Raw genomic sequence first — 121,896 nt, 5'->3', positions numbered from 1 at the left:
CCCTCGGTATATGGGGCCGGCGCCCTACTCACTGAGCCACATGTGCCGCCCAGACTGTGTGGCTTTTAGCAACACTGGAACTGAGCCCTGTGTATTGTCCACATTTGCTCCTGTACTCCATGGTTGCTTTGGTTGCTACTATTAGCAGAGCAGACAGAGGCCCAACAGGTAGGATTTGGCCCAAGTCACCTGCCTCCAAAGCCTGCATTCTGTCCATGAGCCATTCCATACCTCCCTGCCCTCTGATACTTACTTCTTCAACCCTTTGCTCATGAACTTTTGTTGTCCATACTGGGGAGAGGCCTCAGCCCCTGGCATGGCCCCCATGACCCCTCTTCCCTGCATTCAGGGGGACAGTCCAGGGCCTGAAAGCCTTTGCAGAAAAGGGGGTGGTCTCAAGAGGGACTCTGTCCAACCTGGGCCTTGATAGATATTAAGGACCTGCAAGTTATGGCCAGGGAATGAGGAGGAGAGAGGCCTGAAATGGCAGGGACAGAAGTGTGAATTTTAGTGTGCCCATTTACTCAGCCATTCTTTTTTTTTTAAGACAGAGTCTCACTATGTTGCCCTTGGTAGCCATGGTGTCACAGCTCACAGCAACTTCAAACTCTTGGGCTTAAGCAATTCTGTTGCCTCTGCCTCCCAAGTAGCTGGGACTACAGGCGCCCATCACAATACCCGGCTGGTTTTTGTTTCTGTTTTTTGGTTTTTTTAGAGACAGAGTCTTATTCTCACACTCTAGGTAGAGTGCCATGGCGTCATGGCTAACAGCAGCCTCCAGCTCTTGGGCTTAGGTGATTCTCTTGCTTCAGCCTCCCCAGTAGCCGGGACTACAGGCGCCCACCACAATGCCTGGCTATTTTTTTGTTGCAGTTTGGCCGGGGCTGGGTTCAAACCCGTCACCCTTGTTATATGGGGCTGGGGCCCTACTCACTGAGCCACAGGTGCTGCCACTGGCAATTTTTTTGTTGTAGTTGGCATTTTTGTTTGGCAGGCCAGGGCTGGGTTCAAACCTGCCAGCCCTAGTGTATGTGGCTGGTATCCTAGCCACTAAGCTACAGGTGCTGAGCCATATTCAGCCATTCTATCTTCAGTGGTCTGGACAAGGTGGGACAGGGAGAGCATCCAGGATAAGTGGCACTGCAGTTGTCCAGAAGGCACCAGAGGCCTTTGGAAGGTGGCAAAGGGTATTCCTGGCTCCTGGCACAGTGTGTACAAATATGTGCTGGCTGGACAGTACGTGGCATGTTTGAAAAACAGCCGGCATGGATTGTTTTTCTTTCATACCAAAACATTTAGCAATGCCTCAAGTGTACCTGGCCTTGAACAGTGATTCAGCCTGGCATTTCCCTCGAGGGATAGCTCCCATGGGCTGCCAGTTGGAAGTGAGCACCACAAAAGGAGCTTTGTATGTATGTGAGCTAATTTCCGGAGCTCTAAACAGGGTGACCCACACATGTCCCCATCTTGTGTCATCTTCATGGGACAACCTCCCAAGGTCTGAAGGAGGTGCCATTATTATTCCAATTTTCTGGATGAGCAAACTGAGGAACAGAGAGGGGGAAGTCATGTTCGAGGCCACACAGGAAGAAAGGGGCAGGCTAGAGTCATTGTCCCCATCACAGAGCTTACCCAGTAGCATATATGTCAATGGGCCACCACAAGGTGATTAATTGGCTTCCAATTTCTTTTTCTTTTTTCTTTTGAGACAGAATCTCAAAAAAGAATCTCTCTACCGTGGGTAGAGTGCTATGGTGTCACAGCTCACAGCAACCTCAAACTCTTGGGCTTATGCGATTTTCTTGCCTCAGCCTCCCAAGTAGCTGGGACTACAGGTGCCTGCCACAACACCCAGCTATTTTTTTGTTGCAGTTGTCATTGTTTTAGCTGGCCCGGCCAGGTTCAAACCTGCCAGCCTCAGTCTATGTGGCCGTCACCCTACCCACTGAGCTATGGGCATTGCCCTGGCTTCCAATTTCTTTTTTTTTCTTTAGAGACAGAGTCTTACTTTGTTGTCCTTGGTAGAGTGCTGTGTGTCACAGCTCACAGCAACCCAGCTCTTGGGCTTAGCAGATTCTCTGGCCTCAGCCTCCGGAGTAGCTGGGACTATAGGCACTCACCACAATGCCCAGCTATGTTTTGTTGCAGTTTGGTCAGGGCCAGATTTGAACCTGCCACCCTCAGTATATGGGGCTGGCGCTCTACTCACTGAGCCACAGGCATTGCCCCCCCCCCTTTTTTTTGAGACAGAGTCTTACTATGTCGCCCTCAGTAGAGTTCTGTGGTGTCACAGCTTATAGCAACCTCAAACTCTTGGGTTTAAATGATTCTTTTGCCTCAGCCTCCCAAATGACTGGAACTACCCGCCACAATGCCCAGCTATTTTTGTTGTTGTTGTTACAGTTGTCGTTTAGCTGGCCCAGGCTGGGTTTGAACCCGCCAGCCTTGGTGCATGTGGCCAGTGCCCTGACCACTGTGCTATGGGTGCCAAGCCACAGCTTCCAATTTCTTAGATGACCTGGTTCTTAGAGACATTTGGAGAGCCTGCCAATGCCTGATGATTCTTTCCTTATTATTCTTGGGGTCCCATTGAGAGTCACTGGGAATCAAACATAAAGTGGAGAAATACTTGTTGCCAAGTAGTCCAGCTCATGCTTACCTCTCCAAATCATCCCTTCTCTTTACCTTTCCAGGCCTCTGTTTCCTTATCTGGCAGATGGCTCCAAACCACTATATCCACTTTAATGGGCACCTGAGTTATCAAAAGCTTATAGCATATTAAGTGCTCAATTTTGGGTAACTTACTACTGTTTCCTGTTTCCCAGGTGAATCCACAGAGGCCCAGAGAGACCTAAAGTCACATGGCAAGCTGGTTGTCCATCAAAGCTGGCTTCTCCCATGTGGTCCTCCACTGGGCAGCCTAGCTCACTCTCCCATCCTATTACCATAGACCTTCTGAGCCCCAACTGTCTTTTTCTGCCCTCTGTGACCCTCCTGAGCACTACAACCCTGCCAGCTCCAGCATTTATTGGCCCAGCCTCCTTGATCAACAGCTGGGCACAGACAGTGGGCAGATGGACCAGCGTGTCTGGGCAAGCAGTAGCATACTCCCTATAGAATAGACTGATCTCAGGTGAAGGATGGAAGATCCACATCTTCAGCCCTGAGTTCAGACAACCTGGAGTTGTGATCTCAGTGGTAGTGTGTAAGACTTTGCCTCAGTTTAATCTATAAAATGGGCCAATAGCTGACTATTTTATTTTAGAGATGGGTTTCACTCTCGCTCAGGCTGGTCTTGAACTCCTGAGCTTAGATCCACCAGCCTCAGCCTCCAGAGTGCTAGGATTATAGGCGTGAGCCATGGCACCTGGCCTCCAGCCTCAGCTTTCAATAAACCCATAAACCTGTATGTAAAAGGAGAGATTGACAAAATGGCATGGTTCCTATTAAAAAGTTTGATAGTTCTTCAAAAGGTTAAATGTAGAATTATCACATGACCCAGTAATTCCACTCCTGGGAATATAGTGAGTCTTCACTTAACTTCATTTATAGGTTTTTGGAAACCACAACTTTTAAATGAAACAATGTATAACTATTCCCAGCTCTAAAGTTAAATACCGAAATAAATGTGAGCAATACATACGTTTAAGTGGCTCAGTGAGTAGGGCGCCGGCCCCACATGCCGAGGGTGGCTGGTTCAAACCCAGCCCCGGCCAAACTGCAACAAAAAAATAGCCGGGCGTTGTGGCGGGTGCCTGTAGTCCCAGCTGCTCAGGAGGCTGAGGCAGGAGAATCGCGGAAGCCCAGGAGTTGGAGGTTGCTGTGAGCCGTGTGACGCCACGGCACTCTACCGGAGGGCGGTACAGTGAGACTCTGTCTCTACAAAAAAAAAAAAAAAAAAAGATTTATAAAGAAGTAAGATAAAGGGCTGGGCTTGGTGGCTCATGCCTATAATCCTAGCACTCTGGGAGGCTGAGGTAGGTAGACTGCCTGAGCTCACATGTTCGAGAGCAGCATGAGCCAGAGTGAGACCTCGTCTCTAAAAAACAGCTGGGCATTGTGGTGGGTGCCTGTAGTCCCAGCTACTTGGGAGGCTAAGGCATGAGAATTGCTTGAGCTCAAGAGTTTGTGGGTTGTGGGGCGGCTCCTGTGGCTCAGTCGGTAGGGCGCCGGCCCCATATACCGAGGGTGGCGGGTTCAAACCCAGCCCAGGCTGAACTGCAACCAAAAAATAGCTGGGCGTTGTGGCGGGTGCCTGTAGTCCCAGCTACTCGGGAGGCTGAGGCAAGAGAATCACTTAAGCCCAGGAGTTGGAGGTTGCTATGAGCTGTGTGATGCCATGGCACTCTACTGAGGGCCATAAAGTGAGACTCTGTCTCTACAAAAAAAAAAAAAAAAAGAGTTTGTGGTTGCTGTGAGCTATGATGCCATAGCACTCTACCGAGGGCGACAAAATAAAACTGTCTCAAAAAAAAAAATGGTGGCGCCTGTGGCTCAAAGGGGTAGGGCGCCAGCCCTGTATGCCGGAGGTGGCGGGTTCAAACTCAGCCCCGGTCAGAAACTGTAAAAAAAAAAAAAGGGTGGCGCCTGTGGCTCAGTGAGTAGGGCGTCGGCCCCATATGCCGAGGGTGGCGGGTTCAAACCCAGCCCCGGCCAAACTGCAACAAAAAAAACAAAAATAGCCGGGTGTTGTGGCGGGCGCCTGTAGTCCCAGCTACTCGGGAGGCTGAGGCAAGAGAATCGCGTAAGCCCAAGAGCTAGAGGTTGCTGTGAGCCGTGTGACGCCACGGCGCTCTACCAAGGGCGGTACAGTGAGACTCTGTCTCTACAAAAAAAAAAAAAAAAAAAAAAAGATTGGTGGCAACCGTAGCACAGTGGTTAAGGTGCCCGGCCACATGAACGGATGGTGGCAGGGTTGATCCTGGTCTGGGCCAGCTAAATCACAATGACAACTGCAATGACAACAACAACAACAAAACAGAAGAAGATAATTATTCACTCTAATTACAGTTTAGGGTTGAGGGTGACCCAAACCTATCCTGGTTGTTCAGAGTGAAAGGCAGGAACCAATCACCATCCCATGGCACGTGTATATTCACACACACCCACAGTCAGTCACTCACACTGGGATCATTTAGACACAATCACTTAACCTAACATGCACATCTTTGGGATGTGGGAAGAAACCAGAATATCAGGAGAAAAAAAACCACACAGTTATGGGAAGAACATGTCAACTCCACACAGGCAGTGGCCCTTGGCAGCAACTGATTTTTTCCCACATCAGCATTATAATGAAACATTATTTGAGGATCTGTTGTATATCCAAAAGAAGAGAAAACCTCCATCTATACAAAAACTTGTATTATACATGAATGTTTGCAGAGTTACTAATTTGTAATAGTGAAAAAGTGGAAGCAACCCAAATGTCCATGAATAGGTAAGTGTATAAACAAACTGTGGTATTAAATATATACAATGGAATATTATTCAGCCATCTAAAGGAATATAGCACTAGTAACATGTTAACAACTTTGATGAACTTTGAAAACATACTGGGCAGGCCTGGCAAGTGGCAGGCTAGTGGCTCACACCTATAAACCCTAGCACTCTGGGAGACCAAGGTGGGTGGATTGTCTAAGCGCAGGAATTCCAGAGCAGCCTGAGCCAGAGTAAGACTCGGTCTCTAAATGTAGTTTGGAGTTGTGGCACGCACCTATAGTCCCAGCTACTCACAGGAGGCTGAGGCAAGAGGAATGCTTGAGCCCAGGACTTTGAGGTTGCTGTAAGCTTTAAGCTGTGAGCTTTCTGACTCTGCCTCAGAAAAAGAAAAAAACAGAAAAGAAAATATACTGGGCCAGCTGGTGGCCATACTCAGGCCTGTAATCCTACCACTCTGGGAGGCTGAAGTGGGTGGGTTGCCTGAGCTTAGGAGTTGGAAACCAGTCTGAGCAAGAGCAAGACCCCCGTTTCTACTAAAATTAGAAAAACTACCCAGGCACACGCCTGTATTCTCAGCTATGGGTAGGGTGGTGGGGGTGGGAGGGATATGGCAAGAGATCACTTGAGCTTAGAAGTTTGAGGTTGCAGTTAGGCCAAGGCGCTCTAGCTTGGGGAAACAGAATGCGATTCTGTCTCAACCTCCCCTCCCCCAAGACCCCAGAGAACAATATACTGAGTGGAAAAGCCAATCACAAAAGGCTACATGGTGTATGATCCCATTTATATGTAATATCCAGATCAGGCAAATCCCCAGAGACAAGAAGCAGATTAGTGGTTCCCAGGGGATGGAGGCGGGGAATAGGAAGTGACTGCTTAATGGAATTGGATCTCCTTCAGGGGTGATGAGAATGTTCTGGAAATGGTGGTAATGGCTACATAGGATTAGTAAATGCCACTAAAAAGTACTAGTTAAGTAGACTAATTTTACATGTAAATTATAACGCAGAAAAAGTTGTTTTATAGAAAATGGGGCTGGACTCCATCATAACTCAGGGTCTATGGGCATGTGTGATTTTATTCTGTTAAAGGTCCAACTCATATAGGCAAAGTTTACGGGCTCCTCCCTCAACCGCTTCTCCAGCAGGCCCGCAGCAGAATCCCATCGCTCACCTTAAGGGCAGTCTGCTCCGCCCAACCCAGCGTCCAACGCGCGCATCGTTTACATAGCCACGCCCACCAACTCGGCCGGCGGCGAACCCAGCTCCTACGTGTTTTGCGCCGGCCCCGCCAGCTCCTCGCGCTCACTGCGGCTCTCAGCTGGAGCCAAAGACCGAAGGCACCAAGAGATCTCCTAAATAATGTAATGCATCACGTCAGCGGCCGGTGGGCGGGGCTGCGACGTGCCCGGCTGAGTCAGGATTATGTATAATACATATAGAGGCGGGGCCTGGAAAGGTGCGCGTGTCGAGGCGGAGTTCGCACACGGAAGCGGCCGCCTCTAGGGTCTGGAGAGGTGGAGCCATCTGTGCCTTATGAATATGTAGAAATTGGGGGATATATGGTGCACCTAGGCGGGCCCTCCAGGGGCGTGACCACTCTCATCTCATGAATAATATAGCACATTGGCCAGCTTCGTACGGACCACTGTGGGCTTTGTAGGATTCGCAGGGGGCGTGGTCACTAGCGTCTTATGAATAATGCAGCACGTCATCAGTCGGAGGGGCGTGGCGTGGCTGGCGCGCCGGCGCTGGAGTCGGGAAGGGGGGGGCGGGGGAGCGATGGTCGCAAGATGGCGGCGCTGAAGGAGGCTCGGAGCTACGGGCTGTCGTGCGGGCGGGTGAGCGACGGCAGCAAGGTGTCTGTATTCCACGTGAAGCTCACCGACAGTGCCCTGAGGGCTTTCGAGAACTACCGTGCCAACCAGGTGAGCAGCGCGGGGCCCGGTGCGGTCGTCGGGACGCGGGCTGGCCTCGCGACTCTTCGTCGTGGCGCCCGGGGGCGCGGGGTTCGGTTGTTGCTCTAAGCTGGCTGGGCGCGGGCTGGGCGGCCGTCCTGTCTGGAGTGTGGGGAACCACCTTCTTTTTCGGCACCTGGAGGCGGCACAGGCGGGCGGCTCGGGGCTCCCGAGGGGCCCATGCTTGCGCCTCTGGCCAGGGAGGGCGTCAGTGCTGGCATCTACAGACGTCCGGGGCCTTTTGGCCCATTACGCACCTGTGCAGGAACTGGTGTGAGCATTTGGTGATGGGAGCGTGTGTGTGTGTGGGGGGGGGGGCGGTGGGCAGCGCTGTCCGGGCACGATGGGGTTGGCGGGGGCAAGTTTGGAGTTTCTCTCTCTGGGTCCCTGGAAGGGCAGTTTGTGGAGTTGACAGTTACTGCCCTCCTGGAAAGAAGCTTTTCTGTCTAGGCATTTGACACTGATGTTGGGGCATCTGTAGGGGCCTGTTCCGTCCGGTGGGAGGCTGTGTCTGACAATTGGGAGCCGACTTCTATGCTTTCTAGTGACGCCCCTCAGGTTGGGCTCACTCTTGATTCTTGGAAAGGGGAGTTTGGGCAGAAACCGACAGCTTGTCCCCAGCTCTCTTCTCCCCCTCCTCCAGGTGACCCAGTCTCAGTGAACACCTTTGGAAAGTGGAATTCTTGAGGGGAGACTGCGATGTTTTCCTAAAGGCACATGTGGGGGTTCTCTGGCCATAGTAGGCACCTGAGAGGAAGCTCTGGTCACCACACCTGGGCCAATTTAGGCCCGTCCGGGGGAAGTTTGAAGCATTTCAGTTCTGACACCTGCCTGGGCAGGGGGAGGGGAGGCTGCTGTGCACCTTCTTTCCGGCTTGGTTTTGGAGCATCTGGGACCATGGTCAGAAACCTGCCTCTTCCCATTTCTGTTTGTGTCATGACACCCTCTCTCTGTGCTGGGACGGAAGTTGCAGATGCCCAGTGGTCTGGTCCTGAGGGGAAGTGGTTTGGGAATGTTTTAACTTTTTCTGAAAAGTGGGGACTTCATAGTTACAAGGTGGCTGGAGATGGGGATGCGTATGGTCTCAGGCTGAGGAGGCCCCACTCTCAGCATGTGTGTGTTTGTGTATACTGGGGATGTGGGGGGGGGGGGGGAACCACAGGCGGGTGAGAGAGACTAACTAGGAAGGAATGTGGCTTTCTTCCTGCCCTGGACTTGTTCGGCACCATTAGCTAAGCTGGGAATTTCTTTCCCTGTTTCGTTTCCATAGCTCTCCTGGAGCCCACCCCTCCCATGCTTCTTCCTACTTCTTTGGATAGTTTCCTTCCTGTCTTGGTGTCTCAGTTTTCCCTTTCATAGAATGCAGATTTCATCTTTTTTGGAAGAACAAGTTATCACTTTGTCAAAATGATCACCTAAGATGAGGCTAGAGCGCCCCTGCAGGTAAGGAGGAGGAGGTGGTGGTGGCAGCAGTACCAGCTGCCTAGTGACCAGCCTGAGCCTCCCTCCCTGGTGGGATTCTAGCCTTGAGTCATTTTCCCTGGGCGATGCTGCCTTATCCTGCAGGCTTTCCTAGAAACAGCTGGGGAAGAGCTCATGAGTCATGCAAATAAGATGGACTTGGTACCTGGTCACCACAGTCTTCTGTGCTTTGGGGATCAAGAGCCCCGCCTCTCTGATGCTGCCCTAGCTTGCTCCAAGGCCGGAAGACTTGCCTATGTGTCCACCTCATGCTGTCATGCTGCTATTTTTAATTTAGGGTGTTGGTTACATCCCCTCCACTAAGCTGGATCTTCCTCACGTAAAGGTGAAGATAACTGCAAACTGTTAAGCTCTTCACACTTGAAGCCCAGCTATGTATGGCGATGTGTTGACTAGTCAGAAGGGGCTCCTTTGAAGAACTTATCCCAGCCATCCAGAGCAACTGGATGGGTTAAATCTTGGGTGATCCGAACAATTTTTCCCAAAAGTTGTCTGGTAATTTAAGGGGCCTGGGAACTTTTTCTTTCTTTCTTTTTTTTTTTTTGTGACAGAGTCTCACTCTGTTGCCCAGGCTAGAGTGCCAGGGCATCAGTCTAGCTCATAGCAACCTCAGACTCCTGGGTTCAGGTGATCCTCCTGCCTCAGTCTCCTGAGTTGCTGGGACTACAGGTACCCACCACGATGCCCAGCTAATTTTTATTTATTTATTTAATTTTATTTTTTGAGACAGTCTCACTGTGTTGCCTTGGGTAGAGTGTCATGGTGTCATGATAGCTCACAGCAACCTCAAACCTCTTGAACTCAAGCAATCTTTTTGCCTCAGACTTCAGAGAAGCTTGGACTACAGGCATGGGCCTGAACATCCAGCTAATTTTTCTATTTTTAGTAGAGATGGGGTCTCAATTTGCTCAGGCTGGTCTTAAGTTCCTGAGTGCAGGCGATCCACCTGCCTTTGCCTCCAGAGTGCTAGGATTACAAGTGTGAGCCACCGTGCCAGACCTGCCCAGCTAATTTTTATTTATTTATTTATGTATTTATTTGTTTAGACAGAGTCTTACTTTGTCCGTCCTTGGTAGAGTGCCCTTGCATCAAAACTCACAGCAACCTCAAACTCTTGGGCTCTAGTGATCTTCTTGTCTCAGCTGCCAGAGTAGCTGGGACTACAGGTGCCCACCACAATGCCCAGCTTTTTTTTTTTTTTTTTTGAGACAGAGTCTTATATGTCACCCTTGGTAGAGTGCTGTGGCGTCATAGCTCATAGCAACATCAACTCTTGGGCCAAAGCAATTCTCTTAACTCAGCCTCCCAAGTATGGGTCTACAGGCACCTGTCACAATGCCCAACTATTTTTTGTTGTTGTTGCGGTTGTCATTGTTGTTTAGCTAGCCTGGGCTAGTTTCGAGCCCGCCAGCTTCAGTGTATGTGGCACGTGCCCTCCTCACTGAGCTACGGGCACCACCCAGTGCCCATCTATTTTTAGAGACAGGATCTCATTCTTGATCAGGCTAGTCTCGAACTCCTGAGCTCAGGAAATCTATTTGTCTTGGCCTCCCAGAGTGCTGGGATTACAGGTGTGAGCCACCAGGCCTGGCCTAATTTTTGTATTTTTAGCACAGATGGGGAATTGCTCTTGCTCAGGCTGGTCTGGAACTCCTGAGCTTTAAGGGATCCTCCCACCTCGGCCTCCCAGGGTGCTAGGATTACAGGCGTGAGCTACTGCACCCAGCCTGGCAACTTTTATATTTAATCTTGCCTGTTGGGCAGCATAGTGAACTGAGCTAAGGTTTTGGTGGTGGGCATGGGGAAGGTGGCTTGAAGAATTTGTGTGACTAGAGAAGTTTAATTGTTATTTTTATTATTTATTTATTTATTTTTTTTGATACAGAGCCTCAAGCTGTTGCCCTGGGTAGAGTGCTATGGCATCACAGCTCACAGCAACCTCCAACTCCTGGGCTCAAGCGAGTCTCCTGCCTCTGCCTCCCAAGTAGCTGGGACTACAGGCGCCCTCCACAATGCCCGGCTATTTTTTGGTTACAGCCATCATTGTTTTTTTTTTTTTTTTTTTTTGTAGAGACAGAGTCTCACTTTATCACCCTTGGTAGAGTGCCGTGGCGTCACACAGCTCACAGCAACCTCCAACTCCTAGGCTTAGGTGATTCTCTTGCCTCAGCCTCCCAAGTAGTTGGGATTACAGGCGCCCGCCACAACGCCCAGCTATTTTTTTGTTGCAGTTTGGCCGGGGCCGGGTTTGAACCCACCACCCTCGGCATGTGGGGCCGGCGCCCTACCCGCTGAGCCACAGGCGCCGCCCACAGCCATCATTGTTATTTGGCGGGCCCAGGCCGGATTCGAACCTGCCAGCTCAGGTGTATGTTGCTGGTGGCTTAGCTGCTCTGGCTAAGGCGCCGAGCCGGTTATTTATTTATTTTTTTAGAGTCTCACTTTGTTGCCCTTGATAGAGTGCCATGGCGTCATAGCTCACAGCAACCTCAAACTCTTAGGCTCAAGCGATTCTTTTTTTTTTTTTTTTTTTTTGGTTTTTGGCCGGGGCTAGGTTTGAACCTGCCACCTCCAGCATATGGGACCGGCGCCCTGCTCCTTGAGCTACAGGCGCCGCCTGGCTCAAGCGATTCTTTTGCCTGAGCCTCCTGAGTAGCCGAGACTACAGGCACAATGCCTGGCTATTTTTTGGTTGCAGTTGTCATTGTTGTTTAGCAGGCCCGGGCCGGGCTCAAACTTGCCACCTTTGGTGTATGTGACTGGCGCCCTACTCACTGAGCTCCTCCAAGCCATGGAGAGGGTTTTTATTTATACTTTTTGTGAAGAGGCTTGTACAAATTCAGCTGTGACAGGCTAGAAAGGACTTGCTGCTGGACTTTCTCTAGGATTACAGAGAGCAGCCCAGGTAGGGGTTCTCTCCCCAGAGGGATTTCTTCCCCATTTCTCGCCACCAGGGAACTCTGAGCTTCCCTGGTGCAGATCTGGTGGCAGCATGGAGCATTGTGGCAGAAGGTAAAGATTCAACAGTATCTGTAGCTTCCAGCCTTCCTGTTCCACCTTGGACTTCATTGCAGTTTGTCTTTGAATATAAAAGCCTGAATGGATTTTGAAGTAGCTGTTACTATATCTCTCTGTTTGCTCTGTTGGGTTACTTCCAGAAGAGAGAGGATGTAAGAGGGCACTCGACTGTCTTCAAGTATGGACATAACCTATCCTTAGGACATTGTCTCTTGCCTGCTTCAAGAAATGTCTTTTGACCATTCTAAGGAAGTTACCCTTCCAGGGGCACCTGCCTCAACTACCTGGGTTGCATTTTGTCACTGGGAGCTCTGATGGGTTCTGTTGTTGGGTGACCTCCTCTCCTGGATTACAGGTTCCTTGGTGAAAGGGAACATTTTGTTATTCAGGAAAAATTGAAGGTCCAGGGAGCAGTCTGTGGAGCCTGGGAATTTCTGCCTATCTGGGTATGAATCTTGGCTCTACTGTCCTTATGAGGGTTGGTGAGTGACTGATATTCTTCTCAGGACTGTGAGGGTCTCAGTATTAGACATTCCTCCCCCAGCCTCTAGATCCTTCTCTCTAGAGGTGTCTGACCCTGCCTGAGTTCTGGATTCCCTCCTTCAGAACTGTTAGGGTCCCTGTGCATGAGGCTTCTAAGCTCCACATCCTTCTCAAGGCTGTGAGGTTCCTAGTGTCTGAACTGTGAGTTCTAGATCATCTTCCTCTTCCTCTCAGGGCTATGAGGGTCCTGTCCTCTGCAGAGTGCTCTTGTGCACTCAGTGCTTGATGCTTGTACCCAGAGCTGGCTCCCAGGATAACTGGTCCCTGCCTGGAGGGTCTTGCAGAGCCTTCAGGAGTCAGGCAGCTTGGGTCACCCATCTAACCCAATTTGATTGAGCACCTGGTCAGCACAGGACCACCACTCAGGGGCTGGAAACCCAGGTGACTGAGGCCAGCCCCTCATGTCATGAGCTGACATTCAAGTGACAAGAAGCAGATAATGAACCGGAAGGGTGGGATGAAACAATCATCAAGGAGAACTGGCCAGTGGCCACGTTAGGATAGAAAGAAGCACTGTAGAACAGGTTTTTTTTTTTTTTTTTTTTTTGAGACAGTCTCACTGTGTCACCCTCAGTAGAGTGCTGTGGTGTCACAGCTCACAGCAACCTCAAACTCTTGGGCTTAAGCAATTCTCTTGCCTCAGCTTCCCAAGTGGCTGGGACTACAGGTGCCCACTACAATGCCTGGCTATTTTTTTTTTTTTTTTGTTGTTGTTGTTGCAGTTGTTGTTGTTTAGCAGGCCTGGGCTGGGTTTGAACCTGTCAGCTTCAGTGTGTGTGGCTGGTGCCCTAACTGCTGTGCTATGGGTGCCGAACCTAGGGTATTGAATGGGCACTTCTAAGAGGTGACTCATCGTTGAGGTTGCAGGCACAGTTGATGCTCTGTCATTGGCAGAGCCTACAGGGACTCTTAAGTCCCCAAGGTGTACAGCCAGTATTCCAGTGCTGTTCAGATGATCCCAGAGCTGGGCCGGGGGCTGTTGCCTGCTGCTTAAGTGAATGAATTGTGTAAATGTCAACTCTAGTACCAGTGGCAGGAGGAACCTTAACCTGTATTCTCCTCCCACTGATGGCTCTTGACGCCAGGCCTTCCTCTTTCCACTGGGGTACCCCTTGGGCCCTAAGCAGGGCAACTTTTCTCCAGCCCTGCATGCCTCTCAATGAGGCCTTTAGGAGTTGCCAAGCCAGGCCTTGTAAGCCATTCTCATAGGTGCATGTCATCTTGAGCACCTCAAGGAGAAGCCTAGCTTATGGTCCCCTTTTATGTTAGGAGCAGGTGAGTCTCTGGAAGGGGGCAGTGTCACACACCTCAAGGATAAGCCTAGCTTACAGTCCCCTTTATGTTGGGAGCAGGTGAGCCCCTGGAGGGGGTAGTGTCACACACCTGAGGGCACTCAACTGTCTTCACTAGCTGCCTCTCTAGTGCTTGAACGAAGACTTTGTTTGGGGTTCAGTGGGGGCTTAAGTTGAAGGGGACATGGCATTGAAAGGGAGTCACACCCTGGTCTCCAGCCCTAGTTAAACACCAGCATTCTGCACCCCCCACAAGTCCCCAGAGGTTGGTGACATGAGTGGTTGTGCACATGCCTCCAGTTGCTGACTATATCACACATCCTCCCCTGAGAAAGCCTAAAGGTGACAACAGCTTATACCTGTGGAGTGTGGCCCTCCTGCCCCCTACCCTACTGCTGTGAGTTAATTCATTTAGTCTGCTGTCTACCCTGTGTTAGGAGTAGTTCAGGTTCTCAGGTGAGGAAATGGGTGGAGATTCCTCAGGAGGCTGAGTCACTGGACAGGATCTCCCAGCTGGGAAGTAGCTGAGAACCCAGAATATAAGCAGCTGTGGCCAGGCGAGAAGGGCTGAGAGGAATGGGCTGGCATCTCAGCTCAGGAGTATGGCCTTGTGCCTCCACACTGCTGGCACAGTTTGCCTGTGTATTTCAAAGTGGGTGTTTGGTGGTTCTGGGTGGGTTGAGTCCCAGAAGGTGCTGGAAGAGGATGAGCCAGCCTGAGTCTGTGGGATCTGAGCTGGCATTCTCTGCAGGTGGTGAAGGTGTATGAGAGGAACCAAACCTCACCCTAGCCACAACTGTGACCCTTGACTGTGCTTCAGGCTGCATCCTTCATGATTGTTGTGACTGTAAATAGCAGGCCAGCAGGCAGGTCTCAGAAAACCCACCCCTTTGTTGACTCATAGGCGAGGCTAGAGTTCATCACCCTTGAAGCAGTTCTGATGTCACACCCGGATTGTGACATAGCCTGGAGACCTTGGGGGAGGAACCAGCCAGCTTGAAAAACAAGACTGCAAAATAGCCGGGCGTTGTGGCGCGCCTGTAGTCCAGCTGCTCAGGAGGCTGAGGCAAGAGAATCGCGTAAGCCCAAGAGTTAGAGGTTGCTGTGAGCCGTGTGACGCCACGGCACTCTACCCAAGGGCGGTACAGTGAGACTCTGTCTCTACAAAAAAAAAAAAAAAAAGAAAGAAAAACAAGACTGCTTCTCCCAATTCATGCAGCTCTGGGCTCAGCTATTGGACATAGAGGAGACCGCCGCCCCCCAACCCCAAAGCCCAAGTTTTCAGAAATCCACTTAGGGGCAGCAGTCTTGTTTGAGGTGGCCTGGCAGGGCACAGAGTTATAATTAATACTCTGCTTTTAGGTGTGTGGCTTCTTGTGTGTCCTTCAGTTTTAGCTTTCTACCTTTATGGCTTGGGTTGTTGGTGTTTTTCTCCGCTCTGTGACTCTTATCTCCATAGTCATTCACAGAGCCCAAATTTATGCTTTGAACAATGCCTCCAAACAAACTCTGACCTGTAGGTTCAATATATGACAGAGACAGTTGTGACATGCAGTTATTTTGTCACTTCCCCTTTTTTAAAGCTACCCATTTTCCTGGAATGTCACTTTCCTGTTTTTTTTTTTTCCTTTTCTTTTTTTGAGACAGGGTCTAGAGGGCAGTGGTATCACCATAGTTTACTACAACCTCGAACTCTCAGGCTCAGGCAGTCCTCCTGCCTCTACCTCCTGAGTAGCTGGCACTACAGGCATGCACCACCATGCCTGAAAGTTTGCTATTGTTTTTAGAGATAGAGCCTTCCTACGTTGCTCAGGCTGGTCTTGAACTCCTGGCCTCAAGCGATCCTCCTGCCGGGGCTCCCCAAAGTGCTAGGATTATAGTCATGAGCTAGTACACCAGTCACACTTTGCTTTTTAATAAAATCTAGTGTCCAAATAAACCAATCAAAGGGGAACTGTTCCCCTAAAAGTGTCCTAGAGATTACTTGCTGCCACCCAGCTTGTCCATAAGCACCAGAGTCTGATGCTAATTATATCCTCCACTGGCAAAGTGGAGACCTGAGTCTCGACTGAGTCAGCCAGGTCAGCAGAACACATTTTTTGCTTCCTAGAGCCTCTCTTCCTCCAGTATAGGTAAAGTTTGTATAATCACTGAACTATTTTAAAAGTGACACCCATGAAGGTTCAGTGCCCGTAGCTCATTGGTTAGGACACCGGCCACATACACCAGGGCTTGTGGGTTTGAACTTGGCTCGGGCCTGCTAAACAACAATGACAACAACAACAAAAATAGCTGGGTGTTGTGGTGGATGCCTGTAGTCCAAGCCACTTGGGAGCCTGAGGCAAGAGAATTGCTTAAGCCCAAGAGTTTGAGATTGCTATGAGCTATGACACCATAGCACTCTATTGAGGGTGACATAGTGAGACTCTATCTCAAAAAAAAAAAAAAAAACACACACACACACACACTTGAAAAGTTTTCTTTTCTTTTTGCTGTGTTGCAGTATAGCTCAGCATAGAAAACTTGCCAAGTACCTAAAAGTAGCAAATCTGTTCCCATCACCCCCAGGCAGTCAGTGTTGGCATCTCAGCACCCTCTTCTATCTTGTCTGAGTACGTTGCATCCTATTATCAAGGTGTGGTCATACTATTTTGTGTCTCATTTCTTTCCCTGACACTTTTTTTTTAATTTTATTTTTAATTTAATTTAATTTTTTTTTTTTTTTTTTTTTGTAGAGACAGAGTCTCACTTTATGGCCCTCGGTAGAGTGCCATGGCCTCACACAGCTCACAGCAACCTCCAACTCCTGGGCCTAAGCGATTCTCTTGCCTCAGCCTCCCGAGTAGCTGGGACTACAGGCGCCCGCCACAACGCCCGGCTATTAATTTAATTTTTTTGAGACAGACACTCAAGCTGTCGCCTTGGGTAGACTGCTGTGGCATCATAGCTCACAGCAACCTTCAACTCCTGGGCTCAAGCTATTCTCCTGCTTCCACCTCCCAAGTAGCTGGGACTACAGGCGCCCGCCACAACACCCGGCTAACTGACGCTTTTTTTTTTAATTTGTTTTTGTTTTTGAGATAGAATCTCACTCGGTTACCCTTGATAGAGTGCTGTAGCGTCATAGCTCACAGCAACCTCAAACTCTTGGGTTCAAGTGATCCTCTTGCCTCAGCTTCCCAAGTAGTTGGGACTATAGGCACCTGCCACAACACCCAGCTGTTTTTTAGAGACGGGGTCTTCTCTGGCTCAAGCTGGTCTTGAACCTGTGAGCTCAGGCAATCCACCCCCCTTAGCTTCCCAAGTGCTGGGATTATAGGCATGAGCCACCAAGCCTGGCTGATGCTTTTTTTTTTTTTTTTGAGACAGTGTCTCACTTTGTAGTCCCCCGATAGAGTGCTGTAGTGTCATAGCTCACAGCAACCTCAGACTCCTGGGCTCTAGCGATTTTCTTGTCTCAGCTTCCCAAGTAGCTGGGACTATAGGTACCTGCCACAATGCCTGGCTATTTTTAGAGATGGGGTCTCACTGTGGCTCAGGCTGATCTTGAACCTGTGAGCTCAGGCCATCCACCCACCTTGGCCTCACAGAGTGCTGGGATTACAGGCTTGAGCCACTGTGCCCAACCCCCCGTCACGTTTTAATGGCTATGTCTTCTGTGCTGTGTGGACCCTAACAAGTGTCAGTATTCCCTGAGCATTCACTGTGCCCAGTCCTCAAGGTTCTTGGGTACCAGAGGGCCTGTGTTTGTGGGGTGGTCTGCTGACCTGGGGTGAGGGCGTGCAGAGGTAGTGAAGGTAGTTTTGCATATCTGTGGGGGCAGTGGCATGGTGGGGGGGCAGGCAGAAGGGAGGCTGGGAGGACAGAGGTGGCTGTGGATAGAGGCTCTGAAAGCCTGAGCTTGAATGGCACCTGGGGACCTGGTGAGAGGATAGGTGTGGGAAGTCTCTAAGAAGTTATCTATGCCTGGTTGAATGAGATGGATATTTCTGACCTTTCTTTACTCCGGCCATGTGGCAAAAATCAAACCTGGCTTTATTCTGATTGAGCTGGGTATATGCAGGGCTAGAAGAGATGCTGATGGTTGGTGCTGGAGTGACACTTGGCTGGGTGACCACAGGGGATCAGAGAACTGCAGCAGGTCTATAGTGGGTGTGTGTATCATCAGGGTCAAGGTTTTGGAGAGCTGTTTATGTGCTGCTGAAGTGTCATTTGCCAGAACGGATGTCTTTTTTTTTTAAGAGACAGTCTTACTTTGTCACCGTCAGTAGAGTGCTGTGGAGTCATAGCTCACAGCAACCTCCAGCTCTTGGGCTTAGGCGATTTTCTTGCCTCAGCCTCCTGAGTAGCTGGGACTATAGGCGCCCACCCCAACACCTGGCTATTTTTCTTTTTTTGCAGTTTTTGGCCAGGGCTGGGTTTGAACCCGCCACCTCTGGCATATGGTGGGGCTGGCTCCCTACTCCTTTGAGCCACAGGTGCTGCCCTAATACCTGGCTATTTTTTGTTGCAGTTTGGTTGGGGCCAGGTTTGAACCCACCACCCTCGGTATGTGGGGTTGGCACCCTACTCACTGAGCCACAGGCGCTACCCCAGAACCGATATCTTTCTGGGCTGCTGCCCTTATCCTCAGGCGTGGATGATCTGAGATTCTTGCAAATGTCCTCGTGTGCTATTTGAAGGTGCATTTAAACGGATATGGCTGCTCTGGAAGCTGGCACCCTTTTTTGCTGCTCGTTCGCGTCTCAGGTCACGCAACACTTTCTTTTTTGGTTTTGGCTTGTGTTCTTTGCTCACAGGTGATTAGACCACATATTTCTAGTAACACACTGATGTTGACCAGCCCAGGGGCAATTTCTAGAATGTGGGTGCTCGGGATGCGAGGGGAGCAAGACGTTGGGAGAGACTGCTCCCTGAGACTGTGTGTGTGGGTCAGCATCACCCCAAGTCTGCCTTGCAGGTGGGTGATGACATCCAAGCACCGGGATGTTATGGAGGGTCTTAGTGGCCTTCTCACCACTGCTCCCCAGCGTTCCCAGATGCCGTTGCAGAAGGTGGATCCGAGCAACTCACCCCTTGGACCTCTCTGCCTTTGAAAAATTAAGGATTGCATGTGATCAAGGACCATAGCCAGTTCTCATCGTTCTTCAGATGAGGAAATTGAAGCCCTTGCTGTCTTTCCTTGGGTATGTGGTCTCCCAGCTAGTGCCCTGTTCCTCCTTCAGGCCTGTTGATGCATCCATTCCTCAGGCATTTCTCACTGTCCACTGTCCATCTTATATGCTCAGGGAAGGTGTTTGCACAAAGAGGCATCTCCCTTGAAGAATGCTGAGGGGATCAAGGATGCATTGGGATCAAGTAGATTGGAGCTGGCCAGTTCCCACTGACAGCCTGGGTCCCTCGGACACTGGTGCCCTCCCCATGCCTGAGTTTCTCTGGGTGGTACCATGGAAGTTGGATAGGCTTCTCCATGGTGTGTGCAGGAGATGCCAGCTTTTCTCTTTGTCATACCACAAATGACCTGAGAGAGCAAAGCCCTCCAAAATTTTAAATAGGCTCTCCCTTGGCTCTTGGTTAGAGTTTTAATTTTGTTTTTATCTTTTTTGAGACAGGGTCTCACTTTGTTGCCCAGGATGGAGTGCAGCAGTAACATCATAACTCACTGTAGCTTCCAGCTCCTGGGCTCAAGTGATCCTCCTGCCTCAGCCTCCCAAGTAGCTGGGACTACTACGTGTTTGCCACTGTGCCTAGCTAAATGTTTTAGTTAAGGGGTCTCACTGTGTTGCCCAGGTTGGTCTTGAATTCCTGGCTTCAAGTGATCCTCCTGCCTTGGCCTCCCAATGTGTGTGTTTTATTTTTATTTATTTAAAGCCAATCAAATTTAGCAAAGGGGGATTGCATACTAACTGTAGTTACACTGATGTTAATAAGTTCTGATAACTCAGTACTTACTGTTGGACCAGTGGTCTGTTTTGTTTTTAAATAAAGAAATGGGTTTCTTTTCCTATCTTTTTTTTTTTTAGAGACAGAGTCTTCACTTATCGCCCTCAGTAGAGTGTCGTGGTGTCACAGCTCACAGCAACCTCCAGCTCCTGGGGTTAGGCGATTCTCTTGCCTCAGCCTCCTGAGTAGCTGGGACTACAGGTGCTGGCCGCAACGCTTGGCTATTTTTTGTTGCAGTTTGGCTGGGGCCAGGTTCAAATCCACCACCCTCAATATATGGGGCCAGCTCCCTACTCACTGAGTCACAGGCGCTGCCCCGGTTTCTTGGTTTCTTTAGCAGTTTTCCTGCTGGGAAGTCCACTGGACTGACAGAGGGAGCTGGGCCCTCCCATGCCTCCACCTTCTCCATACCTCCAGTGGCCCAACAGATGGTGATGGTGAGGTAGGGAATGGGCAGGGCCCAGAGTAATATCCCATTGTATAGATGGACCACATGATTATTTATCTTATCATTTGTCCATGGATCCTTGGGTTGCTTCCCCCTTTTAGCTGTTGTGGATAATGCTGCTATGAACGTGGGTGTACAAGTATCTATTCAAGTCACTGCTCTTATTTCTTTTGGGTATTTACTCAGAAGTAGACTTGCTTGATGATGTGGTAATGCTATGTTTTTTGGGTTTGTTTGTTTTTTGAGATAAGCTCACTCCCGTCACCCAGGGTAGACTGCTGTGGTGTCATCATAGCTCACAGCAACCTCAAACTTCTGGGCTCAAGCAATCCTCTTGCCTCAGCCTCCTGAGTAGCTGGGATTACAGGCATTGCCACAACATCTAGCTGGTTTTTCAATTTTTAGTAGAGATGAGATCTCACTCTTGCTAGGCTGGTCTTGAACTCCTGAGCTCAACCCAGTCCACCTGCCTTGGTCTCCCAGAGTTAGCATTACAGGCATGAGCCATTGGGCCTGGCCTCTATGTTTAATTTTTTGAGGAATCACCATATTATTTTGTTTTTTACCATTTTACATTCTTACCAACAGTGCACAAGGGCTCCAGTTTCTCCACATCTTCAGTGTTTTTTGTTTTCTGGTGGTGGTTTCGGTTTTCTTCATTTGTTTGTTTTGAGGCAGAGTCTTGCTCTGTTGCCCAGGCTGGAGTGTCACAACATCAGCCTAGCTCATAGCAACCTCAAAGTCCTGGGTTCAAGTTGTCTTCTGTCTCAGTCTCCCAAGCAGCTGGGACTATGGGCACCTGCCCCAACACCTGCCTGTTTTGTTTTGTTTTAAGTGACAGGGTGTCACTATATCACCCAAACTCTTGGCCTCAAGTGATTCTCAATTTCCCAGGTAACTAGAACTACATGTGTGAGCCACTGCACTCTTTTTCTTCTTTCTTTCTTTCTTTTTTTTTTTTTTTTTGAGACAGAATCTCACTATGTCACCCTTGGTAGAGTGCTCTGGTGCTTGGTGTCACGGCTCACAGCAACCTCAGACTCTTGGGCTTAAGTGATTCTCTTGCCTCAGCCTTCCAAGTGGCGGGACTACAGGTGCCTGCCACAATGCCCAGCCATTTTTTGGTTGTAGTTGTCGTTGTTTGGCAGGCCCGGGCTGGATTCGAATCCACCAGCTCCGGTGTATGTGGCTGGCACCCTAGCCGCTGAGCTGTTCTTTCCTTTTTCTTTCTTATTTTTTTTTTTTTCTTTTGAGATAGTCTCACTGTGTTGCCCTTGGTAGAGTACTGTGGTATCATAGCTCATAGCAGCTTCAAACTCTTGGGTTCAAACAATCCTCTTGCATCAGCCTCCTGAGTAGCTGGGACTACAGGCCCACCACAATGCCTGGCTACTTTTGGTTGTAGTTGTCGTTGTTTGGCAGGCCCGGGCTGGATTTGAACCTGCCAGCTCTGGTGTATGTGGCTGGAGCCTTAGCCGCTTGAGCTACAGGTGCCGAACTGTTTTATTGTCTTGATAGTAGCCATTGTAGTAAGAGTGAGGAGGTCTTGGAGCTAATGTGTTAATATATGTGACTCGCCTGGGAGAGTTAGGGTCTGTAGGACTTCTGAAGTCTTCCTGGCAATGGGCTGGGTTAGGGGTCGCCTCGGTGTAAGTGACAGAATCTGACCCTAGCTGCTGTGAATATAGGGAGGATGCATAAGGACCCAAACTCAAGGTGGATTTGTGCTGGCTTCAGGTTGCGCTTGAGGGAAGGTCATGAGTAGGGTCACGTGGACCCTGGTGAGAGAGAGGGAGATCCAGAGAAGCTGGGGCTAAGTGAAGGTGACAGTGACAGTGTGTCCTGCTTCTGGAAGGCTGGTGTGTGCGTCGCTGTCAGGACTCAGTTTCTCTGACCCAGTGAGGATTAGGGAGTATCTTGAGTGCCCCCATATCCTGAGTTTCCCAGTGACAGGACTTCTGCGCCCTGTATACCCCAACAGACAAAGGTCCTGAAGGTTAGTTATAGGGAAGGGCAGACTGCATATGCTGAGGCTGGGGGCAGGGTGTCATTCTCTGGCAATGAGCTTAGATGGGCCTGAGCTCTACTTTAGCGCGCTCTTTTTAATCCCTTGTGGATGAAAGGATAAACTAGTGAGTTTTCTTCTAGGCAGGGAGCTGTCTGAAGGACCTGCAGGTCAGGTGCTGCCTGCTGGGGAGAGGGGGAGACAGTGAGCCTCTTGCCTGGCCCAGAGGCTCTTGCTGAATGGTGGATGAGAGGGAGGAGGAGGAGCAGTGGTATCTTCTCAGGATCCTATGGGCAGGTGCAGCCCATCCACTGCCAGGAAGAGTCTGACCCTCCAGAAGAGAGGTATTTGTGGAATGCACATATGTATTAGCTCTCATTTCTTCTGGGTTTCTGTGCTTGCCCTGAAGATATGAGGTCTGGCCCGTCCATGCAATCTAGGCTAATCTGAGGGTGCCTGTGACCTAGGGGCTGGATTTGAACAGATGTCCCCTTTGCTCCTCTCCCTGGTGGGAGTGGTGTCCCCCCACCAGGAGCTAAGAAGGCTTGTGATGGCCTCATCTCCTTCCACTGGCCTCAGAGGGTCATCTGGGTCTGGAGGTTCATTTTTCCTTTTCCCCTTTTCTAAAAGTGACTTTTAGGGGAAATTCAGCTTCCTGCTATGGCCTTATGGTCCCCCTGCATTTTAAGGGAGTGACTTGAAGGTCCCAGCAAGGCACTTCAAGGATGTGAACACCTGCTAATTACATCAGGTAGCCCAGCTCTCCTGTGACTGGGCTGCCGTGTGAAGGGCCCCAGTGGCTGCCTCCTGCCTTGGCTTCTCTGAAATGTTTTGAAGATCCTGAAGTGAAACTGGTCTGCATTGGCTTCCTGGTTGTTCCTTTTACCCATGTTCAAAGGGATTAGTAGTAGAATTGGTAGGAACCTCATTTTGTGCCCCTGAGGAATCTGGGGCTCATAGGCTCTGCCCACCCCCATTCCCAAAGCTTCTGGCATGTTTGCTACTGTTTTGGTTGAACAGAATTAGATAAGGTCACAGATAGAGTGGTCTGTCATAGTGTGATCTCAGCAGACCTTAGAATCTAAATCAGTTTGGAAAACTCTGTGAGTGCCAGGAGCTGCCTACCACCTGTCTTTGCAAATAAAGTTTTATTGGGATGTAGCTTGCCCATTCAATTTCCTATTATCCATGGCTCCTTTTGCTTGAGTCTTTGCAACACTGTCCTGTAAAGCTTGAAATTCTGACTTTCCTACCCTTCACAGGAAAGTCTCACCAGCTGCTGATCTGGGATGTTGGCCTACTTGTGGGGCAGGCACACTCCAGTGTATTAGTGGATCTCCTGTCCTGTGGCCAGACTTGAGCTTTAGGCTCCCAGGCCCCTGGGCTTTGCTGAGCAGCCCTGTGAGGCCTTGCTATTGGCCAGAGGCAGATTAGACCTTGGAGAGTCTGTTTTTCCTAGTTCTTTTGTTTGACTGACAGGCCGCCTAGAAGATGATGGCTAACTCAAGGTCACATAGTGCAGATGAAGTTGAGCCTTGAATCTGAAGGTATCAGCTCTAGGACTGACTGCCAACCCCCATTTTGATCTTGATGGACTCAAAATGCTTCTCATCCAACGTGTGTGTCTCTGGGTATTCCTGGAGTTTTCCTTGGGGAAAGTGTTTAGTCTGGCATAGCTTCCGGGGGACCCGCCTTTTTACTTTTGACCTGTTTGTGACTTTTGGAATTGAAAACAATAGTAGTGCGTAGAGCACAGCCTGATGGGAAGGGCTAGCTAGCATGCTTGTTACTTGTGGAATTGGGAGCTCCTGTAGCATAGGGGCATCCCCAGCTTCCCAGGTTCTCTCCACACTAATGGGGCATCTGCCTCCAGGTAGACAATGGGACCTGTGTCTGAATCTAGTTGGGCTCTGACAATAGTCTCTTGACTTTAGCTCCATGGCAGTATAGTGGGGTTATGTTCTTTGCAGAAGGATTGCTCTGAATGAGGGTTTGTTTGTTTACACAAGTGTTTTTCCAGTGTGTATTCTGTGGCCATTGGCAAACTGGAGGGTCGACACCTCCTGCCCTCACTTGTCTGACCTCCTCTCCCTGGAGGGAGGTGCACGGTAAATGAGGAACAACCACATGACAGTGGCTTCAGACAGGTCTGTGGTGCAGAGATGGTGGGTAGGCAGACGTCTCCCTCTCTGCAGGAGTGAGCTCACCCTGGGCAGGAAGAGCTTTTAGAACTTTGTAGAGCTTTCTAAACCCAGGACAAGTGTCGTTTATAGATTAGATTCTGAGTTAGATACCAGTGGCCTGAAAGACCAAGAGGAGGACTGGCTTCCTGGGCAGGTCTCTGCTAAGAAGCTACGGGTCTGTGGCTTTGGGTTGTGTCAGCAGAAGTGGCCTGTTTTTGCTCTTATCTTGAGATGTTGTCTCTCCCTTTTCAGAGTTGGGTGTGACCCTTGAACTACCACAGGGTAGGGACCTTGCAGGGAGGCATCTGAGGGCAGGGCAGGTTGCAGCTAGAAGAGTGTGTTCCTTCCTCCCCTGGTGGCACTATTTTTGGAGTTGGATGCTCACAGATGCCTGCTTGTTCCAGCAAAATGTGCTCAGCTCACGCTGGATATGGCAAGTAGGAAGAGACCGCGAACTCTGGCAGCCTGTGTCCAGCTCATCTCCAGCCTGCTCTGGGGTTGGGATGAGGCCATCCCAGTTCCCTTATCTGGGCACAGGGTCCTGCCAATTGAAGGCTTTGGACGTGGAGCCATTTGACCCCATGATCTGTGGATTGCTTCCTTCTCGTGCGCCAGCTCATAGGCAGGAAGGGGAATTGTGTTGAGAAGGATTCTGAGGTGGTGTCTGGCCTTAGGACTCCACATTAGCCTTCAGCCGTCCTGAGGACACCATCTCAGATATCAGAAGCTCTGTAGGATTGATGAGATGGCCCTTGACCCTCTATAGCATTTCTATGGGATGGGTCCCCTTTGCTCTCTGAGCTAAGGAGGTTGATAAGCCCTCAGCTGTGTCAGGTCTGCCCGGGTGTGCGGGGCAAGGCTCATGTTCTTTTGAGCAGAAGTGGGGCTGATGTTGCATCACAAAGGAATGGAGGTTTGGACCCCTTTCTTCTTTGCAGTGGGGGCAATTTGCTAGGGTCTGTGCTCTTGGGCAAGACTCTTGACAGCAGCATCTCCTGGGGTCCTCAGATGGCTCCTACTGTCTGCCTCTCCTCTCCCTCCTGTTCTTGGTCTATGGTATGTGAGTTCATTGAGGCCTGGACACTGTGCAGTGCCAGCAGGGTTGCCTCCACGTTGGCTATGCTGGGGCTAGTTCCAAGCTAGCCTGCAGACCCAGCAGCTGCCTGTTGTGTGGCCTGGGCCCCAGGGGTGGCAGCCTGGGCTGGCCGCCTGGGAAACACAGGAGTGCTTAGGGCTTGGAGGGAGACCAGGCCAATGGGCCTGGAGCTTCTGAAGTTTGAGCTGGTATTCTGAGGGCTAATGTGGGGCCAGGCTGTGTCATTCCCCACCCTGATGTTGATCACTGGTGCCACCCTCTGGGACTTAGTTTCCCTTCTGCAGTGTGGGGGTTGTTCCTAGAGGTGTGAGGTGTCTGTAGCCCCTCTTGCCATGCAACCATATCTCATCTTGCTTCACTTTGCTTATCTGTAGGGTGTTGGGAGGTTCAGGGAGCTGTGTCCTAAAGTGGCTGGCAGGGCATCTGGCACACAATGCTCTCCGTCCCTGCTTAGCCATTTCTTTCTTTCTTTCTTTTTTTTTTTTTTTGGCAGTTTTTGGCCGGGGCCGGGTTTGAACCCGCCACCTCTGGTATATGAGGCCGGCGCCCTACTCCTTTGAGCCACAGGTGCTGCCCCCTGCTTAGCCATTTCTTATTACAGAAACCCCACTTCTCCCCTCCTGGTCTAGTGCAGGAGTGAAGGGCCCGCTTTATCAAGGGCTGGAAAGTGAGGAGCTCTGGACAAGACAGCACGTGGCCACCATCTGGGAGAAGTGTGAGGTATGTGCCTGGTGCTGGTGCTGGTGCTTACCACGGGGTCCCCATGGTAGGGTGTGACTGGCTTCAGCATCCTTAATACAAAGCCATCCTAACAAGAGCTTTACCAAGTTGGGGATTGTACTTGCTATGGGGCCTGCTTAGGTGAGTGGGAAAAAATATACTATGTGGGGTGGAGGGGAGAGGGCCAGCAGAGGAGCAGCTTCTCTTCCCCCGATATGCCAGCATGTCACTGTTCTCTGAGTGTCTGAGCACCTAGAAGTTGCCCATCATTCCTGGCCTCGGAGGTTGTCTTAGTGACTTGTTGCTTCACAGCCCTGGTGGCCCAGATTGTCTCCAAAAGGCAAGGGCTTGCTCTTCCATCAGAACCGTAGGGTGTGAGCCTCCTGGGTGCAAGCATCTCAAATCACCAGGCCTCCTGGCTCCGTAGGTGCTCAGGGTTGCAGGGGCTATGTTGATTCCTGAGACCAGTCCACTGGACAGTTGGTGGCAGGACTCCATGGAGGGTATCCCAGAGCAGGTGGATGGTGGATTTGACAAAAGTTTGTTCCTATTGTTTTTTTTTTTTTTTTTTTTGGAGACAGAGCCTCAAGCTGTTGCCCTGGGTAGAGTGCTGTGGCATCACAGCTCACAGCAACCTCCAACATCCTAGGCTCAAGTGATTCTCCTGCCTCCACCTCCCAAGTAGCTGGGACTACAGGCGCCCGCCACAATGCCTGGCTATTTTTTGGTTGCAGCCGTCATTGTTGTTTGGCAGGCCCGGCTGGATTCCAGCCCGCCAGCTTGGGTATATGTGGCTGGCGCCTTAGCCACTTGAGCCATGAGCGCTGAGCCGTAAGTTTGTTTCTTATGACAGCCCGAGGGGTGTGTTTATGGGGAGGACACAGCTCTCCCACCAGTGTCACTGCCTGGCCTTGGTGAGGATGCAGTGTGAAGAATTACGCTTGTTTAAGGTTGAGCCTATTGTTTTCTGTTGTGATTTACTAACCCATCAGTTCATTCCAGGGTGGTTCCAGTCTCTCCTCAGGCTGGACAGGTGACTCCAAGCTGGGTTGGCCAATGGCAGATGAGTGTGTCTGCTCTGAAGACCAGGCATTACGGCTGCAAGTTTTGGAATCCGAGGCAGTTTCCCCTTCCTCCTTAGGTGGAGGTGAATGTGATGAAAGATATAGCAATTTCAGATAAGAGTCCAGGAGGAAGACTATAGAGTACTTCCATAGGAAGTCTGTAGAAAATGTAGGGGAAATTTAGCAAAGCCACATGTCATCAATTTCTTTTTTCTTTCTTTCTTTTTTTTTTTTTTTTTAGAGACAGAGTCTTAGTTTGTCACCCTCGGTAGAGTGCTGTGGCGTCACAGCTCACAGCAACCTCCCAACTCCTGGGCTTAGGTGATTCTCTTGCCTCAGCCTCCTGAGTGGCTGGGACTACAGGCGCTCACCACAATGCCCGGCTATTTTTTTGTTGTTGTTGCAGTTTGGCCGGGGCTGGTTCAAGCCTGCCACCCTCAGTATATGGGGCCGGTGTCCTACTCACTTGAGCCACAGGCATTGCCTCATGTCATCGATTTCAATCACAATGTGCATTGAGATGTTGGTAACCACAGAATCACAAGATGGCATTGGAAAAAACAGAAGAGGAATGGCTACTGAGCCTGGTAGTAGACCCTGGGTAGATGGCTCAGCAGATGTCAGTGGCCTTCACACCTCTTGGCTCATTGGTATGCTAGCTGGGGGAAGCTGGAATGAAACTGTGTGCTCTATGGGGGTGCAGGCACAGGGGTCCTCTGTACTCACTGAGACTGCCTGTGGGCCCTCTGCACACTGCGACTGTGAGGAGTTGGCACAGACATGAGCCTGTTGGCCCAGGCACGCAAGAAGTGAGCAGGGTTCTGGCCAAGGTGGCTCACAACTATAATCCCAGCACTTGGGAGGTCGAAGCAGGTGGATTGCCTGAGCTCACAGGTTCAAGATCAGTTTGAGCCAGAGTGAGACCTTGTCTCTAAAAGTAACTGGGCATTGTGGTGGGTGCCTATAGTCCCAGCTACTTGGGAAGCTAAGGTAAGACAATCACTTGTACCCAAGAGTCTGAGGTTGCTGTGAGCTATGATGCCATAGCACTCTAATGACACTCTACTCTGTCTCAAAAAAAAAAAAAGTGAACAAGGTGGGTTTGGACACCTGGAGTCTGGGTCAGACCTGGCATCTGGCTAGAGCATACATCCATAACCTTGGCTAGGCAGTGGTCGGGCCCCTAGGTGTGACCACTAGTTAGCCAATCATGTTCTGAGAGGCTGGAGCTGTGCTAGGAGGTGGGGGTCCTAGGTGAAGAGCCCAGGCCCACATGCTCTTATCTAACCAGCAGGTGCTGGGGAGGCTCCCCAGAGGAGAGATGTTTGCTAGGACCCAAAGGAAGAGTGGAGTTCTCAGGCTGGGGTGGGTGCTGGGGAAGAGCTGTGCTGATGCAACAGCCTGGCTTATTCCAATGGTGTCAGGTGACAGGTCACAGCAACCTCCAGGTCTTTGGAGGGTTCTTCTCTCCCCATCCCTTTCCATCATGCTCACATGTCCCTTCTCATAACCCCCAGGCTTTAGCAGTCTTGGCTCTGAATGTGTGTCCCCTGAGCTCTGAGTGTTCAGTGTCTGAAGCCGTATCAGCATACTCAGTGAACTGTTTTTTTTTTTTCTTTTGAGACAGAGCCTCAAGCTGTTGCCCTGGGTAGAGTGCTATGGCATCGCAGCTCACAGCAACCTCCAACTCCTGGGTTTAAGTGATTCTCTTGCCTTAGCCTCCCAAGTAACTGGGACTACAGGCGCCCACCACAACTCCCAGCTATTTTTTGGTTGCAGCCGTCATTGTTGTTTGGCGGGTCTGGGCTGGATTTGAACCTGCCAGCTCAGGTGTATGTGACTGGCACCTTAGCTATTTAAGCCACAGGCGCCAAGCCTCAGTGAACTGTTTTTAATTTTTTTTTTTTTTTTGTAGAGACAGAGTCTCACTTTATGGCCCTCAGTAGAGTGCCGTGGCCTCACACAGCTCACAGCAACCTCCAACTCCTGGGCTCAAGCGATTCTCTTGCCTCAGCCTCCCAAGTAGCTGGGAAGTGAACTGTTTTTAAATGAACACATGGTGGGGTAGGTCCCATGACAGCTCGCTCTGTCTGGTCCACTCCTTCTGAGGCCCTTATCCACGGGATTCCCCGTGCTGGCAGCAGAGACCAGTAGCCTGCGTTTTCCTGGCTGGGGATCTTCCCTCGATTGAATGTGTCTGATTCACTCTCTTCACTGTTCCTAGCTCTGCCAAATGCCTTTTCCAAAGATAAAAACAGAAAAACTCTGTCATTTCCTTTTTAACCAGGGCATCTGGCTCTTGCCCCTGGAGTGGTGGCATGCCCTCCCAGAGCACCATAAAGGCACCCAGGTGGCTTGGGCTTTTGGATTCTGTGTTGATGGGCCCAAACTTCTAAAGTTGGCTCAGAAGCAAAAATAGGGCTGCTTGGCAGAACACTAACCAGTGCTAACACCTTGTGTTCCTCTGTCCTGGCATCTGTGAAATGGCAAGTGTCAGGTGTCCATAGTAACTGGACCCCCTCTCTTATCTTCATACTATTCCTTCCTCTTCAACTTCTTTAGCTGTCTTCCTTCAGATGTGGGGTTTTGGGACTTCCTCAGCTAGGGATAGTTGGACCTTTCAGCTCTAGATGTTTACTTTGAATTTGGCTGGTTGTAGGATTTTCTGTGAGGGTCCCATTGGCAGCTCTTGGCACCCATGCCTGCAGCCCTGCACATTGCGGGGTGAGTGCCCTCATGCCCACTGGACACCTCAGCGCAGTTGGCCCAGGCCTGACCCCTCCCGTAGGACACCTCCCTCCTGGCTCATTCTTGGTATGCTCATGGCCTGTGGAAGATACTCCATAGAAGATACTCTGTTAGCATAGATGGCTTTGACTTCTGGGAAGCCTTTCTGCATATACAGCTATTCCTGTGGCTCATCACCCCAGGATGGTCATGTCTGTCCTGGGAGACCTCATTGGTCTCTGGCTGCCGAACTAGGGGTATACATCCTTAATGGGATATTGAGCCATAGTGGTAGGGGTTTCGTAGAGCTTTCTTGTCCCACAGAGTTTTGGGACACTGGGCAGCTTAACAGGGACATCTTCCACTTGATACAAATCCTTTATCCCAAGTGCCTAGTGCCTCTGGGACATGCATTCTAGCAGCCTTTGGGACATTCTCTCTCTTTTTTTTTTTCAGACAGAGTCTCAAGCTGTTGCCCTGAGTAGAGTACCGTGGTGTCATAGCTCACAGCATCCTCCAACTCTTGGGCTTAAGCAATTCTCTTGCCTCAGCCTCCCAAGTAGCTGGGACTACAGGCACCTGCCACAACGCCGGGCTATTTTTTGGTTGTAGTTGTCACTGTTGTTTTACAGGCTCGGTGGATTCGAACCTGCCAGCTCCAGTGTATGTGGCTGGTGCTCTAGCCGCTGAGCTACAGGTGCCGAGCCTGGGACATTCTCTGATGGTGATACTTGATTCCTGGTCATGTGTCTCCTGAGCCCAAATGACTCTCGTAGGGGGCTCAATGACCTGCTGATCAGGCCCAGTGTTTCTTCCTCTTCTTTTCTTTTCTTTCTATCTTTTTTTTTTTTTTTTTTAACAGGGTCTCCCTTTGTCACCCAGGATGGAGTACAGTGGGGTAGTCATAGCTCACTGCAACTTTGGATGCCAGGGGTCAAGGGATTCTCCTGCCTCAGCCTCCTGAGTAGCTGGGATGACAGATGTACCCCACCACACCCAGCTAATTTCATTTTGGGGGGAGATAGGGACTTGCTATTGCCCAGTCTGGTCTTGAATTCCTGTACTCAAGAGATCCTCCCACCTCAGCCTCCCAAAGTGCTGGGATTATAGGTGTGAACCCCTGTGCCCAGCCCCCCTCTTCTTCTTGACTTAGCTGGGGGCCTTCTTTGGAAAGGTCTGCCTTGATACTGGTGGTACCCTTGCTGCCTCCCCTCCTACCTTCTCACCCACGGGCATGTTCTCAGAGACTGAAGAGGCTGCCCAAAGGGTGGAATGTTAGAGGGAGAGTCCGTGAATTTACGTGGATCAGTAGTTTCAACTTTCTTTTTCATTTTTTTTTTGTAGAGACAGAGTCTCACTTTATGGCCCTCAGTAGAGTGCCATGGCATCACACAGCTCACAGCAACCTCCAACCCCTGGGCTTAAGCGATTCTCTTGCCTCAGCCTCCCGAGTAGCTGGGACTACAGGTGCCTGCCACAACGCCCGGCTATTTTTTGGTTGCAGTTCAGCCGGGGCCAGGTTTGAACCCACCACCCTCGGTATATGGGGCCGGCGCCTTAGCAACTGAGCCACAGGCAGCGCCCCGTTTTTTTTTTTTTTTCCTTCTCAACTTTTTTTTTCTTTTATGTGGTGCCACCTCCTTTGGGGTCCTAGTCAGGTACATCACATACACAGCAGGAAGTGCTTAGTGTTGGGCTCCCTGTGCATATCCTGCCAAGGCCCTGAAGATCCCTGCCTGGGCGGGTGCTCTGGGAGGCTGAGGTGGGTGGATTGATAGAGCTCAGGAGTTCAAGACCAGCCTGAGCAAAATTGAGGCCTCGTCTCCATTAAAAATAGAAAAACTGAGGCAAGAGGATTGTTTGAGCCCGAGTTGGAGGTTGCTGTGAGCTATGACACCATGGCACACAGCTCACAGCAACCTCCAACTCCTGGGTTTAGGTGATTCTCTTGCCTTAGCCTCCCGAGTAGCAGGGACTATAGGCACATATCACAATGCCCAGCTATTTTTTTTTTGTTGTTGCAGTTTGGCCGGGGCTGGATTCAAATCCACCACCCTTGGTATATGAGACAGCCATCCTACCCACTGAGCCATAGGCGCCGTCCCCAAAATAAAAGTTTTAATGATCCAGGTTGGTTCTGGCCAATACTATTGAATGGGAAGGTAGGAGACATGACATTTAAAAAAAAAATTTTTTTTTTTTTTTGAGATGGAATCTCAAGCTGTCACCCTGGGTAGAATGCCATGGCGTCATAGCTCACAGCAACCTCAAACTCTTGGGCTCAAGTGATTCTCTTGCCTTAGCCTCCCAAAATAGCTGGGACTACAAGTGACCATGGCTAGTTTTCCTATTTTTTTATAGTAGTCGTGGGGTGTGCTGAGCTTAAGCAGTCCACCTGCCTCAGCCTCACAGAGTGCTGGGATTACAGATGTGAGCCAACATACCCGCCTTCAGTTTATTTTTCTATTTTTTTGTAAAGACAGGGTGTTGCTTTTGCTCAGGCTGGTCTCAAACTCCTGAGCTGAGCTCAAGGGATTCTGCAGCCTTGGCCTCCCAGAGTTCTAGGGTTACAGGCATGAGCCACAATGCCTGACCTAAAGACTTTATTTTTTAGAGCAGTTTTAAGGTCACAGCAAAATTGAGCAGAAGGTAGATAGAGTTTCTGTATGTCCCCTGCTCCCCCACCAGATAGACTGCTAATGTTATCAGTATTCTCCTGAGTGGTGCATTTGTTGCAATGGGTGAACCTGCACCTACATGTCTTTATCACCCAGAGCCCTTAATTGACATTAGGGGTTACTTCTTAATGCTGTACTTTCTGTAGGTTTGGACAAATGCATAATGACATGCATCCACCATTATAGTGCCCTAAACATTCCTGTGTCCACCTACTCATCCTTCCCTTCCTCTCTCCAAGCCCCTCGCAACCACTGGTCTTTATACTTATTTCCAGAGTTTTGCCTTTCCCAGAATGTCCTACAGTTGGAATGACATACTCTGTAAGCCTATTCAGATGGGCTTCTTTCACTTAGTGATTTATTTTATGTCTTTTCAGGGCTTTATAGCTCATTTCTTTTTATTTCTGAATAATATATCATCCTCTGGATATACCACAGTTTATTTGTTCAACTACTGAAGAACGTCTTGGTTGCTTCTAAGCTTAGGCAGTGCTAGGATAAAGCTTAGGATAAAGCTGGTCTATTTGTGCGCAGGTATTTGTGTGGACACAAGTGATAGTATGGTTAGTTTGGTAAGAAACCACTGAACTGTCTTCCAAAGTGGCTGTGCCATTTTGTGTCCTCCCTGTAGTGAATGAGGGTTCCTGTTGCCCCACATCCTTGCCAGCAGTTGATGATGTCAGCGTTCTGGGTTTGGGCCATTCTGATAGGTATGTGGTGGTATCTCATTATTGTTTGAGACTCAGATTTTCCTTTTTATATTATCGAAGTGATGTTGCTTATTATGAAAGACTTGGTATTACAGGCTATAATAAGAGGCTGCTGTGCTGTCTGCCTAGCCTTGGCAGGGGTCTTCCCCAATCCCCACCACCCAAGTGGCCAGCAGCAGTGTGGAGCCAGCCTTACTGACCCATGGTAGGGAGGACTGGGAAGGGAGGGGCCTGTTCCTATGCTGAACCCCCCCCCCCCCAACCTATGGCCTTTCTGTAGCTCTTATCAATTATACCTTTCTAGTAACATTTAAAAAAGTCATTTCCTGCACTTGACCCGGTTTTATTTATTCTCGAGCCCAGGAAGATGAGCCCTGTTACCCACAGGAAACAGAGGAAATGTTCCGGGCTAGAACATGGCTGGGTGATTAGGTCTTTCTTTCCTGGGTCACCCTTTCCTCTGGGAGATTTCATGCTCTTACCTCACCTAGTGTTGTTGCAGAGCTGCTACTGCGTTCCTTTGGAACTTTCTGGATGAGGCAGTGGCCCCACCCCTTTTCCAGGGGCCCATGAGTGGTGTCCTTCCTGCTGCACCCTTGGTCACATCCTTGGACACCCTTGGTGTCCTTCCTGCTGCACCCTTGGACACCTCACGTTTTGATGTTTGGCTCAGGAGTGCTGAAAGGTGCTTGCACAGGTACAGCTCTGAGCCTCAGTTTCTCCCTCTGTTGGGAGGGAGCCGTTCCTCCGGTCCAGGAGGTTGTGGGGACCAAGTGGAGTATTGAATGAAGGGCCACGCAGGTGGCACTTGGCCTCAGTGCCACCGGCACGCTGGGAAGAGGCTGAGCTTGTCTAGGTCTCCATGTGCTTAGCAGCCCTTACCACCCACACCTCTGACATTGTCCCTTGCGGCACCCAAACACCTACTGCATGGAGTGGGTAGGGGCTTACAGAGGACAGGCCCCTGCCAGCACCTGAGCCTTGCCACCCTGATCAGATCAAGAGGCCTGACACAGGCCTGGAGTTGATGTTTTTGTGGCATCTGCCCCTGGCTGGAACTGTCTGTATGTGAATCTTCCCCACTGCCCAGGCCATGGTCAGTGCTGGGGAAACTGAAGCATGCAGGCCCTGCCTGTGCCCATCCCCGATCCCAGTGCAGACTTCCCTGAAGTGGCCTTGCGTGGCAGTAGGTGTTGGGGCAGGATGGGAGTCAGCTGTGGCTTCTGCCAGCTCAGCCAGGGCTAATGGCTACTCTTTTTCTCCTTGGTGAAGGAGCTGTTGTTACATGCCACTCCATCCACCAGCTGTAGAGGCTCTATAGCTTCTTGGTCCTGTTCCTCAGCTTTACTGGGTTCTGCTTCTGAGATAACTTGATAGAGTCTTGACACTGGAGGGAAGGAGACACAGTCTGTGGGGACCACATAGAGGCTCAGGGCCATCTTTCCCTATAGGGCTCTCCATTGTTACCACTGGCTCTCCCAGGACCCCAGCAGCCAGTCAAGGGCACTTGCTGGTCAACCTTCTCCTCCAGTACATATTCCCAGGCCTGGGATCTGTGTTACTCTGCTTAATGTCCTCTTTGAAACTTGTGCCCAGGGACCCCAAGTGAGCAGGGACACATCTGTCTCATTGGCTAGTGGGTCCCTATCTTGATTGAATTAATAATACCCAGCCTCCCTCTTGGGCCCTCTGGCTCACCAAAGTGCTTCTGCAGCTGCAAATCTTGAATCCTGGGCATGGTAGTTCTGAGACTACACCTGCCCAGAGGTACTTGGTGGAACTGTGTAGGTCAGGGGTCCTCAAACTGTGGCCCGTGGGCCACATGAGGCGGTGTGATTGTATTTGTTCCTGTTTTGTTTTTTTTACTTCAAAATAAGATATGTGCAGTGTGCATAGGAATTTGTTCATAGTTTTTTTTTTTTTTTTTAAACCATAGTCCAGCCCTCCAATGGTCTGAGGGACAGTGAATTTGCCCCCTGTTTAAAAAGTTTGAGGATGCCTGGTCTAGGTGCTGCCTAGCTCGGGAGGCAGAGGAGGGTGAGATTATCCAGCATAGGTAAGGCCTCTCAAACTCAGACTGTAAAAGCTAGAAGATGTGATTAGCTGGTCAGAGTCCAGAAGGCTGGGGAATGGGGGCTGTAATCCAGTGCAGATTGGGGAGGGGTAGGATTGGGTAGGGAGAGGGAGTCAGAAACTTTCCTTTATGGCCTTTTGTGCAAGGCAGCAGAGAGGAGGGACAAGGGTAGAGTACGGCAGAAAGACCTGAGGTGGTTATCTCTGGGTACCTCTGATGTGTGTGGACCTGCCTGTCCTTGGATAGGTTTCTGGTACTGATGTTTGTTTCTGATTAGCCTCCCAGGTTGAGAGACTATGGCCTCATTATACTGTGCCCTCAGAAGGCAAATCAGCTCCTATGGGTCTCTAGGATTATCCTTACTGGGGGAAACCTATGGGGCTAGAATAAGTGAGCTGACAAAGAGCTGTGAAGAATGGTCAGTGACACAGTGGGCCTTTTCCAGGCCACAACAGTGGAGCAACTGGAGGGCCTACCAGCCCACCTTCCTCTCTAGTCCCTGTTGGGGGCTAAGTACTTGTGGAGCAGGCTGGACCCATGCCTCCCTCCACATGTCTGTGGGGACTGTGGGTCTGTTGAGCTGCAGTCATCCTGTGTTGGGCCCTGGCTCTGGGATTGCCAGGGTGGGTTAGAAGTAGGAAAATACCAAGCTTGTGTTATTCCTACCTCTCACATGGGGTAGCTCACTCCTATTTCAAGGTTTCTGTTTTCTATCCAAGTTGGAGCACCATGCCCTGCATTTGGGGAGTCTTTTCCTCTCTGCCTTGGCCAGTAGTCACAGCACAACCTCGGCATTGGTTGGGTGGGCAACAAAGGGATCATTATGCTGCCTAGGCCCAGGGCTAGCTCCTCAGAGCCATGGCACAGAGAGTGTCTTTTCTGGAAGGTGCCGGGCAGAGCTTCCCGCACAATAGGGTGGGGAGCTCTGCTGACAATACCCCTTCTCATCACCAGGGTCTCTGAACTGCCCCTAATGGCACGTCCCCTGCCTCTTTCCTTTATTTTCTCAGACAAATTCTTTGACTTGTAGAAATGGTTTGTGTCAGTTGGCATAAGCTCTGCCTTTCCTTCTTGGTTGCCCTTGTGGTCTGGCCTTGATGCAGAAGACGAAAGCAGCCCACGCTTGCCTCTGCTAATCGCTGTTGCCTTTAGAACCCACATTGCATTAGGAGCAGCAGCAGGAACAGCGGGTTTTTCATTTTGGGAGTGGGAAGGGGAATCTCAGGGAGGAATTGTGAGAGGAGGAGGGAATACTTGTCCTACCCTTTCCCAAAATCATCTCAGCCTGACTGATGGGACTTCATGGCCCCATTTTGCAGAAAAGAAGACCAAGGTTCAGAGAGGCTCACTTGTTTTTTTTTTTTTTTTGTAGAGACAGAGTTTCACTTTATGGCCCTCGGTAGAGTGCCATGGCCTCACACAGCTCACAGCAACCTCCAACTCCTGGGCTTAAGCGATTCTCTTGCCTCAGCCTCCCGAGTAGCTGGGACTACAGGCGCCTGCTACAACGCCCGGCTATTTTTTGGTTGCAGTTTGGCCAGGGCCCGGTTTGAACCCACCACCCTCGGTATATGGGGCCGGCGCCTTACCGACTGAGCCACAGGCGCCACCCGAGGCTCATGTGTTTACCCAAGGTTACAAGGCTGAGAGGGGACTGGGCCTGGCCATTGGAATCAGAGCCCTGCCCTCTGCTCCAAAGTATCTTCTGCTGACTTAGGCTTCTGTCTGTCACTGTTCTTCCTTAGCAGTTGAGGGACCTGGGAAATGCCTTCTGCAGAGGGGGCTTGCTCGTGTGTCAGAAAAAATTATCAAAGCAGGCTCTGCGCCTGTGGCTCAAGTGGCTAAGACGTCAGCCACATACACCTGACCTGGCAGGTTTGAATCCAGCCCAGGCCCGCCAAACAACGATGGCTGCAACCAAAAAATAGCTGGGTATTGTGGCGAGCGCCTGTAATCCCAGCTACTTGGGAGGTGGGAAGCAGGAGAATGGCTTGAGCCCAGGAGTTGGAGATTGCTGTGAGCTGTGATGTCACGGCACTCTACCCAGGGCAACAGCTTGAGGCTCTGTCTCAAAAAAAGGAAAAAAAAATTATCAAAGCATTAGACAGAAATGCGTGATCTGGTAACAGATTTATTCTTTTAATACATTGATATTGAGATCTAGCAGCAGGTCTGATTGCCGTAATTACTGGTGAGCTAAAGTAGCATATCCAGATAGCAACATAACTATCATTTGATGCACTAAAAGTGTATTAGAGTCACAGATAACACCTAACGCTACTGTAGTTTGTTGCCTACATTAGCGATGGAAGACATGCTAAGTTTTAGTGGAAGATAGATGGGTGTTTTCTTCCCACCAGTATCCAAAAATGCCCCAGTGTGAGCTGTGTCCCAGCAGAAACAACCTTCCTTACAAGCAGGCCCCTGGAGAGCTGTCCCATGTAGGGGAATCTCTGTAAGCCACCATCACTAACAGATGAAAGAGCTTCCAGGTTTTAGAACTGGGGCTCTTCAAAGAGGTGAGTGATCCTGCTGGCACCTATGGCCAGAGCAGGATAGGCGGAGCCTCAATCCTCTTCTGCTGCCAGACCCTTAGGAAGGGCTCAGAGGAGGTTAGGGATAAGCCAGGATTCAGTGCTGAGGGCTACCCTGGGGCCAATCTGAACATTTTGATTTTAAGGAGTTATGCTGTTGTTGAGACTGATAGAGACACAAATAGTGTTTTATGGCTACCACAGTAAAGCTGCAGGCAGCAGGTGTTCCACCTGGGGTTTTAGATGTGGAGCAGGTGCCTGTTGGGAGCTGTGTGGTGAGAGGGGTGGCTCCACAGGGCAGTCCTGCTTGGGCCATCAGAGTTAGAGGCTGATGAGGGTGGGATGCCTTAGAGGGCCATGGTCATCATGTAGTGCTCAGTTGGCCATGTGTTCGATTGCAGGAGACGCCAGGCAGACTTGAAATCCAGCACACTTTGGTAAAGATAGGAAAGGGGTCTGTATTATCCCAAGACATTGATGCCCTAAATGTCGAAGAATGCCCAAGAGACTTGCAGAGTAAAGGCAACAGACAAGACTAGATGGCCAGCACAGTGCATTATTCTCCACTGGATCCTCACGGGAAGAAGGGTGAGATGAGGCTTCCACTGAGGCATGTGGGAGATGGATGATGGCTTAAAGCATCATGTCGGTGATAAATGTAGTGAAGCTGGTGCCTCCTATGTAGACATGGGAGAGAATAGTCACTATTTGGGAAATACACTGAGTGGTTAGGGGTAAAATGTGGCAAAGTGTCCAGCCTACTTGCAGATGTTTCAGAAAAGCACATGTTTGTGCCTCCATACCTGTGAATAGAGTTGTGTGTGTGTGGAGAGAGCCCACGTGTGTGTATAGGAGGGCAACAACAGATCGGCATGGGGTTTAAAGGTGCTTGGCTTTTTTTTTAACCATTCTTGTCGTTTCTCACTAAGTTTATTTCCAGATTGAGTCCAGGAGAGCAAGCCACAGCAGGGCTCCCTGCTCTCAGAAGCAGCAGGTGTAAAATCTGGGCTTTGTCTCACCTGGCCTGGCTAGCCCTGTGCACAAGTGGCTGGAGGGACCAGACGAGGCCACACAATATGGTTGGTGCTGGCTAGACTGTCTTCTTGGTGGGTATCTGAGCTCTGATTCTGGTGTCCCAGTGCCAGATCAGCAGTGACAGGACGGAGTTCCTCCTTCTGAGATGTACCTTTAGGTGGGGAAAGACCAACTCAGCATTGTCAGTGAGATGCCTGCAACTAGGGGCAGGGCCCTGAGTGAGTCTGCCTGACCAGAAAGCCTCCGGGAGGCCTGGCAGAGTTGTCTAGATGGATCATGGGAAGATGTAGATGGTGGGTGCCACATAGTACTGAGTGCGAGTACCAAGAAGGGCCCGTCAAGGACCCTGGGGGCCATAGGGCCACACCTGCAGGCCTCGTTGGCTCAGCTGGGGTCTGTAGGGTGTGATTTGATAGATGCTTGTGCAAGGTCCCCCTGCAAGGAGGCTGAAAAAACCAGGAAGCTGTTGGAGCTGGCTGGGAAGAGGCATCCCTTCCCAAGAGATCCCAGTGGGAGGAAGTGGTTGTTGTTGATGGGGAGCATTACAAGTCTGACATGAGGGAGGCAGGAGCAGCTAGGGCTGATGGGAACAGCCCTGAGGTCTGCCCAGGTCGCATTTTCTCTAATCCTCTGCCGAGTGGTGTGATAGACCTAGCAGAACTTAAGAAACATCTTCCCTAAGGTTGTAGCACTGTGCTGTACTTCCTGGAGGGACACTCCCTTGTTCACATCTGTGCCCTGTCCTGACCTGGGTCTGCATTGGGGTTGGCAGAGCTCAGGTTGCCTCCTGGCCTCTGCTGTGTGTCAACTTCTAGGCAAGTCCCTGATGCTTTTTTTTTGTGTGTGTGTGAGATAGAGTCTCCCTATGTTACCCTTGGTAGAGTGCCGTGGCATCACTACTCCTCACAGTGACCTCCAATTTTTGGGCTTAAGAGATTCTCTTGGGGCGGCGCCTGTGGCTCAGTCGGTAAGGCGCTGGCCCCATATACCGAGGGTGGTGGGTTCAAACCCAGCCCTGGCCAAACTGCAACCAAAAAATAGCTGGGTGTTGTGGCGGGCGCCTGTAGTCCCAGCTACTCGGGAGGCTGAGGCAAGAGAATCGCTTAAGCCCAGGAGTTGGAGGTTGCTGTGAGCTGTGTGAGGCCACAGCACTCTACTGAGGGCCATAAAGTGAGACTCTGTCTCTACAAAAAAAAAAAAAAGAGATTCTCTTGCCTCCCAAGTAGCTGGGACTACAGGTGCCCACCACAATGCCCGGCTATTTTTTTGTTGTTGTTGCAGTTGTCATAGTTGTCATTGTTGTTTTTTAGCTGGCCCAGGCCGGGTTCGAACCTGCCAGCCCCTGTGTATGTGGCTGGTGCCCCCTAACTGCTGAGCTACGGGCACTGAACCCCCGATGCTTATCTTGTCACTTGGAGCCGAGATTAGTCACTTTTCTTTGAAGGCAGGGGACAAGATGTTCTGTAAAAAGGCAGCTGAGGATTAGACCTCCAACTCTCTCTTGCTGTCATGTAAGGGTCCCACCCCCACCACCACCCTGGCAGGCAGAGTGAAGAAAGCAGGTCTGCAGATGCAGGATAGACACCCTGCATAGCTCTGTCTCAGGATGCTGGTCAGGGCATCAGGGAGGGATGAGTAGTGTGTTTGAAGCAGAGGATTCCATCCATGTGGAAGAAGAGATACACCTGAAGTAGCAGAGGGCCTGCTGCCTTATTTCAAGAAGGTCCTGGGTTTGAGCCTGAGCTCTGCTGATTACTGAGTGCGTGACCTTGAGCACAGTACCTGTTCCCCAATTTCCTCATCTGCCCGAAGCTGACCTCACAATGCACAGCACCGTTCGTAGAAGATGCCCTCAATGGGGCTTTTGAGGCTGTGTGGCAGCTGGGCACCTTGCAGAACATGTTCTGTTCTGGTCCCTGCCCTGTGCCCTGCCCTAGAGTCCTGGCTTCTGAGCACCATGGCTTTTTGGATACTCTTTCAGGTTTGGGGACTTGTCCTGGGCCAGCCCTTGCCAGCTCATGCCTCACTGGTCACAGGCTGCTCTGCAGCTCCTGCTGAGTTTGGCAGTACTATGCCCTTCTTGTTGTGTGGTCTCCTTGGTGGGCTCTGTGAGCTACTTATGGCTGAGCCCTCCAGGTTCTGTGCTGCTGGCAGGGAGGAGCCCAGTTTAGTGATGTTTCTTATTGGGTTGTTCGCTCTGAGGGAAGGTCATCTTTCTGGGGAGAAGTCAGTGGATGGATCTTGGTGTATACTTACCACAACCTAATCCAAGAATAGGGCAAATCCTTAAAATTCATGTGCAGAGGCAATCTGGAATGGACCTCTCTCACTACTCACCTGCCAGGTGTCCTTAGGAGTGTTTATCAGAATGCTGGGCTGGTAGAGGTGCCCACACTGCTGAGATATATTTTCTTTTTTTTTTTTTGAGACAGAGTTTCACTATGTCGCCCTTGGTACAATGCCATGGTGTCACAGCTCACAGCAACCTCAAACTCCCGGGCTTAAGCGATTCTCTTGCCTCCGCCTCCCAAGTAGCTGGGACCACAGGCGCCTGCCACAACGCCCAGCTATTTTTTTGTTGTTGTTGCAGTTGTCATTGTTTAGCAAGGCTGGGCCGGGTTTGAACCAGCCAGCCTGGGTGTGTGTGGCTGGAGCCCTACCCTCTGAGCTACAGGTGCCGCCCTGGGATTCTTTATGTAGGCCGTGGTGGACACTCTGGCCTGGCCGTGCTTGGTGTTAGGTGGGGGCAATAAGTAGAAGGCTCTTGCAGTGCAGTCAAAAGCTGATGGCTATGATTATGGCTGGATAGGGCACCATCTGAGGTCTGAATGCACCTCCTGACCATTCAGAGTCTAAAAGTACAGACTCCACTCTGTTTTCCTGGATAACAGAAGGTCCCATTGTTTTGAAGTTAAACACCTGGGCCCATCAGAAGCCAAGTGCTCAACTTTCAGGAAGATCAGAGGGGACAGATTCTATTCTTCCAAAAGGAACAACTTGGCTGTGTTGGTAATGAAACCTGAGCACCAGACAGCTGTGCAAGTTCTTGTCCAGACATGTTCCTGGGGTGAAGGATATAGGGCAGGGTTTGTCTGGTCCAGGGGCCTCCCTGCAGGGCCAGTGCCTCAACCTGACTTGGGCGTATCAGGTCCTGTCTCAAAGAAAAGTTTGAAAGGTGCTGGCTTCATGCAGCCCCCGTCTGTGAGACCCAGCAAGGTCGAAGGTTTTCCTGAGATGGCACAGGTTGGGATCTGAATGCATCTGGACCTCTGAACCACAACCACCCTAACAATGGCTGTCTCCCAAGCCTGCTGCCATTTACATGAGAGGAAGACCACGAGGGCTGTTTGTGGTCATGATGGACTCCTGAGGCTTCCCTGTGCTGGCACCTCCTTGGATGCCCACCTCAGAATGTGTTTGTTGTATCCGCTCTGTCCTCACTGGACTCACCAGTTGAGGGTGGGCCCAGGTACTTACCTGTAGGATGTCAGTGAGAGTAAGCGTATTGCTGAGTGACCCAGGGTTACCATTTGGGCTGTTCCCAAACTATAGGGAATCTTTTATCTTAGACTTTGAACCCCTGTCTCCTTTGCAGAGGGTACAGTGGGCAGAACACGTGAAGTATGCATGTCTCAGGACTTTTCCAGTCTGTCACAGATGGGGCTCTGGTATGAGAACGACAGAGGGGCTCTGCTGAGACTGAGGACAGGTGGCCTTGGGAATGTGGCAAAGAGGTAGTGCTCTGAGAGCAGACAAGTTTGGAGCGCCTGGGCAGGAAGGGATTGTTCTCAAAGGTGAGGTGGCGTGAAGGGTGGATAGCCCAAGCTCACAGACAGTCTTGTCTGTAGGAAGGAATTGAAATGGAGCCAGGCTGGAGGGTCCTTCTTGGTCCTTCAGTTTCCATGCTACAAAAGTTTGAATGGGGTACAGAGATCCCCAAGTAGGAAGTGCAAGTGGCAGGACAGACGGAGATGTATTCTCAGGGACCCAGTCTTCCATGGAGGCTTAGCTTAGCCTCTGAGGAGGGGTGGCCCACATCAGCCCTGGAGAGTTCTCATTCACCTTGGAAAGGTTGGGAACCCAGGCCATGCCCCAAAAGACCTGGGTGGCCTAGATCAGGCCCTCAGCTTCCTCTGTTGTCAGATGTGATTGGATCTTAGTTGCTGGTGTCTAGGGGTTAGGGGTGGTTCTGTCACACACAGGCTGTTAACCAGAGGGTAGGTTTGTGGAGAGTGAGGGCTGCTTCTCAAGACCTTGCATTTTAAGTTATTCAGTGTCCTTTAAGTACAGACACTGAGTTCAGTGACTATTGTCCACAGTTTTAGAAAGAAAAAAAAAAAAAAAAACCCCAGCAGACACAAACACTCTTCCTAAGCAAACAGCCTTAATTAGAAGAGCATTGATTTGGTGGCCCTGCAGACATTCTTGCCTGAATATCTGCAGTTCTCTGCAAACTCCCATCATCCTCCTTGAGTGCTCCCTGAAGTCACCTCCCTGCTCAGCAGGGTCCTTGGGCCCCAGGAGCAGAGCGAGGATTCAGCAGCCTGAAAGCCCTCAATGCTTGAGGGGATTCTCTGCTCACCACACTGTTGCTTGCAGGTTTGCTCTGTCCCAGCCATCCTGGGATGGGCTAGTGGGCCTAACACTGCAGACTAGATGCCCTTGGGGTTGTGCTGCAGGTGCCCTGCACCTTCTTTTCATCTCTGAGGAAAGGCAGATGCAAAAGATAATATAACAAGGGGAAAGGCGGCTCTGCCTCTGTGGCTCAAATGGCTAAGGTGCCAGCCACATACACCTGAGCTGGCGGGTTCGAATCCAGCCTGGGCCCGCCAAACAATGACGGTTGCAACCAAAAAAATAGCCAGGAATTGTGGCAGGTGCCTGTAATCTCAGCTACTTGGGAGGGAGGCGGAGGCAGGAGAATTGCTTGAGCCCAGGAATTGGAGGTTGCTGTGAGCTGTGATGCCACGGCACTCTACCCAGGGACACAGCTTGAGGCTCTGTCTCAAAGAGAAAAAAAAAGGGGGGGAGAAGGCAAAGAAGGGCCAGGCCAGGGTAAGTTCACAAGGCTGTGAGAGGTGGCAGCCTGGGGTGTGTCTCATAGGTGGCGGGGTGGTTGCCGGCAGGGTCCTTACACCTCCCTCGGAAGAGGACTGTTCTGTTGGATGAAGCAGAGTTCATGGGTGTAGAATCACTATAACTTAAAGGAATCATTTAGCAAATGTTTGTCTCATGCTGTCAGGTGTCTCTCATAATGAGTTTGGATAATATTTTTTTTTTTTTTGAGACAGAGTCTCACTATGTCACCCTCAGTAGAGTGGCATCACAGCTCACAGTAACCTCAAACTCTTAGACTTTAGCGATTCTCCTGCCTCAGCCTCCAAAGTAGCTGGAACTACAGGAACCCACCACAGCGTCCAGCAATTTTTTTATTACCATTGCCATTGTCATTGTTGATTTTAGTTGGCCCTGGCTGGGTTCGAACTTTCCAGCCTCCGTGTATGTGGCCGACACTCTACCACTGAGCTACAGGCACTGACAAGTTTGGATAAGTTTTGAAAGCCTTGTGGGATCCTACGGGTGGGTCTCATGTGAGGGTGGCATCAGCTCTGCTGGTGGAGTGGGGACTCAGCCCTGCCCCCATGACCTTTTGGGCAGCCCCCATTTCTCTTGGTGCCTTATTTTCCTCAGTTGTAACCACTGGGATCCTGATCCCCCTACAGTTTTGGTTGGCAGTGGGTTAGTGGTTGAGGCTGGCCATCTGTGGCATCAGGAGTCGTTGTGTTGATTTGCCTTCAATTTCCGTGGAGAGGCTGTGCTCAGAGAGTCCAAGTAGTTTCCTCCCCTAGCTACCACACAGGAGTAGACAGACATTTCAGTGCCTCCTGTGGTGACAAAGGTCAGCTTCTGACTCACTTCACTAACCACTCTGGAAGAAGGGCTCCACTGCAACTGCCAGGTGGGCAGTTAGCATCGGGAGGCATCTATGGTCATGACCCCAAGAGTATGCAGACAAGATCTCTTTGCTGGGGACAGTGGTGGGGTGAGGATGGGGGTGAACACAGCAGAGACGTGGAGCTGCTTTTTTAGAAAGAGAAAGGGAAATTCTTTTTTTTTTTTTGGCCGGGGCTGGGTTTGAACCCGCCACCTCCGGCATATGGGACCAGCACCCTACTCCTTGAGCCACAGGCGCCGCCCTATTTTTTTTTTTTTTTTTTTATTTTGGCCGCGGCTAGGTTTGAACCCACCACCTCTGGCATATGGGACCGGCGCCCTACTCCTTGAGCCACAGGCGCCACCGGGAAATTCTTAAGAATAGTAATTTGGAAGATTTTTATAAAATAGAACTATTTTTTCTTCGAAAAGATGAAAGGAGCTATGATACAAAAGCAAGACACATATAACAAAAAAATGAAAAATTCCACTTTAGGGCTGGGGGGCGGTGGCTCATGCCTGTAATCCTAGCACTCTGGGAGGCCAAGGAGGGCAGATTGCTTGAGCTCATGAGTTCGAGACCAGCCTGAGCAAAACTGAGATCCCATCTCTACTAAAAATAGAAAATCTGAGGCAAGAGGATTGCTTGAGCCCAAGAGTTGGAGGTTGCCGTGAGCTTTGACACCATGGCACTCTACCCAGGGCGACAGCTGTCTCAAAATAAAAAAAAAAAGCAGAAGGCAGGGTTTGTGGCTCACACCTATAATCCTAGTACTTTGGGAAGCTGTGGCAGGAAGATCACTTGAGGCCAGGAGGTTGGGTTTTCTTTTGCAGTTTTTGGCCAGGGCTGGGTTTGAACTTGGCCACCTTCAGTATATGAGGCGGGGGCCCTACTCCTTTGAGCCACAGGCACTGCCCTAGGCCAGGAGTTTGAAACCAGCCTGGGCAACTTAGCAACACTCTTATCTCTAAACATTTTTTTAAAAAATTAGCCAGGTGGACTCGGCACCCATAGCACAGTGGTTACAGCAACAGCCTTATATACTGAAGTTGGCTGGTTCGAATCTGGCCCAGGCCAGCTAACCAACAATGACAACTGCAACAAAAAATAGCCAGGCATTGTGGCAGGCACCTGAGGTTTTAGCTGGGTTGAGAGGCTGAGGTAAGAGAATTGCTAAAGCCTGAGAGTCTGAGATTGCTGTGAGCTTTGATGCCACAGCACTCTACCGAGGGCGAAATAGTGAGACCCTGTTTCAAAAAAAAAAAAGCCAGTTGTTCTGGGAGGCTGAGGTCGGTGAATTGCCTGAGCTCATGAGTTCAAGACCAGCCTGAGCAAGAGCAAGACCCGTCTCTAAAAATAGCCGGGCATTGTGGGGAGCATCTTTAGTCCCACCTGCTTGGGATGCTCAGGCAAGAGAATTGCTTGAGCCCAGGGGTTTGAGGTTGCTGTGAGTTTGATGTTGCTACAAAGGGCAACAAAGTGAGACTCTGTCTCAAAAAAAAACTTAGCCAGGTGTAGTGGCACATGTCTGTATAGTCTTGGCTACTTGGGAAAATCCCTTGAGCCCAAGAGTTCCAGGTTACAGTGAGTTATCATCATGACACTGCACTCCAACCCAGGCAACAGACTGAAACCGTGTCTTTTTTTTTTTCTTTTTATTGAGACAGAATCTCAGTATGTCACCCTCAGTAGAGGGCTCTGGCGTCACAGCTCATAGCAACCTCAAACTCTTGGGCTTAAGCGATTCTCTTGCTTCAGCCATCCAAGTAGCTGGGACTACAGGTGTTTGCCACAACGCCTGGCTATTTTTTTTTTTCGTTATTGTTGTCCTTGTTGTTTTAGCAGGCCTGGGCCTGGTTCGGACCCACCAGCCCCAGTGCATATGGCTGGCGCCCTAACCACTGAGCTACAGGTGCTGAGCCTGAAAACCGTGTCTTAAAAAACAAAAAAAAAAAAACAATAAGAAAATCACCCAGGGCAGCGCCTGTGGCTCAAAGGAGTAGGGCACCGGCCCCATATACTGGAGGTGGTGGGTTCAAACGTGGCCCCAGCCAAAAACTGCAAAAAAAAAAAACAAGAAATCACCCAATCTTTGAAAATGGGGAAATTTTTTTTTTTTTTCTTTTGAGACAGAGTTTCACTTTGATGCCCTCAATAGAGTGCTATGGCATTGTAGCTGACAGCAACCTCAAACTCCTTGGGTTCAAGCAATTCTCTTGCCTTAGCCTCCCACGTAGTTGGGACTACAGGCGCCTGCCACAGTGCCCAGCTATTTTTTAGAGATCAGGTCTCTCTCTGTCTCAGGCTGGTCTCGAACCTGTGGGCTTATGCAACCCACCTGCCTCAGACTGCTAGGATTACAGGTGTGAACCCTTGTGCCTGGCCAGGGAAATGGAAATTGAAAGCACAGTGAGCTATTACTACACACCTACCAGAATGGCTAAAAGTTTTTAAAAAGCTGATAGCACTAAATGCTGACATGGATGAGGAGCCACTAGGACTCTCCTTTATTGGTAGTGGCAATGCAAAATGATGCAGCCTCTTTAGAAGATGGCTGGGTGGCCTCTTATGAAGGTAAACACTTACTATATGGCCTAGTAGTCAAGCTCCTGGGTCTGCACCAAGTAAAATGAAAACTCATGTCCAACAAAAACCTGTATTCAAATGTTTGTAGTCCTTTTATTCATTAAACCAGTGTTTTTCAGTCTTTTTGATCTCACAGCACACTTGAGCCTATAGTTAAACTTCCATGGCACACTTAAATTATGTTGATGAAGTCTGGTCCTGTATAATCCTAGCACTCTGAGAAGTCAAGGTGGATGGTTTGCCTGAGCTCACAAGTTAGAGACCAGCCTGAGCAAGGGTGAGACCCCATCTCCACTAAAAATAGAAAAACTGTCCAAGTGTTATGGCAGGCATCTGTAGTCCCAGCTACATGGGAAGCTGGGTCAAGAGGATCACTTGAGACCAGAAGTTTGAGGTTGCTGTGTTTCTGTAAGCTATGATACCGTAGTACTCTACCCAGGGCGACTAACACTGTCTCAAAAAAAAAAAAAAAAAAAATTGATCAGAGGAAAAGTATATTGACTGTGCTTTGAACTTCTTTTGAAAATAATTTGATGAATGATCTTTTTTCCCCCAATACAATCTTTTTTTTTTTTTTTTTTTTTACAAAAGCACAAGTTGGCCATATTTAGCCCACAGGTGGGTAGTTCATCCATCCCCGATCTACTGCAATTCATTGTTCAAAACTCTGCTTAATTCCCACCTGTCCAAAGAAGTTTGCCCAGATCCCTGCTATGAGATTTTAATTTCCTTTCCCTAGACTTCCAAAGCAGTAGGTTTGGAGGGAGCATAGTACCATGGAAAGAATATGCAGGAATTTTGGGCTTAAGCTCTGTCCCTGCTGAGTGACTTTGAGGAAAAGTCACTGTCTAGAGCCTCGATTTACTCATCTGCAAAACAAGTTTAAATTCTTCTTCCCTACAGGGTAGTTTGAAGATCAAATAGACTAATGCACATGGATGGGACTTGCAAACTGGGAAGCTCTGCAGTGACCACACAATGGGAGTGTGTCTTGGTGGTGTCCTCAGTGCCTAGCAGTGCTCGGTACTTGGTCATTGTTGCCTGTGCTGAATCCCAACGGTGGTATTAAGTGCAGATTTTTGTAGAAGACATATAGGTACATGTCAATGTGTGTATTTATCTCCTTGGCAGGATGGAGAACTCGAGGGACATAGGCTGAGGGGAGAGAGGACAGCATTTTCTGGGGAATGCTTGTCTGAGATGCAGTTTGGGCCACACCCCAGTGGATCTGCATTGCCAGGTGGGAGTGAGTGAGGTGTCTACAGGCAAATATGGCTACAAATCTGACTTGTTCCTTGAGGCTGATGTAGCAAATAACCACTGGGTACCTTAAAGCAACAGATATCTGTTCTCTGAAAAAGTCCTGGTGGCCAGAAGTGTGAAATCAAGACGTCAGCAGGGCCATGTTCCCTCCAGAGACTCTAGTGTAGAACTTGTTTCTTGCCTTTCTTTTTTTTTTTTTAATTGTTAAATCATAGCTGTGTACATTAGTGCAATCAAGATGATGAATGATCTTTAAAGTTTTTCATGGCACATCTAAGATCCTCACAGTGTGCACACTGGTTGAAAACTGCATTAAACCCTCAAAGCAGAAACAACCCCACAGTTGTTTCAGGCAGCACACAAATGGAGGAAAGGTGGCATATTTATACAATAGTATAATGCTTATTATACCTGAGCATTATAAATGTTGTCATTTAAATGACATTCCAACATTATAAGTGTTGCCTGGTAAAAAGCAATGAAATTTTGGGCAGCATCTGTGGCTCAGTGGGTAGGGTGCTGGCCTCATATACCAAGGGGGGGTGGGTTCAAACCCGGCTCCAGCCAAGCTGCAGCAACAACAAAAAAAAATAGCTGGGCTTTGTGGCAGGTGCCTGTAGTCCCAGCTACTTGGGGGGCTGAGGCAAGAGAATTGCCTAAGCCCAGGAGTTGGAGGTTGTTGTGAGTTGTGACGCCACAGCACTCTACTGAGGGCGATAAAGTAAGACTCTGTCTCTAAAAAAAAAAAGCAATGAAATTTTGAGACAGTGACATGGATGTCAAAGGCATGATGCCACCTAAGTGTGGTCTGCTGAATAATGGCCCCAGTAGATCCCTGGAACCTCTGAATGTGACCTTGTGTGGGAGAAGGGACTTTCAGATGAAGTTGAAAGATCTTGAGACAGGGAGATCACCCTGGATTATCTAGGTGGACCATATTTGTTCTCACAAGTATCCTTGTATTATTACTATTATTATTTTTTTGAGACAGAGTCTCACTATGTTGCCCTTGGTAGAGTGCTGTGGTGTCACAGCTCACAGCAACTTCAAACTCTTGGGCTTAAGCTATTCTCACCTCAGCCTCCCCAGTAGCTGGGACTATAGGCACCCACCACAGCACCTGGCTGTTTTCTTGTTGTAGTTGTCGTTTTTCTTTTTTTTCCTTTTTCTTTCTTGCTTTTTATTTATTTATCTATTTATTTTTGAGACAGAGTCTCAAGCTGTCACCCTGGGTAGAGTGCCGTGGTGTCACAGCTTACAGCAACCTCTTAGACTTAAGGGATTCTCTGCCTCAGCCTCCCAAGTAGCTAATACTACAGGCGCTCCCCACAACACCGGTTATTTTTCTGTTGCAGTTGTCATTGTTGCTTTAGCTGGCCCGGGCCGGATTCGAACCCACCAGCCTCAGTGTATGGGGCTGGCGCCCTACCCCTGAGCTATGGGTGCTGTCTGCAGTTTTTATTGTTGTTTAGCATCACAGGTCACAGCAACTTCGAACTCCTGGGCTTAAGCGATTCTCTTGCCTCAGCCTCTCAAGTAGCTGGGACAGGCACCCACCACAATGCTCGGCTATTTTTTGTTGCAGTTGTCATTGTTGTTTAGCTAGCCTAGACAGGGTTCATACTCGCCAGCCTCGGTTTATGTGGCTGGTGCCATAACCACTGTGCTAGGGGTGCCAAGCCATGTTTTTTTTTTTTGTAGAGACAGAGTCTCACTTTATCACCCTTGGTAGAGTGCTGTGGCATCACAGCTCACAGCAACCTCCAGCTCTTGGGCTTAGGCAATTCTCTTGCCTCAGCCTCCCCAGTAGCTGGGACTATAGGCGCCTGCCACAGCACCCAGCTATTTTTAGAGATGGGGTCTCACTCTTGCTCAGGCTGGTCTCAAACCTGTGAGCTCAGGCAGTCCACTCACCTTGACCTCCCAGAGTGCTAGGATTACAGGCGTGAGCCACTGTGCCCGGCCTAGTATCCTTGTATTCGAGAGTTGACACAGGCAGAGGAGGACTTTGAGAGCCATATGACCCCAGAGGCAGGGGTTAGGGTGATACAACCATAAGCCAAAGAGTGCCTAGAGCCAGGCGAACAGATCAGGAATGATCTTCTAAAAGCCAGGAAAGGAGGGAGGCCCTGCTAACACTAGATCTGTGGGAGAACAGATTGCTTTTGTTTTAAGCCCGTATGTTTCTGGTCTTTCGTTAACAGCGACCTCAGGAAGCTCATACAGTACACTTGCATTGACAGGACTTTCTGGATTTTTTTTTTTTTTTTTTTTTGTAGAGACAGAGTCTCACTGTACCGCGGCTCACAGCAACCTCTCTTGGGCTTATGCGATTCTCTTGCCTCAGCCTCCCGAGCAGCTGGGCCTACAGGCGCCCGCCACAACCCCAGGCTGTTTTTTGGTTGCAGTTCAGCTGGGGCTGGGTTTGAACCCGCCACCCTCGGTATATGGGGCCGGCGCCCTACTCACTGAGCCACAAGTGCCACCCTGACAGGACTTTCTGGAAAAGACAAAACCTTAGGGACAGAAAACAGATTTGAGGCTGGAGGTAAAGGGAGTGTTGGGCTTGCAGTAGGCACGCAGGAAATCGGGCAGAAAGGAAGGTAGCCTGACTAGCACCTGAACTAAGAAAAGCAGTCAGAATGTGAGGGTGTCAAGGCCTCTGCTTTCGGTGATATGCATCTTTTTTTTAACCTTTGGGGTTTCTGAAAAACCTTTTTTCATAAGCTTTCTGTGCACCTTCATGAATTAGATTAGAAATATCTGCTGTGCTGGCTGCTGACTTAACACCTGGCTCATGGCCTCTTGCAGTCCCCTTTCTGCTCTAACGTGTCTATCCACAGCTTCCTGAACTCACTGTCCTAGGCAGAGAGAAGGATATACCATGGGCCCTGCCTCATGTCCCCTGCTCTGCTCTAACCTGTTCAGGTGACCGAGGCTGCCAGGTTCCCCAGGGTGTACCCTCAGGGAGGTCCAAGGTGTGTTTGTTCAGAATTTTCCTCACTGGCTGGTCTTCCTCCAGGAGCCCTGTTCGAAGTCATTGTCTAACCTCTCCATGACCTCCACGTCCCACTCTAGTCCTGCCAGGAAGTCTCAGGGAGAAGTCTTGAAAGGCATTTCCCAATCATCCACGCTTTACTGGAAAGGGTGGTGTGTTGCCAGGAGCTGGCCAGGGCTCTTCCTAGGGCTTCACCTCCCCTCTCCTGGCCCACACACACTGTAAAATCAGTGTGTGCTCTGACGTCAATGGTTAGTGGAGTCAGCAAGACAGACTCTTACGGAAGGAACAGATGCCTTCCATTCTGTCATCATTTCCTGCAGGCATCTCTGTGTGATGGGGGTGGTGGTGGTGGCAGGCTGTGCCATATGGACTGCAGGGACAATGTGCTACTTGGAAGAGTGGACACCTCTGCCAAATGGGTGCTTCTGGAGGGTTGGGGAGGAAAGTTGTGTGCCTTGGGAGCAGCCTTGGGACCAACTGCCTCAGGCCTCATCATTTTCCAGGATGGTGGCCAGTGTCTTGGGGCTCCGTCCAGACCAGGGGCTGTCTATCCATTGTCCTATTGCATTGTGGCCTGGCTGTATGTGTCTTGTCTCTTCCCTAGTTTTTGTCTTTGGTAGAGCATTTTTTTCTTTCTTTCTTTTTTTTTTTTTTTTTTTTTTAGAGACAGAGTCTCACTTTATCACCCTTGGTAGAGTGCTATGGCATCACAGCTCACAGCAACCTCCTCCAACTCCTGGGCTTAGGCGATTCTCTTGCCTCAGCCTCCCGAGTAGCTGGGACTACAGACACCCGCCACAACACGTGGCTATTTTTTGTTGCCGTTTGGCTGGGGCTAGGTTTGAACCCACCACCCTCGGTATATGGGGCCAGCATCCTATCCACTGAGCCACAGGTGCTGCCCTTTGCTAGAGCATTTTTAAAAACAAGCCCAGATAGCTTTTCATTCTTCCTGTAACTTTTCCAATGACATTATTTCATGTCCACAAATAAGGACTTGCTTTTTAAGAATTTAGCCATGGTGTGGTATGTACATCTGACCCAGCGCAGTTGCATTGTGGCCTGGCTCCTGTGTGCCTCTTCCTGTCTGTGCCCACAGCATCTCCATGGTGGCTGGGTCAATTTGGGGTCCACGTATGTCTCAAGCCTGTGGTAATTATAATACTCCCTCTTTTCTCCTTCATGGCATTTATCTGTTGAATGGATAGGTCTTTTTGTCCCATAGAATTCCCTGCATTCTGCTCTGATGAATGCTTCCCTTGGCAGAGCCAGCCCCAGGCTCTTGCTTGACATTTGGGACTGGAGAGTTTCTCTGTGCACTGTAGCATGTTGGATAGTGTTCCTGGCCTCTGCCCCCAGATGCCAGGAGTAACACCCCCCCTCTCAGCAGTGCTTTTTAGAAATGTCTCCAGACGTTGTCATGTCTCCAGAGGAAGAATCATCCACTGCTCTTCCTGTAAAGTGGTCACTGGGCCTGAAGGACTATTTCATAAGCCACTTCCTGTTATTTCACTCACCCGTAGAAGCTCTCTTCTGTATGGGGAATGGATCAGAGGTTGTGGCCCTGGAGAGAGGTTCCTCCTAGTTCTTTCCCCTATGTCAGCAGACAGGGTTATTAGCCAGGATTCGCTGGCCCTTGGCTCCTCCCCCCTGGCTGCCTGTGTTGCTGCTGTCACACATGCCCTCACCTTTTTCTCCTGAAAGCATCGCTATCTTTAATTACACCAGTCTCCTCATGGAGGGGGAATTGCCTGAGGGGTGTTGCTGAATCTTTGGTCAGCAGTCTGAGCTGGTGCCCAGGCTGAGTGACTGCAGGGCATAGGTGTCACTGCCTTGCTACATTGAGGTCCAGGGTCTGAAGTCCAGTCAGGTCTCAGAAGCACTCCTTACAGCCTGGTCCCCGCCTGCCCAGCCCTTAGCAACCCCATTGACTGTGTTGCTGTGGTGGCCCTTCTAGGTCTCCTGACTCATAGCTGGGGCCCTGGGCTAGAAGCACAACACTAGGAAGTGATGTTTGTCCCCGAGGAGCTCCTGGTTTTTGTCCCTCTTGTTTGGTTAATGAAAGATGAGTTTCTGCCATGTAGGGGTTAAATAGTACTTGTCAACCCAAACCGTAGAGTCAGAGGTTATACCTTTTTTCTGCCCCACATTGGGTAACATGGTCCCTCAAAGGGTTTGTGGAGACTGGGCAGGTGGGTGGCTTGAAGTGAGGCCCACTCATGCTGATGTTACCAGGGCTGGAGACAGGCAGTGTCCTGTCCTGAGAGGGGGGTGTCATATGCTGTTAAGTTATCCACTGACTGTTGGGTACAGTGGCTTATGCCTGTAATCGTAGCACTCTGGAGGGCTGAGGTGGGAGGAGTTTAGGAGTTTGAGACTTGCCTGAGGAAGAGTGATACCCCATCTCCACAAAAAATTAAAAAGTTACCCAGCAACTTGCTAAATGCAGCCTGGAGCCAATCCCAAAGCTGCTAAAGTGACCAGGAAATCGTCTGTGCCACAGGCTATTCCTGACTCTATCCTGCTGTGTAGACAAGGTTGTGGGGACAGGGGTTCCCTGACAAGTAGGACGCTCCTTGACATTGTGCATTGTTGGGTCTTGGAGGGAACAGCTAGTGACACTGTGAACTAGTTCACTGCCAGGATGTCCCAGCCTGCCAGTGGTCCTGCCACAAAGGCAACTGCAGTGTGGGCTGGGGCTGCCTACTCAGCAGACACTCATCTCCTTGGGGTTCCTCTCTTGGTTGGTCAGGGCAGTGTACCCCAGTCCCTTCCTGCTGTTTGATTCATCCCCCAACTCCAGTCCTTGTGGTCTGGTCACCATCTGTTTAATGCTACCCCTTCAAAACCCTAACCTCACTGCTGTTATTGGGGCCTTAAATGATCCTTTGCAAATCTTGTAACAACAAGAAAAAATTCTTTTGTATTCACACACATGCTCACCATACCTAGCACTCATCGTACTCTACACAAATCCAAGTGTCCATCTGGTGTCACTCTCCCTGCTCCCAAAGAACTTCCAGAACCTTTCTTGCAGCATGGGTCTGCTGCCAGCAGGTCCTCTCAGTGTTCATTAGTCTGGACAAGTCTTTACTTCACCTTCTCTTTTCAAGGAGTGTGGAATCCCTGGTTGGTATTCTTTTCCCCTTAGGGCTTTGAACATGTCCTCCTGGTGGGTTCTTGACACTCAGCCTCATGTGTCTGTCTTTGCTTCTCAGTTGAGGGGTATCTGATTTGTTTATCATGAGCCTCAACATGGTTCTTTGTTTTCCTGTTGGGGCTGACAAGATTTCTTAGGTCTGTGGATTTGTAGTGTTCACCACATTTGGGGATTTTTGGCCATTATTTTCTTCAGATTACTTGCCTGCCCTTGGTATTCCAATTTTGGGTATGTTGGATCCCTTAATGTTGTCCAGACCCCTTGATGTCATCCTACAGGGCGACACAAGCAAGGCTGTATCCATTTTCCTTTAGACTTTTCTTGTCTGTGCTCCATTTTGGGCAGTTACTGTGGCTTTGTCTTCAGGTTCACTAATCTTTTCTTCTGCCGTGTCTCCTGTTAATCCCTGGTGAATTTTTCATCCTTGACATTGTGTTTGTGTCTGATATCTCATTTCTCTTTCTCATTAGTTCTAATTTTCCTTCAAGCCCTAGAGCAGTTTTTAGTTTTTTTTTTTAAATTTCAATAATTTAGGGACACAAGTGATTTTTAGTTACATAGATTAATTGCATAGCAGTGGTATCTGGGTTTTAGTGTACACATCAGTCAAATAGTGTTTATTGTACCTGTAGGTAGTTTTTCATTCCTTATTCTCTTTCCACCCCTTCATTCAGAATCTCCAGTGGTGACTAAATCACTCTGTATGACTATGCATACTCATAGCTTAGTTTCCACTTAGGAGTAGTTTCCACTTAGGAGTGGTATTGGTTTCCTTTTTTTTTTTTTCCTAAGGCGGGGTCTCGCTCATGCTCAGGCTGGTCTCAACCTCCAGAGTTTAAGCAATTTATCTGGCTCAGCCTCCCAAAGTGGGTAAGATTACAGGAATGTTTGGTTTTTCTGGTCCTGAGATAACTTCACTTAGTATAATGGCCTTTAATTCCATCCAAGTTGCTGCAAAAGACATTATTTCATTCTTTTTTTTTTTTTTTAAGATGGAACCCAAGTCTAAACACAAAATTTATTTATGTTTCACATATGTCGTAAGACATAGCCAAAAGGTAATTTTATACAATATTTTAAGTAACTTTGTACCTGAAACAAACTTTTGACTGTGTTTTGACTGTGACATGTCACATGAGGTCAGGGTAGAATTTTCTACCTGTGGCATTATGTTAGCACTCCAAAAGTTCAGGATTTTGGAGCTATTTCATTCTTTTTAATGAATCCACTAATCAGTTGATGGGCACAGTTAGGTTGGTTCCATATCTTTGCAATTGTGAATTGTACTGTATAAATACGTATATGTGTACAGGTTTTTTTTAATAAAATGACTTCTTTCCCTTTGGGTGTTTACCTAGAATTGGGATTGCTGTATCAAATGGTAGATCCAGTTCTTTTATTATTATTATCATAGTTCTTCTTATTACTATATTACTGTTATCTTAGTTCTTTTATTATTATTGTTTATTTTTATTTTCATTTTTGGAGACATAATGTCACTATGTCACCCTCCGTAGAGAGCTCTGGCATCACAGCTCACAGCAACCTCAAACTCATGGGCTTAAGCAATTCTCTTGCCTCAGCCTCCCAAGTATCTGGGACTACAGGTGCCCGCCACAATGCCAGGCTGTTTTTTTGTTGCAGTTGTCATTGTTTAGCTGGCCTAGGTGCATGTGGCTAGTGCTGTAATGTGCTATGAGCACTGAGCCAACATCTGGCTAATTCTGAAATTTTTTTATAGATGGACAAAGTATTGCCGTGTTGCTTAGGCTGATCTCAAACTTGTGGCTCGAATCTGCCAGCCTAGGTGCATGTGGCTGGTGCTATAACTATTGTGCTATGGGCGCCAAGCCAACATCTGGCTAATTTTGAAATTGTTTTGTAGGTGGACAAAGTATTGCTATGTTGCTTAGGCTGATCTCAAACTCGTGGCCTCCAATATCCCTCAAATAATCCTCTCTCCTAGGCCTTCCAGAGTGCTAGGACTACAGATGTGAGCTTCAAGTCCAGCCTACTTTTAGTTCTTTGAGGAATCTCCATACTGTTTTACACAGAAGTTGTACTAATTTACATTCTTGCCAATGGCATGTAAATATTTCTTTTTCACTGCATCCTCACCAAAATGTTTTTTTGCTTTTTAATAATGGCCATTCTGGGTGGCGCCTGTGGCTCAGTGAGTAGGGTGCAAGCCTCATATACCGAGGGTGGTGGGTTTGAACCCAGCCCTGGCCAAACTGCCACAAAAAATAGCCGGGCGTCGGGTGGTGCCTGTGGCTCAAAAAGTAGGGCTTCAGCCCCATTTACTGGAGATGGCGGGTTCAAACCCGGTCCCAGCCAAAAACTGCCAAAAAGAAACCCACCAAAATAGCCGGGCGTTGTGGTAGGCGCCTATACCCAGGTACCTGGGAGGCTAAGGCAAGAGAATCGCCTAAGCCTAAGAGCTGGAGGTTGCTCTGAGCTGTGATATTATGGCACTCTACTGAGAGTGACATCTCTTAAAAAAAAAAAAAAAAAGCCATTCTAACTGGGATAAGGGGATATTATGGTTTTAATTGGCATTTCCCTGATAATTAGTGATGCTGAGCATTTTTTCATGCATTTGTTGGCCATTTGTATTTCATTTTTATTTATTTATTTATTTATTTTATAGAGACAGAGTCTCACTTTATGGCCCTCGGTAGAGTGCCATGGCCTCACACAGCTCACAGCAACCTCCAACTCCTGGGCTTAAGCGATTCTCTTGCCTCAGCCTCCTGAGTAGCTGGGACCACAGGCGCCAGCCACAACGCCCGGCTATTTTTTGGTTGCAGTTTGGCCGGGGCCGGGTTTGAACCCGCCACCCTCGGTATATGGGGCCAGCGCCCTACTGACTGAGCCACAGGCGCCACCCTATATTTATTTTTATTTTTTTGAGACAAGAGTCTCACTGTGTCCATAGAGTGCTATGGCATCACAGCTCACAGCAACCTCAAACTCCTGGGCTCAAGACATTCTCTTGAAAAAAAAAAAAAAAAAAAAAGACATTCTCTTGCCTCAGCCTCCCAAGTAGCTGGGACTACAGGCGCCCGCCACAGTGCCCAGCTATTTTTTGTTGCAGTTGTGTTTGTTTAGCTGGCCCAGGCCAGGTTTGAACCCGCCAGCCTTGGTGTACATGGCTGGCACTGTGCTATGGGCACTGAGCCTATTTTTTATTTTTATTTTTTATTATTTGGGATTCATTGAGGGTACAAAGAATTAGGTTACACCAATTGAATTTGTTAGATAAAGTCCCTCTTACAATTGTGTCCCGTTCTTAAGAAGTGTGCCATACACTGTGACCCCCATCCATCCCACTTCTTCCTCCCCTCTCCTCTCCTCATTCCCCTTGTATTAGCTCATCCCCCCCTTGTATTGGCTCATCTACTGCCTTCATATTAGAATAGAATACATTGGATTCTTGCTTCTCTATTCTTGTGATGCTTTTTTTTTTTGGAGACAGAATCTCAAGATGTCACCCTGGGTAGAGTGCTGTGGCATCACAGCTCACAGAAACCTCCAACTCTTGGGCTTAAGTGATTCTCTTACCTCAGCCTCCTAAGTAGCTGGGACTACAGGCAGCTGCCACAATGCCCGGCTATTTTTTGTTGTTGTTGTTGTAATTGTCATTGTTGTTTGCAGGCCCGGGCTGGATTTGAACCTGCCAGCTCTGGTGTATGTGGCTGGTGCCCTAGCCACTTGAACTACAGGCAACAAGCCTCTTGTGATGTTTTACTGAAAAGAATGTGTTCCACCACCATCCAGGTTAATACAAAAGATGTAAAATCTCCATCTTTTTTAGTGGCTGAATAGTATTCCAAATGACATACATATACTATAGCTTATTAATCCATTCCTGGGTTGGTGGGCATTTAGGCTGTTCCACATTTTGGTGATTGTAAATTGAGCTGCGATAAACAGTCTAGTGCAAATGTCCTTATGATAAAATGATTTTTTTTCTTCTGTATAGATGCCTAGTAATGGAATTGCAGGATCAAATGGGAGGTCTAATTTGAGTTCTTTGAGGATTCTCCATACTTTCTTCAAAAAGGTTGTATTAGTTTGCAGTCCTACCAGCAATGTAAAAGTGTTCCCTTCTCTCCACATTCATGCCAGCATCTACAGCAGTGTTTCTCAACCTGTGGGTCACGACCCCTTTGGACTATATTTAAAGTTCGTGGCATTAGGAAGGTTGAGAACCACTGATGTATAGCTTTGAGACTTTGTGATATGGGCCATTCTCACTGGAGTTAGGTGATATCTCAGGGTAGTTTTGATTTGCCTTTCTCTGATAATTAGGGACGATGAGCATTTTTTCATGTTTGTTAGCCATTCGTCTGTCTTCTTTAGAGAAGGTTCTATTCATGTCTCTTGCCCAGTGACATATGGGATTGTTGGGTCTTTTTTTATTAATTTGAGTTCTCTATATCCTAGTTATCGAATTTTTGTCTGATTCGTAATATGCAAATATCGTTTCCCAATTCTGAAGGTTGTCTGTTTGCTTTGGTGTTTCCTTAGCTGTGTAGAAGCTTTTCAGCTTAATTAAGTCCCATTTGTTTATTTTTGTTGCTAAAATTGTCGCAGAAGTCTTCCTCATAAAAATCCTTTCCCAGGCCAGTATCTTCAAGTGTTTTTTTTTTTTTGTAGAGACAGAGTCTCACTGTACTGCCCTCGGGTAGAGTGCCGTGGCGTCACACGGCTCACAGCAACCTCTAATTCTTGGGCTTACGCGATTCTCTTGCCTCAGCCTCCCGAGCAGCTGGGACTACAGGCGCCCGCCACAACGCCCGGCTATTTTTTTGTTGCAGTTTGGCCAGGGCTGGGTTTGAACCCGCCACCCTTGGCATATGGGGCTGGCGCCCTACTCACTGAGCCACAGGCGCCGCCCTATCTTCAAGTGTTTTAAAACCACACTTTCTTCAAGGATTTTTATTATTTCATGCCTTAGATTTAACTCTTTAATCCATTTGAATCAATTTTTTTAAGTGTGGGTCCAGTTTCAGTCTTTTATATGTGATTGTCCAGTTCTCACAACATCACTTATTGAACTGGGATTCTTTTCCCCAGTACTTGTTCTTTGGTTTATCAAAGATCAGGCGGCTGTAAGAGGTTTCATCTAATGGTTTTCTATGCAGTTCCAAATGTCAGTGTCTCTACTTTTGTGCCAAAACCATGCTGTTTTGATCACTGTGGCCTTGTAGAATAGCTAAAAGTCTGGTAGGGTGATACCCCCGGCTTTGATTTTATTACTAAGAATTGCCTTGTCTATACAGGGTTTCGTCTGGTTCCATATAAAACGAATCATTTTTTCCAAATCTTGAAGGTATTATGATGGTATTTTAATGGTGATTGCATTGAATCTGTAGATTGCTTTCGGTAGTATAGACATTTTCACAATGTTGATTCTTCTGAGACATGAGGATGGTATGTTCTTCCATTTGCTAATTATCTTCTGCTATTTCTTTTCTTAGGGTTTCATAATTTTCTTTGTAGAGGTCCTTCACCTCTTTTGTTATGTATATTCCTAGGTATTTCTTTCTTTTTTTTTGAAGCTACTATGAAGGGAATTATGTCCTTGATTAGCTTCTCATCTTGGCTGTTATTGGCATATACAAAGACTACTGATTTGCGGACATTGGATTTTATATCCTGAGACATTGCTGTATTTTTTGATTACTTCCAGGAGTCTTGTGGTTGAGTCTTTGGGGTTCTCTAAGTATTAAAGATTGTATCGTCAGCAAAGAGGAAGACTTTGACCACCTCTGCTCCCATTTAGATGCCCTTTATTTACTTCCTTCTCTTGCCTGATTGTATTGGCTAGAACTTCCAGCATTATGTTGAATGGTAGTGGTGACAGAGGACCACCTTGTCTGGTTCTAAGTGGAAAGCTTTCAGTTTTATTTCATTCAGGATAGTATTATCTGTGGGTTTGTCATAGATGGCTTCAATCAGATTAAGAAATGTGCCACCTGTGCCTGAATTAAGTGTTCTAATTAGAAAAGAATGCTGAATTTTATCAAATGCTTTTTCTGCATCTGTTTACACAATTATATGTCTTTGTTTTTGTTTTTCTTGATATGATGAATTACGTTTATGGACTTGAATATGTTAAACCAGCCTTACATCCCTGGGATGAAACCTGCTTGATCGTGATCAAAGATTTTTTTAATGTATAGCTGTAATCTATTGGCTAGGATTTTACTGAGAATTTTTGCATCTATATTCATTAGTGAAATTGGTCTGAAATTCTCCTTGTAGTTAGATCTTTCCCTGGTTGTGGTATCAGGGTGATGTTTGCTTCATAGAATGTGTTCGGGAAGATTCCTTCCTTCTCAATTCTTTGGAATAATTTCTGCAATATGGGTATAAGGCTTTGAAAGGCTTGAAAGAATTCTAGTGTGAAGTCATCTGGACCAAGGCTTTCTTTGTTGGGATTTTTTTTGAGACTGAGTCTCACTTGGTAGCAACCTCAAACTCTTCGGTTCAAGCACGCCTCTTGTTTCAGACTCCCAAGTAGCTGGTGATTACAGGCGCCCACCATAACTCCCAGTTATTTTTTTTTAGAGATGGGGTCTCTTGCTCAGGATAAACTCGAACTTGTGAGTTTAGGCAATCCACCTGCCTTGAAACCTCCCAAGTGCTGGGATTACAGGCGGGAGCCACTGCTCCTGGCTGTTGGGAGATTTTTTTTTATTGTTTCTTCGATCTCAGTTGTTGAAATGAGTCTGTTCAAGAGATCTATTTCTTCTTGATTCAAGTCTAGGGAGAGGGTGTGATTACAGGTATTGATCCATTTCCTCCACATTGTCAAATTTCTGGGCATAGAGATTCTTTTCTTTTTTTGAGAAAGTGTCTCATTATGTCGCCTTTGGTAGAGTGCCATGGTGTCACACCTCATAGCAACCTCAAACTCTTGGGCTTAAGTGATTCTCTTGCCTCAATCTCCCAAGTAACTGAGACTACAGGTGCCTACCACAATGCCTGGCTATTTTTTTTTTTTTGGTTGTAGTTGTCATTGTTTGGCAGGCCCAGGCTGGGTTAAAACCTGCCAGCTCTGGTGTATGGGCTGGCATCCTAGCCACTTGAGCTACAGGCGCCAAGCTGGCATAGAGTTTCTTGTAATACTCAGAAATGATCTCTTGTATCTCTGTGGCATCTGTTGTTATTTCCCCTTTATCATTTCTGATTGAGGTTATTAGAGATTTTACTTTTCTGTTTCTAGTTAATCTGGCCAAAGTTTTATCGATTTTATTTATTTTTTCAAAAAACCAACTTTTTTTTGTTAATTTTCTAAATGATTCTTTTGTTTTCAATTTCATTAATCTCTGATTTAATTTTGGTTATTTTTGCTGGTTTTGGGATTAGATTGTTCTTTTTCCATTTTCGTAAGATGATTCGTGAGTTTATTAATGCACTTTCTGTTTTTTGAATGTAGGCATCTAATGATAAATTTCCCTCTCAAGACTGCTTTTGCTGGGCAGTGCCCATAGCTCAGTGGGTAGGCTGGCAGGTTCGAAGTTGGCCTGGGCCAGCAAAACAACAGTGACAACTGCAACAAAAAATAATAATAAAATAGCCAGGCGCTGTGGCAGGCACCTATAGTCCCAGGTACTTGGGAGGCTGAGGCAAGAGAATCACTTAAGCCCAAGAGTTTGAGGTTGCTGTGAGCTGTGATGCCATGGCACTCTACTGAGGGTGACACAGTGAGATTCTGTCTCAAAAAAAAAAAAAGACTGAAAAAGACTACCAAATCCCACAGGTTTTGGTAACTTGTGTATTCTTGTTGTTGTGTTTGAGGAACATAATGATTTCCTCTTATATGTCTTCCTGAACCCAACTATCATTCAGCATAAGTTTGTTTAATTTCCAAGTGTTTGTGTGGGGATGAACGTTTTTGTTGGAGTTGAGTTCCACCTTTATTGTCTTGTGGTCTGAGAAGAGACAAGGTATAATTTCTCTTCTTTTAATTTTACTGAGGTTTAATTTGTATCCTTGGATGTGGTTGATTTTGGAGTACATACCATGGGCTGACAAGAAAAATGTATGTTTCTTAGCTTTGAGATGGTATGTTCTGTATATGTCTATTAATCCCGTTTGTTCTAGGGTCACGTTTAAGTCCTTTGTGTCTTTGTTTAGTTTCTGTTTAGAGGATCTTTCCTGTTCTGTCAGAGAGGTGTTAAAAGTCCCCTGACTACTATGATGTTTTTTTTTTTTTTTTTGGCCGGGGCTGGGTTTGAACCCGCCACCTCCGGCATATGGGACCGGCGCCCCACCCCCTGAGCCACAGGCGCCGCCACTACTATGATGTTATGGGATATCATATTGCTCAGACCATCAAGTTCTGTTTTATAAATCTGGGAGCATTTAAGTTGGGTGCATAAATATTTAAAATTGAAATGTCTTCTTGTTATATTGTTCCTTTGACCAGTATAAAGTGTCCATCTTTGTCTTTCTTAACTTTAGTTGCTTTAAATCCACTTCTGTCTGAGAATAAGATTGCAACCCCTCCTTTCTTCTGATTTCCATTTGCTTGAAATACTGTTTTCCATCCCTTAAACCTGAGTCTTGATTTGTCCTTCAAAGCTAGGTGTGTCTCCTGGAGACACCATATGGAGCTTGTGCTTTTTTTTTTTTTATCCAATCAACCAGCCTGGCCTCAACGTGCAGCTTCCCCTTACAACCGAAAAGGCTTCCTCCCTTTCCAGACTTCTGTGGGTGGCTAGATGATTCTAGCTGGTCTCAATCACTTGCCTGATTCATCAGATTTCCACTGCTCTGGATCATATGCTTGTATCTAGCTCACCACCTCCTTGCCGTGCTCCCTGAGCTTTGACTCTGGATAAGGTTCCTGCGCCAGGTATGGCTGTGTTCTCCTTTTCCTCAGTCATTCTAGGAGAGCTCAGCTGAACAAGCCTTCTGGTTTGCCATCTTGCTCTACCCTGTCCCCCTTTTTGAGACACTCTCAAGCTATCGCCCTGGGTAGAGTGCCCTGGCATCATGTCTCACAGCAACCTCTACCTCTTGGTCTCAAGCCATCCTCTTGCTTCAGTTTTTCTATTTTTAGTAGAGGTGGGGTCTTGCTTTTGCTCAGGCTGGTCTTGAACTTGTGAGCTCAAGAAATCCATCTACCTCAGCCTCCCAGAGTGCTAGAATTACAGGTGTGAGCCACCATGCCTGGCCTGTATATCTTCTTTTGAGAAATGTCTGTTCATGTCATTTGCCCATTTTTAAATGGGGTTATGTGTTTTTCTTTTTTGCTGATTTGGTTGAATTCCTTATAGATTCTGATGGATATTTTGCAAATATTTTCTCCCATAATGTAAGTTGTCTATTTACTCTGTTGATTTTTTTTTATGCTGTGCAGAAGCTTTTTACTTTTTTTTTCTTACTTTGTTTTCTTTCCTTCCTTCCTTCCTTCCTTCCTTCCTTCCTCCCTCCCTCCCTCCCTCTCTCCCTCCCTCCCTCCCTCTCTTCCTTTGTTCTTTATTTTTTCCCTTTTTGAGACAGAATCTTGCTCTGTTGCCCAGGCTACAGACTGGTGTCATCATAGCTCACTGCAACCTCAAACTCCTGGGGTTAAGTGATCATCTTGTTTTAGCCTCTGAATGTCTGGGACTATAGGTATGCCACCATCCTTGGCTAATTTTTCTTTCTTTCTTTCTTTCTTTTTTGCTTAGAGATGGGGGTCTCGTTCTTGCTCAGGCTGGTCTTGAACTCCTGAACTCAAGTGGTCCTCCTGCCTCAGCCTCCCAGAGTGCTAGGATTACAGGCGTGAGCAACCTCACCTGGGCTAATTTTGTTTGTGTTGCATTTGCTTTCAGGGTCTTAGCCATGAATTCTTTGCATAGGCAAACGTTTTAAATTCGTAATAGTTATCCTAAAGCCCTTGTTTATTAATTTTGTCATTTTGTCCTTTCCAAGTCTTTCTATTGACTAGTTTTTTCTCTAGGTTTGGAGGGAGGGTGTCACATTTTCCTACAGCTTCACATTTCTGGAGGGTTCTGCTTGTTAGCCTGCACAGAGGTGAGCATCTCTTAGAGGGTGTTGGTTTTGGGGCCTGTGTTGCTGTCCACTGGCCTAGTCAGAGACACAGAGGCAGACACTGCAGACGAAATGAATGATTTATTAAGGGATGGCTGGTGCTCATTCAGGCACAGCAGCAAATGGACTTTCTTATTCACATTCTTATGTACCCAAAATCATCAGATAGAAATAATCCAAGAGCAAGGAAGACAAAAGGTAAAGATTCCTTATCAGAGTTAATCCAGTAAAGTACATACACACCTTTCTAAACCAAGAATATCTTGTTTAGAGATAAACAACAATGGAGATGAACCACAAAGGGCGGGGTTGTCTGTTCTGTATGCCTACTTCTATATATGATTAATTGAAAGTTTTTGTGTAAATAGAGATAGAGGATTAAGTGCAATGGTCCATTGCCCGAGGCAGATGCTCTGTCTCCAGCTACAATCTGGCGAGAGCCCTCCAGGATATTCTTTCCTTAAAGGCGTGACTGCCCGCATTTTTTCAGCAAAGTCACTTATGTGAGCTGGGGGAGAATATCCCCCAAAACTCACATCTAGCCCAAGTACTGGAAATGTCCCTTCTCAGGGTCTTGTAATTTCAAGGAGCACAAATGAGACTGATTCACCTACAAGGATGCAGTGGACTGTGCTCCTTCATGCCTGTTTCTTTTAATGGCTGGATGTATGGTGTACAGGGTGTGTCACCCTCTTGTGTGTGTGTGTGATGTTACAAGTGAGTTGCTCTGTTGGTAAGAAGGTCCTAGTCACCCGGGCATGGTAGTTCATATCTGTAATCTCAGCAGTCTGGAAGGCTGAGGATTCCTTGAGGTCAGGAGTTCAAGATCAGCCTAAGCAAGGGCGAGACTCCATCTCTACTTAAAATAGAAAAATTAGCCAGGTATTGTGGCAGGCACCTATATTTCCAGCTACTTGGGAGGCTGAGGCAAGAGGATTGCTTGAGCCAAAGAGTTTGAGGTTCCTTTGAACTATGATGCCGTATCAATTGACTAAACCTCTGCTAACACACCCCCATAAAAAAGGGCGTAGTTTTCTGCTGGAGGGTGGAGACACAGTGCTAGCCTTCGTTGCTGAGAGCATGGCTGTGACAACAGCTGGACCCCATGGGGACAGGCATTTTTAGGTCAGCCCTCTTCGTGTGAGAAAGACTAGGTTGTTAGGACACCCCCACCCCCCAGCCCTTCTCCTCTCTCTGATACATAAAGTTTCATTCTCTGTATTCTTCACGAATGAATGACTTGGCAAGAAAGAAGTCTTCTACGTAACCACAATCAGCCTACCTACCAGAACATGGTTAAATGCTTAACTGGATAACGTAGCACAGGGGTCTTCAAACTGCGGCCCGCGGGCCACATGAGGAGGTGTGATTGTATTTGTTCCCATTTTGTTTTTTTTTACTTCAAAATAAGATATGTGCAGTGTGCATAGGAATTTGTTCGTAGTTTTTTTTTTTAAACTATAGTCCGGTTCTCCAACGGTCTGAGGGACAGTGAACTGGCCCCCTGATGTAGCATATAGGAAGCATATGGCCACAGGGAGAGTAGAAGAGCCAGTACTTGCAGGGGTTGTCACCAACTGTACCTGTACTGCTGGGGCTGCCCTCGTGCATTTCCTGGGTACCCTCACTGGTTCCTGTCCTTCATAACCCTAATTGGCCTCACTGTCACACCCCCCATACCTGGCTCACACTGCTGCATGTGCAGAGGCCTTACTCTGTATGGACAATAGGCAGGGTACTAGAGTTAGCCCCAGGCTGAGCCTTCTGTGAAGGTTTGGGCTGAGAAATACTGGTCCTGCCTGCCTGAGTTCCTTGTACCTGCTATTCCCTCAGCTTGGATGAAGCTATTCCCTGGGCCTATAAGGAATCTGCAAGTAGCTCTCTGCAGAGGGTTCTCTGCAAGTGACGATAGGCAGAGCCATTCGGCCTTAGTGTTTCTTTTGCTCTGTGTGGTTCTTGTCACGTTACTCATTCATTAAAAATGTTTCAGAAGCTAAGCAAGGTAGCATGTGCCTATAATCCCAGCTACCTGGGAGCCTGAGAGGGGAAGATATACCCAAGAGAAGTCAACCATAAGGTGTTTTTGTGCAAAAGCATGTTTCACTTCTCTTTATATGCAGAGAGCCCAAGATTTCAAGACTAGCTCAGGCTCGGTGCCCGTAGCTCAGTGAGTAAGGGCGCCAGCCACATGCACTGAGGGTGGTGGGTTCGGGCTGGCCCAGGCCTGCTAAACAATGACAACTGCAACCAAAAATAGCTGTGCGGGCGTTGTGGCAGGCGCCTGTTGTCCCAGCTGCTTGGGAGGCTAAGGCAGGAGAGTCGCTTAAGCCCAAGAGTTTGAGGTTGCTGTGAGCTGTGATGCCATGGTACTCTGCCTTGGGTGACTTAGTGAGACTCTTATCTCAAAAAAAGAAAAAAAAGACTAGCTCAGGCAATGTAGTGAGCCCCGTCGCCCCACCCCCCACCCCAGTCTTTGATCCTCAAACTAAAAATCCTACCTGTTAAGAACTCTTGGTATGTCTTCAGAGGATGTGGCTCCAAAGTGCCTAATTGTCAAAGAAAGACTCTATGTGGGCCTGAGGGCAGTTCACAGGTTATGGTGGTGTAGGATAAATCGTGTCCATTTTATGTGTACAGTCAATAAGTTTTTTTTTTTTGGCCGGGGCTAGGTTTGAACCCACCACCTCTGGCATATGGGACTGGCACCCTACTCCTTGAGCCACAGGGGCCGCCTAACAGTCAATAAGTTTTAATATTCCACTCTCCAGCCTTCTGTAGCTACTTCCTACTCCTATTCCTGGCTCCAGGGATTTACTCAATTTACTCACCTGCTTTATTTTTTTTTTTTTGAGACAGAGTTTTACTTTGTCACTGTTAGTAGAGTGCCATAGCGTCACAGCTCACAGCAACCTCCCTCTAATTCTCAAACAATTCTCTTGCCTCAGCCTCCCAAATAGTTGGGACTACAGGTGCTTGCCACAACACCCAGCTATTTTTAGAGACGAGGTCTTGCTCTTGCTCAGGCTGGTCTCCAACTTGTGAACTCAGGGCAATCCACCCACCTCGCCCTCTCAGACTACTAGGATTATAGGCGTGAGCCACCGTGCCAGCCTCATCTGCTTTTTTTCTCCTTGGTTTCGACTTTTCTGAGGTTTATTTGGATGGAATCATACAATCTGTGGTATTTATGTGTTCAGCTTTTTCACTCAGCGAATGTTGGGGGCTCATGCATGTGCATCTGTCAGTTTTATTCTGCTTTTTATTGCTGGGGCAGTCCTCTGTCTACCACAGTGGTTCTCAACCTCCTAATGCCATGACCCTTTAATACAGTTCCTGTGGGTCGCAACCCACAGGTTGAGAACTGCTGATCTACCAGTTGACAGACATTTGGGTTGCTACTGCTTTCTGGATACTCCTAAGTAATTCTGCTGTCAACAGTTAAGGTGTAAGGACAGAAGTGAAACATGTTTCACTTCTCTTGGGCATATACCCAGGAATGGAATTGCTAGGTGTGTCTAACTTTTTGTTTAACTTTGGAAAAACTGCCAGACTTTATCCACAGTGGCTGTGCTTTATCCATTCCCACCTGCAATGGCAGGGGCTTCCAGATCCTCTGCTGTTGTTAGCACTTGCTTTCGTTAGCCCCTTTTGTCTGAGCAACACTCTGATAGGTGTGGTTGTATCTCACTGTGGTTATAGGTTGCATTTCCCTGGCACCCCGTATCTTTTGCACCTTTATTAGTTTCTGCAGGTCTCTTTTTCATGTCTGCCTTGAGCCAAATTCTAAGCAAAAGTTACTTAAATGTAGCATCCCTAAGGACACAGCCAGGCTGAGTTCCTGCACGGGTGCTGCGCTTCCTGTTCTCTAAACAGCAGTGTAGGCAGGTGGTTGGGCTGTGGTTTGTAGGACAGAGTCAGCCTTTCACAAACTGCTTTGGAGGGAGCCTCACCTTTGTATGGGCGGCACAAGGCCCGTGTACAGTCATGGAATAGGAGAAGATGAGACTGTGTACATCCTGTGCCATAGATGGTGATAATATGTGCTGTAAGTCATGTGCACTGTGGACTGGACCCCTGCCAGCCTGGCAGTGAGGGCTGGTGTGCTTTGGAAGCATGGGGCAATTTCTGGGGCATCAGAGCCCATGTGGTGTTAGCATCCAGGGGGCATTTCCCCATGAATCTGCCCCAGCCGGCAGTGTCCTTGATGTGTTCTGGCAAGAGGGGGTTCCTAGTAGGCAAAAGTGGGGCCCCAGTTCCTCCCTCTTCATCATCTCCACCCTCCATCTCCACCATGCATGTGGAATGTGTATAGCCATGTGGTTCAAGCTGGAGAGTGAACCCAAGTGACAGGGCTGCTATAGCGCAGATGCCAAGAGGCCAGTCACCTCTTGAGTCTCAGGCTGCCTCCCCTCATTTCTTCTCCCTCTTGTCATGCCCAGCTGATGGGCACTGGAGAGCCCTCTCCAGCCACAGGTTGGGACCCTGTGTGCAGGCTCAAGCCCAAGTCCTAGAAAGGTACCAGGCAGCTCCAAAGGGTGGACTCTGATCCAACCCACAGGATGGGTGCTGTCTGTGGTCCCATCCCATCTGTAACGTGGGGTTGATACTCCCCACATGTGCAGAGTTGCTTCACCCACCCTGGGTTTATAGTGGGTGGACAGGTAGCCACTACAAATGCAAGTGCCACTTAACTCTCTTGGGAGAGCTGTGGATAGGCCAGGGTTAGAGAGCCTCTCTTCTCAGTAGGTGGGGCTGGAGCCCAGAGTTGAGTGGTGGAGACAAGAGCCCAGTGAAGGTGAGGCAGGGCATCATCTCAGTGAGAGATAGTAGTCGTGGACTTCAGTGGGGGACCTGGGACAATTGGTACAGAGGTGGATTTGGAGGCTGAGGGTCATAGTGACCAACCAGGACCATGCCATGGGTAGCATCTGGGACACTGAAGGTGCATGCTTGGGGCTTAAGGTGCAAGCAAAGGTCCAGGTTTTTTCTACAATGCCACCAGAAGGCTGATTTTGGAACAGCTGAAGCATCAGTATTTATTTTGACTTCCTTCCTTCCTTCCTCCCTCCCTACCTTCCCCCCCACCTCCCATTGTCAGTCTGGTCTCAAACTCCTGGCCATAAGTGATCCGTCCATCTCAGCCTCCCAAATACAAGAGTGAGCCACTGTGCCTCGCCTGAAAACACTGTCTTTATATCTTGCTCCTTAGTAAACTGGAAGGTGAGTCTTTGGATTTCCAGGTATCTTTATTGACATTTTCCCATTTTTTCTATAGGATTCTGTTTCACTGAGACCATCAATCCAATTTCAAGGAAGCCAAGGGGTGAGTCTTTTTTGTCTTAATCATATTTGGACTCATGGAACTGGTATAGTCTTAGGCCTGTCCTTGCTTGGTTATGGCAATGGGGCTGGGGACAGTGTTTCAGCCCCATCTACCTCTGTGTAAGGCTGGGCTCTGGGGTCTGCTCAGTTGGTCCCATGGCTGGAGGAGCACCAAGCTGGGTCCTTAGAGCCTACAGCTGGCCACCTGCATACAGAGAGCGATTTTCCTCTACAAGTGGCTGCCTCAGGGTGCTGTCCTGCACACCTGGCTCCCAGGCTTCAGGCTCCCAGTCTGTTAGTGGATGCCAGGACTAAGGATGTTTTTCAGGATGTGGGTTTCAGGAGAGGAGTTCATAGAAGCTCTGCACTATCTTATAGACCATCTTATAGAAAAATCAGAGAATAAGACACAAGTCGTCTTTGCCCTTCCAGTCTTAGGATCTCCCTTTTCCCCCCAGCCCCCACACCCAAACATGGCCTTGGAGCAATTTGATTTTTTCTTCTAGTCTTCTTTATAAGTCATTAAAAGACATATTTATTTATTTGTTTGTTTTTAGAGACAGGGTCTCACTCTGTTGCCCAAGCTAGGATACAGTGACCAATCATAAGTCATGGTAGCCTTGAACTCCTGGGCTCAAGTGATCTTACCCCTTTAGCCTCCCAAGTGTTTAGGACTACAGATGCCCACCACTATCACCTGTAATTTTAAAATACATTTTTTTTATTTTTTGTAGAGACGAGTCTTGCTGTGTTGCTCTGCCTGGTCTCAAACTTCTGGCCTCAAAATTGCCCTCTCAAAGTGTTGGGATTACAGGCATGAGCTATCATTGCCTAGATGTTTTTTTTTTTTTTCTTCATTTTAAGAGTTTCTGTGGTGTATCCAAGTCAGTTTCTACCCGACATCGTGAGGGCTCCTCAGAGCTAGCAGGGCATGGGGGCAGGATATGGATGTGATGATCTGTGAGCTTCCAGGTGTTGCTCAAGGTGCTACAGAGACAGAACCTCTGGGAGACTTGTATCTGTGTGTACAGATGTGAAGAGATCCATTGTGAATAACGGGCTCAGTTATGGACTGGCACGTCTATAGTCCTTAGGGCTTGCCAGAGACTCCCAGGCAGCAGTCCCCATGCAGTTTCTTCCTCCTCATAGAAATCTTAATTTTCCTCCTAAGACCCTCAGCTGATTGAACAAGCCCACCTAGAGCACCGAGGGTCACTTTTATCTTTAGTCAGCTGGTTGTAGATGTTGACCACATCACTGAACACCACTAGGGCAAACCTAGACTGGGTGTCATGGAATACTGATTCACCAGGGGCTGCTGCCTGGCCCATTGACTTGACCTTGTAGCTCCATCAGCCCCTCCTGGTTCTTTTTTTGAGACAGAGTCTCACTTTGTTGCCGTTGGTAGAGTGCTGTGGTGTCATAGCTCACAGCAACTTCCAACTCCTGGGCTCAAGTGATTGTCTTGGAACAACCTCCCAAGTAGCTGGGACTACAGGTACCCACAACACCTGGCTGTTTTTAGAGATGAGGTCTTGCTCTTACTCAGGCTGGTCTCAAACATGTGAGCTCAGGAAATCAATCCACCTCGGCCTCCCAGAGTGCTAGGATTACAGGCATGAGCCACCGCCCCCAGCACCCCTTCTGGTTCTTGTGGTCACCCTTTGCTGTCCCCTTTTTACCATCACTAGGGATGGGCTTGCTGCCAGAGCAGTCCTACAGCGCCCTCTGGTGCCCCACAGCAGTCACTGTGCCTTCTGCAGCCCCATCCACTTTAGTAGGGAAGCTCTCCCATTCCTCTCTCCTATATCCGTATGCCTGTCTCCTGTTGCCTAGTCGTGGCAAAAGGGCACAATGGTGTAACCCTTGCATGCCACATGCCATGACGTGGAGCCTGGGTGTGTCATGGCAGCCTTTCCACACCCACATTCCCTACATGTACAGCATTTGGCCTATGTCAATGATGAGAAGGCTCCAAGTGAGGGAGTACTGAGGCTGCTACAGGACCTCCACTGGCCTACTGGGGCCCTGGATACACCCTAAGCAGGGGACAGGAACCCCCTGCTATGTGATGTGAGGTGAAGCAGCTGCTATGTTTATTTATTTTATTATTATTTTTTAAGACAGAGTCTTAACACTATGTTACCCCTGGTAGAGTGCCATGGTGTCACAGCTCACAGCAACCTCCAACTTTTGGACTTAAGCAATTCTGTTGCCTCAGCCTCTCCAGTAGCTGGGACTACAGGGATCCGCCACAACACCTGGCTATTTTTTGGTTATAGTTGTCATTGTTTTTTTTTTTTTTAGAGACAGAGTCTCACTTTATGGCCCTCGGTAGAGTGCCATGGCTTCACACAGCTCACAGCAACCTCCAACTCCTGGGCTTAAGCGATTCTCTTACCTCAGCCTCCCGAGTAGCTGGGACTACAGGCACCCGCCACAACGCCCGGCTATTTTTTTTTTTTTTTTTTTTTTGGTTGCAGTTTGGCCGGGGCCGGGTTTGAACCCGCCACCCTTGGCATATGGGGCCGGCGCCCTACCGACTGAGCCACAGGCGCCACCCTATAGTTGTCATTGTTGTTTGGCAGGCCCAGGCTGGATTTGAACCCACCAGCTCTGGTGTATGTGGCTGGCACACTAGCCACTTGAGCTACAGGCACCGAGCCCAGCTGCTGTATTTAATTAGTGGGATGTTTGCTCTGAGGTTTTCAGTCCTGGGCCGTGCTGCTGGCAAGCTGTGACCAGACCCTTAGAGGGCTTTGTGGCCTGAGACATCCCATAATCTTCATAGCTTGTTCCCTGGAGGTATGCTGTTCACAGATCTCATTAGCTGACATCTTCCCCACTCCTGGTCACTGTCCTGGGTCTCAGAACTGGAGCATGATCTGATGTAGGATCTTCAGGGCCCTGTGTAGATGAAGGCTGTTGGCCCATCCCCATAGCCAACAATAGACTTGATCTGCGGGTGGCCTACAGGTTCCTTAGATTGGGGACCATGGGTAGACCTTTTTCCTCTCTCTGCTGGCTTCCTTATCTCCTTCTAGGTTGAACTCAGTGTCAGAAGAACCAGTGTCCTATTTGTGGCTCTGAACAAGCTCAGCCCCTCCTGCGTGTGAAACACTAGGATCAGGGTAGGGTCTCAGCATCACACACTCCTGGGATAGGGCCACCTCCTTCTCTGCCTATAGTTAAGGCCCCAAGAGTCTGGCCTACCCTGGAGGTTGTAGCATGTGCAGTCCAGGCCTCAGCCCCTTGTGGGTAGATTCTTTAGAGTAACTTTATGGCAATTGCCAGGCTCCTCAGGAGAGCCAGGCCTATCTGTAGCCCAGCCTCAGAGCAGTGTTCTAGTCTTTATTTCATTTGCCCTGTCAGCAATACTAAGCCAGGCTGACCCGCAGCCCCCTCAGCTGTCTGGGGGTTACTGCTGAGTGTTTAACTCTAGAAAGGCCAGTAGCCTCTGTAAAGGAAAAGAAACCCCCACCTGGCCGGCCCCACCCCTGAAACTCTTTAGCAAAGTATCAGTTACTAAAAAAAGAAAAGTAGGGGTTGGTATCGAGGTCTTCTCCAGGTGTCAGGACTTTCACGCCCCACAGAGGAACCTCAGTGGCAGTTTATAGAATGAGATTTGGCAGGGCTTGTCAGCAGCATTTGACTAATGTCTGTGAGTCTAGGAACTGATTAATTAGTGATGTGCACAAAGAATAAGCCACAAGGGGTGCTTGTTGCTGTGTTGCTTATAGCCAGGACAAATTTGGAAACAGTCTACAACATGTCTAGTCTGGGCCTGGTGACTCATGCCTGTAATCCTAGCACTCTGGGAGGCTGAGGCGGGTAGACTGCCCTGAGTTCAAGACCAACCTGAGCCAGATCAGGACTTCGTCTCTTAAAAAAAAAAAAAAGCCGGGCGTTGTGGCAGGTGCCTATAGTCCCAGCTACTTGGGAGGTTGAGGCAAGAGAATCGCTTGAGCCCAAGAGTTTGAGGTTGCTGTGAGCTGTGATGCCATGGCACTTTACTGAGGGCAAGAAAGTGAGACTCTGTCTCCAAAAAATAATAAATAAATAGATAAAAAAATAAAATAAAATATGTCTAAATTGGGGGTTTTTCAGAGTCTGGAACCATCTGTGTTGGGGACTCCAGGTGAGCATGGCATGTGACTTTTCTGAACAGCCATAGCCTGGTGAGTGGTTCCCGGAAGAGAAGTAGGTGGTTTGAAAGTGCCCTGGGTTTGGGGCTGAGGAAGAGAGGCCTCTTGTTGAGTAGAAGGGGCTGCTTCCCTCCTTTGCGTTGTATTCAGCCACTCTATGAAGAATATATTTTATTCTGAGAGTTCTCTGGGAAATAAAAATAATGAAAACTATCTGAAAACCTCTCTGGCCTGAGAAGAACCCTTGTCATTTGGTATTTTGGGTTCCTGTTGTGTTGTGTGGACAACACCTGGGTTCACCCACTACCTGTTCCTATGTTTTTAACTGTGCAGAATATTGAGGGCCTTTTCCTTGATCATTTTGCAGGCTTCCTACTTAACTTGTCTCTTTAAAACTCATCAACTTCTCTCTCTGCAAACTGCAATAGAGGCCTGGGAGGTCTCTGGGCGGGCAACAGGCTCCAATTTGGGACACTACAAGGGCTCTGGCAGGGACCCCACCTGCTATGGGAACCACCACAGGTATATGTCCTGTACCTCTCCAGGCTCTGTCCTTGCGTCTGTCTGTGAACTCAGGCACTTGTTAGGTGTATGACCACTCCCTACCACAAGCTCTCCAATAACCTGGAGCCTCGGCTCACATCAAATGCATTCAAACCTGCCATGCTCAGGCCATCTGAGTGCCACATGACATTCCAAAAGACTGCATCATCACTGGGACCATTATGGAGCCCCAAAAGGGGCAGCTGAGACCCTGTCTAGAAGGCACAGGTGCACGGCAGCCAAACAGGGGCTGCGTTTCATTTGAGCTCTTGACTGCTAGGGAGAGAATGCCTGCACCCTGGGCTGCTCTCATCCCAGTGTTGTGTGGCTGTTGTGTGGTTCCTAGGATTGGTAAACATTAACCAGCAAAACAGCCCATTCACCAAAGGATTCCACAGCACAGGCAATGCCTCTGAGCCAGGGAGGGAGGCCATGAGAATCTGCTGGGCCTGGCTCCAGGAAAACCTTTTCCTGACAGTCTCCCTCAGATGCCTGTTCCACCCCACCCTTCCAATCTGGAAGGACACTGGCCACATGTGTCTCCCCTTGTCACCAGCAGCATGATGCCCTCCTGAGCATCAACATTAAAGCCTGTGTCACCCATTATTGTGCAGCTCCCCTGCTCTTACCCCCGTGCCCCCGTAGTTGCACATACCTGGTCCTGGCTATGCACTCCTCCTCCTAGGAGAGAGTTTGGAGGAGACATATGGACTTGTGTGAAGAACATCCAAGGGTGAGAGGGGGTACAATGATGCTTCTTTAGTCCCTTTCCTAGAGAAGCATGGTCACGGGTGGCTAGGCAGGGTCACAAGGGATACTCATGGTGCTGACTGTGTGTATGACTGCCCCTGTCTGCTATGGGGGTGGGCCCTGCTTCATCAGTCTCCTTGAGCCTTGTGTGCCCAGGGTCGAGTCTCACTGCCAGCTCTCTGCCCAATGATATCTCTCTGGAGCCAGGGCAAACCCTGTTTGACCACCTACCAGGTGAGGTATGTATTTGCCAGGAACAGGACTGCATTGTGAGGGGCCCAGCCAGTGCTTGTGCAACTTGGGATTCAGGCCAGGGGTACCTCAGTCTCAGTCAGACCCAGGACCATGGATGCAGCAGGCGTTAAAAAGGGGGATTGTGGAGGGAGAGCCCCCCCACACCAGGGTTCAGTTCAGTCGGAGAGTCTCTTAGACTTTGTGGTCCCTGGGCTTCCCTTGGATGCTGCATTCTGGGTCACCACATCACATGTGCACCTGGCCCCCTTAGAGCCTCAGAGTGTCCAGCAGAGGCTGTGGGGGTATGTGTTTGTGTACATGCGTTTCTGAGCCCCACAGTGAGTCATCAGAGGCAATTAGGGTGTGATTTTTCAGATGCTGAGTGTAAGCTGCTCCATCCTTCTCTGACCCTAATAAAACGACATGGTTGCGTTCAGATTAGGACTGGTGTTGTGGGGCCCAAGATGGGCCTTGCCTTTGCCCTCCACCATCATATGTCCAGGGAGGCCCTGACCCCCACCCCAACCCAGCTCGTGATTCTGCAGCAGCAGGACAGGGCAAAATCTACTGCCCTGTAGGGACATGCCTGAGGCTGAGATGGGGTGCTGGGCAGTTCTTAGTGGACAGGATGGGAGCAAGGAGCTCCCTTCCAGGAGGGAACAACCTTCCTCCTAGAGCAAGGTTCAGCCTGGGAAAGTAGGGACAAGAGGATCATCAGCCCAGGTGGCTGCTGCTGCGGAGACTGCCTGGCTGCCCCAGGGTGGCCATGCCTGAGAGCAGGGACGGGCGTTGAACTTTTTGAGTCTAGCACCATTGACTACAGGCCAGATGCATCCATAGCTTTCCTATGAGTCCCAACACTGCCTTGAAGACCAAGTCCCAGCTGCAGCTACACAGCAGGGTCCAGGGGAGCGGTGTTCCTCTATGTGCATGGGTGACAAGAGCTGTGTTCTGGGTCTCATACACTGGGCACAGACAGGTGAAACCTCTCATGGGTGCATGTGGCAGCTTGACGGCAAGGGCTACGGGGTTCACCCTTGGACCCTCCCTTTCTGTCTTATGCTGATGAAGTATTTGAGTGCCCAAAGGTCATGGAGGAAGAGTTGGGGCTTAGGGCTGCTGAGAGGGTGTGGCAGCTCAGGGACGAGGCCCAACGTTGTTTTATGTGGCCCAGTCCTCATAGACCACTCATGCCCCCTTTGCATGTCTGCTTCTCTGTGAGGACCTTGTGTGCTCTAGCCCAGGGACTATTTCAGGAAGGGTCATTCCTGGTGACAGAGGGTTAGCCTAGAAAGCAGTATCCTCTGTTGTGATGCTCTCTTGCATCTTGGCTGGGACAGCACAGTGTCCATCTTCTTGCCCCAGTCTGCCCATTCTCCTGGGCAAGACTGCAGGGATGCTGTTCAAAGTCAGGTTTATATAAACTATGACACATTCTTTGTCACGTGTTACCCATAACGTGGCTATTGATCTGTGAGACCCATAGGGCCCAAGCCTACCTTGTTTAATGGCCATAGGATGGTGAATGGACATACATGGAGTCCATGTCCAATATAGGGGAATGCCAAGAAAGTGTCACCAAACAGAGGTGCCAGAGTTGTGGGGCAGCTGCTGATACCCCTCATGTCAAATCTTGTCTTAGAGCAGCGGTTCTCAACCTGTGGGTCACAACCCCTTTGTAACAATGAAAACACATTGCAGCATTAGGAAAGTTGAGAAGCACTGCCTTAGAGGGTGTCTTGGGCCAAATCTGGGTGGGGAAACTGAGTAATAGTCTAGACAGGCCATTCACCAGGGTCACACAATCATGGTGGGGTCCCTGTCTCCGTGCAGAGGCTGAGAGCTGTGTCCTCAGACTGTTAGAAAAACAGACACAGCCTCACTCCTAATCCCACCCCACATAGGTGCTGAGGGTAGGTGGTGGGGACATTGGCCTCCAGTCCCATCACTATCAGGAAAGCACAGTTGTGTTTTAGAGAAAATTGCTAGCACATTGGTGTTGTAGGAGTGTGTGTAGGAGAGACGGACCTGGGTGGAGACCCTGGCCTGTCTTGTGGTCTCCTCCATGCCAAAGACTCCTGGTGACACCCCCACCCCCCTCCATGCAGCACATCTCCATCCCCCAGCCTGACTGCCCCTCGGAGGCCCGGACCTTCTCCTTCTACCTCTCCAACATCGGCCGTGACAGCCCGCAGGGCAGCTTTGACTGCATCCAGCAGTATGTGTCCAGGTGAGGCTCTCTTGGCCCTGAGCACCCACCACCTTGGTCTAGGGCCACACGTGCCCCATTGACACGTTCCGTTTATGTGGGGGTGAGGGGTTCTGGGACCCTCAGTGGAACCTCCCCACATTGTCATAGGTGGTGATCTTGGCCTGGCCCTTTGTCTTGTAGCCATGGGGACATCCTCCTGGACTGCCTGGGCAGCATTCAAGACAAGATCACAGTGTGTGCTACTGACGACTCCTACCAGAAGGCGCGGCAGAGTATGGCACAGGCTGAGGAGGAGACACGGAGCCGCAGTGCCATCGTCATCAAGGCTGGAGGCCGCTATCTGGGTGAGCAATGGGGGCTTGAGGCCAGCTTTTGAGGAGAAGGAATGGTTTGGGGTCCATCCAGGCTGGGGTCATGGTATGTGCCCATAGTAAAAATGATTAGTCAACCAAGGAATCAGCCCCTGAGCAGGATGTGCCCAGACCAACATCTAGGTCAGGAAGCAAGGTCTAGGCACATGACTCAGTGGTTGTGACATCTGGTGTCTTGTGAAGCCCAAGGTGGACATGAGGGACCCCCAGAACCCCGGGGGCAGAATGCTGAACCCTGTGTCTCTGCACTGGGGATGGGGGAAGCCTACCGGGGAGGTGCTTACACCCCAGCTTCTCTAAAGCAACTGCCGGAAGTGACCCTGACAATTTTATTCACTGCTTTAAAAAAAAACCCAAAATACAAAAACCAGCATCTCCATGGGGCCAACATAGGAGTGAGAAGGCTTTGGGGTACTTGCCTCCTGCAGTTCTGGGCCCCTCATTTTAACATCAGAAGGGTTTATAGATACCCTACCCCCTACCCATCACCAAACACACACAGCCAATCAGAAAAGTTGGGTATTTTTAGTACCTAGAATTTAGGTTGCCCAGGGATGAAGTTAGTTAAATCTCTAAAACATAATTCTATCACACGCATCTCTGCTTCTAAGGCTGGGGAGTGGGAGACCCACAGGTGCTGGGTATGAGCAGCAGGTGGCACTGTCAGCCACTGAGGGTTCCTGCTGAGCAGACCGGCTTGACTTTGCCTTGGCTGGAGTAGGCCCTTCAGCCAGCACTCTCTGTGGTCTCAATTTTCGGACACCTGGTCCACACGGGCGCCAGCCATAAGATACAGTGGCTACCTTTCTGTTCCCTAACACACAGTGTCTTTCTGCAGGCAAGAAGGTTCAATTTCGGAAACCAGCCCCAGGGGTGACAGATGCTGTGCCCTCCCGGAAGCGGGCAACTCCCATGAACCTGGCAAGTGCCATCAGGAAGAGTGGCACTGGCAGCATGAGTGGGGGCAGTGGAGTATCTCAGAGGCCCTTCCGTGACCGGGTACTGCACCTCCTGGCTCTTAGGCCCTACCGTAAGGCTGAGCTGCTGCTGCGGCTACAAAAGGATGGCCTGGCACAGGCAGACAAAGACATGCTGGATGGCCTTCTCCAACAGGTGTGTGCTGCCTGATTTCTCTACAAGTGGCTTCCTCAGATGGTCTTTCATAAGCAGGATGGGCCAGACATTGAGGCTTGGATTCTGGCCAGCTGGGTCCATAGCCTGCCTCAGAATGGGAGCCTCTTAGGTTAGAACACACTCGGGGTTCATGGATGTGTCTCTGGGCATGGCACATGCCAGGAGGCTCCAGAGATCAGCTTAGCCTGGAGGCCATGCCCGTGTCCTCTACCACTTGCCAACAAGTGGGCAGTGGGGCCCAAGCTTGCTGGATCTAAGGCTGCAGCTATAGTTTATAGAATCATGGTCTGAACAGGGAACCACACATGCACATTAGAACTGTGAAGCCAGACAAGCAGCCACACTGGGCCTTAGGCTTCCATCTGTGACAGGGGTGCAACCCCACTGCCTCTCTTGGGAGTCAGGGGCTACGCCAGCAGGGATGTAATGCTGGCAGTGGAGCCCACTTTGGCCCCCTCAGGTGGGACAGTAGGTATTGGGAGCCCCCGATACTTCTCACCACCCCTCCCTCCAGGAGCCTAGGAAGGCAGGTGACTGACACTGACTTTGAGATATCAGCTGGCTGTTTAGATGTGGCCTTGAGGTGAATTAGGGATGGCTCACCTCAGATCTCTGCTGTGGTCTAGAAGGAGGTGCAGCTAAGCCCTCTGGGTCTGTCAGGGTGGCATAGCAGAATATTTGGGGGTCACATCTCCAGGTAGCCCATGCTCCACTTCCTATCTCAAATATTCTGGGAACACGGCAGCTATGCCTAAGGGTATATGTCCACATTTACTGCATTCATCACAAGGCTTCTCAACTCTAGTGCAGCCCCATGTGCAACTTACAGCACGTTCCCTAGGAGGATGTCGGCTCAGCTCTCGCACACCACTTCTGCTCCCGAGGCAGGGCTGGCATGTCCCCAGCAGGGGTTGCTAAAGAGAACTTGATGGAGTCGTCAGAAGTGAGACCCATGTTTGCTTGGCCAGGGAGTACCCAAGCCAGGCCCTTTCAGAAAACGAGAGAGGCCATACTGGACCCTGGTTTTGCCGAGTGATTTTTGGTTTGGTTGCCTCCAGTGGATGGGCCCAACCAGTGTCTGTGGGCAGTGTCCCTTGACATGATCACTGTAGTCTCTCCTGAATGGCTTATCTGCCTCGTGCTTCTATGTTTATTGTACAACTAGTTCTCCCCAGTGAACTGGGTGGGTGTGGGCAGGACCCCATCAGGTTGCAGAAGAGGAAGGTCTTGGGGATGTGCCTCACCCAGGCTGGTCATCTCCAGTCTCCCCAGGCCACCAGAAACTCTGAGCAACGATAAGCCATACCCTTCAAAGATAAGAGCTCTTCCTCCTCTGGAAAAATCAAAGATGGAAGGCATCAATGTCTGGGTCTGGCTGGGCTCAAGGGAAACTCATAGGCTTGTCTTTTGAGGGTAGGGTGTTGACAGGTAAGTGATGTTTAGCAAAAGCTATTAAGAGTCATAAAAATGTTCAGCCTTTGACCTGATAATCCTACTTTTGGAAAGCCGGCTGGAGGAAGCCTTCACCAATGTGGAAAAAACCTGGACACAGTGATATCTGTTTATGCTACAGAGAAACTGGCAACATTGGCTATGTCCAACAGTGGAGATTAATCACTGGGTGGAATGTTATTCAACTGTTAAAAAATGCTCCCTGTGTGGGTGGCGCTTGTGGCTCAAAGGGGTAGGGTGCCAGTCCCATATGCCGGAGGTGGCGGGTTCAAACCTAGCCCTGGCCAAAAAAAAAAAAAAAAAACAGCAGCTGCCTTCCAGCAGTGAGTTGGTGCCACTTGTGTGTCACCAACTTGTATGTCCTGGAGACCAGGGTGCTTAGAGGCTAGCAGGCAAGCAGTTGTTCAGGGCAGTGCCCTGGAGTTCCCTCAAACCCCCCTGAGGTGAATATTCTGGATCCATCTTTGCCAACTGTCCTAGTTAACTGGCGAGAGCAGGGAAGACTGGTTTCTAGGAAGCCTAGCTCAGGCCTAGCTCCTGGAGGGACCTCTCACTGTCACTCCCAGCCATGGCCAACTCTTGCCAAGGGAACTGCCATCAGAAGGGCTGAGCAATGGGGTCTTGAGACTATATGTGGCAGCCTCCCTGTTTTGGAAACAGCTTGGCCTTGTGGCACCTGTAAGATAAGATTGAATATGGCCCTCAAACTATGACTCATCATCCCTTCTGCACCCTGAGAGTTGCATACTAGGGAGCTAAGGGTGGGGGTGGCATAGGGTAGAAGTGGACCATTGCATCTTCTTTCACTTCTTCTGTCTTGGTCTGTCTGCTCACTTTCCTCTGTGTCTCTGCAATACTCCCCCCTGTCACCATGTTTTTGGTGGCCTCTGTGCCTCAGGCTTCCCATAAGGTGATAGCTGGCTTTATCTTGCAGGTGGCCAATGTGAGTGCCAAGGATGGCACATGCACCCTGAGGGACTCCATGTACAAGGATGTGCAAAAGGACTGGCCCGGCTACTCAGAGGGGGACCAGCAACTGTTGAAGAGGGTGCTTGTCCGGTAATGTGCCTCTTGCCCCTACTGTGTCCCTAATCCCCACAGGGGTCAAAGCTCATCCCAAGGATGCTGGGGGTAGTCTTGAGTAAACCAAAGGGTTGCAGGGCCTGGGAGCAGGGTGGAAGGGTCTCTCTGGCTGTCCTTTTCACTGCCCAGTGGCACCTCGTGGCTTCCCATTTCGGGGAACTAGCCCCCTCAGAGTGGGTTGGGGGACATGAGTCACCAACCTTAATCCTGGAATCCTCAGAAGAAAGCCTCATTCCACCTTGGCTGTCTTCAGCTGTCCTCACTTCCTGCCAAGTTTCCCTCCCAAACCTGAGTGTCCCCAGAGGCTTCTGCTAAAGCCCACTTTTTGAAAAGAACCTCTTGAGAACACAAAGTGGAAAGAAAGAAGGCAAAATGCAAAGCAGAACTCCCTGCAGATGTGATTAAGCAGTGTTAATTAAACACATCTCCTCTCAGACTAATTGGGATGGGGTCTGCATGGTGTGGGCCATGAGAGCAGCAGTTAGGGAGGCAGGTGGCTAATCATTTCCTTCCTGGTGGCTGCCTGCTTGGGGAGCAGGGCTGGGAAGCAGATTATTTAGAGCAGGTGGATATGCTAATTAGTCCTTAAGTGATTTCTCAGGGACTTGGAGCTATTTATGAGTTTGTTGTTGTTTCTTTGAAATTCAACTGTTTAAAGCAGTAATTACATCTGGAGAGCAGAGCAGAGCTGGGGTCACACTCCATGTTTAGGCAGTGTTTACATGCCTGTCCTGGGCCTGCTGGTCAAGGTCCCTTTGACCACTGCTCTGGCTGGCTGGAGCTTGTCCTTGGTGCTCAGGGGAAGCTGGCAGAGCGCACACAGCCTTGGCAGAAGACTCCTCCCTGCCCTCATGTCCCTTCCCTGGGACTCTCAGACTCAGAGCCTCAGGACCTGCCAAGAGTGAGCATCGCCTGCCAGCGGGGTCTTGGGAAGCAATATGTGGGCTGCATATCCAGGGTCTTCAGGTGGGAGCTTCGCCTGGATGTGTGCTCCAGAGGCAGCCTCCACAGCCACTCCACTGTCACTCTCAGCCATTTCAGGGATCTACATCTGTCATCCTTAGAATCTTGAACTGGTGTGCAAGTTGATGTTCCTGCCACCCATAACTACACATAAGGTGACCTGTAGTGCCTGTCTACATGGTGTGTGTGTTCAGGTTCTTCCCTATTGAAAGAAAGCCCCATTGTAGCAGTTCTTGAAGCCATGGCCTCACATATAAGAAGTAAAAACAGGTCTTTGGGGTGTTTTCCTTTGTCACAGGCAGGCGTAGGGATGAATATTGCTGCAGGAACCTCCCTCAGCTGAGCTGGGCGCCATGCCATGGCTGCAGCATTGGTTTCTCTGCTTAGTGTTCTCTTTGTCCATCTTGTCCAATTCCAGCTGTTTATAGTTATCCAATCACCTCTCATCACTGTCAGGGGGTCTGCAGACAGACCCTCCTGACTCCTCTGCCTGAGCCACACACTGCCCAGTGCCTCACTGCCAACTGGAGTTTCAGCCCTCTTATGTGGGCCCCTGAGCTGGGCTCTGCTCTGCCTCCTGCTTCTACCTGGACACCTCCTGGGACTGGGTGGGCTGTTTGCCGTGTCTTCACCTCTAGGTGACAGTCCTGCTGAGTTGGTGGTAGACTCAGCCAAAGGAGCTCTCCTTCCATGTTTAAGGTCCGAGGCTTCCTGACCCATTGTTTAATGCATGCCACAGGATGGCTGGGCATCTCTTGTGGTCTGAAAACTCATCTTGTGTGTCCTTCCTTCCATCCCACATGTGGTCATGGAAAGACCTAGTTGTGCTTCCTCCAGTTTCTTCTGCTTCTCTCTTGGGTGGGCTGCCTACTATATTTTGTCATTCTCATCCCAGTTTTCTTCTCTTTTTGATTTCTACTTTTGGGAGATTCTTTTCAGCTTTTTTTGCTCTCATTTATAGTTTTTGTTTTCTTTTCCTTTCCTTTCCCTTCCTGTTTCCTTTCCTTTTCTTTCCTTTGTCCTTTCCTTTCCTTTCCTTTCTTTTCATTTTCTTTTTTCTTCTTTCTTTTTTGAGACAGGGTCTCAATTTTGTTACCCGAGTAGAATGTGATCAGCTAGCTCACTGCAGCATTGAACTCCTGAACTCAGGTGATCCTCCTGCCTCAGCCTCCTGAGTAGCTGGGCCTACAGGTGCCTGGCTAGTTTTTTTTGTTTGTTTGTTTTGTTTTAAATAGAGACTGGGTTGGTTGCAGCTCTTGCTCAGACTGGTCTCAAACTCCTGAGCTCAAGTGGGCCATTGCACCTGGCCTCATTTCTGTTTCTGAAAGTGTTCCCAGTTGCTCTTTTGTAGCATTATGTTCTTATTTTATGGAAGCAGTTTTCATTTTAATCTAATTTCTCTAAGGATGTCACACATAATAGCTTTGTGAGATACAATTCATGTAATACAAATTGCCCATTTGTGGCATGGTGCCTGTAGCTCAACAGCTAAGGACACCACCACATATACTAGAACGGGTGGGTTCGAATCCCCCCAGGCCTGCCAAACAACAATGACAACTGGAACCAAAAAATAAATAAATAAATAAATAAAAATAGCTGGGCATTGTGGTGGGCGCCTGTAGTCCCAGCTACTTGGGAGGCTGAAGCAAGAGAATCACTTAAGCCCAAGAGTTGGAGGTTGCTATGAGCTGTGATACCACAGCATTCTACTGAGGGTGACAAAGTGAGACTCTGTCTCCCAAAAAAAAAAAATTGCCTGGGTGGTACCTGTGGCTCAAGGGGTAGGGCACCAGCCCCATATACCAGAGGTAGTGGGTCCAAACCCAGCCTTGGCCAAAAACTGCAAAAAAAAAAAAAAAAAAAAAGGTTTCTTTAGGCTAGGTGCCTGTGGCTCAAGCAGCTAAGGCTCCAGCCATATACACCTGAGCTGGTGGGTTCGAATCCAGCCCGGGTCCGCCAAACAACAATGACGGCTGCAACCAAAAAACAGCTGGGTGTTGTGGCAGGTGCCTGTGGTCCCAGCTACTTGGGAGGTGGAGGCAGCAGAATCACTTGAGTCCAGGAGTTGGAGGTTGCTGCGAGCTGTGATGCCACGGCAGTCTACCCAGGGCAACAGCTTGAGGCTGTGTCTCCAAAAAAACAAAAATTGCCCATTTGTGATTGCATGTCCCTGACACCTCCCCCTTGGGGTTGTGACTGTTAAAGTGAAAACTTAGTGGTATTAGATACGTTCAGATGATTAGAACTAGGTTCAGCCATGAAACACCTCTTCCTAGTTCCAGAACATTTCATTTGCTTGGAAATAAAACCTGTCCCCATTCCCCTCCCCCAGCCCCTGGCAGCCACCAGTCTGTCTTTCTCTGTGGATTAGCCTGTTCTAGACATTTCATACAACACCTGGCCTTTGGTGTCTGGCCTCTGACTCTGCAGCATGTTTTTGAGGTTTGTTCATATTGTAGCAAGTGTCAGTGCTTCATTCCTTTCTATTATTGAATAATATTCCATTGTGTAGATATGTCAAAAAAATAAAAAACCCCATTGTGTAGATATGTCATATTTATCTATTTATCTGTTGGTGGAAGTTTGGTTTTCTTCCCCACCTTTTGCCAAATGCGAACAGAGCTGCTAAGGACATGCAGTGTACAAGTGTTTGCGTGGACATGGTTCTCCTGCCACCCTGGAAGGGACAGTTGCTATGGATCAATGCTAAGGCTGTACACAAGCTCTGGTCATTGCTGTTTGGAACATTGTTCACCATGGCCCCAGACCCGGTTCTCCCTGGGGGTTTGGAAGGCTCTGTCTGAGGCTCCCCTGAAACACACAACCCCTAGGAGTTGTAGAGTTGGGTCAGAGAGAGGGCCTCTTTCTTGACCTGCTCATGTGGGAGAGGAAGAAGGGGTGTGCATTGGGATATCTCTTCCCTTGTCTCTGGCTGTATCATTTTGCTCAGTTGTGGTGGGGCAGTGGCTGTTTGAGATTGTGCTTTGAGCAGGGCTTCCTGTGATAGGAAGGCCATCCTGTCCTTTTTATAATGAGTGTTGCTGCCAGAATGAATCGTTGTTTTTAAAAGTAGGGTTCAGGGGCGGTGCCTGTGGCTCAAAGGGGTAGGGTGCTGGCCCCATATGCCAGAGGTAGCGGTTCAAACCCAGCCCTGGCCAAAAACTGCGAAAATAAGTAAATAAATAAAAATAAAAGTAGGGTTCAGTGCCCCAGTATATGCCCTGGTCTCCATGGTAGCAGGCATCTAAATGAATGGGTGGCCAGCTGATCTTTCCTGGGTGCAAAAGAATGCTAAACAGGCAAGTTCTCCTGAGCGTAGGACATGCTCAGGCTTGGGCTCCCAGGATCTCCCAGTGAGTTCAGCCCTGCCGTAGGTCTAGGGGTTATATGTCCCTTCCATAAGGCATCTTCCCCCACCTGACCTAGCCCTGCCTGTCCTTACAGGAAGCTGTGCCAGCCACAGAGTACAGGTGGCCTCCCTGGAGACCCTGCTGCCTCTAGCCCTCCTAGTGAGCATGGGAGTTCAGCTTCACCTCCTCAGGTAAATGGAATGGACATGGGTGTGATGGAGGGGGCATTCATGGCTCCTGTTTGGAGCCTATCCCAACACCTCGTTCACCTGTCCCTCTGAGGCTGGGGATATACTCACCTAACCTAGCCGTGGACCTGCAAGTCTGAGGTGATTGTCCAGAGCACCTACAGGGAGCATTGTCACTTTTGTCACCAGCTCCTTGGGAATGTGACTTGTCCTGAGCTGTGAGGTTCCTGTGAGAGTGGCGACAACACTGCTGTGTCACTCAGGGAACAGAGCCTAGGAAGTTGGGTGGCTCTGTGTTCCTTGGTCACCTACTCCCATGACTCTAAGCTCTATCCTTAGGGTCAATGTGCTGAGCACTTCAGACCATCTTGCAGAGGTGGCCTTAAGACTATCTATATCCCTGCCCGTGGGGCTGAGTCCTCCTGTCCAAGCTCTAGGCACCTTAGGCCTGGCTTGGTATGCTGGTGCCCCCACGTGGCCAGAATGGGCCCTGCATGGGCACTGGGTTTCCTTACTCAGGCGTGGTACCTACCTGCTCCTCTGGCTCCCAGCTGCCCTCTGAAATGTTCCTTCCCAGAAACGGACACAGCCTCCTGAGTTCATCGATCCCTTGGCCAACAAGAAGCCCAGGATATCGCACTTCACTCAGAGAGCACAGCCTGCCGCTGTCAATGGGAAGCTGGGCATGCCCAACGGTCGCGAGGGCCTGCTGCCCACCCCGGGCCCACTGGCCATCTCGGACGTCCTCAGCTCCCGCAGCCACCCACCCTCACGGTTGGAGCCCTTGAGGGCCCACGACCCTCTGGCTGACGTGAGCAATGACCTGGACCACAGTGGCCGGAACTGTGAGTGTGGGGATGCAGCTGCCCCAGGCCCTACTGCACACCTTGGCTTGCCTCTGCTGACGGACTGTGCCCAGCCTAGCAGGCTCCATGGTGGCCCCTCACGCAGCAAGTCCAAGAAGAAGTCCAAGAAACACAAAGACAAGGAGAGGGTGGCCGAGGACAAGCACCAGACCCAGCCACCAGACCATACGCCTGCCATTCATGGAGCCTTGCCAGACACCCCAAGTAGGTTCTGAGGCAGGCCTGGGTGGGGAGCTCTGCAGGAGGGCACTGCCCCATACCACCCTCACTTTCAAGGGGTCAAGGGGCTTCAGTCTGCAGGAAGCTGCAGGAATGGGGCCATACTCCTGCAAGTCCTCTGTTAAGGCTCACTTGCACCCATCCCTTCATACCATTGGTCCTTGTACTTCATCATCTCTCCACCCCTCTAGAGTGTAAGCTCTCAGAGTGCCCTGGTGATTTGAGTCCTGTGATGCTCACAATCACTGTCACTGTGTGCCAGGCCACATGGGTGATATGAACCAAGGACGGCTCCTAGGCAATGTGGCTACAAGGAGGCCCTAAACACTGAGAAAGAGGATGGTGCCAGGGTTTGCTGGGATTCAGGGAAGGTGGACAGGGCTTCCCAGCCCCAGAGAGACACAGGGCAGGAGGAGGTGGACAGAGCCTGCAGTAGAAGGCTAGCACCCAGACCACTGTGGTCTTGTGCAGCCTGCTGGGGAGTATAGGTTTTCGTCTGTGGGAAAGGATTTGGGGAAACAGGGAAGCCAGGAGGACCTGGCAGACCTGGATGCCAGCAGCAGGGTCAGGGTATATGGGCTGGCAGTGGGGTCTTCTCTGTGTTGTGGGGGAGTCATTAGTGCTAGGGTCCTGAGCAGTGGCAGAGGCAATGCCCCCACAGTGGCGCCTGATTTACATTAATTGGTATAAAGCAGCAGTGAGAAGGTACCCCAGCTGGCGGGCGTGGGGGGCAAGAGCTATTGTGTCAATGCAGGCAGTGGTGGCACAGGTGGCTGCCTCATTATCCAGCATTAGCTAGCCAAGGGCAGCCTAGGCTGTGTTGCCTGCTGCCCATTTTGGATTTTTTTCCCAGAAAGGATCACAAGGGAAGAGGTATTCCTGGGACCAGAGTGGGAGCATCTCTTTCTCTCTTTTTTTTTTGAGACAGTCTCACTATGTTGCCCTTAGTAGAGTGCCGTGCGTTTCAGCTCACAGCAACCTCAAACTCTTGGGCTTAAGTGATTCTCTTGTTGCTTTAGCCTCCCAAGTAGCTGGGACTGCAGGTGCCCGCCACAATGCCAGCTATTTTTTGGTTGTAGTTGTCGTTGTTTGGCAGGCCTGGCCTGAATTTGAACCTGCCAACTCTGGTGTATGTGGCTGGTGCCCTAGCCACTGAGCTACAGGCGCTGAGCTGGGAACCTCTTTTTTGTCAGTTTTGTTTGAGTTGCCCACCTGCCCTCCATAAAGCCCACGTCTTCTCTCCCTGCTGAGGAAGAGAAGGAATCTCATGACCTGGTTGGATCCGTCCTGCCTCATGCAGGGCTTAGCAGTTCCCATACATCCTTGTATGTGGGCCAGGTGACAGGAAGAAGGCGTGGGCTGTGTCTAGGCCAGTCACCCAATCCCCAGACTAGACCCATATCCCACAGGCAGACCCAGGCCAGGGTCTGTCCCGGATAGCAGGAGGAAGACCCTGGGCCCAGGATTGGCCTGGACCAAGGAAGACATGCAACCCAGGCCAGTACCACATGGAGGGCTTAGAGGTAGCTTTTGATCCTGCATGGTGCGTGTCAGCCCTGAGGACTGTCATTTTATATACCACAGGTGAAGAAGTACAAGCTGGGGAGTAGGTGTCCCCAGCAACAGGAAGCAGGCAACTGATGCACCAGAAGCCATTGCTAGACCAGGTGGTCTGTCTCACCTAGGGTGGTACATGTATAGGGGGCATCTCAGGGCCCCTGTCCAGGGGAATCGAGGATAAGCCAGTGGAGAGACAGTGGCTGTGAAGAGGAAGATGAACACTGTGGGAGTGTGCCAGGGGGACCAGCTCAGCCAGCCACCCATAGCTGGTGCCTGAGCAGGAGTGGGGTGCTCTGGGTTTACTGAGAGCTGACCCAAAAGGTACCAGGTCCAGCTGATCCTGAGCCTTCGTTTCCCCATTTGTCACCTTAGCTGGTGAAGATTTGAGGATTAAATGAAGTGATGCTGACCAACCCCAGCATTTGGTAGTCACCTATTCCAGAATGCCTGAGGAGGCCTGGCCCACCATATAGCAGAAGTAAGGGCTCAGCCCCATGTGCCTTGCCTGTCATTGCCTCATGCATCACTGCCTAAGGCCCAAGCCAGAGCCAAACAGCCCATCTCGTGCTATAGCCCTGGGAGAGGCCACAGCCTCTTAAAGACCACCAAAGTGGTGATGGCATTGATACCATATGAAGCCCACACATGGCCCAGTGTGAGGGTGTTAGGGCCTTGGGGTGAGTTCACACCCATTGTGCAGCCCCTGCATTGCAGACAGCTGAGTGTTGAGCCAGGAGAGGGCTCTGCAGACACGAATGTGTGGGTGGGCTGCTTCCCTCGCAGGGGGCCTGAGGGATATGAAAGAAAATGTGTACTAAGCATACACTGTAACATTATAAAATCATTTCTGTATTGGAAAAAAGGCCCTCTGGAAGGTGGTGTGAGGAAAACATGCCAAATTGTTGCTGTCCTGTGGGGTGGGCATGGTGAGTGCCTCACTTCACCCACCACCAAATGCTGGAGTTCTTGCAATGTGGGGGGGGGGGCAGACCACCAGATGGCCAAGGAACAGGATAGGCACCTGGGGCTGATCTGGCCATTGACCATGAGCAGCTTCAAGCCAGGTTCCTTCTGTACTGAAGAGACAAACGTTATCAACAATCACATGTCCTTGTGCTCCACTCATGATGGCTGATCTGGCTCTTCCAGCCAGCCCTGTTTTGAGCTGCCTCACGGAGTTGGGACGGTCCAGGTGGGGCTCAGACTAAGGGCTAGAGGCACAGGCCCTGCAAGCTGTTTTGTCTTTGCCCTTTGTGGCCAGAGACTGGGAACGCCCCAGGGATTTGGGTCATGCCAGTGGTCATTTGTTTTCAACCCAGCGACCTTTGACACACAGGGGATGCAGCAAAAGCCTTGCTCCTGTCAAGCTGTGGACAGGTTGCACAGGCTTTGGCCCTGTGTCAGTTAACCTGATCTGTCAGCTGCTTGCCAAGAATGTGACCGAGGGCTGTCTAGGTTCCCTGTTGCCTGCAGGGCTTTGGCCTGGACATGCAGGTGCATGCTGTGCGTGGCTGGCCACTTGGGGGTGCTCCTGGGTCTAGTGGCTGAAGGTGCCTGGCCCCAGAGAGCTTGGGTACCCCCTCCACACCACCTCCCGGTCCCTCACATAGCAAAATGTGCACTTTTCACAAATATCCCCATCCTGGTGTGCCTCTTGCAGACCACTGTTGGGAGTCTGGCAGGGTGTTTGTTCTTGTAGGTTTAAATGGAACCTGTGGCAGTGCCAGTGTGCCCACATCAACGTCGGAGATTCCGGACTATTTGCTGTGAGTCCTTGTGGGGCATCCCTTTTCTGGGTTCACACCCCTCCTCCTTGAGCTTAGCAGAGGCAGAACCTAAAAAGCATAGTGCGCTCCAGGCCAAGGTTACCCACAAGGTCATAGTGCCTTTTCCTGGGTAGGGCAGAATGTTCCCAGCCTCACCTCAGCAGTCCCAAGCCACAATAGCTTCTCTCTCCCACCTCAGAAAATACACAGCCATCTCCTCCTCGGAGCAGCGCCAGAGCTACAAGAATGATTTCAATGCCGAGTACAGCGAGTACCGTGACCTACATGCCCGGATCGAGCAGATCACACGGAGATTCACACAGCTGGATGCCCAGCTCAGGCAGCTGTCTCAGGGCTCTGAGGAGTACGAGGTAGAGCCCCTCTCCACCCTGTGCCTGGGCTCTGCAGGGGCCGGAGTCCACAGGCAGCAGTAGCATCAACACCACGAGTCCTTCCAGCCCTCCCCAAGAGTCCCTCCCTGCCTCCCAGCCAAGGGCTTAGGGCAGTACTTCTCTCCCTGGCACTGAGTGCCCCTTGCACATGCCACTGCTGGGGTGTTTGGATGACTTTGAGGTTTTGCCATGGGAGTCCTTGAAAGTGACCTAGGGCACAGAGCTTACTGTACCCACGTTGTGGGCCAGACCATGGGAAACACCCATAGCTGAGACCCATCCACAACACACGGATCATCAGTGCTGCTGCAACAGAGGGAGGTAGTAGGGTGTGGAGAGTCCCTGTGGTCCCCAGTATCAGAAGTCCCTTGGTTCTCAGGCTTGGGGACATGGGCTCCCTTAGCTGCCCTGTGTAAGGAGAGAGTCTTCATCTTCAGCCACCAGCCCTGGATGCCACCTTCTAGAGCTGATGACCTGGCTATAGGGCTGGGCCCTGATTCATCCCCGGGTCTCTCACCTGGGGAGGCCTCTTTGCTTTCCAAAGGAAACCTCATGATTAAAGGGACCCTGGACAATTTTGAGGCATGGAAATGAGCGTCTAAGATTCCCCCTGTGCTCCCTGTGCAGCAGCCAGGCCCAGCTAGGACAGGGGAAGGCAGCACCCCACCTGCACATGCAGCCTTCCCAGGCTCCAACAGCCCAATCCCCAGGTCCCTGCTCCCAAAGCCTCTCTCTGGCCTGCAACTTTTTCTCCTGCCCCACCCACTGCCTGGAGCCCTGTGACTATGGAGTGCTGCTGGAGTGCTGCTCAGGGTGCTCCTGTGCCAGAGGCTGCCTTGCCCCACCTCTACCTCTGCCAGCCTGTGCAGAACATCTGCCATTCAACTTGGGTTTCTTACAAGCAGAGGCATTACTTGTTTTCTCTCTTGTTTTTCCTCCAGACTACTCGTGGGCAAATTTTGCAGGAATATCGAAAAATCAAAAAGGTGAGTCTCCATTGCATTGCAGCAGGGTGAGTGGGAAGGGGTGTCAGAAGCAGCTGGTTCAAAGAGAGCCTAGGTGAGGTGAGTGATGGGCCCTGGCTGGGCCTTAGAGCTGCTTCCTAGTCCCACTTTTACAGGGAGTAACTCAGCCTATCTGGTGAGCTTGGGCAGGGCCTTACTAGGCTTCTCTCTCCCTAGCTGCTGGTGTTAGCCCCCATGCTCTTGCTGGCTCCCTCCAAGGTATGAGAGAGGAACCTTTGGGTCTCTAGCTCCCGAGTCATGTCCCAACCACAAGTGCAGGGGACCCCACTTGGCCTTGCACCAAAACCTTGTGCATTGAGCCCAGCATGGAGAGTTCTGGTCTGAGGGAAGTGGCTGTGTGGTATGAAGGCACTGACATTGGGCCCGTGGTTCTCTCACAGACCAACACCAACTACAGCCAGGAGAAGCACCGTTGTGAGTACCTGCACAGCAAGCTGGCCCACATCAAGCGGCTCATCGCCGAGTATGACCAACGGCAGCTGCAGTCCTGGCCCTAACTGCCTACCCATCCTCGCCCTTCCTGGCAGTCAGGATGGCAGGGACCTAGGGGCGGGGGGGGGGGGCAAAAGAAGGGAGAAAGAGGATTTATTTAAAAAAATAAACATGAGTAATACACGCTCATCTGAGCCAGCACTGCTGGCTTTCAGGGGAATCCCTGCAGACTTCCAGGCCAGGTGGGTAGCTTCAAGCCCACTTGTGGCCTTTCCTGCACCTCCTGAGCAGCCCCAGATGGGCTCCTGGGCAGACCACCTCCTCCTTGAGGGGCTTCAGCTTCCTGTCTTGCAGAAAGATTCTGAGGCCAGAAAGACTCTGAGGCTGGCCTTTTCTAGTTTTTATACAAAGACAGCCACTTTTAGCTATTGCTAATGAGACTTGAGTCTATTTTTGTACAAAAGAGAAAGCAAAATCTTTTTTTTCTAAACCTGTGCCTCCCTCCCCTTGGATGCCCAGGGTCTAGACACTGCCTAGTGTCCTTTCTGCAGTATTACAGAGGCCATCAGAGGTACCACATGTCCGGGAGCTTGGGGAAAGGGGGTAGGAGGCTGTGCTGGGCTCTGGCCACATTTTCAGGCCCTCCCCTACTCTCTGAGGAGTCTGCTCTTGTCAAGCAAAAAGGTAGCCTGGGGGTGGCTGTTGTAAGAACTCCAGTGGTGCCCTTGGGTAGCTGGTGGGAACCCAGGTGGGGCAGAGAGCTGTGGGCCCAGGCCTGCCCTGCTATTTCAGGCCCCCAGCCATCAGGGCCTCTGTGTCTCTATGTTCCAAGCTGTGTGCTACAGCAGCAGATTTTACTTTACAATGTCCTCGGTTTCCCCCTTTGCTGCTGCTTCCCCGTCTCCCATTGTGGAGGCCACATGGCCTGTCGCCATCCCTCTATCCACTTGTGGGTCCCAGGGTTGTTTTAGCAGAGCCACCACCAATGTTTGCACTCAGGGAGGGGTTGGGGGTGGGGGGCTGTAGGGGTTAGGGAGGTTCTGGGGCCCATGGCCAGAGCAGAGGGAACCAGAAGGATGGGTCTGCCCATTCTTAGGGTAGGAGAGCACAGGCTCTGTGGACACCCCAGTTGCTGCTTTGTTGCTGTGCCTAGTGTCCTCATGTCCCCCAAAGCAGCAGGGGGCATGTGTGTGTAAGTGCTTGTGCGTGTGTGTGTGTGTGTGTGTGTGTGTGGCAACTCACCAGGGTATGGTGGGGTCTGAGGTGTGTGTTCCCATTTAGAGCCGAATGAAGCCATGACTTGGGGATGTGGTGGTGGGTGGCTGTGACCCAGAGCCTTGGGATCCCTTGTGGGGGTCACTGCTGCCAGCAATAAGGCAGGGAGAGCGGAAGTGCACAAGCCTAGATGTGTCTATTTTTTTAAACTGCAGGGGTGCCCGTATTGGTTTCCAAAGAGCTGGTGCCCCATAGAGGTGCCTGGAGTGCATCCCACCCCACCCCAAAGTCTCTTTCCTTTGGGACCCTAAGTTCCCAGAGCTCCAAGGAAACTGATCCTTCCTGTTACAATAGCTGTTGTTTTGTTTTTCATTTGAAACGAGGTGGAGAAAAGGGCTGAGCAGCTCTGCACAGTCATGTTGTGTAGACTGTCCACAGCCCAGACATGCAGATGCAGGGTGATAGGATTATTTAAGAAGGGCCCAGTCCAGAGGGCCAACTGCCCCCCTGCCCTGGGAACGTGTTCAAGGGACTCTCAAGTTGAATTTGCCTTTTTGTTGTTGTTTGTGTTTGTTCATTTGTTTTCCTTTTAAGGAATTATGAAGCTAAGGAAAGTTTTGTGCTTTGGGGGTTGGTGGACAAAAGTTGTAGCTGATTAAATATTGTCTAACTTATTGATACTGGTTTTTTTTTTTTTTTCTTTAATGTTGTACTGTGGAGAAAAACTATTTTGAGCCATGGAGTTGGTGTTTACAAGAGCTTTTCACTTTTGCCAAAATGTTACAATTGAAAGGCATCCCTTCTTCAGTTTCCTAATATTTTCTTAAAAGATCTAGTGTCCTTTTTGTACACTAAACTGGTGAATGCTGATTTTATTCAACCTACAATAAATTTCACTGAACTGAATCCAGCAGCCCAGGCTGCCTGGCTGGCGTGTGTGTGTCACAGCCGGGTTTCTGTGGTGGCCTGGAGGAGCCACTGGTCCTGTGGTTGGGGGTGGGCCATGACTTGACACAGACCTGTCATGGTGGTGAAGAGGGAGTGTATTGGGGCTCAAGTTTGGACCTGGCAGAGAAGTCCTTCACAGCACACCAGAGCCATTGCACAGGAATGAGAACTAAAGTGGAAGACCGCATAGTCCAGGGCCAGGAAGCCATACATACTAGCTGTAATGCAAGTAGGAAGAGACTTGGGAGTAATGGGGTGTGTGAGTCCAGCAGGAGAAATCCCTTGGCCTCCTGCAGCAGCAAGGCCCATAGGAGTGAACCCAAGTGGGGTGATTATTTGGGGGGAACAAGCTATAACTCTTTATTCTCTGATGAAAACAGCATTGGGTACTAGCAATGCTTTATTGTCTGTTCCTCCCAGACCATCACACTGGGGAAGGGGCATCCCTGTACCACCCTTGGGGACAGGGATGCTAAGCTTTAGCAAAAATTACCATCTTGAGTTCCAGGTAAGGAGCAGGAGGCACAGAGGACACAGAGTGATGGTCCTGCCCTCCAAAGTTGAGGATGGGGTGGGCACCCTTTTTTTTTTTTTGAGACAGGGTCTCATTTTGTCACCCTGCGTAGAGTGCTCTGGCATCATAGCTCACAGCAACGTCATATTTTGGGGCTCAAGTGAGCCTCTTGCCTTAGCCTCCCTAGCCAGAACAATAGGTGCCTACCACAGTGCCCAGCTATTTTTGGAGACGGGGCCTCACTCTTACTCAGGCTGGTCTTGAACTCTGAGCTCACCAGAGTGCTACTGGGCACCTATTTAATAAGGAAAGACAATAAACCTGGGAGGGAAGGGTTCCCGGGGTCAGCAGCTGTGGGTCCGTCCTGGCCTTCCTGCTGGACCTTGGCCTTGGCCTGAGTTCTGGGGTAGGCCAGGAATCTGAGGGGTGTGGGAGGAGAAGTCAGGCAGGCCAGCGTGGCAGTGTGTGCCCTGCCCTACCGCATGGCCTGGCCATGCCGTTCTTCCAGGGGATAACACCTTCCAGGGGATCAGTCCTCATAGCTCACAGTTGACACTCCCCTCTTCCAGCCTTGCTGTCCTCCCCAGCCACCTCCCCTGACCCTGGGCTGCCAGTCTTAAGCACACTGGCTGGCAGCCTGCTGGCCAACAGCCCACTGAGGCCACAGCTAGTCCCCTGGGACCCAGAAGGGCTTCCCCACCCGCATGCCCTGGGCACCTTGACAAGACAGGCTAAAGGCTGCCTACCTGTTATTGCCATTTGCAGGACAGTGTCCCCACTAAGGACAGATGCTCTCTTACCACCAGCACCCTATTCCTATAGCCCCTTCTGTGTGCCAAGCTCCACCTGGGCTCTGGGACACAGTGGTGACTGAGCCCTGTTGCTGCCTTCCAGTAGCCCAGAGTCTGGTGGGGTATGGGGGTGTCTGGTCTTAGCACTCAGCCCAGGCAGTGCACCAGTCCCTGACTGGTCCCATCTGCCTCCCCTGCCTTTCCTTCTGCCTTGCCAGCTGGAGGCCCCTGCAGTGACTCACAGTGCCAAGTGCTGGGAGTGGAAGCAGCCAGCCTATGCCATCTCCCAGCCTTCTGCTGACACTCCCTAGAGGCTGCCCTGTCAGCACAGAGGCTCCTCAGGGCTGTGTCTTGGTGCCTTTCCCCCCTTATCTGCACACATTTTTCTGTGTCACGCGTTGCCTCAAGGCATGGTAACTCTCGGATTCTCTGATCTTCTGATACCCATTGGGTGTCCAACAGTTCAGTTCCCATAGATAGCATCAGACTCCACAAGTTAAGGGGCTCAGTTCCACAGGCCTGCCCCCACAGCCATGGCAGTCAAAATTCCTGCTACCTGTACTTCTGACCAGTAGCAGGCTACAAATTGGGGGTCCCACACAGCCCCCATCTCAGCTTGACAATTTGCTAGCTCAGGAAAATGCTAACAGCCCTTTGGAGGAGATACATAGGGTGACATATACGGATGGGGCTTCCCTGTCCTCTCCAGGGGTGTCACCCTTCCAGCACTTCCCTGTCTACACTTAAACCCCATTGTTTAGGGTTAAAACATTTTTTTTTTTTTAGAGACAGGGACAAACTTCTGAGATCAAGTGACCCTCCCACCTCAACCTCCCAAGTAACTGGGTAGCTGGGGCCATTGCCTTTGTTCAGGATTTTTTTTTTTTTTTAACATAGTCTCAAGCTGTTGCCCTTGGTGGAATGCCATGGCATCATAGCTCATAGCAACCTCCAATTCTTGGGTTCAAGCCATCCTCTTGCCTCAGTTTTTCTATTTTTTAGTAGAGATGGGGGGTCTCACTTTTGCTTAGGCTGGTCTCGAACTCATGAGCTCAAGCAATCCACCCGCCTTGGCCTCCCAGAGTTATGGAGGTCTTTTTAGATGGGAGATATGTGGTATCTTTTTCCTCCCCCATCATAAGGGTCACCGCAGATACTTCTAAAAAACAGATTAACGAGAGAAAAGCCTAACAAATTTATTTAATCCAATTTTTTTTGCAACTGATACAGAACCCTTCAGAAAGGATCCAGAGAAAACTATTTTTATACTCAGGTTCAATGAAGAATGTGTAGAAATGTGATTGAACTAATGGTGACAGACTGGGAGTCGGGGTAGGAACCAAGCAAGGCCTGTCTGTTCAGACTTCTTGGCTTCTCTGAGTAGCATTCCTTCCTCCAGGGTATGGGACAGAGCTGTTCTGGAATGAGGGTCTTCAAGGGAGAAGGTTCCAGTTTGTGACCTGCCTTAGGGAAGAGGAATTCTGGTTTCTATGACTCCCTTCAGGGAGAAAGAGTGTTGAGAGACAGGAAGGAACACAGATCAGAGAGACCTTGCTTCTTACACCTTCCAGGCATGTCAGAGGCCACACTTTGACAATCTTGTGTCTCTTTACATAGACATGATTGATTAAATCACTGGCCACTGGTGATTGAACTCAAATTTCCAACTGGAACCAGGAAGAAAGACCTCCCTGTCCTCAGCCCTGAGGGTCTGCCCCATTTCCCAAACTGCTTCCCACCTGGCTTCCTTTAGTGAACTCTTATCTCAAAACCCTTTACAGCAGCCACTGCATCTGAGAAGCCTGCCAAGCAGAGCCCCTTGCCTGAGTTTTCTCCAGCAAGGGGGCTGAGGGATGTGCCTCAGTTCAATTCCAACTCCCTCAGACTGAGGCCCCTTCAGGGTGAGCTCAGAGCCAGAATCTTGGCGCTCCCCCACCCCCACCCCCGCCCAAGGTCAGGCCCTGAGGCCCTGTCTCCAGCAAACGTTCCCAGCTCTCCACCTTTTGGGCTGCAGTGGTGGAAACTTTCCGGCCTCCAGCCGCTTGTTTTGGAAAGTTCCTGGGGGAGCTGCCCCCGCCCTCAGCTAAGTTCCCACGCTCCCTTATCCCTTATCGCAGCATGAAGGGGCGCCGTGCTGTGTCGGCCTCATTCCTCATTCCTTCCCAGCCCCGCCAGGCCCCTCCCCCTCCCAGCCAACCACCCTCCCTCTCAACCCATCCCCACCGAGCCCTCTTGCTACAGGTGGGGAAAAAGGCCCCATAGGCCCCATCCCTGCGAGTTCTCTTTACGCAGTGACTTCGCCCTCCTAGAGATGGGGAGAGGGCCTGGGGATTCCGGGATGGGAATACCTAGCTGGACTACTGTTCATGAAAGGGTGGGTGGCAGCCTGGGTGGGAGGAGATTCTGGCTTTGAGGTTAGAGCCCTCCCTGATTCTGTCCCTTAGTTTCCCCTGCAGTGTCTCGGACTTGAGACGCCCCCATCCTGCCCAGCTCCACCCGACCTCTTGGCTGGGGCCCATCGATCATTTGCAACCTCATTCTCTTTAGTAAAATGGGAATAAACGAAAGTACGCCCCAGGGGTTTGCGGTGCGAAGTGAACCAGTGCACTGCACCAGTGCCAGCTGCTTCAGCTAGACGTAGACACAATTGCCAAGGTGGCTCCGGAAAGTCGGGGCCCAAACCCCTAGATTTCGCGCCCCTCCCCTGCGGCGCAGGCGGGTGGGGGCGTGGCGGGGGCGTGGCTGCAGAGCTTTTCTCCGGAGGCCGCGCGCAGGAGAGCCCGCGCTGTCCGCCACCTCTACCCGAGCTGAATCTGTGCCGGTGAGTGCGTTCCCAGGCGGAGTACGGGTTCCCCGGAGATTCAGGCCGGCTTCAACTGGCCGCTTAGTGAGCCTGCTGACTCCCTGTTATTCTTGGGACCCCTAGCCCGCTGCGATGGAGGCCGCCGCCCAGTTCTTGGTCGAGAGCCCGGACGTAGTCTATAGCCCTGAGGCCATCGAGGCGAAGTACGAGTACCGGACGACGCGTGTCAGCCGCGAGGGCGGTGTCCTCAAGGTGGGCGAAGGACCAGGGAGACGTAGGGATTAGGGGTTCCGGGGAGTCCGGGAATTTGCTGATTCCCCAACATCTACAACCCGTGCCTTGCCAAGAAGAGAAAAGGGATTCTCAGGCTTACTGCACTACTTGTCTCCAGGTGCACCCTACGTCCACGCGCTTCACCTTCCGGACCGCCCGGCAGGTGCCTCGGCTTGGGGTCATGCTTGTCGGCTGGGGCGGGAACAACGGTTCCACACTCACTGCAGCTGTGCTGGCCAACCGACTGCGCCTGTCCTGGCCCACGCGCACCGGCCTCAAGGTGGGGGCGGCGGGGCTCCAAGAGGCGGGGGGGGCGGTAGGCCAGCGCTGGGTGGGGCCTGCAAGGGCCGGCACCGAGGAGGGGTTTCCACAAGGTAGGGGATGCTCCGCGTCCATCTCACGGGGGCGGAGCCTAATGTGCCCACCGCCTCGCAGAGGGGCGGGGAAGTTTCCGCCCTAGCTGAGAGCCCGGAACTTTAAGAGCCCAACAACAGGGCGGAGCTTCAGGGGCAGGGGCAGGGGCAGGGGCAGGACCCTGGTAGAGTCTTTGCCCCCCCTCTCCTTTGTGTCTGTCGCCTCACAGGAGGCCAACTACTACGGCTCGCTGACTCAGGCAGGCACCGTGAGCTTGGGCCTGGATGCTGAGGGCCAAGAAGCATTCGTGCCTTTCAACGCACTGCTGCCCATGGTGGCACCCAACGACCTCGTGTTCGACGGTGGGCGTAGCCCTGGGGTGGGTGGGGCGGCATCGGAGATGGGGTCTGGTGGGGTCCCTGATCCGGGCGGAGCCAAGCGTGCTGGTTTCTTTCCCAGGCTGGGACATCTCCTCGCTGAACCTGGCTGAGGCCATGCGGCGCGCGAAGGTGTTGGATTGGGGGCTGCAGGAACAACTGTGGCCACACATGAAAGGCCTGCGTCCGCGGCCCTCCATCTACATCCCAGAGTTTATCGCCGCCAACCAGAGCGCGCGTGCGGACAACCTCATCCCGGGCACACGCGCACAGCAGGTGGTGCCCCATCCTGCATTCCTTGTCCCCGTCATCTATTTTCCTCTGCCCATTCCCCAAATTTGCCCCATCCCATGAGTCCAGGCCCCACTTTGCATTCGAGGATCTGAGTGGCCCAGGCCTCTGTAGGACCGGTGGCGGGTTAGGGGCCTGTACAACCTCCCATAACCCACCCCTAGCTGGAGCAGATCCGCAGGGACATCCGAGACTTCCGGTCTAGTGCGGGGCTGGACAAGGTCATCGTCCTATGGACGGCGAACACGGAGCGCTTTTGCGAAGTAGTTACAGGTCTCAACGACACAGCTGAGAACCTGCTGCGCACCATCCAGGTAGGATCACACCATGGTAGAGTGGGGTCAGGGCCAGCCCCAAAGACCCCTCTCTGCTGACTGGCTGTGCCCACAGCTCGGCCTGGAGGTGTCACCATCTACTCTCTTCGCTGTGGCCAGCATCCTTGAAGGTTGTGCCTTCCTTAATGGGTCTCCACAGAACACACTGGTGCCTGGCGCACTAGAGCTCGCCCGGCAGCGCCATGTCTTCGTTGGTGGAGATGACTTCAAGTCAGGCCAGACCAAGGTCAAGTCCGTGCTTGTGGACTTCCTCATCAGCTCTGGCCTCAAGGTGTGTGGCCTGGTATTGAAGAGAGAGGACCTGGACCCCCAGCACCTGGTTTGTATGCCACAGGACCTGAAGCCGCTGAGGTGTCATTTGTATTCTCAGACCATGTCCATCGTGAGTTACAACCACCTGGGTAACAATGATGGGCAGAACCTGTCAGCACCGCCGCAGTTCCGTTCTAAGGAGGTGTCCAAGAGCAACGTGGTGGACGATATGGTGCAGAGTAACCCAGTGCTTTATGCGCCTGGAGAGGAGCCTGATCATTGCGTGCGTGGGGGGCGGGTATGGGTAGGGGGTATCTGACAGGGGGTTGGTGGGGACCTGTGCGACCTTGTGCCGCATCCCAGGTGGTCATCAAGTACGTGCCCTATGTGGGCGACAGCAAGCGTGCACTGGATGAATATACATCAGAGCTGATGCTAGGCGGAACCAACACACTGGTACTGCACAACACATGCGAGGTGCGGTGTGCAGGGTGGCTGTGGGAGGGATGGCCACCTGCTCCCTCCCTGCCCTGCCTTCTGACCTGCCCACCCCCTCAGGACTCTCTGCTGGCCACGCCTATCATGCTGGACCTGGTGCTGCTCACTGAGCTGTGCCAGCGGGTGACCTTCTACACCGACGAAGATCCAGAGCCGCAGAGCTTCCACTCGGTGCTGTCACTGCTCAGTTTCCTCTTCAAGGCACCCCTCGTGCCACCAGGCAGCCCAGTGGTTAATGCACTCTTTCGCCAGCGCAGCTGCATTGAGAACATCCTCAGGTGTGCCCCAGTTTCGCAGGGCTGTGCCCGGGGCCTGGGGAGCTGAAGGCTGCGGAACCCCCAGGCTGGGGACCTGGCTCTGCTGAGCACCCACTCTCTCCCCAGGGCCTGTGTGGGACTCCCACCGCAGAACCACATGCTGCTGGAGTACAAGATGGAGCGCCCAGCTCCAGGCCTCAATCAAATTGTGCCTGCAGCTGCCAGCTACCCTGAGCCACACAAGAAAGGACCAGCACTCACTGCCCCCAACGGCTGCACGGGTGACGCAAATGGGCACTCACAGGTGCAGGAACCCCAGACACCCACCACCTGAGGCTGTGGTCATTCAGCTTCCCAGGCCTTTTTTCCCTTTGCACCTCAGGACCCAGGCCTTCCAGGCCCCCCAAAGACAATAAAGCTGGTGCCACCATTTGCCAGATTTCCATCTGTGGGTTCTTGATGTCTGTGACCCATCTGCACCTTTCTCTACCATCCCCAGCTCTAAGGGTCTCCAGACCAGGTTTCAGCCCCACCCTGTTTTTCATGGCTTTTACTCCAAATCTCCCGGACCTCACAGATCCTGGAGCTTCCCAGGCTGCCAAGGTAGGAAGGTTGCTCAGTGGGGGGGAGGAGCAAGACCTTAGGTGGAGTAGTGGCTGTAAACCAAAGTGAGGGAATCTGAGACTAGCTACCAAAAACAAAACCAAGTTACATTTATTAATGGGGGTCCACCCCCACTGCCCTCTTGGGAAGGGAGGCCCCCAAGGAGCCCCTACCCTCTGGACAATACAAATGGCAGGAAAAGGCCTATACAGAAAAGAACGTCTCTGAAGTCCTTTCGTTTTCTTGTTTTTTATAAAAGAGAAAGTCTTTCAAGTGGGGCCTCCCAGTCAGGCAAGCCTTGGTAGGCCATGAGTCCATATGCCCGAGGTCACACCTCAGAGCCTCACCCCTGCTCAGGGCACTCGGAAGAGCCTAGGCGGGCAGGGGGCCAGAGGCCCATCACACGCTCATGGTCATCCCTGGCGAGTACTGCAGAGAAAGGGCAGCGCGCAAGGAACTGGCTTAGCTCCGGAACAGGCTGGGACCCGCCCCCGGGGGGAAATGGGGGACAGGGCAGGGCCGGGTCCTGGGTGGACATATGGAAGGTACAGATGAGGTTGGGCCGATGTATGAGGAGGCTGAGCTGGGGCGTGGGTCCTGGGGTAGGGGAAGATAGGAGCAGGACAGTGAGGTACGGGCGGGAGTGGGGGAGGTGGGTTCAGGGGAGGGGTTAGGATGCTGCGGCCGCCCCCCCACCTGGCCCGCCGCGGTCACGGTCTTGCTCTGGCCCCCCGGCCGCCCCGCCGAGGCCTGCCCGCCAGGCCCCTCCGGCCCGACGCCGCCGCGGGGGGGGAGTCGACGCAGTCGCTTACGCTTTCGCCCGGGAATGGGTGCAGGAAGGTCCCGGTGGCCGCCATCTCGCCGTCATCCCGCGGGGTGCCCGGGGCGTTGCTCAGGCCGGCCACGGCGCCGGGGGAGCTCTGGGGGCGGCCGGGATCAGCACAAGACTTCCCACCCCGAGGGACAGGCCCCGCCCCATCCATCCTCACCCCACCCTCGACCCTTTCAAGGCCCCGCCTCCAGCAGGAATGCAGCCCCCTCACCTTCGGCAACCCGTCCACGTCTCCTGAGCCTGCAGACCGACAGACGACAGGCTCAGACCGACAGACGACGGCCACCCGGCTCACTCGCACCTGTGCCCGCCCTTTCACACACCACCTCCTCGAGAAGCCTCCTTCGTCCAACGTCAGTGCCCGCCCTTTCACACACCACCTCCTCGAGAAGCCTCCTTCGTCCAACGTCAGCGACCCCGTATCCCGGGAGCCCGGGCCAAGTCACCCTTCTGAACTGCCCCCGCTGCACTCCCCTCCCCAAGCCAGCTAGTGGGGGCCCCGTAGGGAGTCCCAGTAGAGGGGCCGCGGGGGCGGGGTATCAGTGCGTTCCCGTAGTTTAGTTGCTGGGTCCTGTAGTCGACGCAGCCAGTCACTGACCGCGCCCTACCGGCCGGAGAACCACCCGGGCGCCTACACTGCACTCTGGTAGAAGGGCACCAGGGGGCGCACGAGGCCAGCGGCGCAGGCTCGGAGGGGCGGGGACCCGGGACGTCCACTCACCCAGGGATCCATTCACGTGGTGAGGCTCCGTTGCACTCATAGCGGCCATGGGGCCCTCTGAGCCTTGGCCGAGCGGGAACTGAGGACACAGAGGCAGCGTGGGACTCTGGCCGTCAGCTCCCAAGCGAGGTCACTGCCTTGGGAAGTACCCCCACAGCCCCCACTCACGTTAGCCCTGCCGGTGCCCGGCCCGATTGGGGGGTTCATGATGGTGTACATGTTCTCGCTGGAGTTGGTGGAGTCTGGGGGAAGACGCAGGGCGTGAGAGGCTTCCCCCAAACACAGCTCCCATCTCCCACCACCTCTCACAGGCTATACCTCCAGGGCTAGGCATAATGGGTGTTCCAGGGGGCCCACCTCCTGAGGGTCCCTGCACAAGAAGAGAGACAAATACAATGAGAAAGGCACCTCACCTGCCATCTCACAGCCCCCCTACATGCTGGTCTCCCAGGCACACCCCAACTCACCGTGTAGCTGCCGGGTGATGAACAGGAGTAGGGGATCTGGGAACAGGGACAGCTGTAAGCAGTCAGCCACACAGCGCTGCTGCCCACTCTGCCTCCCCCACACCCCCACTCACCCACCCGGAGACTCACTGAGTTGCCACTGGGGCTGGCCCATGGACCACGCACTCCTGCACCCCTGGAAGAGATGGTGGATGGTTGGACCCTGGATTTAGATCACACAGTACACAACCCCTTAGTGCAGCAGATGGTGCCTGAGACATCACCTTGGGCTCCAGGGTTCAGTCCTTACCGGATAGCCTTTTGGCCATGAGACTAATTGCTACTCTAGGCTTCAGTTTCCCCACCCAACAGTGACAGTGAAACAATATTCAGGACTGTCCTAGCAGATCCAGCCCATGAAACTGGGTGCTGGCCTTAGCAGTGATGGACACATTCCTGGGGTCCTTGAGGGCCTTACATGTTCATGGCAGGCAGGCCTGGACCGGCAAGGGAGTTGGGAGGGGGCCGCATGCCACCTCCATAGCTCTGTGAAGGCAAATGGGCTGTGAGGAGGGAAGGGGGGACATTCCCTCAAGCCATCCCCCACCTGGGCCCAACTCTTACCTGGGGCCCAACGCTGGCCATGCCCCGGGGAGGTGTAACCCTCTGCATTGGGCCACCCATGCTTGGATGTCCTAGGGTAGAGCCAGAAAAGGGCTCAGACCTGGACTGTTCCCCAACATAAACACAATGGGGAGGCAAGGACAGGACACTGAACTTAGCTTCCAACTTAGCAGGGTGGGGAGACAGCAAATGGAACTTCCCTACTCACCCTGACCACGTGGGGAGGAGTCCACGGCACCGGAGATGAGAGGCTGGGAGCCGGGGAGGCCCACAGGAGGCTGCAGAGGGGGCATGGTGGCACTGAGTATGGAGTGCTCCCACTCTGGCCCAACGTATCCCCCCCCCCATCCCTCTCTCACCTGACTCGGCATCCTCAGGGTGGGCCGGGGGCCCCCTGGGAACCGCGGTGACATGAAGGGCTGGAAGAGGTGGGGGGGATCAGCACCTCCCCCCACCTTCTAGTACCCCAAAGTTACCCCATTCCTTCTATGCCTGGATCCCCATCCTGGATCAACCCCTTCTCCAAAACAAGCGAGCAAACTAGCCAGCAGAAGGGAAAGAAGGGGGAGAGGCAATTGGGGTCATGTGTGTTAAGGGGGGTGCCACGGGTCCTTACCTGGCCATGAGGCCCCATCATGGGGGTGTTGGGGTTGTGGGGGGGCAGCTGGGAGCCAGGGGGTCCCTAGGAGGATAGAACCAGGTGGGTTGGGGACAGTAAAGCCATCAGAAGCCCTGCTGAGCCTGGCCATGGAAGGGGAGGGTGGGCCATTTGATGGGACAAGGAGCCTGCAAGAAGGGTCTGAGTGGTCACTAGAACCACTGGTGGCCATTGCATCTTCAAGCACTCCATCCTTGTACTTGGGCCTCTTCCTGGCTGGCCTTGCCAAGGTCCAAGTGGACAACCCCCCATCCAACTCCAGCCTACAGGCTGCAGGACCTCTCCCCATGTGGGGCCCCCCACCCTTAGCCCTATGTTCACCCAGGACTGGAGAACAAGGGGTCTCAGCCTTAGCTGTACCTGGAAGAAGCCAGCTGCCATGGGGCCTGCAGCCATGGCGTCGTTGGGGGCCATGCTCCCCATCACGGGGCTGGGCGTGGCCACAGCACTCTGTAGTAGGGGGAGACCCAGAGGACCTGGTGAGGATACTTCCTTCTTGGGGTCTCACCCCTTCTCTCTGCAGGGGCCAGTCCCATGAGAAAAGGAGCTGTCAGGTGATCAAGGTAGGACTTGAACCCAGGCCACTGGACCCTCTACCCATGTATGGTGAATGGAGGAAAGGTACACAAGTAGAGGAAGAGCAGCTGCCCCTATTCCTACCCCCATCCCAGTTAAGTCACCCTGACAGGCCTCTGACCATGCCAGGTTGGAGTCCCAGTCATGAGAAGCATCCAGCCTGAGGGCCCTGTGGGTCTGAAGGGCCCAGGATGCCAAGCACCTGTTTCAGCCAGCTCTTGTAGGAGGCCCCCACTCCAGGCCCATCCCAACTGGGCCCATGTCCTCCAGGCTGGCAGGACAGCTTAGCTGGGCTCCCAGTTTTACCCAAGACACCCCAATAAACAAAGGAAAAAAATTTATCAAGAGTTCTAAGATGAACCTCCCAGAAGACTCCTCTTTAAGTCTCCTGGGCAGACCTCCATCCCACCCCACCCTTCCCCTTCCTCTAGGAGAGAAGGAGAGGAAGAACAGGATCTGGGGTGGAGTACTCAGGCCCTCAACCTCCCCTCAGATAAGAGTAGGGGAGAAGACTGGGTGCTAGAGAGGGAGATTCCCATGTATGCCAAGGGCAGTGTCTCTGGGGGCAGCCCAGTGCAGGAGCAGGCTGATAGGCCACTTGTGCTGGTTCTAAGGCCCAAACCTGTCTGCTTCTGGGGCCCATGGGTAAGGCAGTGGGGAGAAGGAATAGGGGTGTGGGAAGGAATGCCCCATCTACTAGGGCAGAGGGCCACATTTCAGCATAAAGAGTGGGGAGGACTTGTCTGCTGCTCTGTGACTGTAGTGTGTCTCCATCATCCCCTCCCCAGCCAAGCCCTGAAACCCAGGAGGAAAGAGATGGGCTGTCCCCTGGGCTCTGGAGTTCACAAAACTGCAGTCACAGTGTTTCCTGCCTCCGGGAGTAGAGAAAGGGGACCTTTGGCTGCGACAGGTCCCTTGGGGATACCCTCCTGCTACCTGCAGAACTCTAGGCTTGGCCCCCTTCCTACCCTTACTTAAGGGTCAGCCTCAACAGGGATACAGGGAGGAACCTCCCCAACCCACCACAACTGAGCACACTCAGCACTCACAAGACCCAGAACCAATCATTTGAAAGCCACACATCCCTGGGCCCCATTCCCGTAAAGCCACAAGCCCCTGGGCCCCATTCCTGTGCCATATTCTCTGTTCCAAACTGCTAGGTCCCCTCTGGGCTCTGCCACAAACACAATGGCCTGGAGCAGCTGGGCTCACAGGCTGCCTCTGGCTGGAGAAGGGGGCACCTAGGTCTGTCCACTCTGCAGAAAGCAGGGAAGGGAGCCCCCCTCCCTTTTCAGGACACAGCAGGCACCTGAACATTTCCTGGGGAGGTGAAGAAGAGGAGTTGGCTGGGCACTATGCTCCAAACAAGAGAGGGGAAGGTGCAACCCCACCTTAGCTCCTCATGGCTCCCCAACTCTAGGCCCTGAGGACTTAATCCAGAGCCAGTCCTCTCCCTGGCCAGTGGCCTGGGTTGGACCCCTAACCTCCACAGAGGCACAGGCCCCTCATGTTGCCATACGCATAGGCTGGGCTCCTCTATTTCCTGGAGATGCCAAGGTGGTTAATGAAGCCCAGGAACCAGCAGACAGAACTCCCATTTGGATGGCCATGCTGTAGCAAGAGGCCTCCACTATGTAGGAGCCAGGGACAGGGAACTCCCTCCCTAGTTAGAACAACAGCAGCAGCCCAGCACGAAAGATGAGTGTCATGCCATGGGACAGTCACCCTGGGGCCTGGGCAGCCACCTCCTGCGGTGTCCCATTCAGTCTCCTGATGCCCTGCACTGCCATGGTTAACCGACTCAACATGGGCAAGGAGACATGTTCATGTTCATGGCCGGGAGCCCTGCTCTGACCTCCCTGCCCAGGAGAGGAAGGTGGGATGGGGAGTCAAAGAAGCTGCTAGACCTAGGCTGCACTGGAGTGAAGAGGGGGAACAGAATGCAGGGGACACCATGGAGGCACAGGGAGGTGGCTCTGGAGGAACAAAAGAGTCATCTACAGTGGGCACACAGCTCTGTTGGGATTAGGGCAAGGGGTCCGCCAGGGGCAGTGGGACATCAGATACAGGGAGAAATCAGCATGGTGTCTCCACTGCCACGCACACACATACAGCATACAGGAGGCCTCTGTTCCAGTGAAGGGGAGGGTGGGAAGGACTGGCCTCACAGGGGACAGCTAAGCTGGCACTTCTCTCTAAGGGCCTCCTGCCCTGCAGGAGCCAACTCTGAGGGGATAAGTAGCCAAATGCAAGGGATGAAGGGAAGGGCTGCCACCTGCTACTCATGACAACATGCCACCCCCTCATGTTACCTGCCTCTCCCCAGCCTTCTCTCCTGACAGGCCTCTAACCCCCTTTCAACCCAAATGGAAACAGAGAAGTAGAGTAAGCACCCCATCACAAGCAAGGGTTAACAAGTACCCCAGTGCTGATGCCATTAGAAGGCCCAGAAAGGCTGGGGTAGGTGGGGAGCTTCCTCCACTGTACTTGAGAGGGAGGGGAGGAAGAGGTGGTACCCTCCTCCACTGCCCGGAGGGGATCCTGGGGAGAGAGGTGTGAGCCTGGACCAAGGGGAAGGTGTATGTATCCCCAGAAATGGCCAAGATCCCAAGTGGCACCCTACAGCCCTGCCCACCTGCCCACCCCAGCCACCCTCAGGCTGTGCAGCTCCCCCCCATCCTGGGCCACAGGAGTGGGGGACTCACGTAGTCCTGGAAGGCCTTGGCCTCACTGGAGTGCTCACATGCCTCTCTGCGGTCAGGAGCTGCACAGTACAGATCCCAGAACACGCTGTGGGTAGCAAGGGAACGAAGGTTGCTCCGTGCCCCACCCTTGCCTAGCCCCCCTCCACACCACCAAAGCAGCCCCACACGCACCACCACCAGGAGTGCAGGAACCCAGGGGGCTCCCCCAGCGTGATGTTCTTCTCCCATCGGATCTGCAGGGAGAGGGAAGGATGTGAGCGAACTGCTGCCTGACCCTCCTCACCACCTAGCAGTGCCCAAGAACACGGGGCAGGGAGTGAGCCTGGTGAGTGGAGGGTCCCAGGCATGTGCAGCAGCAGATCCATGGATAGGGAAACAGATGGCTGGACACCAGCCCACAGGCCCTGACCCCATCCCACCGCTCAGTTCCCAGGGCCAGCAGAGGGGCAACTCCAACCACACCATCTAGGAACCCAGTGGGAATAGGGTGGAGGGGGCTGAAGAGAGGCAGGGGCGGTTTACCTCGGACAGAAAGGTCTGAGCTGACTTCTGGGCACCAACATGCAGCAGGTACTCATACACATACAGTGCCAACCTGTAGGTCACAAGGAGGCCGGGCCAGCTCAGGCTCTCCAGGGGCCCAGGGCCAGCCCTGAAGCCCTCCCCTGGCTCTCAGACATGCAGGTGGAGGATATAGATTCCCTACCGGTTGCTCAGCCTGGACAACTCCTACTCATCTATTAATACCCTGCCTATAGACCCCTCCCAAGGTATCCTCAACACCCAACTGCAAGCCAAATTCTGCTCCATTCAACACTCCCTTGGGCACCAAGTCCTGGCCCCATCCTTCCAGTGCTGACACCCTGGAGTGGCCTGAGCCCTGGGAAAGTCTTCTGCCCATTCATGGGTGTCACTCCTGACAGTACCAGGTGGGGAGTCCCAGTATGCCCAGAGACCACTGCCTGCCAAGGAAGAAGGGAAGGGGCCCCTCCCCTTCTATGACCACTCACTCTGTGGGTGTCCCTGTTTCCCATCCTCTTCCTTGGTATTGGTGCCCATCCACCAGTGGTGGCCAACAATTTTTCTGGCAAACTCCCCCCAACAATGCAATGACTCCTGGGAAGAATCTGGGGAATGGGTTTGGGGAGGTTGGGCCAGCAGTGCCACATAATTGCCGTAGCACCTCTGTGCCCAAATTCCCACCATGCTCTGTTGAATCCCCAAGCCTGCCAGGGACCCCTGGAGTTGCTTCCTCAGCAATTACCCACCCCAAGAGAATAGGCCTGGCCACATGGGAAGATTGAGCCATCCACCCTCCTCCAGTCTACCTGCCATACCAGGTAGCAGACAAGGTTCCCACCCCCAGCATCACCTATTCCCCAAGCAGCAGCTCCTCCCACCTCCCTGGATCTGAGCTACACCCTCTCAGTCCTCCCAGGGTCCTCTTACTGCCCAGCCAGCCTGTGGGGGTGGAGGGTGGTTCTGGATCCCAGACTGAGGGCTCCCCAAGGGCAGGCCTGAGGGTGAACCCCCTGGAGGAGGCAGGCCCTTCCACACGCCTCCTCCGCCTCAGCTGTCAGTATCCCTAGCCAGCCCTGCTGTACTACCCTTTCCTGGCTGATTCCCCGGCTGATGGCTGCATCCTAAAATAACCTTCGTTTGATTCATGCTCTGCTCCCTCCCAGCCCGGCTTCTTAGGCCTGAAGCCTCATATCCCAGAGCCCCCCCCCTCCCCAGCTCTCCTGCCCCTAATGCCCCATCCTTCCTTCCTCCAACACTCCAGAGTGCCCCTCTGTGCAGTGCATATAACCAGCCCCTGTCCTGGAGTCCACATGGCTGAGAAAGTGAGTCACTTGGCAGGATGGCAGGGGGTGAGGCCCCATAAAGGCAAGGGGGGCAGCATGAGGGGTCAAGGCAGGCATCTGGCCTAGTACAAGGGCCTGGAGCTAACAAGTATCCAAGACGCAGTGACAGGACAGAGGGAGTAGGACACACAGCTCCTAGTGCCGGTCCCCTGCTCCCCCACCCAAAAAAAAACCCCAGCCTTGGGGTTCGTCTTGCTGTCAGGAGCATCCCCTAACCCAGGGTCCCCCAATTCTGACTTCCTACCCCTTTCAAGATGCATTATTTGCCCCTCCTCCACCCATTTTCTTGGTCCCTCAGCCCCCAGGCCCACCTGTCCAACTCACCTATCTGACTCCCTTCCCTTTCTAGGGGCTTCCTGAGACTTTACCAGCAACTAGCATCCAACAGGATTCATGTTCATCAATGGATAATGAACACAAAAGGCCAGCAAGGGCAGGTTCAAGGGAGCAGACCCCAGGGGCTGGCCCCCTCACCCTCCAGACGCCAGGAGAGAGGCTGAGAGAGGCCAGCTAGTTGCCTGGCAACTTTGAGGTCAGAGCAGTGAATGCTGAAAGCTGGGGGAAGTGAGATACCCGAAGACAGAGAATAAGACAGAGCCTGGGGAACCCAGGCAGGTACCCAGGAGAGAGGGTGAGAGCATGAAGGTTCAAGGTTCTGTTGTGCTACGGCTGCCATGTGGCTATCCCTTCAGAGGCAGACAACGCTCCTGAATACCAGGTGAGACTACTAAAGAAGGTGGTTCCCCAAGAACTCTACAATATCCTTTTCTTTCTTTCTTTCTTTTTTTTTTTTTAGAGACAGAGTCTCACTTTATCACCCTCGGTAGAGTGCTATGGCATCACAGCTCACAGCAATCTCCAACTCCTGGGTTTAGGTGATTCTCTTGCCTCAGCCTCCTGAATAGCTGGGACTACAGGCGCCTGCCACAGTACCCGGCTATCTCTGTTGTTGTTGTTGCAGTTTGGCCGGGGCTGGGTTTGAACCCGCCACCCTTGGTATATGGGGCCGGTGCCCTACTCACTGAGCCACAGGCGCTACCCTACAATATTCTTTTCTGTCTCTCCTTAACCTGGACTGTCCCCAGCAGCATCTGACCTGGACTCATCCTCTAGAACCCCCACCTGCAGTCCTCATCCCTCTCACCTTTAACCTCCATAATCTCTTCTGCTTTGATGATATCTTTATACAGCAGCTACCCATAGGGGGCTTTGGTTTAGCCTCCCCTCAAGTGAAGTTGGGGTCCACCGTCAACCTGACATCTATACGCCTAGCCTTAGCATGCCCCCACCCTCCCAGTTCTTCTCGTCACTGTTGACCATCAAGCCACAGCCCAGACTCCTGTCCTCTCACCTTGACTAGATTCCATCAGCTCAGCCTTTACACATACACCCCATCGCAAGGAGCCTCTGGTGGCACTCAAGAGTATGCACCTTCATGAGGATACACCAAGCTGTTCCCTAACATCACTGCACTTACTGAATTAAAAAAAAAAAAGAAAAAAAAAGAACTTAAGGAGATTTCTCTCCTGATTTGGACCTCTCTCCCTACCCCCACCAAACACCTAGTCCAGTCACCTTCACCTCTCACCTGGACTACTACAGCAGGGCCCCTCCAGGAGTTTCATCCTCCCTGACCTCTATAGTCTACACCCTTGCTCAAATCTTCATACCCTCCCCCACTGGCTGCCCTTCCACCCCAGGGTCTTTGCACATGCTGTTCCCTCCCTGCCTGTGGCATTTGCCCTCAGAGACCCAGTACAGCCTCAGTGTTACCTATCTAAGCCCCCACCCTACTCCATTTCCCCATCAGCCTAGTTATCACCATCTGACATGCTGTGCACTTAGAATAGAGCCTGAGGGTTCCTGGTCCCCAGTCTTCCCCATGAATGAAGAGACCAACACCTGGACCCCTCTCCGGATGCTGGAGGGATTAACGGAACTGATTAGCTAGTTGTTATTAGAGGCCAGTGCTAATTATGTCTGTGTTAAGGATTCTGGAATTTGTCCTAAGAGTGATGGGAAGCCAAAGAAGGTTTTCAGTTTTGCTGATTCCCCTTACAAGTTGGTACTTTTACTTTTTTTTTTTTTTGAGACAGAGACTCAAGCTGTCACCCTGGGTAGAGTGCTGTGGCATCACAGCTCATAGAACCTCCAACTCCTGAGCTTAAGCAATTCTCTTGCCTCAGCCTCCCAAGTAGCTAGGACTACAGGTACCCACCACAACGCCCAGCTATTTTTTGTAGTTGTCATTGTTGTTTGGCAGGCCCAGGCTGGATTTGAACCCGCCAGTACTGGTGTATGTGGCTGGGGCCTTAGCAGCTTGAGCTATAGGCGCTGAGCCAGTACTTTCACTTTTAACATGACTGAGTCTCAGGGAAGAACTGTGGGTTGTTTTTGTTTTTGGTGAAAATTTTTAAAAGCTGGTTGTTTGGTCAGGGATTTTGGGGACCCAAGGGCCCTTCCCTCACAGAGGGGAGGTGGCTGGAAAGGAACATGGGGAGGCTCTGGAGCAGCACACAGCCTCCTTCCAGAAGGAACAGGTGACATGAAGCATACACTAGCCAGTGCAGGAAAGCAGAGACATGTGGTGTTGGTGCCGTAACTACCACTGTAATTATCAAGAATAACCATAACAGGTTCTCCCTGCCCAACATTCCTCTGGGACGCACATGCTGCTGGGTGCTGAGGATGCCCTCTGCTCATGGCCTTGGCTTACTGTCTCATCCATCACCAGGCCTCATTGCTGCCCCACAGAAACCCTCCAACTCACACAGCGCCCCCTCCCCTCTGCCGACCCTAGAAGCCTGGCCTCCAGCAATTTCTTGCCAGGGTGGCAAACCCTCCACATTTGCCCCCCCCTCACCAGTGTTGTTGCCATTGCCCCCAGTGACCAGAGTGAGAACCCCCAATACTGAATCCCACTCTAACTTCTCTGGCCATCCTCTGTGGCTCCGGTTCCCTCCTCAAACTCAAGGACTCTTCTTGGGGTTGGCACCTCAAGAACCTCTTACTTCCTGGGCTAAACCACCTGAATCTGTGTGCCCAGCTCAAAACCAAGCCTGGAAGAAAAACATATGATGCCCAGGGACACCGACCATGGTTGTCATTTATGGAACTGTTCTATTTTTTTTTTTTTTTGAGACAGTCTTATTATGGTGCCTTCAGTAGAGTGCTGTCGCATCACAGCTCACAGCAACCTAAATGCTTGGGCTTAAGCAATTCTCTTCCCTCAGCCTCCCAAGTAGCTGGAACCACAGGTGCCTGCCAGAACGCCCAGCTATTTTCTTTGTTGCAGTTGTCATTGTTGTTTAGCATCCCTGGTGTATGTGGCCAGTGCCCTAACCACTGAACTACAGGCGCCAAGCCTATGGAACTACTCTAAACCTACTCTGAAGCATTTAAGTGCTCAAGGATATACACACATGTCCTCCTTGTATGTGGCCTACTCAGACCCCAGCCTTCCTCCACTGTGAGCCCTGGAGGGTAGGTGCCCAGTCCTTTTCTGAAGCAGGCAGGCCTAGACCTAGCTTGAGAGAAAGAAGCCAACAAACTCCAAGAGGAGCCTGAGGGGGCTCAGACTGGGGCCAGAAAGAGAAGGAAAAAAAGGGCCAGCCTTATTTTTAGAAGGCAAGAGTCTCAGGCCTGGCCCCCCTAGCTCAGTGATTAGGGCTCCAGCCACATGCCCTGGGGCTGATGGGTTCAAACCCAGCCTGAGCCTGCTAAATATAACAAAACAAAACAGCTGGCATTGTGGCAGGCACCTGTAGTCCCAGCTACTCAGGAGGCTGAGGCAAGAGAGTCACTTGAGCCCAGGAGTTTGAGGTTTCTGTGGGCTATGACACCAAGGCACTCTACAGAGGGTGACAAAGAAAGATTCTGTCTCAATAAAGAAAAAAAAAGGCAAGAGGCTCAGAATATTGGTGGGGGGGAACAGTGCTAGAGAGTTAAGGATCGAATGAGTGTAACCCCTTCACCCCATTTCACAGAGGAGGAAACCAAGACCCAGAGGTAGGAAGTGGCTCGCCAGCGCCTGATATTTCCTGAGCGCTGAGCGGCTGCTGTGCTGGTTGCTCTACCTGTGACCTCTCATGCAGTCCTCGTGAGAATTCCGAAAGGCAGGTAGTTCATTCACATTTCACATGAGGAAACAAAACAATACCACCAGCCTACCTCTCTAGAGCAGCAGCCCCCACATCTCTGAGAGCTTTCCTGCACCCCAAAACGGAGTTCTTGGCATGTCCCTACTTCCCTAGAGCCAAAGTGCCCCTTTCAGTAAAATGGGGAAAATGACCATCTGGTATTTTCTAAGCTTTCATTAGCAGAACCCCATCTCCAAATCAGTGTCTATGTGGGACCCTTCATGATGGACAGAAAGGCACAGGACAGCTCTGGCCAAAAATGGAACCCTTAGCCTCCACACCAGAAGTCAAGATGTTTCTGAGGATCTTGTGTCCTGGGGCCAGCATCCTCCAAGCACTTCTGCTGGGCAGCCTAGAGGTGAGGGTTTGGTGGGGGAAGGGAGACCAGGATAACCCCCTCTTCTAGCCCTGACCATGTACAGAGGCCAGGTTCAATCAGCATCTCTCCTGGGAGGTCTGCTAGGGTCAACAAAACAACTCCAAACCCTACCACCCTGGGCTAAAACCTTTTATTCCTTCTCTTATCTCCATGGCTATCCCCTTAGTCCAAGCTGCCATCAGTTCTCTCCCAGAAAACTGTGCCTGCCTCCCCTGGCTATTCCTGGCCTCTATTCCTGACCCCTTATAAGCCCCAATCCACATGGGAGCCACAGTGCACTTTTTTTTTTAAAGACAGAGTCTTATTTTATTGCCCTCGGTAGAGTGCCATCGCGTCACAGCTCACAACAACCTCCAACTCCTGGGCTTAGGCGATTCTCTTGCCTCAGCCTCCCAAGTAGCTGGAACTATAGGCACCTGCCACAACACCCGGATTTTTTTTGTTGCATTTTGGCTGGGGCCAGGTTCAAAACTGCCACCCTGGGTATATTGGGCCAGCACCCTACCCACTGAGCCACAGGCACCGCCCTGCCACAGTGCAAGGAGCACAGTGCACAGTGCTCCTTGTGGCCACATGACTACCCCTTCATCTAAGCTCCTTTGCTTGGTCCCACCTCAGAGCCCTCTGACATTCCCCTCACCCTTAATTATCACCCACTTGCTTTCTTCATAGCACATCTGAAGATCTGATGTGTAACAGGATCCCTGCCTCTCTGCTAGAAAGTGGGGTTTTTCAGGGCCTAGGCCTGCTAAGCAAGTGAGCAATTTCCACCTTTAGACTCAACAGCTGACTGGAGACAGAGGAGACAGGCCAGGAATGGAGTGACCATATCAGACACCCCCTGCTTCCAATCTAGGCAGAAACCAGATACCAGTTTTTGAGAAGTCTTTGTACTAAAAGGTATTTGAAATTGGAACCCAACTTCCTAACTGTGTAGACAAGCAAGGGAGGCCAGAAGAGCCTCTTCTCCAAAATGACCCAGAGGCTAGGCAGAGAAGGGATGCTCATCTTTGTGAAGGGAAGGAGGAATCCTAATGTCAGTCCAGGCAGAAAAGGAAGGTCAGGGGGCAGAGTCAACCAACATTCAGGGCTCCTCTTTACTACCCAGATGATCAAGTCCTTGATTCTGGCCTAGCCTGAAGGCCTGTCATCATGGGAGCCCAGTCACCTCTCTGCTCAGTGGTCCACTGGCTCAACTTCCAGGATTCTGCAAGTTGACCATCAGCCAGTGGTGCCATCTCCCTGGCACATTAACAATACTGAGAAACTGGGCAGCACCTATGGCTCAGTGAGTAGAGCGCGGGTCCCATATACTGAGGGTGGTGAGTTCCAATCCGGCCCTGGCCAAACTGCAACAACAAAAAAATAGCCGGGCATTGTGATGGGCACCTGTAGTCCCACATACTCGGGAGGCTGAGGCAGGAGAATCGCCTAAGCCCAAGACCTGGAGGTTGCTGTGAGCTGTGATGCCACAGCACTCTACCCAGGGCGACAGAGTGAGACTGTCTCTAAAGAAACAAACAAACAAAAAAAAAAAAACCAATACTGCAAAACCATCGCTACCCTCGTTGTGGGACGGTCAAGGCTCCAAGCACCTTTCAAATGGTACTATTACTATACCTGCATTTCTCAGGAAAAGAAAGGGAGCCTAAGAAAGGGGTTCTCCCCTGCCCAAAGCCACAGCGCCAGCAAGCAAACAGCAGTCTAGTTTCAGGCACTTGGCTGCCTCCCCGTCCCAAGACCTCAGCCCCCACGACCCTTCCTTCTTCATCTGCACCACGGTCTAAGTTAACAACCTGACTCCTACCAGCCCGAGAAAGCACACAGTAGACCTCATGGCCACGCCCAGAGTACTAGTCCCCCTACCCCCAGGGCTGTGAACTGTGCAGCCTCCCTGGGGGCCCCACGCAGCTGCCCAGGCTAGGGCAGACAGGTGGCGATGCGCCCCTCCGTCCGTCCCTCCTCTCTCCTCTCCAGCCTTTTCCGAGGCGCGGGTCCCCGAGTGCCCACCCAGTCTCGCCCGCTCCGGAAACTTCCGCACAGGTTGCACTAACCTCTAAAGACCGCGTGGATTACCTAGCTCACCCAAGCCTCGTCGCTTGAGGTCTCGGCTACCCTCGAGTCCCACTCAGCTCTTACGCTTCTCCTCAAACCTCGAGCCCTCGGGTCTCGCGCGCCCCCGCAAATCTCGCGACCCTACAGCCGCTCGGGTGTCTTACAACCCTGGAGTCTTGCGCACCCCCTCAAACCTCGCGCCCCTGGGGTCTCCCGTACCCCCTTGTATGACTGTCCTCTCAAACCCAAGCTAGCCCTTCACACCAACTTGACTTTCCAACACCCCCGCAAACATCGCGCCCACGGGTCTCGCGCGCCCCCGCAAATCTCGCGACCCCTCGAGCACTCTCGGGTCTCGCACGCCCGCCGCCCGCGCCCACGTGCCCGCGTGGTGTCAACCCGCGCCGAAGCCCACGGAAGCAGCGCACACACGGAGCCTCGACCCCGGCCCCCGCGATCCCGGCCCGCCGACTCACTTCTCGCGGGCCTGGCTGTCGGAGGGCACCACTGAGCCCTTGCCCCCCTTGGCGTACATGCTGCTCCGCGCCGCTGCCGCTGCCGTCGCCGTCGCCGAGGCCCACACCTGTCAGGCGGCGCCGCGGACCAAGCTCGCCGTCGCCATAGCTACCCCACGTCCTGGGCCTCACTGCCCCGAGCCTCGGGAGGGCACCGCGGGCATCGTCCGCGCGGGGGAGCTCCAGACGGCGACGGCAGAGGCTGCTCCAGCTTCAGTTCCGGCCGCGGGTTTTATTTTTCTCCTCTCTTCCTCAGCGCGGGCTGTTCCGGGAAGCGCGCGCCCCCTCCTCCCGCCGCGCGCGCCCCTGCCCGCTGCTTCGCCGCCGCCCGCGGGCGCTGCTCTTAAAGGGGCGATGGCAGGCGAGCGGGTGGGTCCCGCTGCCGGGACCGCGGGCCCGACGCGCACGCGCAGTGCTCGCCGCGGAGGTGGAGGGGTAGGGGTGGGGGTTGAGGCTATACAAACGCAGGCCTCGAACGCGGACGGCAACCTGGGACACACCGCTGATCACAGTTACACATACGTACACTAGAAGACTAGCGACCCAAATTGCTGTACACCCAGGAACACAGCCACATTCTTAGTCGCAGCGACTCAGACACAGCACACCCATACACAAGTCCCATAAAGTATCTGAGTGTGTCATGCCACAGAACCACTCAGGCCTGGCCCGAGTGGAAACCGCCACACACCCAGCTCGGCCAGCGACACAAGCACAACCACACACACAGCTCAAGCAATGGCTGTCACAGAACAACTAAACGCCCCCATTGCACAGGTGGTTGGCACACAGCTGCACAGAGACACGTGCTTAGGCAAGGCTATGCCATAGCTTCCGACTGCTGTGAAAAGAGCCCACGCAAACCCTACCGAGGTCAACCTGGGGGCATCCCATCGAAGCCTCCTGAGAACTCCATTTGGCACGGGTTTTCAATGAACCACGCCCAACCCAGCTCCACAGTCACAAGGCCTGTGAACAACCGCGGCCACAACACATGAATAGGCCACACGGATATGAATGGGTCCTGAGAGCCTCCCTGCACCAACCCATCTGGGCGACTGTAGGCTGTGTTTCTCAGCCTCGGTGTTGCTAGCTGTAAATAGGGTGCATCCCACCTCTAATTGCTCCTCTGTGGGAGTCTGTGGCACAGACAGTGGGCACCACATTTCCCTTTCAGGGTCCTTCTCCTCTTCCCAAGGGGTGTGCAGGGAAGGTAGTAGTGGATACTGAGGGAGGGGGCCCTCCCGCAGGGCAGGAGTGCCTGGGAGGAGTGGAGACCTATGTGCTAGGGGACCTGGGGGCCGTGTGGGCGTGGGGCGAGGCGATCCACGGACGTTAAATTTAGCTACGAGTAGTCTTTTTTTCTCCTACACAAGTCTGCGAGGGTGTGTGCGTATGTGTATAAACCTGCGGTTTCTGTGACTGCACGTGGACGTCGTTGTGAGGGGGAGGAGGATTGGCAGGCACCCAATGAATAGTCCTTGTTAGGGCAACTGTCCCTTAACTGCGCGGTGGCAGCTGTGTGTCCACAGCGGTCGTGCGGGGCCGAATCGCCCAGAAGTGGGGGGGTGTACAGGTATCTGTGAATGTGCGCGCGTGTGCCTCCGCGCGTGGGTGGATCGCCAGCTCTTTGGGACCTGTGTGGTGTAGCTGTGCGCTCACGTTTCCTGTGTGGCGTGTGCGTGTGTGGATCTGTATTTCTCCTGCTGCTTGCTAACTCCCAGTTCTGGACAACACTCCGCATCCTCCACCCCTAGCCGTCTGGCAGGCGGGAAGTCTGGAGCTGCGGGGATTCCAGACCAGCAGGAGGAAGGGAGGGACGGGCCGGCCCCAGCCCCGCCTCCTCCCCGAGGGGCCCCGGAGAGGGACAGGGGACGCCAGTCCTTCCCACTTCCTGTCCAGCCAGCCGCCCCCACACCCAGCTTCCTCTCCTGGCCTCAGGGCCCCGGTCCTCGGGAAGGAGGGGCGGGCGCTGCGTGCTAATTTGGCTGCCAGCTTGTTGTCTACTGCCGGGTGCCTGGTGGGCTACAATGAGGTGTGGGTTTCGGCGTCAAGGTAATTACCGCTCCCACCACTGCTCTCCAGCGCCCACTCCCAACGAGACACAGAGAGGGTGCGGCTTACTCGAGTCACACAGCGCGTTGGTGACAGCCAGAGGGCCTGGTAGACACTTCTCCCAACACCCTCCATTTATTTCCCAACGCCCTGTGGCTTTCTCTTTATCCCGTGTGCCCTGGTTGGGTCCCTCGCCCTCTTTGAGCTGCGGTTCCTACAGTCAGTGTGAGCCTTGATCCACCCGCATACACGTTTATTGAGCGACAGCTGTGTGCCAAGCTCTGAGAACCTAGTCATGGCATCTTGCTACCTCTCAGTGGAGCAGAGTGTCTGATGATGAAGGCAGTCAAAAGCTGGCGAGTCAGTAGGATAATTTCAGGGTGTGCCACGTGCTGGGGTTTGGGAGGGAGCCCGGGTGGACAGACCCGGCGACGCGAGGTCGGCCAAGCTCCTGAAGGAGGGTGGAGGGAGGGAAGGTGACAGGCAGAGGCGACCACCGTCCGGCGTGCGACACGGAGTAGGGAAAGGGAGGCGCAGCGGGTGGGAGCGACAAGCTCGGTTCTCATGGCAACCGGGAAGGATTTCCAAACACAGCCTGGGCGCCCGCGGTAAGTATAAGCAGAGAGGGCTCTGGGGCCCACGCGGCGTGGGGAAGCTGAGCTGCGCGCACAACCAACCAGGGCGCACGCCTTGCGGGGGCAGAACCCACAGTTAGGGTCTTCCCACTCATTCAAGTATAAGGGCTAGGCTAGGTGTAAACATTTTTTTAATAAGGGAGAGGAGTGGACCTGAAAGATCTGGAAGCAAAGAGTTAAAATTAAAATCACAGCAAGTGTAAAATCTCTGAGGTGGGAACCCAGAGTTGGAGACAAGTGTGGCTGGAGGAGAGGGAAAAGGAGGAAGGTGATGGCAGGGAAGGCAGAGGAGCCTGACCATGCCTGGCGGGGACGAGTTGAGATTTGTTCTAAGCACACTAGGGAGCCATGGGAGGGTATGGAGTTCCGTTCCATGGGCAGAGAGGTTGCCTCGGGAACGGGCCCAGGAAGACAGGGGCCCTGGGCAGGACAAGTCTGGGACTTAGGGACTAACGCAACTCTGCGAACCAGCCCTGCAACCTTTTCGCCGGCTCCGGGCAGCACTCCCGTGCGGCTGCGCCGGGATTTCAGACCTCGGCTGGGTCTCTCTGCTTCTTGGGGTGGGTGGTAGTGAGTCACCCACTACCGACGTCCCCCGAACAAGGGTCGAGGGCATAGCCCGAAGGAGACTGTGCTAATGGGGCAGGGGGACTGCCTGGAGAAGTGGCTCTCACTCTCCTTATGGCCCTATATTGTTCAGGTCCACCCTACACAGTCGCACCCCCACCTCCCAGCTTTTGCGGTCACCGGTCCTGTCACCTGGAGAGATCTTTCTCTGGCTCCTCCAGCCCACCGTTCCTTCTCCCTCAATCCCTCCCCTTCCACACTCCCTCCTCTTCCTCTTCTTCCTCTTTCCAGCCTTCCCGGGGCTCCTCCCCCAGATTAATGTTTCAGCACTGGCCTTGGTTGGACTTGGCACTGTTAAGATAAAATAACGCAGGCGGCGCCTGTGGCTCAGTGAGTAGGGCGCCGGCCCCATATACCGAGGGTGACGGGTTTGAACCCACCCCCGGCCAAACTGCAACAAAAAAAATAGCCGGGCGTTGTGGCGGGCGCCTGTGGTTCCAGCTACTCGGAAGGCTGAGGCAAGAGAATCACCTAAGCCCAAGAGCTGGAGGTTGCTGTGAGCCGTGACAGCACAGTACTCTACAAGGGCGACAAAGTGAGACTCTGTCTCTTAAACAAAAAAAAAAAAAGAAAGAAAGATAAAATAACGCATCC

At 51.3% G+C, this 121,896-nt stretch overlaps 3 protein-coding genes across 14 annotated transcripts; 2 read left to right on the top strand and 1 right to left on the bottom strand.

The window, feature by feature from the left end:
• Positions 1–7,175: 7,175 nt before the first annotated feature.
• On the top strand, positions 7,176–93,160 carry ELL (elongation factor for RNA polymerase II). Its single transcript, XM_053582331.1, has 12 exons — positions 7,176–7,366; positions 70,225–70,272; positions 78,052–78,173; positions 78,336–78,499; positions 79,365–79,639; positions 82,047–82,171; positions 86,606–86,702; positions 87,277–87,769; positions 91,044–91,110; positions 91,310–91,481; positions 92,444–92,488; positions 92,908–93,160. Exons 1-12 carry the CDS (start codon positions 7,232–7,234, stop codon positions 93,022–93,024), a joined length of 1,860 nt encoding a protein of 619 aa, XP_053438306.1. The 5' UTR covers positions 7,176–7,231; the 3' UTR covers positions 93,025–93,160.
• A 1,601-nt stretch (positions 93,161–94,761) lies between these two features.
• Positions 94,762–118,317, bottom strand: SSBP4 (single stranded DNA binding protein 4). 10 transcript variants are annotated; one of them, XM_053582350.1, is made up of 18 exons: positions 117,947–118,293; positions 109,555–109,627; positions 109,204–109,265; positions 109,033–109,117; positions 106,112–106,201; positions 105,710–105,775; positions 105,453–105,512; positions 105,302–105,371; positions 105,094–105,164; positions 104,948–105,015; positions 104,608–104,665; positions 104,491–104,526; positions 104,342–104,393; positions 104,192–104,265; positions 104,024–104,102; positions 103,514–103,542; positions 103,283–103,390; positions 102,557–102,899 (listed from the first exon to the last, which is right to left on the bottom strand). In XM_053582350.1, exons 1-18 carry the CDS (start codon positions 118,003–118,005, stop codon positions 102,870–102,872), a joined length of 1,170 nt encoding a protein of 389 aa, XP_053438325.1. In that variant the 5' UTR covers positions 118,006–118,293; the 3' UTR covers positions 102,557–102,869. The 10 variants fall into 10 exon arrangements, with proteins under 10 accessions (XP_053438322.1, XP_053438325.1, XP_053438327.1 ...); XM_053582352.1 differs by having other exon boundaries at positions 104,620–104,665; positions 117,947–118,290; XM_053582353.1 differs by lacking the exon at positions 105,710–105,775 and having other exon boundaries at positions 104,620–104,665; positions 117,947–118,317.
• Positions 97,898–102,306, top strand: ISYNA1 (inositol-3-phosphate synthase 1). Of its 3 annotated transcripts, XM_053582334.1 has the most exons (11): positions 97,898–99,248; positions 99,354–99,482; positions 99,622–99,783; positions 100,087–100,219; positions 100,317–100,510; positions 100,690–100,839; positions 100,916–101,131; positions 101,231–101,395; positions 101,476–101,589; positions 101,671–101,888; positions 101,994–102,306. In XM_053582334.1, the coding sequence occupies exons 2-11, from the start codon at positions 99,363–99,365 to the stop codon at positions 102,199–102,201; spliced, it is 1,680 nt and encodes a 559-aa protein (XP_053438309.1). In that variant the 5' UTR covers positions 97,898–99,248; positions 99,354–99,362; the 3' UTR covers positions 102,202–102,306. The 3 variants fall into 3 exon arrangements, with proteins under 3 accessions (XP_053438309.1, XP_053438307.1, XP_053438308.1); XM_053582332.1 differs by having other exon boundaries at positions 100,916–101,395; XM_053582333.1 differs by having other exon boundaries at positions 97,898–99,482; positions 100,916–101,395.
• Positions 118,318–121,896: the final 3,579 nt, after the last annotated feature.

The sequence above is a fragment of the Nycticebus coucang genome, chromosome 3, assembly GCF_027406575.1.
Source record: "Nycticebus coucang isolate mNycCou1 chromosome 3, mNycCou1.pri, whole genome shotgun sequence".
Taxonomy (NCBI): Eukaryota; Metazoa; Chordata; class Mammalia; order Primates; family Lorisidae; genus Nycticebus; species Nycticebus coucang.
The sequence above is the reverse complement of the archived record's forward strand: the minus strand, read 5'-3'. Positions and strand labels throughout refer to the sequence as shown.

Excerpts from the sequence above, each read along its gene's own strand:
- ISYNA1 (XM_053582332.1), top strand. The coding sequence starts at position 99,363 with ATGGAGGCCGCCGCCCAGTTCTTGGTCGAGAGCCCGGACGTAGTCTAT. Across the intron at positions 99,784-100,086 it reads CCACGCGCACCGGCCTCAAG|GAGGCCAACTACTACGGCTC; the intron begins GTGGGGGCGGCG and ends GTCGCCTCACAG. Across the intron at positions 100,840-100,915 it reads ACCTGCTGCGCACCATCCAG|CTCGGCCTGGAGGTGTCACC; the intron begins GTAGGATCACAC and ends CTGTGCCCACAG.
- ELL (XM_053582331.1), top strand. The coding sequence starts at position 7,232 with ATGGCGGCGCTGAAGGAGGCTCGGAGCTACGGGCTGTCGTGCGGGCGG. Across the intron at positions 79,640-82,046 it reads TGGATGGCCTTCTCCAACAG|GTGGCCAATGTGAGTGCCAA; the intron begins GTGTGTGCTGCC and ends TTTATCTTGCAG. Across the intron at positions 92,489-92,907 it reads AATATCGAAAAATCAAAAAG|ACCAACACCAACTACAGCCA; the intron begins GTGAGTCTCCAT and ends GTTCTCTCACAG.
- SSBP4 (XM_053582344.1), bottom strand. The coding sequence starts at position 118,005 with ATGTACGCCAAGGGGGGCAAGGGCTCAGTGGTGCCCTCCGACAGCCAG. Across the intron at positions 105,513-105,709 it reads TGATGGGGCCTCATGGCCAG|CCCTTCATGTCACCGCGGTT; the intron begins GTAAGGACCCGT and ends CACCTCTTCCAG. Across the intron at positions 104,103-104,191 it reads CGGGCACCGGCAGGGCTAAC|TTCCCGCTCGGCCAAGGCTC; the intron begins GTGAGTGGGGGC and ends CTGTGTCCTCAG.